This window comes from Ambystoma mexicanum, chromosome 8 (assembly GCF_040938575.1).
Source record: "Ambystoma mexicanum isolate Mex_15411 chromosome 8, UKY_AmexF1_1, whole genome shotgun sequence".
NCBI classification, from domain to species: domain Eukaryota; kingdom Metazoa; phylum Chordata; class Amphibia; order Caudata; family Ambystomatidae; genus Ambystoma; species Ambystoma mexicanum.
The window spans coordinates 923,426,246-923,570,424 of NC_090929.1; positions in this window are offsets into that span (position 1 = coordinate 923,426,246).

The following is a 144,179-nucleotide window of genomic DNA, read 5'->3' on the forward strand; positions in this document are numbered from 1 at the left end:
CCCTAAGATATCTCTCCCAGCACTCACAGATGTCTGATCCAGCTACACCCACTCAAATTCCTTTTAATAGCTCCCCGTCACTCAAGATAACCCCTCCCCTTGCAGATCATCCCACACCACCTGATCCCCTCTGTGTTTTCCTCATTGTACTAACTGCACTTCTGAAAAATAAATGTAACATTTCTCTTGCTTCCTGATTTACAATGCTCAGCAGAATGGAACTTCATATTTGTTCAACTTACTGCACACAACTCAGTCAGCACGTTTGAATTCCATTTTACAAAGCACAATACATTTTCCAAAACTGTTTTCAGGTTATTGCCACATAGTCTAATTTGCACTAATTGTTATTAAAGGACATGTTACTGGGTTTGGATTAGTATGTTAATATATTAGTATTAATTTAGGTGAAAATCAGTCCGTGGAAATATAATTCTGAAATAATATGCAATTTTAAGCATGTGCTCTGTGCATTTTGCAATATGTGCCTTATGCATTTGCATCTGTGTGCTTTGTGCATCTCTGACTGAGGCCCACACTACAGCTGCACAAGCTACACATACACTACAATGATAAAGCCCCACCATTCAGTGCCCCTGCAATTCAGAGCCCCCAGCAACTCCTACACTCTCCCAGAGGATCACTTTAAGCCACAACCCGGTCCGGCCCGAAGGTGATCTGATGTTATCTTTGTGGGAAACAAGTGCAAATAGCCAGTTTATGTCCATAACAGCAGTGGGAGGAGCTGGTGGTCTCCCAGCCAGAGCTCAACTGAAATGTAGAGTCACCAAGACTGCAAATGCCTCCCAGATCTTTTCCCAAAGAAGAGGTGGCTTAGGAATCCCAGCCTTGGACGAAATACACCACAGGAGAGGTGATGGGAAAATCCACCTTCCACTGATGGTCCACAGAAGAATGGTAAAAGGCTTGTTGAACTCGGGGAGCAGAAGGGAAGCTATTAGGTCAGATCAAATAGCAAAAGAGGAGTTTAGCTCAGAAACTGTGTCCCAAATCATCTGCGTTCAGGGGAATTCAGATGTAAATCACCAAGCCCAGCTGAAAAACTAGGTGCTGGGACAGAGTCTGTCAGTTTATATGATAGTAATGCCTGGCCTACCAGAGAAAGTAGTTATTGAGACAGATTTCCCTCTTTTTGACCAGTGCCTCAAAGACCTCCTAGCACCTACAGGACAGAACATGAACTACCTGCAGGTATTTAGAGAGCTTGATAAAGATGAGGGCTCAGGTGAAGGGGTGGAGGTGTGTGACAGTGTCTAGGGCTTGACTTGGTCAGAGGGAAATAGGGAACCCTCGAAGCCTGGGGCAAGGTGCATCCATGAGTCTTTACCAGATTTGAGGTGAAGGAGTTAATAAGGACCCATTATCTGCACCGCTAGTATCTGTCGTGCTGATTAAATATCGTGACACTATCAATCAGAGCAAACGTTGCTGTTTCAATGGTGGCTTGCGTTCTGTTTGTCTCACCATAGAAATGTCAGTACCAGTCTGTCCAGCAGCCACCACTAGCCACCAGCAAATGCTGTGACTGGAGAATATAAGCCTGCAGTCCTCAAGAAGTCTCCATAGCACACGGGTTCAGGAGCAGCTTACAGTGCCCTATCAACTATGCTTACTGCCACGTTTTAAGAAGTCAGAGCAGAGTGAGAACAGCATTTTCTCAAACACTAAACTATGTTCATGAAGTCTTGCTTTATGGAGTGTCTTTGTCTGTCATAAGGGGGAAAAGACCAGGTGCACTGACTATTTGTTAATTGTCTTAGGCTGATTGTATGCACCAATATTTTGGTTAAAATTGTGTTATATTCTTCTTTTTAATCTCGTCAAAATATCTTTCAAAATACAAAATAAAAAATGACATTTAATAATCTATGCATAGATATTAACTTTAATGCTTTGATAATTGAACTTGGTTACTAAGTGTTTCAATTCAGACATAGGAACTTCTATTTGTGCCTTTTGATCATCATCCATGTCATTATCACAATCATCATTATCATCGTCTGACCTATCAGTGAAATGGGTGAGAGAGATGAAGGTGATAGAGATATGGTATTTTTAATCTTCTCTCTATATACAATTACACCACATGTTGTTCTTCCCTGATCTTTGGTGGACAATTTCTGTAATCATCTCACTTCTGCATCTGAAATGCTGTGAGGAAGTGAAAGTGCAATCTTTTCTGTTCTTCCTTGAAGATGGTCATCATCTTAGTGCCATAATCATGCATGTACTTGTACTGATACAGGTATTATTCCAGAGTGACTGAATCTGATGGTACTTTTACTTCACCATGTGTAATACTGGCATCCCCAGTGCAATCCTCAGGTGCTGTTTCAGATGTGAAAAGCCGATGTGCAGCACAACTTCTCCTGCCACTGACTTTTTTGCGTGCTGCGTACATGCACTCATTCACTGACTGGTGTATCGATTGCTTCCCTAAACCTTGGCAGCTTCCTCCCATGAACATGATGTGAGCATGATTCTTGCAAAGGCTAGGGATTCCATATTGCTCCTATGCCTAGGTGTCACCTTATGGCACATGCATTGTATTTTCACTTGAAGAGACAGACACTTACTGGTGTTTCACCCCCCCCCCCTTAATCTCTATTGCTTACACACAAATAATTGACATGATATAACAGTTTGTATAGTAGAATGCAATAAAAAGGTACATTTTAAAAACATGTGAACTTCATTCTATGAAAAAGACACAGGTGAAGAAATGTTGTCCACAGTAAATGACAAGACGAAGAAAATAAGCAACCATTATTAATTAATGGGATAAGAAGCACAGCATTTAATAGACAAATAATTTAAAAAAAACTCAATTGGAGACGGCTTTGTGTACATTTCTGTACACTGCTGAGAATCAGCATAAACAAATGAAACTTACAAGTACCCACAATGTAAGTCTTTGACAGGAGCTTTATTTGTAAAAAATGTATAATGTTATCCTGTTAAGGTGATACTTACAGTCAAGAAAGGGTGAAAAAGAAAGTTTTACCTACATTGGTGAATGAAGCAATCAACCTGGCATACAACATTAATTTCCTAACAGATACAGGAGGGTGGTGGCTTTCCCAGGGTAAATTTATCTAAGGGCTTTTGAAGCAGGGATATATAGCCTTACAACACATCCCTGGATTCAACAAAGGACTAAACATTCTCTTTGTTCTGGGAACAGATCTTACAGAGGAAAACAAATGCCTTAAGCATACAAGTACTACATTCTGAGCATTTGTCAGCCCCGCACATAATGAGATCTTCCGAGCAGCTATACCCAAACAGGAGGATGGTCTTCACACCTCCAGAGACATCGAATCTGACTCAGGGAAATGGCAGTTGGTGGAATCCTTCAAGGGTGCAGACCTATGTCAATAATTCCCTCAGGGCAGCCATAGTTTCAAAGACCCTTCTGACACTGATCCAATGGTAACTACATTCTCAGGAGTCGTATATGACCCAGTTTTGAGCTTCAAAGGAAACTAGCATTATATGACACCAAATGGACTGCTGACAGTATGCCATGCCATTTCGTGATTCATCCCATTTTATGTAAGGAAAATAAATGCAGTATTTACATTGAACATATGGAATCAAATTTTAGTTTATAACATTTGGAAGGAAATGTAGAAATGTGCTTGACAGCTCTATATGCTGAATTTAAATCAATATTTTTTATATTTGTCTACTCATGCAAAATTAAATGGATATAGATATTTTTGCCAAAAAAACATTGCACATTAGTGATTCATATATTGTAGCATCCGATCCAGTGAGGCCATTTATGTTGAACTGGGAATTATACTGATGTGTAAAAGTATAAGAGAATAAAAAGTATACATCTGTCACACACACACCACATGTCTTTCCAAAATCAGTCCACTGTCATTGGATTCACTTGAGTGAGAGTAATCTGACAAAGTAATCAGTAACATGATTACATATGATGTCCATGATGTTTCTGAAAACTACAATTGTTTAATCATATGAAATGTGAGGGAAACTGGAATTAGAAGTGACTCCCATTAGACTGCCCTCTTCCTTAGTATGCCCAATTAGTAAGAAGGGGATATTTTATTATTTTTATTTTTTATTTTATTTTATTTCATTTAGTTTATATAAACTTTTTGAAACATTTTCCCTTCTATACACATTTACAAGGGCAGAGATTTCGCAAACAGCCTTTTGGCCGAAGTTAGCACAGTTTGTTCCATTCATCACATAGAAAGGTGCGGAGAACAGACTAAAAAGAAAGGCTGTTCACGGTGGAGTAAAGTCCAATCTACATTGGTCACAGCTACTGTGCGCTCATCAGTTGATATTGTTTCAGTTAGTCTCTCAGGTTGCTGTTTCGACATCTCTGCCCCTTTGTAGTTTCCGATTCCTGAGGTAATATCTCTCAGTTTTCCATTGATAACAAGATTTCCATTTTTTGTAGGAAATTTGTCAGGCCAAAAACGTCTTTCTGTAGTGGATTCGCAAATTTCAACCAAAGCTCTTCTCCTGATAGGGTTGCATATTGGTTAACTACTTTGCTCAGACGCACAGTTCTCAGATCTGTTAGTCCAGGGCAATATAACGTGAGATGTTTTAATGTTTCAGGGTGGTCATTACAGAATCGACAGCTCTCTGTCACATCAGGCTTCCGATATCTCAGGGCTAGACTTGATTTTGTGTCAAACAAGTTTAACCTGAATTTTAGAGGCATCCTTCTGTATCTGGCATTAGCTGTTTTTACCACATATTGCAGCTGTTTTTTTTTATCCTTCACTTCAGTAGCCGCATCGCTCATCAGTGTATGGCGATTTCTGTCGTCCACTGTAGCACACCAATCTCGTACCCATAACTTTTTTTTTACATAGTTTGGGTTAGTTTTCAATGTTTCCGAGCTAGTGCCTATTTCAGCAAGATGACTTTGGCATGCATTAATCCAGTTTTTCAGTACAGATTGCTGGTTTCCTTCCATTGCGTCTCGTAATATTACAAATTGAGGTGTACATTCGTCAATAATTATTTTCCTGTAGATCGACAGAGTGTTCCACAAGACTCGTGCATTTATGGATATTAGGTTTAGTTCATACCATAGACATGCGCTTGGAAGGGGATATTTTAGTGTGTTGTCACATTTGGAACATTGTCCAATCACATTCACTGACCAATAAGATTAGTGAAATGGTGCACACCAGTAAAGGGAGAGTTTTCTAATACAATATAAACCCATAGATTTTGAGGACACATGTTCGCTCACTGACTGACTGACTGAATGGCTGACTCAGTGTTGGGAAGAAGGAGATAAAGGTGAATTGACAAGATCAGAACGGAGAATAGAATCAATTGCTTTTCTTTGTACCAATTCTGGATTACAAGCAGCACACTGTAAGGGAGATGGGTATGTACAGGGAGGTTGGCCCAATCTTTCTTACTGATGCTCACCAGTTACTGAGGTGGAAAATACAACCAGTCCTTCAGAGGGCCCTCCTTTTTCTGAGACAGCCAAAATACATGTTTATGCATGTATCATGTTAAAGAGAAATATAGTGACTGAAGGAAAGTATATTCTAATGGGGACTAGTCAAAGGGCCTGATTCACAGAGCATTTTCCTATGGGATTGTGCCATTATAAATTGCTTCTGTGAATCAGACCCTAAATCTCAAATCTTCTTGTTTGTGTAAGAACTGAGGGGGGCATATACATTTCCTGTACATCTTCGGAAATTGAGTCCATATTCCAGAAGCGTATGTGCTTCTGGAATTATTGATCTGATAAAATAGATCCAATGATGTTCATATTGGTACAGGCCCTTACTCCTTCTCTGTGTTACGCACAAGCACAGAAAGACATATTTTGGGAGTTAACATAATATTTTGGGAGGGAGCTCACTTAATGTAAATGTAATTCTTCCCTGGTTACACCAACAAGCAAAGTCCTGCTACCAATGCACAACCACTCAAGACAAACAGGAAAGGGTTATTCACTTTTACTCATTTTCCCACTTTTATGTTGCCCATTGAAACTGACAAATGTACACTTTTAAACATTATTTCCATAAAAACACCATTGAATGAAAACTAACAAATATGCATAATAAATATACATTTTTCTTTTGCAAGCAATTGATATGTAGGAAGGTCGAGTAGCCTGTCTTTGAATTTAGTTTTCTAGAATGCTGTTTGAGATCCTAACAGGTCTATTGAGTGCAGGGGAAGGTGTTTATGAGAAATTAATAAGAAGTAAAGAGATTTAGATACGCAGGGATGTCATGATTTAATTTGTTTTTTATCAAATGAAAGCTTTAACCGGAACCCTCATATGCTTCAACTCATGGTGGATATGCGCTCAGGGTACAAAGGGTGAGGTGTGTGTTTTCTAAAAAGAAATCTACACTCGAGGTAAATGCAGCTGTAACAACTTAATTGACCAGTATATGACCATTCATCATTGTAGTAACCAGTGAAATTGGGATCTCATTGAGAATTATGTAAATGTGTAATTTTCTAAGGGGAGGGAGATTGCAGAGAATCAATTATATTAACCTACTGTGTCTCAGGTTTTTAAAAGGAACTTCAATAAAAAAATATCAATTGTGCATGGCTGATATGGGTTGGGTGAATTAATCCCCCCAAGCTTGCCTCCATATAAAGAAAAACTCTCCAATGCTCATGGCTAGCTTCTCAGCTTCTCCTGATGGTTCTCAATGCCTGCTGCTATTTCCCCAAGGTGTCAACTAAATGTAACAGTAGCATCCTTTCACCTTAGAAGAAAATCTCTGACCAGTGTATCACTCATTTGTCGGCATTTCTGAAGCTTCCTACTAGCAAACTATTGAACACATGACTCTGCCACTCAAGCTGTTCTTCTTCACAAAGATTCCCTTTCCCAAGATTGCACTTGTGTTGGGTGAGTGACAGCTAGGCTAGAATGAATGAGAGAAAACTGTTTAAAAGGAGAGTCTCCAGGACTGTAATGAAGATTCGACCACTGGAATGAAAGGACTGATCATCATCATTAAGGTATTGTGCAAACGCGATGTGGAAATCCTTTCTGCCGCAGTGAAAGTTTGTGAAACTTTCCCAACTTTGGGGCCTTGTTCGCTCCTAAACTGACATACAACTCTTTTTCTGGCAAACTAGATCCTCGAACATTGGCAAAGACTTAACCGTTTAAGAACTATTGTATCCAAGACTCTGAACCATTGACTTTGGCCCAGGCCTATTGAACTGAAATGCTAGCTGTAGTGAACTGAATCTATTTGCCTTGCCTATGAAAGTAATTGTGCTTTAAATTCTTTTAACCTTGGCTTTCTACCCCTTATGAAAGTGCCATTTCGCTCCCACTTTAGGGGAGCTTAATTTGTTCACAAAAGTTTTGGTTGTGTACTGTAGTTTATTAGAGTGTGATATTGAGCTGATTTCTTACTAGTGGAATGTTTTCCAAGTGACTATGTAAATAAATGTATATTCTTTTACCAAGAAACCTTGTACAGTGTTTGTTTGAACTACTGTAAAATCTTGTACTGTTCACATTACTCTTGAGATAAGTCTGGCTGCTCAGCCACTGATACCACATACCTGTGTAGTACAGGCTTGTACCAAAGGTGAGATTGTGCTTACACGTCTAGTCTTAATTGTGTGTAGTTTTCCCAAAGGGTACTGCTTGTAATTCTGCCTAACAATGTGGCCTCTAACAACACAGTCCAACTGTTTAAAATCTGCAAGGAGCTGGATCCACCTCTCTTGTCCCCTCCAAGGCCCTCTGCATGGAGCTGGCCTCTTATTTCACCACTAAAACTCAGGACATCCTGACCTCAATTTTCTCTTCCCCTCCCTCTACCTTTCTCAGGGCCCCCTTGGCCACCTCCCTCTCTCATCAGAATGTTTCATCTTTCTCTCTCTTGAAACCTGACAAGTCAGACCTATGGAAGTTGCATCTAAACAGGTACTCCCCTGCTCTTCCAGAACCACCAATGACCACATTGATACCCTTGCTCAGCCTTGGCCGATTTCTGAAATCATTCTTTTGCCACTGGATCTTTCCCCTCTCTCCGCAAGCACTCCCTTGTGCACCCCCGCATAAAAAGGCCTTCTGCCGATCCTACCTGTCCAGCAAACTATCACCCGATTTCTGTCACTCCTTGCCTGTGCAAACTCCTGGAAAAGATGGGCATCTCCCAGCTTACTCTCAACACTGAAACTTTTGGTTGCCCCTGCTTCAGAGCAGTCAGAGGCACGGAAACTGCTCTCCTGAACACCTGTGAAGGTCTGATCTCTAATCTTGACTTTAGCTCTCCTTCTGTCCTCATTCCCCTTGAACTGTGTTCCGCTTTCGACATGGGCAATCCCTCCACCCTGATCAATCGACTTTTTGAGTACCTGGGCATCATGGATCAGGCTCTGGATTGGCTGGCCTCCTTCCTCTTGACCGATCCTCCTAGGTCCAACATGGGTCCTTCCTCTTCACCACCACTCTCTCTACATGTGGTGTCCCCTACAGCTCTATACTATCACCCTGGCTCTGGCCCCTTTGGTCCACCTGATATCCACCCTCTACTGCAACTTTCAGTGTTATGCAGATCCTTCAGGCTTACCTCAGCTGCCTCTCCTGCCTCGCTCATTCCTGACTGTCTATCCACAGTTCAGGATTGGTGCTCCTCCAGCGATCACTGCCTTAATGCCAGTAAGACAGAGATCCTTCTCATTGGGACCACTGCTCCCGCATTCCTTTTCTCACTCTGGCCACCCTCATTTGGCCCTCTACCCTCATCTTCCTATGAGGCAAAAAAACCTTTGTGTAATCTTCAACTCCACTCTCTCCTTCTCTCTCACATCACAAACCTTGCCAGTAAAGCACACTTCCAGATGCACGTCCTCAGTGGTATTCTACCTTTTCTCACTTCCCCATGGAAACTCATGGTCTCCAGAACTCTGGTTCTCTCCGGGTGTGAGTACTGAAAGAGCCTCTTTCTCATTCTTCCTGCATCTACTCTGAGCCCTCTGAAAATAATCCAAAACAGGCCTTCAAGACTTACCCTTGACCTCAAGCCCAGGGACCGTATCGCTCCAGCCCTGACATCTTTCCACTGGCTCCTGGTGGCTACAAGGATCAAGTTCAAGACCGCCTGCATTGTCCAAAAGGCTTTCTGGAGCAGGGGCCTGAACTACATCCAACTCTCTCTTCTGAAATACCTTCCTTCTAGAGCCCTATGCTAAGCTAGCTCCAACTCTCTGAGGGTCAGGCGCTTCTCCAGGCAGAGAGTGGGGGGTAGATCTCTCTCCTCTGCAGGTGCCTCCATCTGGAACCTCCTCGCTGCCCCGCCCAGACTTGAGCCAGACCCCCTGAAGTTCTGGAAACAGCTCAAGACCCGTTATTTCTCTGCTGCCTTCTCTCTCTCGCTCCCCTGCTAACCTTCCTGTCTTCTGCGCTGACTGGTTGCCTGATACTCTCAGAGTCTCACTGGGTACCAGGCTCCTCTATGACCAGTCCTCCTTTCAATGCTGCCTGGCCTTCTGCGCACTTTGGGACTGTAATCTCTAACATCTACATACCCACTGCAGACTTCCACTTACCCAGAACCGCACTGCCCTAGTCGCACTTACCCAGAGCCTTACGGGCCCTGACCACACTTCCCCCTATCCTCTCACTTGCACTTAACCCACTCCCATCCCCCTGTAGCTCTCATTGTCGCACTTGCACGATCTGAATTTCACAAGGCATAGTAAAATTGTTTGTCTTGTCTTCCTGCTCTTGTCTTGTGTCACCTAGAAACACTTGTTTATAGGAGCGTTATAAATACAATATTATATAATATCATATCATAATATACAACAAGCAAAGCACACATTTTTGTTCCTTTGTGAAAGCGTGTCATACTGCATTCATAATATCCACAGTTGTTTGTTTGCCTTTTAAGTGTTCGGCACATGTTATTTGATAGGATCTTGTACTACACCATATTGTAACAAGCTTTGAAAATCAATCTTTAAATGCACGCATAAAGAGTGTTTGATATCTCCATTTGTCGTGTTTACATTGGGACCTTACCTGAATTGCAAACAACAAACTGTTGTTAAAAACGTGTCACCTCTCTAAAACCTCTCCTCTAAATCATATTAGAGACCATAGATATGTCTCCAGTAATCTTCTCTAACCAGATCACTAGTTCACTGTTTAATTGGATGGCCAGGTAGACTTTGTTTGTGTATTGTTTTTTTGTGGAGAGCTTACTCTGCTGGAGGCTGTTTCAAAGTTCTAGGTGATCAATGGAGGGGTATACAAGGAATCTGTCTGAATCTAGGGTATGAATTTAGCATGGTGGAGGTGAGTTTTCAGGGCTATTCTGAACTTCATGCAGTTGGGTTTGAGTCTGATGTTTAAAGGGACAAATTACCTGAGGAATGTTCCTTGGTGGTGGAGGGTTCCACTTCTAAAATGTGCAAGCTTTGCATGACAGTTTATTTATTTATTGAATTTGTAAAGCGCACTACAGCCCAGGGCATGGAAGTGCTGTTGCAAGCAGATGTCTTAGTTACAGGATTATGCGGGCGTACTCATAGGTTACATGGAGCATGACCTAAGCATAATGATGCAGAAGAAATACATGGAGAAATAGCACGATATGATAGGTTATTTATAACACACTTAACACCCTAAGTGCGGACCTGGGGATCGAACCTGTGTTGCTCTGTGTCATCTTGCTTCCAAGGCAAGCACGTTGCCCCTAGGCTATCCTCCATGATTCATAACTCAAAAAAGCACGTATTACATTAACATGGGCGATGCAATACAGAGGAAGTCCGGGTGTAAATGTCCAGGAGGCAAGTTTATACAAATAGCCATGTTTTAATGGCTTTCCTGAAGGCTGTGTGTGTTTGGCACGCGTGTTTCTGCAAGCCACCCATAGTATTCCTTAAAAGTGCCAAGGACGAGTATGCTGGTCCTTTTTCCTTAGACTTGCATAATAGCCTTGCACGTAAGGGGTTAAGCAAGGGCAGGGGCGTTGCTAGGGGGGGGCTAAGGGGGCTATAGCCCCTGATCTTTTGGTTGTAGCCCCGGATAGAATCTCAGGAGCTACAGCCAAAAGACCAGCTAGCCCCCAGTCCCAACAGTTCCGACAGCAGCTTAGCCCCGGGTCTTTTCCAGACCTAGCAACTCCCCTGAGCAAGGGCACAACAAAGAATGTGGCAAACGCAACTTTTAAGATGCCAGTGTAAGAGAAGTAGAATGGGGTTCATTTACAACAAATGTATGAGATCATAGCAAGACGCACCTTTTGATCTGATTGTACGATTTCCTTTGCCGATAGGTGATGGATATCCCCCAGCCGCCACCAAGCATCAGAGGGAAGCCCTGACCTGTTTTCGTTTGACATTGTTTTTAACTAGAACACACTACACCATTGAACACGTGTGGCAGGTTTAAACAGAGAGATGGCAAGCGATGAAAAAGGAAATAATCTTAGTAATTTTGAAGAACCGCTTTCGCAGAGTATTAAGAAATTCCTAATTTGCAGGAGCATGATTGATACTCTGGAAAGCGTTTCGCCTTGACAATGCAGTTGCGGAATATCTGTTATCGAAGACAAGGCGATTTATCAGTAAGCCAGTAATTGAGTACGATGAGAATTTGATTAGCCAATCAATAATTTACGACTTTGGCTGTCCATAAAACATTTCACAGTTAGTTCCTAAATGAATCTTGATATAATGTTCATGTTAATTAAATCTCTTTCCTTACGCATTGTTCTGCTAAATCATAATTTTCCATTCTGGAAACAGACTGTAGAAGGTTTAAAGGAAAAGTTCTACAGTATATGTGTAGACAAAGCTAATGAGCTGATTCCGATGTGAAAAATGACCCTGTGTGTGGGAGGATATTTCCATAAATAATAAAGATCCCTATAATACAACTATTGTGAATGTACACGCGTATTATAAACAGATTATTTGTTGAGTTAACTACACAAAGTGAAAACATCTGTTAGACACTTTGATGCTACCAAACCATTTGCTGCTAATGCACTTATAATTAATTTAAAGGAGTGATTAGTATCAGATGTGTTCTTTTTCTCAGTGGTTATGTTTTGAGCTCCAGCAAGTGGAAGCATATGTAGATTAGTTCAGTAGAGCAATGGTGTGGTTTTTTCCACCTTCCTCCATCACATATGGTAGGAAAGGATGTTGCTGAGCACAGTTAGGGCCCGAGTCATGGAATTTGTAGCATGGTGCAAAGTGACTTTGCACTGCCAACAAACACCGGGATTCACAGAACGCTGCAAAGTGTATTTTTGAAGAGCAAAGTGACTGCAAAGCCATTTTGCACTTCAAAAGTACACTTTCCACCATGAATCGGGCACTTAGTGTCAACAAAAGCCTGCTGTCATCAGTCTGAATACAGGGGCCATTTTGAAATGGTGATTGCATGGAAGGTACCCCGATATTAGCACTAACACGCACATGTATCTCCTCCATGCATTCATTTTCATATGTGCAAGGTGTGGAGTAAAAATTGACCTAAAACTGCGAGAAAAAAAATATATATAAATAACACCTTTTGTTTTCACTATGTTTTGCCAAAAGTGTCAATCCCACATGACAGCAGTTAAAATTTAAAATGGAACCGCAATGAAATCTTCCTCCTGCACCATGTCCAAAGACAGGTTGATTCCGTATGATTCAACTGATTTTACATCAGCATAAAATAGTCTAATTGGAGTAAAACTAGGTGATTTTGCAAGTGGAGTAGCAATGGCAAGTGGAAAGGGTTATCTTGTTCCAGGCCCCCAATCCACACTTAAAACTTGCCGGGGGAACGAGTAAACAGATTACCCCTTGGGTTATGCATAGCTTTTATGCTACGGGAAATCATCTTGTGTTATATGTGTACTGTTTTCATGCAAGTAGACATGGACTGCTTGATCAGCACTGTTCCAAATGCATATTTATAGAAATATTGAAGCGCAACTATGTCACCGTCACTTGGCCATTATGGTAATAAATGCAAGTTTGCCTATTATTCCTAGCAAAACAGAACATAGATTCAAAATTATTTGTTGGCACAACAGAGTGTATTTAAGAAGTATTGTAGGTGATTTCAATCCTGCACTCCAACTAAGTCAACGCCTAGTATGGGATGTCCAACGGAAACCCTTATTTATATATTTTTATGTCAACGTTCTTTTAATTCTGGATGATGTACCCTTATATAACTCCCCTCTCTTTGAATTCCCCCGGTCTCACTGAACCAAGAAATAGGTTTGTTCTGCAAATTAAAAGATTTATTTGATGAATTGAACAATATATAGATTACACTTTTATGAATATGAATAATATTTGAATATCACACTTATGAATATGAACAATGATCAGCAATGGGTAATATTACAATATCAACAATCTCTTTAATCAATTAGTAGTAGTAATAGGAAGAATCATGTAGCAGAGAATACTTTGTAGGGGTTCAAGAGATTGCAATGATAGGAAGAAATGCAACACAGAAATAAAACTTGATATGACTTCAATCAAAAGACAATATGATCACTCTTTCCCCTGTTACTACTCACTCCCCCCAACATGCAATATGAAGATATGGAATGAGGGTATACAGGTATCCGGAATAACGATCAACAATGCAGTTCAATCCCACTTCCCCCAGCAAGCTTAGAGAGAACAGGAATGCTTTAAAAACAGGTCAGAATGCTTTTGAATGTTATTGCAATGAATGGGAAAATGCTAAAATTGATTTTAATTTGCTAAATGAGATTCAGAACTAGTGTGAGTTGCTTTGGATTAGTTCTGGTCAACACTAGCAATGATTATAGAATGATTATCAGATAGAAAACGAAATTCAGAAGTTGAAAGCAAGAAATAGCTATTTTATATAGAATGAAATTGAGCCAAATTCGAAATCGCTGCAACTTTTCCACGTGCGGGAAACACAATTACAGAAAAATTATAAGGAATTGAGTTTGTTTGAAAGCTGAGGGTGTTAGCTTCAAAATGACATTTAGATTTCGTTTCTAGGACGTACCCTTCAAAAGTTACAGAGGTTTTTGTGAATGTAGATTTTTCAGAAACAGAGTCAAGATTTCAAAATGAAAGATGCGCTTTAAAAATTAGGAACCAAGATGGACTTATACTAAGAAGCTATGAAAGTACAAGATACCCAACGGGACAACCACCAGAACAGGGTGCCTTCTGCTCTGATTGCTGTGCGCCAGGACACTTCACTTTCTTCAGAAAATATCAGCGCATAGATGATTATCGCTACAATTATCACAGACTATATAATGAGAAAAATTCAGGATGGACACAAGATTCTATAATGCAGTTCTGGATAGGTTAAAGTGGATTGAATAGGGTTACTTCAAAATAAGAGATGACTATGGACAGTTCTATACTAAATACTCACTCCTATGGCTTTGAAATGGAATAGGCCCGTCAAAGATCTGGTCAAAGGTTTGGACTTCACTCTCCACCGGACAGGTTTCAGGCACTGGGTTCTGCTCTCAGCAAGGCCCTCTGGTCTGCACGCCTCTTGGACTGGATCTGATGGGTTCTGGGTTACAGCTCTGCTCTATGGGTCTGGATCTTGGTTCTAGCACAAGGTTCTTAGCTAGAACAGCAAAACAGCTCAGCCAGGCTGTTGTATTTTGTGGTGCCCCTTGGAAGTTTAGGGGTTAAAATCAGGTTTGCAAGGTTTTTAAAGGCCTGCTGAAAAGGGTGCAGCTTTTTGGATTAGGCCTTTGCTTCAGGGTTCTAGAGTCTGGTTCTAGAGTCTGGATCTGGAGTCTGGTTCTTCCTGCAGGGTGCTTCGGCAAGGGATCAATTAATGAATGAGAAAGTCTGTCTGTGTGTCCTCAACAGTCCCTATTTATCCATTTTCCAAAGTGGGTGTGGAGGCTGATTGTCTATGCCCAACCCTCTAAGGATCTGATAGGTCAGGGAATTCCCTGTCCCCTGATTTGAGAAGGGAACAGTGTGTTATCATGTGTCAGAGTGATGCTGCCATTTACAACCTAGGGAAGAACCTCCCCTTTGCTTTTACTTAGAAAATCTATGTCCCAAAAAACATATTTCCCATATGCACAACTTGTTCATAAGACATATTTACATGATAGATTAATTAAGGCACGTCTCTGTTCAAGTCCCATGTTCCTACGAGCTTTGGTTCACAAATGACGGTTCACAAATGACGTTTTTTTCGCCTTTTTGGTTGGTTACACATTTTCGGATCTGTACAATTTTTTTACATATGCATGCACATACCATCTGGTCATACTTCTGTAATTTTTCATGTTACTAGCACAACCACAATAGCTACCATATAAAAAATGTGTGTGGTTCAGTCTCAGAACATCGCACAGATTTCAGATTAGTTTTAAACTGTGAGCACATTTTTCATTTTAATAATCTCATATTTTTATCAGTTCGGTACACTATTTTAGAAGTATTTTCCTTAAACATATATTTAATCCAATGTCAAATCCACATTTTCAGTCTGGCCCGCCTCCAAGGTCTTGGCTGAGTCAGAGAGTCACATGGCCTCCTTCCTGCCAGGGCAGTTTCTATTGATGCACCAAATTAGCATCTCCATTCAGCTCAATGGAGCCCTTTGTCTGCACTCAGAGCAACAGGCCAGGGTGCCTCTCCCAGTTCCTTTACACACCAGCCTGCCAGTTTCTTAGCAGAGCACAGGAAAACAGGTTCCTTTGTTTAGGGAGGAGGTATGGAATGTGTTTGAAGCCCAGTGCAGGAAACTTTAACTTTTAACACAATGGGCCTCATTACGACCCTGGCGGTAAGGGGTTTACGCCAGCGTTAGCTGCGCCGACCCCTTACCGCCAATTACGAGGTCCCTTAGCGCCATGGAGCTTTTAACACCCGCTTTTAGCGGGTGTTAAAATCCATGGCGCTAAGGGACCATGGAGTTAATTACGCCACCGTAATTTACGGTGGCGTAATTAACGCCTTCCCCACTCCCATTATGCCCTATGGGGCAAAAATGGGAATGGGGAAGGGTAAATGGGGATTGGGGACTTACCGCCCCGCCAAGGTCGGAATGGGGCGGTAAGTCCGCCAACCACCATGGCGTAAACGTAGTTTACGCCATGGTGGTAAAGTGACGGCCCAGGCGGTAACTTACCGCCTGGGTCGTAATGAGGGTTAATGTCTGAAATGGTCTTGTTTTAAAATATAACTTACATTTTTAACAAATACATCAAACAATTTCTTACTTCAAGCCTTTTTAGAATATAGTTTTGAATTGTATACACCTCTAAGGCTTCTGATAGCAAGTCTTTCTTTGGCATAGTTTGAGTTCAATGTACAACTTTACACAAAACAGGTTTTAAATCGGCAGCTTCTGACAGAGGTGAGTAACAGTATTACACCCATTTTTGACAGATTTCTTTAGCAACCATCTTCAAAAGTGGACTTTGTTCAGATAACATATACTTCTGCTAACATTATATTTATGTGGATTCTTGAAGTAGAATGATGTTCATCACCCAACAAGGAGGTTGGATCTTTATGTGTGTTTTGTGAGCCATGATTTTTGCAATTTTGACAGCCAGGGAAATACAGATTTTTAAAACAGCTCTGTGTATCTTTTGCAATTATGTTGATCTGCGGGCAGCCAAATGATGGGTTTTGGCAGTGGTCTCCTGTGTTCCCACTGACATAGGCAAAAGTGGATGGCGGCCTATTTTTCAGATTTTTATTGCACACTTTCTGGTGATTTTTAGCGAGCAGCATGCTTTCCGGTGGCCATTCTGATGTTTCTGCTGCAAGCAATGCACAGTAATGTTGTAGGGCCTGGACTAGTGGGTTGAAACATCCCACAAGCCCCCCCTCTTGTGATTGGTGTTGATAGACCATCAATGGGAATTCGCAAGACTGGGATGTCAGTTTCATCTCTTCTGATTCCACAAATGGCAAAGTTCATCATCTTTTCCGCCATCAGGGGTGGATTGATCGGTTCTCCTCGCCAGTCCTGATGGGAGTATTGAGCGATACTCCGGGCACCTCGGACATTTGCTCCCAGTCCCGGGGAAGTCGTCCTTGGTTAGCCTCCATGGTCTCCAATTAACTATAAGTTATCTCCTAGGATGACAAAGCAAAAACATATTTGTAGACATTTCCCCACCACTATTAATGTAGTGAGGCGGACACATACATTTTGATAATCAGGACACATTTTTATTATTATATTTTATAGACTATATATGGAATATTTTAGAGTTGTAATTTCATGGAGCTGAAGTGGCCCCCTGTGGGGTTCCAGAAGACTCCTACAGTTGCTGCAGAGTGTGCCTAGGATGGCAACACTTTAGCTGATTAATATGGACCCGCTTATCTTCCCCCTCTGCCAAACTGCCTTTGGGGATGCAGATCTTGTAGGTGACTGATTAGATTGTGTCTACAATTTAAAAAGGTAGGCAGAAATGTTCGCTGTTTGACCTGGTTCCTTTGGAAATTGTATAAGTAGAACCGGTCTCCTACGTTGTATTCCTTTCTGGTAGTTTTTAAGTCATAGTGGGTCTTCATGCTGTCGGCTGATCTTTCTAGATTTCGCTGTGCATAGGCAAAAGAATGTTGAAGGTGTTTTCTTAAATTTTCAACATACTCATGAGTTGTGGCGGCATTGATCAATGTCTGCTCTTGGGTCCTGCAGAGCAGAACCTGGGGAAGCACCATCCTGCGTCCAGTCATCAGCTCAAACGGTGACATTTTTGTTGCAGATGAAGGGGTAGATCTGATGGCCATTAGGACAAGAGGTAATCGAATATCCCAACTTGGCCCAGAATCTGCCACAAACTTTGTTAATCGGCTCACAATTGTTTTATTGTATCTCTCTACTGCACCACTGGAGGCTGACCGGAAAGCAATATATAGCTTCCTTTTAACCGCAAGTCATTGCCAGATCTTTGTCATTACTTTGCTGGTGAAATGGCTACCTCTGTCTGACTCGATCCTGTGGGGTAGTCCAAAACACGAAAAGATGTGGTTGATCATCAGGGCAGCTGCTGTTTCTGCCTTGCAGTTTGGGGTCGGGAGAAATTCCACCCATTTAGTAAACAAACATGTCATGGTCAACATGTACTTGTTCCCCCTAGAGGAGCGAATCACGGGCCCAATTAAATCGACTTGCAAATCTGACCATGGCAGTGTCATCCCCCTCTTTTGGAGAGGCGCACAGTGTATGATGGATGTTGGCTGAAATTGTGCACACACAAGACACCCCTTCAAGTATTGGTCGAGGTCCTGTCCCATGTGTGACCAGTATGCAACCTCTCTTTAGATTTCAAGTGTTGTATGAAACCCCCTATGATCGGCTGTGGCCGCATCATGGGCGTGACTTAACATCAGGCTTCGGAATGAGGTAGGAACCACCCACTGATCATGGCCAGCTAAAGATTTCCTCACCAACAAACCGTCTTGGATTCAGAACATTTTTGGACATTTCATCAACACTCTGAGGTCCTCTTTCCCTATGTAATCGGTATCTGTCAGGGGAAAGTTCTCAGGGTCTTCAATGTGTTGATAAAACGTACCAATTATTGGATCCCCTTTCTGAGCCGTAATCAAATCAGTATCTGGGGTCTCCTTACTCCATTGTGCAGTTGATAGATCATTGTGAGCATTTGTCTGGGACCTAGTGATATGAGTGACCTGGATTTCCCCCAACAGGGACTCGATCTCTATTAGATCCCCTTGGATTGCCCCGGTTTTGGCCAGCTGATCAGCTAAGTCATTTCCAGTTTTGGCTGGTCCCTCTACTTTGGAATGACATTTGATCTTTTTCCAGTAGATGGTCATCCCATTCGAGGTGACCAGATCATCAATATTTTGAATTAACATCCCATGTTTGAAGGGTTTATTATTAGCACATAACATGCCTCTGGTTTTCCAGTAAACCAGGTGCTCCACGAACCGGTTCCGTACATAATCCGAATGAGTGATTATGACCAGTTTGTGGAGTTGCTGTTGGACAGCAGTGAGGATGGCTTGATGCACAGCCATCAACTCTGCAACTTGACTACTTCGGGGACCAATCTTGTACCCAGTGGAGGGTTCTGGGGACTCATTCACCCATGCATTCCTACACCGGTCACAAGTTCTTTTTCCCCGTTGTTGTCAACATGGTAAGAGCATCCATCCACATAGACAGTGGGCATTCCCTCACACCTCTCTTCTTCAAAGACTTTGTGTGTGGAATTGAGGTATGCCTCCATGTTGTCCTTGATTATTAGACTTTCGTCCTCGAGACAGTTTTCTCTGGCACAATCGTGAAAGTCAGCCAGACCTTGCGCGAGGGGACTCTTCTTGTTTTGGCCATATCTGACCTCCACAGGAAAGCCTTGCATTGACAGAATCAAGGAAGTAATTCAGGAATTACTCACATTTCCGGCCCGGATTCTGTCACTTTGGAGATATTGCAGAGGCTGGTGTGTAGTCTCCACTATGATGTGTTCCCCCTGGATGAACGGGCGGTAATTCTTCAATGCCCACACCATTGCCAGGAGTGCCTTCTCACAATCGTTGAATTTTCCTCCACAGAGGATAAAATTTTGCTCGCATAGGAGATTACTTTCTTGACCTTGTCATGCTTTTGGTATAGTACTGCAGTCAAGCATGTATCAGAGAACCCTGTCTCCAAGAAGAACTCCTTGTTTCTGACAGGGTAAGCTAGGCAAGGTGCTTGTGAGAGGCTTATTTTGAGTTGTCTTACTGCGTGTGCTTGTTCTGGACCCCATTCCCACTTGACCCCTCCCTTCAAAAGATGAATCAGGGGTCTTGTGATCTCTGCGTAGCCCTCAATGAACTTTCTGCTGTAATTAGTCAGTCCAAGGAGGCTCCTAAGTTCCCACAGTTGTGGGGTCTTTCAATTTCTGGAGGGCTTCCACTTTATTTTCCTGGGTACAGAGACACGGAGGAGTAATCTCATGCCCCAAGAAATGTACACGGGTTCTACACCACTGTGCTTTTTTAAAGGAATATTTTGCTCCGGCAACCCTCAACTGCATCAGAACATAACGGATCTCCGCTATGTGTTCCTCCACAGTTGAGCTTTTGATAAGAACATCATCTACATAGGCCAAGTTACCCCTCTCACCCAGGTCGGGCATGGCCTTATGTAGGAAAATGTTGAATTCATTGCCAGAGTTGATGTATCCGAAGGGAGTCCAGGTCCATGTGTACTGCTGGCCCCCTAATGTAAAAGCCAGCTTGTATTGGTCCTCCCTACTGACAGGTACAGTCCAGTATCCATTGGTCAGGTCTATTGCAGTGAATACCTGTGACCCCTGGATCTGGGCCAGCCCTTGATCAATGTAGGGAAGAGGCCATCGGAAAGTATGGACCCGTTTGTTGGGCTCCCTAAGGTCGACGCATAGTCTCCACTGGCCGGTTGGCTTCAATATCCCCAGCACCGAATTATTGAAAGTGCTGTGGACTGGACGGATTATCCCACGGGACTCAACGTTCTTAATTATTGCAGTAAGGGACTCCATTGATGCGAGAGGCAAGCGACATTGCTTCACAAACACTGGAGTCATGCCAGGGTCCGTGGGAATTCTAGTTGTGTGGATGTCTGTGCGACCACAGTCGTATGAGTCCAACGCAAAGAGATCTTGAAAATCCAAGAATACTTGTTTCAGCTTTTGCTTCTGCTCCAGAGTCTCACAGGCATCAGCTAGGTTGACTCTCTCTTCAACCATCTGCCTGAAGCCTGGAAAGACTTCTGGTTTTGCTATCTCAGCGGCCTCCTCCAGCTGGGTGGAGAAGTCCCACTGGTCAGAGTGCTGATTTGGACTGGCGGCTTCAGGTGGGAAAGGCAGCCCTCATGGACCTTGAAAATCACCTCATCCCTCGAGAAGTCACAAGTCACATCTTCCTTACCATAAGGGTAGTAAGTGTACACCAGTAAGTTCCCCCCATGCCGGGTAAAGATCCTGTCTGGTGTTGTGTTGTCATCACTGTCACTGTCAAAACAGTCCTTGGGGATTGGTCCTAACAGTTCATTGCCTAAATCAATGGAAAAATGTTGGTCATCAACCGCCATGCCAATAATGGTCCCTGCGCCTAGAGTGATACTCTTTAAGTCGCTGTTATCCACCTATATTGGAATGGTGTCATATTCTATATTAACTAATGGTGTTGGGTTTACCCCCAACCCTTGCTGTTGGAGAGAAACATTTAGATGAATATAAGCATCAGGGTTTTTCAATTGATGTCCTCTTTTAACTTTCACTTCGCAGGGAGAATTATCGGGTCCTTTCTGGGATGGTGACTTGTTCTCCAATCTGAATTTTAACTGTATAAGGCAGCAGTTGAGCTGACCTAAATGCTTTCTCTGGATCATCAAAGCCCTTGGGATTATCCGATAATCGGGACCAAGCTTTGAAGTTTATTAGGTCCAAACTAATGACAAAGCGATTGAGAATATCACTGCCCAAGTAAAAGTCAGCCGTGACGTCTCACACGACCCAACAATTATGAACTATGCTCTTGTTGCCTATGGAGATTTTGAGCATACACCTGCTTGGCAGGAGATGTTTGGAATTGGGTGTTTCCAAATACATTTCCCATTTGTCTATCAGTTTGAATGCTGGAATGGCTGGATCTTTTGGGAGTTGGCGGAACATGGCTTCGCTGATGAAGCTCTTACCATTGTTTACACACACTCGGGCGACAACAGAGTCCTTCCCTTCATTTAACTGAACAGGGATGAACAACTGCTCTCCAATTTGTTGAATATCAGCCAGGCTCTGAGCTGATTTCTCATCTTTCTGGACTATAGGAGTGGCAATGTCTGATTGTGGATTGGTAATGAATTTCAGAGTGTTTCCTTCCAGTGTGGAATGCCACCTTAAACTGGAAGGAAGGTTGATTTTCAGAAATGGAGAGGATCCCCCCATCACCAGTTTGTTGTCCTACTGCTATTACTGTCACGTCTGGAATTTGGTTGTTCTGGAAGTGAAATTCTACTTGGTCAGATTTTTGTTCAACCATGTGTAAGTGCCGTTTAAACTAACATGGTTAACACTCACCTTTATGGGTTGGCTAGTCTGGGTCCAGAGGACCTTGTTTATGCAATCTATTATGGGTGACAACATTCGCAGGAGGTCATTCCCTAGTAACCAAGGGGTGCCCTCTGGAGTCACAACTATGACCGGGTGTTTCACCTTGTGTCGCCCAATTTGAATGTCCAAATCCGCAGTCCCCTTGATGGGAATTTCCTTCCCGTCAAAGTTCTGAAGTTGTCCAGGAAGAGAGGTGAGAGGAATTTGATATTTCTCCCCCTTTCCTGAATTCAGTTCATCAAAGGCCTTTTTGGACAGAAGGGTAGCTTGGGATCCAGTGTCCACCAGTGCCAAAATTGTACCCTGCCCCTGTATTTGTACCGGGGCATAGGATCTTCCCTCCTTCTCCGCAAGGGGCCACAGATAATGTACATTTTTGTACAACTAGTGGGTTAGTTTTTTAGTTTTGGACACTGAAAGAGAAGAGATTTGGAGAGAATACTGTGGGAAGCCTAGGGAATCTGCAAAGAAAAGGTGGGAACTAGAGATGGGAGAAGTTTTGAGTTCCCCTGGTTCTGGTTCTGGGCCACCCCCCCCTTTTGGAGGCAGTCACCAGGATGGGTTTGAACCAGGGGATTTTCATGCTGTTGGTTCTGGGATTGGATGATTGGCGGAGCTAGCTCAGTCCCCACATCTACCCAGTCTGGATTTGAATCCTTTGGGAGCCATTTTTCCTTGGGAGGAGTCTCCCATCACTGAAGGAGAAGATCCTGTTCCCAGGATCCTCTGACGATCCCTCTCCTTCAAATTGGAAGATCTGTACCTCCTCCACAAAATGGGTCTGTTTGGATCCTTTGTTTCTCCTACCCCCCCTCTGCTCCTTGGGTGTCAGGCTTTCAGGGGCAGGAGATTTTGTTTCCGGTTCCTGGGTTTCCAGGGGCTTTTTACAAGTGGGGAAGGAAGCTTCCTCCAAGGCTTCACACCTCCCTTCACCTTGTGCCTCCTTCCTGGGAACTAGTGGGTTGTCAGGGTGCTGCTCCCATCATTGTTCTGAAGCACCAGGTCCGGAGTTCCTGTTGCAGGATACCCATATCCTCTTTGATTTTAACTATATACTGCCTGCTTTCATTTTCTGACTCCTGTCTCCTCTGCAGCCTCTGCTCAGAAGAGTCCAGATCAGATTGGGCCTTTTCTAATGGCATCAGTTGCCTACTTGCCAGATCCTGGCCTTCAGCATATTTGTCCTGTATGGCTCCCATAGATAAATATAAATATGCCGCTATCTTGGGAATCTTATTTTGCTCATCCTTAGCCTTAGGGGCCATGTATAGTTCACTCAGGGCCACATGTAAGGGTCCCTGATCTCTCCAGATATCTAACCCAGTTGCAGTGATCTGTTGTGTGATTGCCTGCAACCACACATTCTGGTCCTGCTCAGTCCACTCACCTCTCAGAAATAACTTATGTAAAAGGTGTTCTCTAGCTATCTTGATGTCTACCAATGTCGTCATTTTGGAAATAATGATTTCCTTCCTGACTTACAGAAGTTTTTTATTTTATTTTGCAAAACAGACCGTTTCCATAGAGCGTTCCCTTTTGAGGGGTGCTTTTACAGCGTAACACAGCGTAGTAGCCCAACAGGATTTATGTATCCTATTAGTTAGCACACTGTATTAAGATGCACAAGTGGTAGATCTAATCCAGAAATCCCAGCCACAAGCCCCCAATCAGTAAGTGATTTCAATCCAGCAATCCAACTAAGTCAATACCTAGAATGGGACGCCCAACGGAAACCCTTATTTATATATTTTTATGTCAAAGTTCTTTTAATTTCGGATGATGTACCCTTATATAACGCCCCTCTCTTTGAATTCCCCCGGTCTCACTGAACCAAGAAATAGGTTTGTTTTGCAAATTAAAAGATTTATTTGAAGAATTGAACAATATATACATTACACTTTTATGAATATGAATAATCTCTGAATATCACACTTATGAATATGAACAATGATCAGCAATGGGTAATATTACAATATCAACAATCTCTTTAATCAATTGGTAGTAGGAATAGGAAGAATCATGTAGCAGAGAATAATTTGTAGGGGTTCAAGAGATTGCAATGATAGGAAGAAATGCAACAAAGAAATAAAACTTGATATGACTTCAATCAAAAGACAATATGATCACTGAAATTGAGCCAAATTCGAAATCGCTGCAACTTTTCTGCGTGCGGGAAACACGATTATGGAAAAATGATAAGGATTTTTTTTCGGGGGGCTGAGGATGTTCGCTTCAAAATGACATTTAGATTTCGTTTCTAGGACGTACGGTTCAAAAGTTACAGAGGTTTTTGTGAATATAGATTTTTCAGAAACAGAGTCAAGATTTCAAAATGAAAGATGTGCTTTAAAGATCAGGAACCAAGATGGACTTATTGTAAGGAGCTATGAAAGTACAAGATACCCAACGGGACAACCACCAGAACAGGGCGCCTTCCGCTCTGATTGCTGTGCGCCAGGACACTTGACTTTCTTCAGAAAATATCAGCGCACAGATGATTATCGCTACAATTATCACAGACTATAAATGAGAAGAATTCAGGATGGATACACGATTCTATAATGCAGTTCTGGATAGGTTAAAATGGATTGAATAGGATTACTTTAAAATAAGAGATGACTATGGACAGTTCTATACTAAATACTCACTCCTATGGCTTTGGAATGGAATGGGCCCGTCAAAGATCTGGTCAAAGGTTTGGACTTCACTCTCCACCGGACAGATTTCAGGCACTGGGTTCTGCTTTCAGCAAGGCCCTTTGGTCTGCGTGGCCTCTTGGACTGGATCTGATGGGTTCTGGGTTACAGCTCTGCTCTATGGGTCTGGATCTTGGTTCTAGCACAAGGTTCCTAGCTAGAACAGCAAAACAGCTCAGCCAGGCTGTTGGATTTTGTGGTGCCCTTTGGAAGTTTAGGGATTAAAATCAGGTTTGCAAGGTTTTTAAAGGCCTGCTGAAAAGGGTTCAGCTTTTTGGATTAGGCCTCTGCTTCAGGGTTCTAGAGTATGGTTCTAGAGTCTGGATATGGAGTCTGGTTCTTCCTGCAGGGTGCTTCGCCAGGGGATCAGTTGATGAGTGAGAAAGTCTGTCTGTGGGTCCTCAACAGTCCCTATTTATCCATTTTCCAAAGTGGGTGTGGAGGCTGATTGTCTATGCCCAACCCTCTAAGGATCAGATAGGTCAGAGAATTCCCTGTCTCCTGATTTGAGAAGGAAACACTGTGTCATCATGTGTCAGAGTGATGCTGCTATTTACAACCTAGGGAAGAACCTCCCTTTGCTTTTACTTAGAAAATCTATTTTTCCCCAAAAACATATTTCCCATATGCACAACTTGTTCATAAGACATATTTACATGATAGATTAATTAAGGCACATCTCTGTTCAAGTCCCATGTTCCTACGAGTTTCGGTTCACAAATGACGTTTTTTTTTTGCGGTTTTTGGTTGGTTACACATTTTCGGATCTGTACAATTTTTTACATATACATCCACATACCATCTGGTCATACTTCTGTCATTTTTCATGTTCCTAGCACAACCACAATAGCTACCATATTAAAAACTTTTGTGTTTCAGTCTCAGAACATCGCACAGATTCCAGATTAGTTTTAAACTGTGAACGAATTTTTCATTTTAATAATCTCATATTTTTGTCAGTTCGGTACACTATTTTAGAAGTATTTTCCTTAAACATATATTTAATCCAATGTCAAATGCACATTTTCAGTCTGGCCCGCCTCCAAGGTCTTGGCTGAGTCAGAGAGTCACATGGCCTCCTTCCTGCCAGGGCAGTTTCTATTGACGCCCCAAATTAGCATCTCCATTCAGCTCAATGGAGCCCTTTGTGTGCACTCAGAGCAACAGGCCAGGGTGCCCCTCCTAGTTCCCTTTCACACCAGCCTGCCAGTTTCTTAGCAGAGCACAGGAGAACAGGTTCCTTTGTTTAGGGAGGAGGTGTGGAATGTGTTTGAAGCCCAGTCCAGGGAACTTTAACTTTTAACACAATGTCAGAAATTGTCTTGTCTTAAAATATAACTTACATTTTTAACAAATACATCAAACAATTTCTTACTTCAAGCCTTTTTAGAATATAGTTTTGAATTGTATCCACCTCTTAGGCTTCTGATAGTAGTCTTTCTTCGGCATAGTTTGAGTTCAATGTACAATGTATAACTTTACACATGACAGGTTTTAAATTGCCAGCTTCTGACAGAGGTGAGTAACGGTATTACACCCATTTTTGACAGATTTCCTCCAGCAACCATCTTCAAAAGTGGCCTTTGTTCAGATAACATATACTTCTGCTGACATTATATTTATGTGGATTCTTGAAGTATAATGATGTTCACCACCCAACAAGGAGGTTGGATCTTTTTGTGTGGATTGTGAGCCATGATTTTTGCAATTTTGACAGCCAGGTAAAAACGGATCTTTAAAACAGCTCTGTGTTTCTTTTGCAATGATTTTGCTCTTTGGGCAGCCAAATGATGGGTTTTGGCAGTGGTCTCCTGTGTTCCCACTGACATAGGCAAAAGAGGAAGGTGGCCTATTTTTCAGATTTTTACTGTCCACTTTCTGGTGATTTTTAGCGAGCAGCATGCTTTCCGGCGGCCATTCTGATGTTTCTGCTGCAAGCAATGCACAGTAATGTTGCAGCGCCTGAACTAGAGGGTTCAAACATCCCACAATATTACATGAGCAGGGGGCCGGGGCGCATTAAGACCAGGTAATTGTTGTGGATTCACTATGGGGTGGTCAACGACAGAAGACACAGGGCACTGGTGCTATTAGTCTGTGGATAGTCTCCTGAAACATTGTGTAGCCTGGATCAGTCTGACCAATAATGCTTCTATGTTAGGGCTGGGGTGTCTTTCTCTTGAATGGCCATATTTGGTATGTGCATGTCGATGCAGAGGCATAGTAGGCCGTTTTCCTTCGGGAAAACAACTTATGGTGACACCAATGGATTTGAGCCACTTACCCTCTCGATAATGTCAGGGTCTAAAAAGAGCTGTTTCTCTTGCGTCACTTTTGCTTGTAGATGAAAACCAACTTGCCGTGGGTGTTGGGACACCGGTGTGACTGTCGGGTCAATGTGGAGTGAGATTACGGGGTCCTTGAGCATGCCCACTCCTTTGAATAATGCTGGAAACAAATCCTGGATAGCGGTGAGGATTACTTCTCGGAGGGACGTTGTGTGCACTTAATGTACTCCTTTTGGGAGACCCTGAACAATCTCTCATTGATCAAAGTGTATGTCTATAAGCATGAGCATGCGTGCAGTGCAGTAGCTTAGCAGGAATCACCATGTTGTGGGACTTTTTATGATATGGATGGTTGTGGATAGCCTCTGGCCTTTGGGACAAATGTTGAACTGAAATTGTCCCATGGACTGGAACGGGTGTACTGTACCCTATTGAAATATTCAAGCTCGGGATGGGCTCAATGGGCAAGTGTCTTTTGTTGCTTTGTATAGGGTTCCATCCTGACATTTATGGTCACACCCAAATCCACAATGAATTGGTGGTGGAGTCCTCCTATGTGAATTGTGTCTTTTGGGGCAGCACTGTTCTCCATCTTGTGACTGATTAACCTTACATACTCTCTGCTTTATCTGTCTTAGAGGAGGCACCTTCTATGTTATTGTCCTTCCTCCATAGGGGTCTTTGGGTAGCCAGGTTTGGGGTTGGAATATGGGTTTACTCCATAGGTTGTGTTGCTTGGAACACATTGCTTGGAAATCATGTTCCTGGCCACACCTCATGCACATCTATCCTATGGCTGAGCATTGTCCTCTGTGAGAGTATTCAAACCCACATCTGTAGCATTGCTTCTCTCCTTTGGGTCTTTGGTGTGTGTTTCTCGGCCCTGGTCTTAATTCAATACTTTGGTTCTTGGCATTTGTAAGTGGCATTATGTGAATCGCTGCAAGACTGACTCCCTTTCTGGGGTTTTCAATGGCTGCCGCTTGCACATCTACCCTCTCATATACTCTGGACCAGTCTATGATTTCTTGCAGTTAGATGGGCTTCTTCAGCAGGTATTTCCTAAATATTGAGGATGTGCATCCTTCTATTATTCTGAGTCGAATGGCTTCATCATAGGAAAAGTTTGCAAAATCACAATGAGTTATCTTCCTTTGGAGTCTTATAACGAATTCCCTGGTGGTTTTGGGAGGAATCTGGGCATATTGATTAAAGGAGTACCTTTTGTAGTCCCTGTTGGGCAGTATGACTACTCTGCTGCTGATGGCTGCAATCATAAGCATGTAGGTGGACTTTTCTTGTGTCAGGATAGTTTTTAAGATGCCTTTAATTTCTTTACCAGCTAAGTTAGAGAATATGTCTACCTTGTTGGGTGAGTCCTGGTCACCTATGGCTCTCATGAAGTCTTTTAATTCTTCCATCCATTCTTACCATCTTTGTCTTTGATCATGATGTGGTTGCAGGGAGAAAGGAATGCTGCTTTCGTGGTTGCTCCTGCTGCGAGATTCACTAATACTCCCACCGCTGTTCCTGTGTTGGCAGCCACAAGTGCGTTGTCAACCAAGATGTCTCTCTTTTCCCAGTTGTGGGTCTGGTTGGTGTCAGGGTTCTTTCCTTTCTGACTGCCCCCCTTCTTTTGCTTGCACCGTCAACTATGTTGTGCTGTCTGCCCCACAGGAATGTCATTGGCCTTCATTACGATACTGGCGCTAAACCATGGCGCTATTAGCACCATGGTTGGTGCCGGTATCGTAACGTGTCCGCCATGGCGAAATGGGGAAATACCGCCCCATTCCAAGGTTTGCGGGGCGGTATTTCCCCATTTCCCCATGGCCCTTCCCCATTCCCATTTTTGCCCCATAGGGCATAATGGGAATGGCGAAGGCGCTAAGTATGGTACCGCAAATTGCGGTACCATACTTACCGCGAAGGTCCCTTTGCGGGTCCCTACTTTAACGGATGGTCTAGACCAGCCGTTAAGGTCGGGTCCCGCAAAGGGACCTTGTAATTAGGCACTAATGGGTTAACGGCGCTGCAGCCTTTTACGGCGCCATTAACCCATTAGCGCCAGGGTCGTAATGAGGCCCATTGACTATAGTTGTTGTTCCTTTGTCCCTTTCCTTCTTCTATTCCTCTTTCCCTTTTTTTTCCCTTGTTTGATTGCTGTCTTTCCTTCCTCACATGTTCTGGCGCCTGCATAATGCCGCTTCCCCTTTAGGAACAGGGACTTCACCATTTCCTTGCTGTGTTCAGTTTCATTTATTCTCTGTTCACTGTGTTCTTCACTTGTATTCCTGCCGTCACCCTCCTCACGGTGGCCCGGCCCCTCTTTAATTTGCTAGTTAATTGGATCCACTGCGCCATCCTCCCCACCAGACGGGATCCTCACGGATGTGACACGGCCCCTCCCAGCCCCTCCCGGCCTGACTCCTGCCTGCCATATGTATAAGCAGAGGTTCCGCTCTCTCTCTCTCTCTCTCTCTCCCCGATGCTGCCCCTGCTCTCCCTGCATCGCTGTGCCCCTTCCTCTCTCACCTATCACAGGCATACCAGGTAGTCCTGCTGCGGTGGCCACGGGCACGTTCCTCTTGGTCTCAGATCTGCTGTCAGCTCTGCAGCGGCTGGGTCAGCATGCGAGAGGTACACTGGCTTGTGTTCCCCTCGTTGCCACCTGTTGTGGATACACTATGGGGTGGTCAACAACAGACGACACAGAGGCAGGTCTATCGAGACTTTCTTTATTCCCTTCTTACATTAACTAACTTCCTCTTCCCTTTGTCCCTCCCTATCCTCCCCCACCCGCGCACTCCCCAGGTCACATGAGCCACCCTTAAAAATGCCTGATAACTTTCTCTCCCATAGCATTAATGCCCCTGGCTCAGTAGAAGCCCGAGCAAAGAGAGGGCTTTACAGATAGCGTGGGGGCATTACCAGGCTCAGTAATGCCCCCATGCAAGGGTAATATTGATATTAATATCCCGGAAAACGTGCACTGTTTCACAACTTAAAAAATAAATTTAAAAAAGATGGCAGCCATGGATCGGGGAGAAGGGACTACATTTAGCCCCATCTCCCTTTTCATATCGGCAAGGCGCGCTTTGGGACGTGCCGGGAACTGTAATGTTCCGGCACCGGCGAGGGGAATGGAAGTGGAAGGTAAGTGGGGCTGGGATGGGAAGAGGTAAAATGTGGGGGAAAGGGGGAGGAGGGCAGGGGGCACGGCGATTTGGGGCAGAGGGGAGCACTTACCTCATTATCCAGTGCAGGAAAATGTAAGCCTCCAGCTCTGAGGAGGCTCAGAGCTGGGGCTTTACCATGTGGTACAGCCCCCATTCTGAGCCTCCTCATTGAGTGGGAGGCCAAAACCACACCTCCTTCGGGTAATAATATGCATTCTGCTATTCTCTTTAATTCACATGTCAGTAAGAAAAAAAAAACAGTTTCCACAATCCCTTCATTAATTGTTTAGTCCCGGTGTCTGATCTGAGTCCTTCCTTGATATTCCTCATATTCCCTTTATGCTCATTTACATTCACTTTTAGACAGTACCCTCAAACCAATTCCAAAGACACTCTTGGATGGAACAGGAGAAAGATGGTCATCAATGAGATCCACCACATTATGTATGTATGTATGTATGTATGTAAGTATGTATGTATGTATTTATTTATATGTATATTTATTTATTCATTTACAGGGAGGCACAATGCTCTTTTGATCACAAAAGGACATACAATATATAAGAAATTAGATTTGGCAGGAAGCAGTGAGCTTCTTACAATGCAGGAGTTTGAATGAGATTCTGACCAGGTTGTGGAGAGGAGTAAATAGAAGAGTCGCAGGGAACAATACATATGTGGACATAAATAGATTAAGGACAACCAGCTTTGGACATTTTTAAGTGCAGGTAGCCAGTCAAGCCTGCTGTGCTTGTGATGTGACCATAACGGGTATAGTGCTAAAGTAGAGGCAGAGAACATTAGGAACACAGGCAGGCTAGAGGCGAGGGAACAATGTTAGCTAGAAAACAGATGAGAGGTAGGTTAAGAGCGTAACTCTGTAGAATGTAGGCTTTTAAATTGCTTTTGAAAAGAAAAAAAAATGGTTGTATTGTTTCTCAGATGTCTAAGGTGGAGGATTCCATGCAAGTGGAGAAAGACGAGAGAAAGTGCTCTGTCAATAGAGAACTTGAGAGAGTTCAGATAAGAGAGGTAGAGTTGCAGTTGCTCATGCAAGTGGATATGACTCCATTTGTGCAACAGCCAATGCATGTCTGTGTCCAGAGAGCATATGGATTGGGCGACCCATGTTTGAGGATGTTGAGACTTGAGGGTGTAAGTAAGTAGTGAGAAGTGTCGGAAACTAGAAGGTGTCTTACCTGCTGGTCCCCGGGGACCTGTCATCCAGGTGGGCAGGACATGGCCATGGATTTTGGATACAATTCCTGGGGAGGGAGGGGTGGACCAGTGCGGGAGGATCACCTGGATGGTTGGTCTTCAGGGAGTGGGAGTGGAACACTGCAAGGCGAGGCACGGTATCCTCTTCTCTGTAACACCTTTTCCCCATCCTAGCAGGAAGGATACTTAGAAACTCAACCCCCCCCCCTTTCTAGACACAAACAGTTTCTCATGGACAGGGTCACTGTGAGAGAAAATGGATAAACACCCGAGCTGTACACCTGACTTGTCCCAACACAATGGTCAGGCAGAGTTAGGCAATTACTGATCATTACACAGACAACTGACTTCCATCACACTTCCCCACATGGATAAAAGGCAGAGTACAAAAGCACACTCTGAGCAAGGCAAATCATATGAGGAAGCAGCAGTTTGAAGATCGCAGTTTATACGATGAGAAAAACAGCAAGACCAGAGAGGATTGCATGGAGCAAATGTCCTTGATCTTTTCAGAGGAAAACTGTTACTTTCACAAGCCTTCAAGAATAAGAAACATAAGACCTGGAATTAGAGCTGGAGAAACCTGCTTTGTGTGTTGGAGATCCCCAGGGATCTCGTGCGTCCTTGGATCCTACAACAAAGCAGCACCAGTAAAGTCAGCACAGCCGGAGAGGCAGAGAGACTGATAACAGACCAGTCTGTGTTAGAAGGTTGCAAGTGGCAACATTGTATGGAGAAATCTGAAGAGAACAGTGTGTGTGACAAGCGACACAAATATAATTGAACAGCAAAGGAATGACTGAACTTTTTAAGCTAAGATAGATACTGTATACAGAGTGGTCCAGCACCATGTGGGTGCCCATTCGAAGGTCTCTATTAGGTAGCCACGTGAGAGGTGGCAAATGTATGAAACAATTGTGTAATCGAAGTGGTCCTGCAACGGGGCCAGCTAAACGTGTGCACATTTGAAAGTCAGTACGAATTGAAATTGGTCTAGGCCGGCTGAGGGAGACTAATTGTGTAAGAGGAAGGATCTGAGCCTGGCTGAGGAAGATCTGGGGTGAACCGTGAGTCACCTGATAAAGAACATTCTCTGAACATGGGAAAAGGGGATCTGAACCCGGAAGAGGGGGATCCAAAGTAATGATTAATGTATACAAGTGAACTGAGCCCAGCTGAGGGGAATCAAGGGTGAATAGTGAATCAACTGAATTGAGTACTTATAAGAGGAAAGGAACTCTTAATTTGATTCCGTGCATCAGGCCCTCTGAATCAAGAGACAGTGATAAGTAAAGATACTTGGGCACACAAGGCCCTGATGCTGGTACTTAAACTGTATCCTCGGGCCAAAGAAGCCAGAGAGTGTGCTATGCTCGAGTGAACCGCCTTGTCCAATGCTCAAAACGTGGGCAAGGGAGGCCAACGGCCTGAACTTCCTTACATATCATTTTTGTGAATACTTCTTTCTTTTTCATAAACACTACCCCTCACTATTTGTATTTAGTCGTAAGGAATGGCAATATTCTTTTTGTAGTATAGGCCCTTTTATTTTGACGAGACTCCATTAGAACTGCATTATTATTATTTGATTGTCATAGTTTGCTCCCATCTGTAGATTTAGGATTATATAGGCATTCATAACACCCTTGTTGAAGTTCAATAAATACCCTTTAACTGTGGTCACTTGTGTCTGTCTTACAGTTGATAGCATGCCTTCCTTATAGAAGTGCGAGGAGTGAGTCATAAAGTAGGGATGGATTGGAAGCTGGAGAAGGCAGTGCTGGTGAAAGAGGCATCAGGTGTGAAGGAGGAGAGTGAGAACTGTAGGTCAGAGAGAAAGTGAGGAATGGCAGAATGTTTACATTTCCTTTTAAAATGGTGAAGAACGTTGTGAGGAAAGGTCAGAGGGTGCAAAGGAGATGGTGGTGGAAACAATTGTGTGATCAGATATGGATGGTGTGACAGTAGTATTAATGGCTGAGAGAGAGGTGGAGATGAATATGAGATCCAAACATGTACCCCCTGTGTGGGTAGGCAGGTTATGGATAGAGTGAAGAGCATGGTCACTAAGAAAAGACTGAAGTTCAGATTTCAGAGAAGTGATTGAAGATGGAAGGTTAAAGTCACCTAAGAGAATGAGGTGATGTTTACTGGAAAGGGAATCAGGGAGTTGCCCACGATCATCAAAGAAGTGTCCAGTGGGTCCAGCAGGGCGATAGATGGAGGTGATGTGACATGAGTGAGGTAGAACAATTGTGGAGATGGTGAATTCAAAAGAGGTAGGCGAGGACATGGCAATGGAGATTTGTGATGCATTGTGGTGGGAAGAGAGTAGGTGCCCAATGCCTCGACCTCTACCAGTCAGTCGAGAGGAGTAAATGAAGGATAGTTCGGAACTGTGTAGGGCCGCCAGAGTGGCAGTGTCAGATGGAGAAATCCAGGTGTCAGTGATAGCAAGAAGGTCTAGGTGAGGAGAGCAGGAGTGAAAGTAGTCAGTAATGAAGGAAGTTATATTGCATACAGACTGTGCATTCCAGAGTGCAATGTTCAGTTGATGCGGTAAGGAAGAGTGGAGAAGTTGAGTCCCAGAGGAAGAGAGGTGAGGTGGATAGGTGTTATAAGAGGTATGGTTAGCTCATTGGCTTTGTTTGTTGGAAGTAAGTGGAAGAGAGATGGAGTAGTGGGAGTTTTGAGTTGGGAGTTTTATAACAGGGATAGGAAAGGAGGAATTTGTAGCGTGATTGGAGAAAGCATAGGAAGAGGTGAGCAGGAAGAACAGGAGCAAATGTGTGATAGGTGAGCAGTGCAGTGTGAAGAGACAGAAATCAGGAAATGTGGGTTACTCACAGGTACAACATGAAGGAAGGCCAAAGCTCATAGGCTAACAGGCAAAAAGCCTGGTCAATGACTGGTCTTCACCCTTAACAGTTCCGCCCTTCTCTGGGAGGCTACTGGCTGGACACCCCTAGAGATTTCTGAAGGGATGATGGACGCTCTTGTCACCTGATCACCTATTCCATCAGAGGTCGGTCTCTTAAGTCTCTCATTAGCAACAACCAGTTAGCTGTTCTTTTCCATGTTAAGGGTCGCAAAATGCCTAGTTGTCTTTAAAGCATCTGTGAATGAAGGATTCGCAGAACAATAAAGGAGAGTAAATAAGTAGGGCTAATACCACTGTGCCTTTTATATAATCCAAACTTTCCATCGTTTTTTACTAGGAATAATAAACTTGCCGAGAAAGGACCACCATTGAAGCATTCACAACATCTTTTCAGTAATATTTGTGAAACATATAATTCGGCCAGCCAGCTGACCGGAGAATGTCTTCCAGGCTTGCACCAGACCAGTACACCTTAGATGTCTTTGCATCTCTTGAGAGCTGAGCACCAAATACAGAAAAATGTATGATTGCCAATTTAATAATGCATCAGACCTAACCATCTCATTCATGGGAGCAGACAGGGCGGAACAGTCTAAAAAACAAAATGAGCAATTTACTTGCTGTCTTTCACATGTCATCGGGATGGCATTCATACTGCCTAAGACATTGAACACACACAATCAGGAAAAGTATGAAATTCAATGATCTTGGGCATTCTTAGTCCTACCAAACATTAATAGGGAAAGAACACCCATCAAGTGATTTATTCAGGCTCGGTCATTTGCTCTGTCCTAAAGGACATTAAGCACATACGCATAACCATTTTAACAGAAACAGCCTGAAGAGAAAAGTCTACATTGTTAAGCCACTCCCAATAAAAGTATAGTATACAAATAATACCACAAAGGCAAGATTACCTAGGAATATAATTTTACAAAGGTAAAGACACATAAAGAGGTATTTTTCTTTGAAACAAATTCATATTGCATTTGGAAGGACTGCCAATGTCATCATGTACACGCTGTTGCATCCACTGCATGCAATTTTAAACATTTAAAAGGCATGCAATGTTGAAGGTAAAAGCAGGCAACATCACCTTTACTCTTCACTTTTACTCTCGGTCTTGTAAAAAAAAAGTAAATGTCTTCTACAAATGACGCTTAGCAGACAACATTTACAGTAGATTCTTATTGAATCCATACACTTTTAACATTTTAAGTGGATGAGATGGTAATCCCTTAGTTTCATGCCAGCATGAAAATCACATTCTAGTGTAAAACAGAGAGAACTTGCAGGCAGATTTGATAATCTGAGGCAAAAACATATTTCCTCTCCTGTCTCCCACTTTGCCTTCAAATCCCTTGCAATATCGTCCGGAGTGATGTAGCAGGTTGTAAACGGCTTTGCACCTTGTTTTTACGCCTTGCTCTGTCACTCCACCTGCTTTTCAATAATCCCCACAGTGTCTGCTCATGAGCAGGTGTTTGCTCAGTGGTAATCTAGCAATGAAATCATGATTAGAAGAGATAGCTGGTCAATACATGTCCAACAGTGCAACAGGAGCGAGAAGTGGATGAACCTTGTACAACAGATACACATATCCTCAGTGGCGCTAGTGAACACAGGGATTCCAAGTAGAATTCTACATTCTTATAATATTGAGAGAAAATGATTGCTGTATAAGTCTTCTAGGCTCTAACTAAATGTCCTTGGGGACCATCTGCTCCTTATATTGTCCATGCCATCAGGGATCCAAGTTCTGAAAAAGGGGTTCTATTTCCATAGCAAATGGATTTGGTGTCCAGCTGAAAATGGATGGAAGATGTGAGTTTAAATAGGATACAAAAAGGTCTATCTGGAATGGATGCCACATTCTCTGAAGTAACTCTTACCTATAATTCTGCAGATTTCATTTAGTTCAATTCTATTAAATATATCTTTATGCAGAACAATGAATATCATTAAGCATGGAAGATTAATAACAAAATTTTGAATTCCACATAAGAACATTTTATTTGTTACACAACATGTTCATAAAATACAAATGTAATTCCTCAACTTGTTAACGTGAAGTGTGGTACAATCCCATTGGGCTTAACATTTTTCCTATTCAATATTCAAAAGTATTAGAGATTTTGCTTTCCCCACTTACCAGCTGCTTTGTACTTTCCCAGCCTCAACAAAGAATATTGGCATGGCCTTCATGCATCCCAAGTTTCACAATGATACATTTTTTCAAAAGTGCCCATGGCCCCCAGTGAAGATAGGACTAACACCTGTCCCCAAAACCTGGAAGACTTGCATCTGTTTCTAAATGTAGATCTTGGGAATAAGGAAAAATGGTCTGACCATTCCATGTTTTCATTTGAAGAATCCACCAAAGCAATTCTTCTCTTGCTTTTTTTGAAAGTCAGCACCAAGTCTAAAAAGCAAATCTTTTTAGAGGGCATGGATGTATTGTCACTTTAGAGCTCTGTAGTACACAGGATATGGGATTATTGCTTGGATAGAATCTGACAGGAGACCGATGGTCCTTAACCAGCTTCTTATGGAAATCACTCAGATGGACTGCACATTATGACCTTTTCCTTTACTAGGAATATATGGTTGAGAAATGTCTGAAAGTGAAGGGGTACTCTCCCATGACCTGTTTCTGGAGGCAGTCCCTTACCTTAACCCCTGGGAAATTCAAGTCTTTGCTTGGTTGTCTTTTTGCGAGGTGTTTTAGCAAAGTGTATTACAAACTCTTGTACACTCTAGAGCACTCAATGTTCCTAAGACATAGGAACCTGTTTTAAATAAAGTGATGAATATTGCCACTAGAACAGAAAATCCCCTAGGGTCATGAAATTACAATTTAGCTTTGAAAAATCTGTCCGTACCCCCCTGCCGTTGAATCTTCTAACCCTGAATTGTGGTCCGGTCTTGGGTGAAGAAAGAGTTGCTATTATGTTGAGTGGGTAAGGGATCACATTAGCACTGTTTGGACCTGAGAAATGTAAGGAGCAAAGATATGTCTGAATGATGATTGAGCTTGATCTAGGGAACTAACGTGACCACTTATTTTCACAAAATTACTTCAAAAACTATTCCCCAAAGAGGGAGGTATTCCCCTTATTAATGTCTGACCCTTTGTGTCTTCCAGTCTCATTATTTTAATTTGTATTTTTGGTAGATAACCTGTTTGTGTCTATAACTGTGGAACCTCTGTGGCTGACAGTTAACCCTCCCAGTACATAAGGCATGACCAAAACATGCATCAGCCTCAGTCATGTAAAGACTCATAATTCATGATCAGACTAGCTATCTTGAAAGCTCTGTCCTGGCATGATCAAGAGGCCTTGTCCATCCTCATAAAGATGTCTCTGCCATCACAGGAAAAGATCACTGTCATTATTGGGTCAATAGAAGGTGTAATTGCTGCTATGCACGGTAGAGAGTGTCTTTTTTTTAAATATGTCATTTTCAGCATAAGAAGTCACATGATGCAAGGCCCACCAATCCCTGGAGAGAAGGGATTTGAGAGATTGAGGATGGGAGACGTGAAACACAAAATAGTGCCAGAGACCATAAAGACACTCTCCAGCGCCATCTCTTACGTCCACATCTATTAATAGAGGGAGGCTCTTTCTATCCCCTGAGATAATCCCCTGGGAATAATGTAGGGGATCCTGTAGAAGATCTCCTGCCAAAGAGTCCAGACCCACATAAATGTTCACTTGGTTGCCTTTGTTTGTCCCTCCTTAAGCCCTGAGGGTCCCATGAGTTCACAGGGCACATCGGTCCTTGACAGTCTTTTATCTGTGAAAGTGCTGGGGTCACTAGGCTTGGGAATGATAGATTTGTCCATCCTATGTTCTTGATGCTTTCTCTTAGTGTGGTCTTTTTAGCCCATAGCTGTTAACTTCACATCATGATTAGAAGCTGAGAGTGATGGGAAACAGACAGCCTTGTGGAAGAGCATCTGTCAATGGGCCTCATTACGACCCTGGCGGTAAGGGGTTTACGCCAGCGTTAGCTGCGCCGACCCCTTACCGCCAATTACGAGGTCCCTTAGCGCCATGGAGCTTTTAACACCCGCTTTTAGCGGGTGTTAAAATCCATGGCGCTAAGGGACCATGGAGTTAATTACGCCACCGTAATTTACGGTGGCGTAATTAACGCCTTCCCCACTCCCATTATGCCCTATGGGGCAAAAATGGGAATGGGGAAGGGTAAATGGGGATTGGGGACTTACCGCCCCGCCAAGGTCGGAATGGGGCGGTAAGTCCGCCAACCACCATGGCGTAAACGTAGTTTACGCCATGGTGGTAAAGTGACGGCCCAGGCGGTAACTTACCGCCTGGGTCGTAATGAGGCCCAATGTCTGTTTGATGGGAATCGTGATAGTAGCAAATAATGATAAAAAGACCACCCCCACCTTGTACATTGATTGATATATACAATCAATTAATGCACCTTTGTCATTCATCTCTTTGTGTAGATGAATCAGTGCCCTGTCTAAGCCTAAACCTGGTGTTTGATTGGCGAGGAGGTGGGGGTGATTTCCTCTGAACTGAACCCTTCATAGTGCCATTGAAACTAAACAGCCCACATTTAAATGTTCAGGAATTGCAGCCTTCACTTGACTCTCCCGAGCTCCCTGTGTGTTTTCTAAATCTTTTTGAATATATCTGTATTGGGTTATAACAATAAAATGACAACTGACTGAATTAGCATTGATCATCAATCACAAAGGTATCAGTACAACATAGTTATATACAAATTCATGGCAAGAACAATCCAAGACCATAAGCTAACACAAGACAAAATGGCAACATAGGACTATACATAATCACAGTTTCTTATCTTCCAAGATGCAAGATGTGGACTTAGCAAACCTTACTATAGAACCCACTATGACCATGGCAAACACACAAATATCCATCAGCCATCTTCACCATCCACCTCACCTTCTGTCCCGTCATTTGGCAGTCCCACCCCTCAACACTCAGCATCCTCCACCACCTCATCCCATAGAGGCTGGTCTAAGAAATCCTAGACTATCCATATAGCATCTCATAGAGAATCCAGAAACCATTGGTGATGTTAGAATCCACAAGCAAACACGTCTCAGACTATCTTGCATCTCTAAGCTTTGCTCAGGAAAAATAGAGATGCTTTTAGAGCACGGGCAGCAAGAGCCTTGCTGACAGGTTCTAAATCCGCCCTCACCCAATTGGTTACTTCACTAATGTCTGGAAAAAAGAAGACCCCACAGTGCATGAGAAACCTTGTGGCCTACACTCTCTCTAACAGACACCCACTTGTTATTGTATTTTTTAGAGCCAAGTATGATCATTCAGCCTCACAATCCCTCAGTCCAAATGGATATGTTTCTGAGTGTAAGGCAGTATCTTTTTAAAACACTTGCAAAGCAGTAACCTTTGACAATACTCTCTTTCTTGATAAGTTCTTGTTCACTCATCCTTCAATTAGTCCCTTCAAAAGTGTCTGGAAAAATGAAGAACAACCATCACTACAGAGAAGGATACTTTTGTTACCTTCACTCTCTCTAACATGAAGTCTCGAGCTATTCCATTTACCAACTGAAGTATAATTGTCCGGTCTCCGATTCCCTCAGTGCAATTTGACACACTACTGAGTGCATGACAGCACAAGAAACAACTGGAAAGTCCAGGTGCCCATTCATATAAGGTTTGCAGTAGCCAAGCAGGTGAGGTGGATTGGATTTAAGACACCCACTGTAAATCCAATCCACCTCATGTTTGAAGCCCTCTGACAATTTGCCACAATATCTGTCATGATTCCAGTGCCTATTCTTCTTAATCAGAGAGACCACCATTGCCAACAGCTTCTTCACTATTTCCCCTGCTCTAAAGAACATAGCTTGCCCATCTTTGTGCCATGCTCCAGAACATCGTCACCATTATCTAGTTTTAAGAATGTTTCATAAAACGTGTCAATTTCCACATGTGTCATAGAGGACGTGATTTAAAAAGTGCATATTATCTCCATGATCTGATGAATCTAACTGACAAAGGAGCACAAGGAAACATCAGTGGGTGACCCATCAGTATATGAAGTACACTTTGGAGATACAACTCATACGTCGTGCCTTCTTTATGAAACTCCTAATATGCCATTTGAAAGTATTCCTTTCATACTGGTCACTGCTGTAAACACATTCCACTTGCGTGTCTGTTAATTCCCCTCAGCTGCAACTATCTTCCATAAATGGACCCCAACAAGGTTGAGTAGACATGGGAACTCTCTTGGGCCTAATTTACAATGGGATTTTCTCACTGAAAAATGCTTTGTAAATTGCTGCATTTGTAGTTCCTTGATGTTTTAAACAGCAACATGTGGCCTACCAATCTCTACAAAATGTATGTTGTCCCATGGTTCTTACTGCTGAAAATGGCATGTGAGGCACTCTTCGCAAAGCCTTTTTACACATATAAAATACTATATAAATACAATTTACACCCAGGGAACGGTGCTTAGCCAATCAGGTGGCTTGGAACAGAGAGGGGTGCTGGGAACACAATATCCACATGCTGTTCCAGCCACCCGAGGCACCTTCCAAGGGTGGTGCTTTGTGTTCCTTTTTAATTTTTTTTCTGTGGGGAAGCTTTCCCTGTTGCTGTTTAACAAGGTGTCTTGTGAATGCTGGTTACCTGTTCTTCCTGGTGAGCGAGGTGGTGAGGCTTCCAGTCTATCAACGCATCCTTCAAGTGTAGAAAAAACAACGCAGGGTACCAACCCAACACCCTCCTGATAATCTCCAACAGGATGGGGCTGGACTGGCTCCCAACGTCACAGGACGACACTTCTCTGATTTTCATAATGTCAGGACAGTGCAAGCACTGACTGAGAAGGACAAATGTAGTCCAAATAATAATGGTGGTTTCCAGATGATCAGCTGAAGTTCGATGCAGATGGTGAGGTTCCAGAGAGCAGGGTACTAAGCAAGGCACAAGGCAAGGCAATAGCAAGAGACTGAAAGAAAGCCAGCCAAAAGACTGTCAGGTAGAAAGGAAGGAGATACGGGAAACTGGAGGGAGGAATCAGGGTACCCCCGAAGAGAACCCAGGAACCAAGGACTGGGACCCCACAGACTCAGAGAACCAAGGAACCGGGACCCAGTCAAGACCCTGGAAGGCAGGCAGTACTGGAATCAGGAAGGCCAGCAAGGAACAAGTAGAAACCAGGAAAGAGCAAAAAAGCAGGGCAAGACTAGGCATAGCACAAGGCAAGCTATACTGACCAGGGACGAGGGACACTATCAGGAACCCTGACTACATTGAGATGCAGCAATTCCCTGCAATTGGGACCCAGAAAAAGGCCAGGAAACAAAGCGTGGCTTGGAGCGCAAGTCTCGGTTTCCAAGCGGACTGCGCATGCGCAGAGAGCCTGGTGCGGACGCCCGTGCATGGGCAGACCCACAATCATGGTGCATCCAAGGAGTCGGGTACCCGGACTGGAGGAGCCCGACCGAAGTGATAGCAGGGGTTAAATCCTTCATGATGGGACCTGCCGGAGCCGTGGACCCCACCTCCCAGAACCGATAAGTGGCACGACAGTTGCCTCCCCACTTTAGAAAAACCCATTTCACCTTTCCTCACCACAACTTACCTGCAGGACCGCTCCGATCCCCGATGATCTTCCTGTCTGGCTACCAGCATTAACATAGAAAAGTTACTAGATCGGTTTTCAAATGACGGTGGCCATTTTGTAACATGATTTCCATGGCTGCAGTCACCTGAAAAGGGACCTAGTCCCTTTTCTATTTTAATGGCGGCATTTTTTAAAGAAGTGTTTTCTACGTCAACAGGATGGCCTTGTGTTGAGCTCATATCCCGTCAGACGAAAAAAAAAGAAAATGATCCACATGCCGGGAAACCCCTGGTTCAAATAGCTATCACGCCCGCCTGGGTGGTGGATATGGGCTTTAATGGCCCACAGCCTGAGCTAAGGCCCGAGCAAACTCAGGCTGCCTGGCTGTTAAAGCCCATGTCCACCCCTAGCCGGAAGGGAATGAAAGCTATATAAAAAAAACTGTGAAATACATTTCTAGTATATAAAGGTATAGGATACAATGTACAATAAAATTCTATATTTTTGTATTAATCTGAGAACTGCAATGTTCGAATTCCACTCAAATAGTTTAATTCTATATGTATATCTTGCCTAGGTCATGTAACATTTAATTGTGTATGTTTTGAATGAAACAAGACGTTATCCAGGAAGTCATGTCACTAGAATTATACCTTCATCTTTTGAGAGTCACTGTAATCACATAGGAAGATGTGATAACTGTCAAGAAAAGCTCGGAAATGCAGCAACCTTTCATTGACTACAAAAATGAATTTCATAACCCATCCACACAGTCCCCAAATATAGAGTACAAAAGGGTAACTGAAGAGTGCTGGAAGTGGCAGTCTAAAGGATGGGAGGGGAGTATTGGGGCGCAGAACCTCCCACCAGAAAAGAAAGCTGATGGCATTTGAAAAAATGCTAATTGAAAAATAAAAATCACAACAACTTAGATAAACGGAAATTAAAGAGAAATAAAAAGGTTAAAGATTCAGACCTTTTCGAACGCCATACTGAATTAAAAGATACATACATCCCTGTGTTTTCCAGTTGGTCAGGAAGGTGGTGTACTGATTCATACATGCTATCAGTGCGGATACTGTTTTAGAAAGCCACACTGTTTATGTGTGTAGAAATCAATGCATGCAAAAGAAAATGTATTGCCAATGAAAGAGGAATCTCTGGATCCGGAAGACGTTCGATCGCTGAAAGGATATATGACAGCCTGATTGCAATCATCAATCACTGGATCAAAGATATGCCTACTGGTCAAGGGTGATCAGTCAGCAAGTGGTTTCCATATCACTGACAGAAAAAGAGAAAATCTATTACAAAAACATATTTGCCCTGGCTACCCACACCAGAAAAAAACATGTATCCCCAATCACAGTGCATGGATTTGCTAGGCATCATTGCAATATTGCCCAGTACCTGTGACAACATCGACCGTCGCCACTGTATATTGTATTATAAAGCTCGATGTGCCGGTATGGAGGGCACACATTGTATCAGTGTTCTATTCAAATCAAAATAATCACTGATTGGCCTTCATTCCTGTTTACACATATGTTGTGGAATGCATGAGAGGACAAGCATTCAGAGGGAAACCTAATGGCCCACAACCTAGTATCAGTGTGTAAATAAACAATGCGTTAGACTCTTTTATGGTATGCTAGGATATGCTGTGTTATCTTATGTGAGATTTGTAAAAAGCTCATCAGTTATTAGTATGGCCTTGAAGTGGTAGGGAAAAGTAGTCCATAATACTGGCGGGTATAAGCAAACAGTACAACAGATGACAGAGGCAACTGTGTTAGAACTTTAAAACACGCCAGTTAAGTACTATGAATATAGATCTTTCATACTAATGATTACAGGTTCATGTTGCACATAGTTAGGACATTCTTTCCAGTGAATACATGAATTGTCTATTGGGATCATCATATTTGTTCAGTCTACCACAATTTAACTGCACACTGTCATCTATCAGATCTTGGGCTCTTCCCCATGGGTAACATACTCCAAAGTCTCTCTACCAATACATAGAACGTAGATTGGCACTCGGGAACTGGGAACATCAGATCTGTACCCACCCACCCCACAGGTTTCGCATCTGGCTTTCCCACTCTCCCACTAATGAACCCCACTCCCATTACATTACATTGTGTTGCATAAACCATATTGTATAATGTAGCAAATCATACCATGCCATAGTGTAACATAGCATAACAGCATAGCATCGCATAGTAAAATATAGTGCAAAAATAGAGTAACATAGTATGGCATAGCAAAACAACCATACAATTCGGTATCATATAGGTTATTTGCTGAGCATAACAAAATATTGCAACATAACTGTAGACCATCGTCTTAAAGGGATGGTCTAGTAAAAAATGTTATTTAAAAATAGATAGGCCACATAAAAAAAAAAATACTAGCATCCTCCGTTTTAAAACTTCCTATGTAAAATTGTGAGCTATTCAAGCTCAAAATTCGAAAAAGCAAGCACAGGGGCGCAGCCATTTTGCGAAATGGAGGCCCTCCTGTGCTGGCTTTTGCTTTTGCGGCACTAATGAAGGAAAAGCCAGCCAGCTGTAGTAAACAAAGTCTACCGCTGGGTGGCTTTCCCTTCATTAGTGCCGGGACTCGGAGGACGCGGACCGGAGACCAGAGCAGGAAAGCTGCAGCTGAATCTCGGTAAGTGCTATTTATTTTTTTTACAAAAAATAAGCACTAGCTGCGTTTTTTTTTCTAAGTTTTCCGGGCTGGAGGAGTCCGGAAAACTTAGAAATAAAACCGCAGCTTTAAAAACGTATTTATGTTTGTGGTCGCTTTTGAAGCGACTGCAAACATAAATACAACGTTATTGTGTTGGAAAACGCTGCGGTTTTTCTTTCCAAGTTTCTCAGGCTCCTCCGGCTCGGAGCCCCAAATGGAAAAGCAGATTCAGGCAGAAACAACGCGGCATTGCGGAAAACAACCGCGTTGTGGCTGCCTGAATCTGCTTTTCCATTTGGGGCTCTCGGGCTCCCCACGGGGAGCCCGAGAGCCCCAAATGGGAAAGCAGATTCAGGCAGACACGACGCGGTTGTTTTCGCGGCTGTGCTGATAGCCACAGCAGGCAGAAACACACGCGGTTGTGTTGGAAAACGCTGCGGTTTTTCTTTCCAAGTTTCTCAGGCTCCTCCGAGCCGGAGGAGCCTGAGAAACTTGGAAAGAAAAAACGCTGCGTTTTCCAACACAATAACGTTGTATTTATGTTTGCGGTCTCTTCAAAAGCGACCGCAAACATAAATACAACGTTTTTAAAGCTGCGGTTTTATTTCTAAGTTTTCCGGGCTCCTCCAGCCCGCAAAACATAGAAAAAAAACCGCAGCTAGTGCTTATTTTTTGTAAAAAAAATAAATAGCACTTACCGAGATTCAGCTGCAGCTTTCCTGCTCTGGTCTCCGGTCCGGGTCCTCCGAGTCCAGGCACTAATGAAGGGAAAGCCACCCAGCGGTAGACTTTGTTTACTACAGCTGGCTGGCTTTTCCTTCATTAGTGCCGCAAAAGCAAAAGCCAGCACAGGAGGGCCTCCATTTCGCAAAATGGCTGCGCCCCTGTGCTTGCTTTTTCGAATTTTGAGCTTGAATAGCTCACAATTTTACATAGGAAGTTTTAAAACGGAGGATGCTAGTATTTTTTTTTATGTGGCCTATCTATTTTTTAAATAAAAATTTTTACTAGACCATCCCTTTAAATGATAAGAAACATGCCTTAACACCGAAACATATAGCAGCATAACATCACAGTATGAACAAATATAATCTCGCCATCTTCTTCAATTGTGAGTAAATACATACTTGTTGCTACATGCAGGTTTGTTAATGCTACTGCACGAAGTTGTATGTTTCAAAGAAATGAAAGTGTAATCCAAGCTGTTCATCTGTCTGTGTGTTACTTAAGTGTCCTTCTGGAAAGTGTGCTTCTTCACAGTGTATTAGTGAGGTGCTAGCCTGCAGAGAACATTGTCTGTAGGAAAAAGACTAAACACTTGTGCACGAGCGCAATAGAAATACAATATCAATATCAATATCAATGTCACTCTACTGAAAAACAAAAGAAGGCGGCCATGTTACCTCTTCAATAGGATGCTGTTCCCACAGGATGGTCGAAAATCACAGTTTGTCTCTGTGATATTGCCGAAAAGAAATAGGCTTTGGCAAAGGAATCTGACTGTACTCATACGGACAGATATGTGGAAGTGGCAGTCCAACTCTAGGTCCATGTTTCTACCATGGCGGGGTCATCAGTGATGTGCAGCTAAAGCATTGCATCATTCTGGACACAGAAACACAAGGTTCCATCTCTGGACTACCCATCCAAGACTATGGTCCAAGCCGGTCAAGTGGCACAGCGAGTAGAGCGCTCGCTTTGACATCCGTGCAGAGCCTGCTAACGAACTCAGCCTTTCATCCTTCCGAGGTCGATAAATGAGCACCACACACCGTGGGTAATAATAAGCAGCGCTCAGATACCCGAGGGTTCATAGTGCTATACAAATGCCAAATTATTATTATTATTATTATGGGGAACCACAAGCATTTCTAAATTTGCAGAAAGTACAAATCTTTAATGATTATGAGCACGAACAGATATACAGTTCTACATGTAGTGCCCAAGTGCTTTGTTTCCACCCAAAAGGTTAGTGAAGCTCTAAAAATCCAGACAATCCCCCTTCTGGTGAACACTTGTGTGACATCAATCCCAGACCCGCATCTCCTCCTTGCTTAGCATCATCAGTGAGGTGCAGATAAAGTGCAACATCTCTGTCAGCACAGAGCAAGCTAATCTACATCTCAATTACCCTTACTAACTCAGAATGGAGAACCAAGCCGTCCAATATTTGCCAAAAGTGTGAGAGTCCCTCTACCAAGTACCAGGCAGGACGAATCATGTGTTCTACTGGATGGTGCCCAATCGGGAGGTGTGACACTCACATTGGAGATCAGTATTAGTTCCACCAAAGACAATTGTGTTTGCATGTGAATCTGGCTCCACCCACTAGGAGAGTCAGGCACCAAATGTGCGAGAGAATTGGCACCTGCACATGACTACCCACACCAGTCCTAAACATGTGTTTCTATCATGTTGGGTATCATCGGTGAGGCGTGGCTAAAGCAGAACATCTGTCTAGGCACGCACACAGCACAACGGCCTGTCTGCATGACCCTATCTCCGGTAAGGTGAAACCTCAACCATATGTAAACATTTGAAGAACGTGTGAGCATCGCTTTACTGAGAACAAACAAGGACACACATAATGTTTTACACGATGGGTCCCACTCAAACATTGCTACGGACATATTTTAGTTCTCAATGACATTACAGTGAAAGAAATGTGCATTTGTAGTTCTGTCTAGCCCCACCCTGAAGGACAGTGAATACTAAAGCGTCCACCAATTACATTTTGAATGTGAGTACCAAAGTCAACTGCAGTCACATGTACCTGTCTTTTTCTGCTTCCTGAGAGCGGTGCAGATGATAAACGACATCTCTTTAGGCACAGTGAGTGAGGGGTCTGCATATACATTACCATTAATAAGTCAGGATTGAACCCAAGCTCTTTTGACATTTGCTTAACTCATTCGAGACCCCCCCCCACTCACAAGGATCAACAACTAATAATATGGTATGTGGGATAATGTCAACTCAGGTGGTCTAGGGTCAGTTTCCCGCTCTTTGTGCCATACCACATAAGAAATATCAAGGTGCACATAAATCTGTTTGTGCCAACAAGGACAATGCAACAACAACGTGTCAGTGCAACTCTTCTTTGATCAGGAATACCAGGAGCAACACATGTTTCTGATTGTTAGGTAAAGTAAAACTAAAAAAGGCTAAGTGGTCTAGTATGTTGCACTTCTGCCAATAATGTTGGGCTTTGTAAAAGAGAGTCAATGGGGCTCTTAGTGAGTTTGAAGGGAAGGCGAGTCAGAACAAACTGTGATGGTGAGTGCAGGTGGTAATCAGCCAATACCTTTGTTCAAGTACGAATTCTACTGTGTACAAGGTAGGGGCTATACTGGGGTTGGTTAGTTATAAGGCTGTTCCCAGTGTTTGGAAAGTAGTGATGGGTGTCTTGGGATAGGGTTGTTGATAGCAAATGGACAGGGTAGTGTCTGTGGTTTGGATTCCAGACCTTGTGGGATATCCTATGGGGAATGCATGTATTTTAACTTTGAAAGATGTCAGTATTGAGGAGATTAGTGAGGGAGGGTTTTAATGTGGGACGGATGAATGGGACCAGTCTTCAGAGACGCCTTCAGGTGTGGCGGTCGAGTCCTTCTGATGTTTTGGTTATTGTGGTCTGAAGTTCAGTGTTATAAGAAAGGTGATGGAATCTGGATGCTTTACCCTCTCATTTGGCTTGTGTTTCCTTTAGCGGGTGGCATATCAGACCAGTCTCCATTGTAGATGTGTTATTGTTTGGTGATCTACATGCCTAGTATCTGTACTGGCCAAGACTAAAAGAACTAGTATCTCCCGAGGTTTTGCCATTAACCAATTCAGTTAAGTGAAGATGAATAACTGCAGCTGTTTCCAGAAAAGCAGGAGGTTCAGCTCGAATCTAAGATGCTTATGTAGGATGGTTTATAAGTTGGTAGTCAATCAATTAAACATCTTTATTTCAGATTTCTCCATTACCAAAAAAACACATAGACAAAAACAGCCATAAATTAAACAATAAAACCAATTTAAAATCTTAACCCTGGCTACCACGTGGTTACAATTAAAACAGATGCTATGGCTCAGATCACATATCCATTAGATACGCGTGACTTCATTTGTCATATATGGTGCATACTATACAATCTCAGTTGTGTAGTTCTGTTTATAATATCGGCCAGATTATATAAACATGTAGCATCCTCGGATGTAGCCTCCTTTAAAAGACCTAACATGATGGCCTTGAAAGTATGGTTCTAACCATACCTGCCTCTCCTTGTTATATTTCAGTCAAATCAGTCGAACGTGAGCCAGATCCTCGTCCACCACCATGTGGCATTGACATTTTTGTGACACATTTAGCCAGCTTGTCCTTTTAGGTAAGGGCAGTACATTCAAATGGGCCAGAATTAGCAACTTCCTACCTGCTGGTGAGTGTAGCTTAACAATGGGGCTGAGCCGGTTTTTGTACATTGCAAGAGAGGATTACAATTTAGTTTTTACTACATCAGACTCCACGGGTTTTTTCCTAGTTCAAGTTTTGATATTTACTTTGGCTTGCTTCAGAGTGCCTTCATTGACTTGTCCCCATATCCTGTTATGGGCTCACGCCAAAGACTGCACCCAAACCTGTACCACTCGTATTTGCTCATGCTCTCGGATGCCTCCATCTCCAAGAACCCTGCAGCCACATTGGAGTTGTCTGCATGACATAGTTTGAGTTTTGCAAAATAAGATACAAATATGGACTGTGCTAGTAATTCAACACTCTGGAGCCCCCAGCTCAATCCTCAATGCACTACTTGGGCTAACGTGAGGGAGCCCCAGTAATTGCCTCAGGAACCTTTCTGTGCTATCTGCACGAATATGCAGTCCTGGTGTCCCCATACTTTTCTTCCATACAGCATTAGTGATGATACTTTCAGCTTATATAAATCCATACACATGCCCAGCCTCAGTGCCACATGTAGATGCTAGAATATCAGAAGCCTTTTTAGCCAAATGCCCACTCTTTCAGCTGTCCATCAACCATTACTGGAGAACATTGCCCTAAATACAGATAGGAGTCGACTACCTCTGTTGGTACTCCTTTAATTTCCCAACTGCAATGTTTACATTGCTAGACAAAGTTGGTAGTCAATAGGGTGATCCCCCTTGTATTTTTCTGTTGATGTTGAGAATTAGGACTAGAGAAACATTGCTGGATTTTAGTGTCTTGGATGTTATGTCATGCAGGAATTACCTTCTACAAAAGATGGGGAGTCTCGATGGTTAGTGTTGTGGTCAATGCAGAACATTTTGAAAAATATGTTCTTGACAGGCAGCCTGTTTGGCATGCTGAGTGCCGAAATGATGTGTTCAAAACCTTTCATCCTCAGGGTTAATCTGGCCATTGTGTTTTGTACTATTTGTAGTTTTATCATGAAGTATTCCATAAGTCAGATATATAGGCTGTTTGGCTAGTCAAGTCTTGTTATGAATAGTGATATCACAGCAATGGTCCTTTGTGTACAGGATAAGAAAGATGAGATGCATCAAAGAGAGCAGAGTTGGCAATACAGCACCTGGCAATGCCTTTCACCTGTGGTTCGAGTGTGAGGCTACAGTTCATTGTTATTCCAACATTCTTATCATGGAGTATGATACTGGGAATGGACCCAGCTTGTTGGGCAAAGGAATTGAGGTGGTGTTAGAAGGAAGCATCAATAGGGAATCGACCATGAAGTGCAAACAAGCCACAAATGTGTTTTATACATCGAAGCAGTGGGTCCACATCTGGATTTCCTATATAAATTTAGGGAGAATTCTCAAACAACAAAATATGTGCCAAAAGTGTGAGAGTCCCATTATTGGACCGAACAAGGACACACACTGTACAGGGTGGTGTCCAAGCAGGAGGCTCTACAACCACATTTTAGCTGGCTGCAACACACCAGTGAATACATATTAATTCTCACAAAAAGATGGCCCCACCAACATAAATAGGCCAGCACCAACATTTCTCCACTCAAGATAACCAAAACAGAGTCAGACTTATATTTCAGCCTTATTGGAACTCATCAATGTGCTGCCATTAAGGTATACCATCCTTCTAGGAAAAAAGCAAGTGTTGCACCTCCAGATCAGCGTTACTAACTCATGGATGAATCTTACGTATGTCACAATTTGCTAAATGTCTGCAAGTCCCTCGATTATGAACAAACAATGTCAAAAAACCTGTCTTTGGGATGGGTCTCCACAGGAATAGGTGCAGTCATGCTTTAGCTCTTTGGGCCATAGTAGAGGAAAACAATTTGTTTGTATACCAGTCTGGACCGACCCACACAAACAGCCTAACATTCCAAGTAATTGTCTGAACAAGAGTGTCAGCATCAACCCCAGACACATGTTTCTTGGTGAGTGTCATCGGTGAGATATCACAGAGACACAGAACATCTCTATTACATGGAAGTGAAGTGAAATTATTGAGAGGGAGAATGTGCTATGGAAGTCTAACTGTACAGTGTGTTATTTGTCAAGGGTATGCTACTACAACAAGAAGCCTGCGTTATAGGATTAAAACCGAATGCAGTTGTGAGTGTTTTAAACAATTACCTCCTCATGAAGGTGATTCTTTGATTGATTGATGGATTGGTTTATGAAGGCATTTTGCATAGTGCTATACATCACCTTGCAGACATTTGGAAGTTCTTGTCTGCCATATATGCACTAGCACTACATTTATAACACACCAATTTTAACACATTGCTTCTAATGTTTTGGCACTTGATGTAACTGTGAACTGTATACAAACCTATTTTCAAGAACATAGCAATTTCCTGCAAAACATGCAAAACATGCACCTCCTTTTGTCATGAACAACAGAACACGTCCCTTTTGAACTTCGTGGTCCTTGTCACAACGGAGCTTGCACTCCATAATACTCCCAACATGGTTGTCCAGCGTGAAACCCTTTTCTCGTTCCACGCGCTGGACGTAACGTATTCTATTAATAGACCACGCCTTCCGCGGCTCTGTGCGTCTCAATGTTATTGCAAAGTAGCGATCCGACGTGTGTCCCATAGCTCGCAGTATTATTTCCTTGTACCTGTCTATGTACCCGTTCCTTGCCCCTTCCTTTCCTCCTAATTCCTGGAATCGTGTGCTAGTTGCACCTTTCCTAGTTCCCCGGATTCCAGGACCCTTGTCCCGGAAACTGAACGCACTCTGGAGTCGGAAGAGACTAGGGCAGCCTTGTTCAAAACTATGTCCGTCCGCAAGAAGGCAGCGACCGAGGACTCCAGCAAAGAATGGACCCAGGTGAGAAGGGGGAAACTCCTTGACAGTTTGAGATGCCACCCGACCGAACTCGATAGCGACATGGAAGCCGCTGTTCAGGACCTGATGCGTGGCATGCAAGAACTATCAACCGAGGTCCAAAATCTCAAGGCGGAAAACGCTGCACTCCAACAATTGGTCCTATCCCGGGATTCGGCCACAAAAGAAATCGTCTTGTTGGGCGGCATTGTTTACAAATACGATGGGTCGGCAAAAACCCTTCGTGGATTCCTGGATTCATGTTTGGTCCACTTTACATTTAAGCCTTATTACTTTTTGACTCCCAGGGCTAAGGTGGGGTTCATAATTTCCCACCTTTCCGGGAATGCCTTAACCTGGGCTACACCCCTCATTAACTCCGGCAATGCCCTCCTAGATAACTATAATGGGTTCATACAGGCCCTTAAAAACAGGTTTGATCGCCCTGAGCAGGTCTTTAGTGCCCAGTAATGTCTGTTACACTTTCAGCAGGGTTCCCAGGATATGCTCACTTATGTGACCCGATTCAAACAATTGGCCAAGGAAGCTGATTGGTCCTCTGAGGCGAGTTTCACCCTGTTCGGGAGAGAACTGAATGATGAGATTAAGGATGAGTTGGCCAGAGTGGCTCGACCAAACTCATTCCAGGCACTAATGGACCTTGCCATGCAAATAGACTTCCGTATCCACGAAAAAAAGGCTGAAAAGAAGAAATACAGGGGAAATCCTTCCAAGGTGTCCTTTGAGAGCACCGTCAGAACGGACACAAACCCAGGCTCAGTCACAGAACCAGAACCCATGCAGATAGGAGCCTTCCGTGGACCCATATCCCCGCAAGAAAGGATGAGAAGGATTCATACAGGGTTGTGCATGTATTGTGCTTCGGACAAACATTTGGTTAGGGAATGTCCTCTAGCCCCCCCTCGGCGTTCGGGAAACGCCAGCTCCCGATCCTAGATGGAGCAGACCTTCGGGAGAGTGATGTTTGCTCCACATCAATTCCATTCTTGAACTCTCATGGACAAAGCAAATTGGTCATACTACAGGCATTTCTATCACCCTCCAAGACCTATCCCATTTTGGCCTTGGTAGACTGCGGAGCTATCGGGATCTTCATTGATCATGATTGGGTTGCTAGTCACCAGATTCTGTACGAGACACGAAGTACCTTGCAGCCTGTGGAAGCCATTGACGGAAGACCCCTCACTTCAGGGCTCATAAGCCTGCAGACCAAGGAGATCCAGCTCTCAATAAATCACCATCAAGAGCTGATTAGGTTCGACATCATTAAGTCAGCCCACTACCCCATGGTATTGGGTATGCCCTGGTTACAAAAACACAATCCGTATATCAACTGGACAGCAGGATCACTATTCCTAGGCTCAGAGTTTTGTATGTCTCACTGCCTATTCCTGGAACCTTCATTAACACCCCCTAAGGAACCGCATAAAGACCAAGAAACACCACTCATGGTTTCCAATATCAAACAAGTCCCTGAGGCCTACCAAGGTTACGCTGATGTGTTTTAGACTGCCATAGTCCAGGCCTTACTCCCACACAGGCCTGAAGACTGGGCAATAGAAACGGAACCCTCAACAGTGATTCCCTTCGGCAGGATGTTCATCCTTTCTGAAGCCGAGAAAAAGGCCCTCAAAGAATACCTGGATACCAACCTTGAAAATGGCACCATAAGACCTTCAAAATCTCCAGCATGTGCTTCGTTATTCTTTGTTCCCAAAAAGGATACCCAGGAACTCAGACCCTGCCTCGATTATCGTGGCCTAAATCAATGCACCCTCAAAGACCGATACCCTCTACCCTTGATTTCAGATATCCTGGAAGCCGTAAGAGGCGCGGTAATATTCACCAAGTTGGATCTCCGGGGTGCCTATCAATTGATCCGTATCCGGGAAGGAGACGAGTGGAAAACCGCCTTTAGAACACCCTTTGGCCATTTCGAATACCTGGTCATGCCCTTTGGACTAGCTAATGCCCCGGCAGTCTTCCAACGTTTTATGGATAGGGTGTTCTCTGACATGTTGTTCCTCTTCGTCATTGTATATCTGGGTGACATATTGATCTTTTCCAAAGACCCTCAAAAGCATGAAGAACATGTAAAGTCAGTACTACAAAGACTCCGTGAACACCAACTCTTGGCCAAACCCGAAAAATGCTTGTTTCACGTTACCTCTGTTCACTACCTAGGATTTATCCTTAGCCCAGAGGGAATTGGTATGGACCCTTCAAAGGTAAAGGCCATTCTGGCATGGTCTGCTCCCACGTCCATGAAACAAGTTCAATCCTTCCTGGGGCTTGCCAATTTCTACCGAAATTTCATATCCACCTTTTCCGAGATTGTTCAACCGATCGTTGCTCTCTTAAAGAAGGATACACCTTGTATCTGGTCCACACAGAAAGACACAGCATTCCAGCATTTGAAGACCAAGTTTACACAAGCTCCTATCTTAGCCCAACCCGACATAAGCCGACCATTTCTAGTGGAAACGGATGCCTCTAATTGTGCCATAGGAGCAGTGTTGAAACAGAAATGAGAAGATACGCTGGAACACCCCATTGCTTATCTTTCACAAACCCTGACTCCGAGTGAAACACACTACTCTGTCCTGGAAAATGAATTGTTAGCCATCCGCCAAGCCTTCACTGAATGGTGGCATCTACTTCTGGGAGCTAGACATCCAGTCCAAGTCCGTACGGACCATCGGAACCTTCAGAATCTACAGTCATTGGAATGTAGAAATAGTCGTCAGGCGCGTTGGGCCTACTTTTTTGCGCAGTACCAGTTCCACATCACTCATGTCCCCGGATCACATAACATGATTGCTGACGGCTTGTCTCGATGTCCTGACTATGTAACCACTGAAGATACGGCTTATCCTAAGATGTCTTCCCCTACGATCTTCGTAGCTCAAGCAGTCAACCTCCAGGAAGAAATCCGAGCGCAAACCCAATCCTCTGAGTTATGGAAGGATATGTCAAGGAAAAATCAATGGAATCTAAGAGCCAAGGAAGGATATGTATTCAAGGACAATGCACTGTTCATTCTTACACAGAAATTACAACAGAAAATAATAAATCTCTGTCATGACACACTTCACTCAGGGCATGGTGGAATCACCAATACCCTTTGTCTTATACAGAGACAGTTCTGGTGGCCTAAGATGAAGACTGACGTACAGCACTATGTCCAAACTTGCGTTGTCTGTGCTCAAAATAAGCATGATAAGAAGAGACCGGCGGGTCTTCTACTGCAACCAACACTGCCAACTAGGCCATGGGAATTCATCGCTACAGACTTCATTGTGGAACTACCACCATCTCAAGGATACACTACTATCATGGTTACCATAGACTTGTTCACTCATATGACTCATTTTACGCCCCTCAGTAAACTACCATCCTCCTCTCAACTAGCAGGAATCTTTCTGGAGCACATATTCCGCCTGCATGGACTTCCTTCCAAGATCATATATGATAGAGGACCTCAATACGTCTCACAATTCTGGAAACATCTCAGGTGAATTCTGGGAATTCAACGTGCCCTCTCTTCAGGGTATCACCCCAAAACCAACGGAGCCACAGAACGTGCGAATCAGACCCTGGAACAGTATCTTCGATGTTTCACCACCAAGGTCCAGGATGACTGGTCACTCCTGATACCCGTTGTTGAATTCGCCTACAACGCCGAATATTCAGCGCTCAAAACAAGTCCTTTTTATTGTGGTTAAGGGTTCCATCCATCGGTTTTACCCTCTGTTCTTCCTCAATCTACACCGGTCCCTACTGTTGACTCCTGGATCGAAACCCTCGTCAACATACACCAGGAGGCCAAGGAATACTTAGAGAAGGCCAGAACGCAGACCAAGAGATATGCAGATTCCAAAAGAAGACCAGGCCCCTCTTATGCATTCGGTGACCAAGTATGGTTGTCATCAAAATTACTACCTCAACATCTACGACCAAACAAATTGGCCCCCCGGTACTATGGTCCATTTCCCATCAAGGAAATTATTAACCCTGTCTCATACCGGATAAACTACCAGACTCCTGGAAGAAAATTCATCCAGTTTTTCATACCTCCTTATTGAAACCCTACATTCCATTCTCCCGGAAATCCTGTAGACCTCCTCCTCTGCTGGTCGACAACCAACTGGAATATGAAGTATCACGGATTTGCGATTCCAGGTATAAACGGGGCCAGCTTCAATACCTGTTTGAATTGAAAGGATACCCTCCTATTGAAAGAACCTGGGAACCTATTTCTAATATCAAGGCCCTTCGGTTGCTCAGAAGATTTCACCTCATACACCCGGGCAAACCTGGAGGAAAGGGTCTTCGGAGGAGGCATGCTGTCATGAACTACAGAACACGTCCCTTTTGGACTTCCTGGTCCTTGTCACAACGGGGCTTGCACTCCATAATACTCCCAACATGGTCGTCCAGCGTGAAACCCATTTTTCGCTCCACGCGCTGGACATAACGTATTCTATTAATAGACCACACCTTCCGTGGTTCCGCGCGTCTCTATGCTATTGCAAAGTAGCGATCCGACGTGTGTCCCGTAGCTTGCGATATTGTTTCCTTGTACCTATCTATCTACCGGTTCCTTGCCCCTTCCTTTCCTCCTATTTCCTGGACTTGTGTGCTGGTTGCACCTTTCCTAGTTCCCCGGATTCCAGGACCCTCGTCCAGGAAAATGAATGCACTCTGGAGTCGGAAGAGACTTGGGCAGCCTTGTTCAAAACCAAGTCTGTCCGCAAGAAGGCAGCGACCAAGGACTCCAGCAAAGCATGGACCCAGGTGAGAAGGAGGAACTCCTTGACACCTTTTCTTGAGATAACAATGAGAACACCACTATTATTAGTGTCAAACTGTGTCAACAAGCACTGTAAAATATGGTTTTCATTACTTTAATGCAAGTCATTTCACAGTCATATAAGCGTTTCAGAAGGATCAAATCTCCCTGATTATGATAAAGAAAGCATTTAGAAATAGTCAAAAGAACACATTTGGATTTGGACTGTAAAAGCTTGTTTACATATGTAAGTAGAACACACACCTGTATAATTGTTGTAACTTATGCCGATAGAAGTTACAATGATTAACAACTAGGACTGATTCGCATGAGTTGTAAAAGTGTTCATGGAGCATTTGTCTTGGCGGAATGTTCACAAACTCCCAGAAAATAGCAAGACTTCCTCTCAAGTAAATGTGGTGTAACTCACCAGGAAGGGTTGGGTCCTTTTATTTGTTTTGGATGTGCGAGTATGTGTGTGAGCTGAACAATAAAAAGGTGCAACTTGCAAGGTACTCAGAAACAAACAACTAGCAGGCAAAACAACAAAATGAGTCTCATCTCGGTTAACTGACCTCGCATAAAAGTGGATAGGCGGCCCCATGTTAATGTTAAGATTTTTGGGGGACCAGGAAATACGCAAGGGGTGCGAGCATTGATAGACACCGGGGCGGAGGCCTCTCTGATTCACGGAAATCCGACACGATTCAAAGGCAGACACTTTACTATTACATGTTTAGGGGGGAAAGAGACCCCCGCGGTACAAACTGAAGTGGAAATGAAAATAGGCAGTTTGGCTAGGCAGAAATACCAAGTGTTGATTGTCCCGATACCTGAGTACATAATTGGCTTTGACATTCTGGAAGGGTTGACTTTGGGAATTGGAGGTAAAACATACCAGTTTGGGGTGAGTGCATTGACCTGTACACCCATTACAGTAGGCAAATTGAAGATGCCCCCAGTAAAGGTGCCTGTGGCGACCAAGCGGGTAGCAATGAAGCAATACTGCATTCCTGGGGGGCACAAGGAAATTTCAGACACCATCAAAGAGTATGTAGAGGCGGGTGTGTTACGACCTATCACTGCCGCATGGAACAACCCCCTGTGGCATGTCGAAAAAGGGGATGGGTCTTGGAGGATGACGGTGGATTACCGCGAGTTAAATAAACATACTCCTCCCTTGGTGCCAGCAGTCCCAGATGCCATTACCTTGATTGAAAATGTCCAAAAGTTTGAGGGGACTTGGAATGCAGTGGTAGATTTAGCCAATGCATTTTTCTCTGTGCCAATTGCTGAAGAGTGTCAAGAGCAGTTTGCATTTTCTTGGAGCGGGCGTCAGTACACCTTCACAAGGTTACCTATGGGGTACATACATAGCCCGACTATCTGTCACCGGCTGGTGGCAGAGCACTTAGACAAGATACCGTGTAAACCTGACATACAAATCTCTCACTACATTGATGATATTTTGATTCAGGGCAAGGATGAGCGCAGTGTGCAAAACCAGTTAGAAGTCATTATGGAGGGATTGAAGAAGGAAGGGTGGGAGATTAACCCAAACAAGATTCAAGGCCCAGCTGAGACAGTGATATTCCTAGGGATTCAGTGGCAAAATGGGCATCGAGAAATGGTGCCGAAGGCCCGACAGAAAATACTTGAGTTTACCACTCCAATGAACAAAAAGCAAGCTCAGCAGTTCATAGGGCTGTTTGGTTTCTGGACACAGCACATTCCCCATTTAGGGCAAATACTGGCCCCCCTTTACAAAGTGACACGAAAGAAATATGAGTTTCAGTGGGGGGAAGAGCAGCAGAAAGCATTTGAGTTGGCGAAAGACACTGTGCAGCAGGTGCTCGATCTATGGCCATTAAAGGAAGGAGAAGTGGAATTGAATGTGTCTGTACAAGACAATTATGCTAATTGGAGTGTGTGGCAGAAGCAAGACAGGAAACTTGTGCCATTGGGGTTTTGGAGTCGTAAGTTGCCCGATGCTGGTAACTCATACACTCGGTTCGAGAAGCAGTTGCTGGCATGTTACTGGGCCCTGGTTGATACTGAGCAAATGACGGTGGGCCATGATGTATTGATGAGGCCAGAAATACCGATTATGCAATGGGTGTTGAGTTCTCCTAAAACACACAGAATAGGACATGCCCAGGAAGCCAGCATAATTAAATGGAAATGGTACATTCAAGACAGAACCAAATCAGGAAAGGGTGGGGTTGCAAAATTACATGAGCAAGTAGCCAACATACTGCCCTCAGATTACATACCACCGGAAGTGTCTGAGAAACGCGAGTCTCCCGTGAAATGGGGAGTACCATATGGCGATTTGACCGTAGAGCAGACAGAGTATGCCTGGTTTACAGATGGCTCAGCCCGAAATGTGGGAACAGAGCGATACTGGAAAGCGGTGTCATATAATCCCAAGACAAAAAAGATTTTGACAACGTCAGGGAAAGGGAAGAGCAGTCAGTTTGCAGAGCTTTACGCAGTTTACCAAGCAGTAAAACAAGAGACCCCTGGTCGATGTCATTTGTACACAGATTCATGGTCAGTGGCGAATGGGTTGGCGGTGTGGCTGCCAACCTCGCAAAAGAATGGGTGGAAGATTCATTCAAAAGAGTTGTGGGGAAAAGAATTGTGGCAAGATATTGCGGAAATGTTATCACAAAGTGAAGTCACGGTGTATCATGTGGATGCGCATTGTGCTACAGATTAATTAGAACGTTGGTTTAATTCTGTTGCAGATGAACACACCAAGATTTCATCCGTGGATGCGGAGGCCCAGGAAGACGATTTGGAGGGTTTGGCCAAGTGGGCTCACCAGAAATGTGGGCACCTTGGAGAAAAGGCTACTATCAGGTGGGCACAAGCTCGAGGAATTAGTATTCCTTTAGAGGTAGTGAAAACAGTCATCTTGCAATGTCCGGTGTGCCAACACCAACAGCATAGGCCTATCCCTCAGATTGTTCACGGCACGTTGCGAAGAGGAAAGTTACCAGGTCAAATTTGGCAGATCGATTATATTGGTCCTCTGCCAATCAGCAAAGGTTGTCAGTATGCATGCACCATTGTGGATTCCTACTCTGGATACATGATGGTTTTGCCATGCAAGCGTGCCACACAACTGAATACCATTAAGTTGCTAGATCAGATCACGTTGCATTACGGAGTGCCTTTGCAAATTCAAAGTGACAACGGGTCACACTTCAAAGGCAAATTAATTCAGGTCTATTGCCAGGAGAAGAGTATAGAGTGGCTCTACCATGTGCCCTATCACCCGGAAGCGTCAGGGTTAATTGAAAGAATGAATGGGTTGTTGAAGGAACAGCTACGCAAATCTGGAGATGGCAATTTGGTAGGTTGGCGTGATCGTGTGTTTGATGCGGTGCAAGTGTTGAATAATAGACCGGTGAACAATCATGAGCCTCCATTGTTGCGACTAATTACTCCTGCTTTACAGATTCAACCTAACCTAGTTACAGAGACTCTATTGTACTGGGAAATTACCCCGGGCTCTTTAGCTCCCTATCGGGCGACTCCCAAGTCAGCAGGGGTAGACTTGCATTCTCATGAAGAAATCAGATTAGACCCGAGAGGGATTGTTGTGATTGAAACAGGGATTGGGGTACAAATTCCTCCAGAGCATATGGGATGGATTGCCCCTAGATCTGGACTAGCATTGAAGGGAGTTCAAGTGCTGGAAGGGGTCATTGATGCTGATTACCAAGGCAAGATCAAATTGATCTTGATGAACAGTGGGGACCAAGTGTTACCGATTCATAAGGGTGATAGAGTGGCTCAGCTAATTATCATCCCTGTTAAGTTGTCCATGATTAAAAAGGGGGAGCCTCCCACAGTGTTAACTACCCCTGGGAATTGTGGTTTTGGCTCTTCAGACAGCATGATACCGGATGCAAAGGTGTGGGTCGAAAGGCCAAGTGGTCCACCAGTGCCCGCAGATGTTATTGCGTCAGGCAAAGACCAGGTAGTCTTAGTAATGGAAACTGGTAAAGACAAATGGCAGTATGTGCCCGCAGACAAATGTTACCTAAGGGAGTGATTTTCAACACTGATATCTCTTTTCTGGGTTTGCCTTGTAGATACTGTGTCTGGCTGGTGAAATTGTGGAACTAAATGGACTCCATTTGGGAGAGTCAAACGGATGAAAAATGTCATATCTGTGCCAACGATCCATGTGAGGCCGATGATGAGGAGCAATGATGTCCGAAAGCAGCTCGATACCGATGCCGAAAAGCCAGCCAGACCAACGACATGGATTCATGGAAGGCGACGAACACGTCAGGTGCAAGTGCAAACAGCATTAATGCCAGCTATGCAAGAGGCGTCTTTAGGACGGCGAAAATATTCCCCGATGATTACCCAAACAGAGAATATGTGGACATACCTGGCGCAACAGGTACTCAACATTACGCACTTTTGCTTAACCGATGTGCCCAATGCTGAAGCTTTACTGACTACATGTTTAGTTGCAGTGCCGACGCCAGTTCCGGTTCTAAAGCACATTTTTGGCGTCACGCACAATGATTCGTTAGTTCAAGATTCCGATATCAGACAATCCTTTTCCGTCTATGAGTACTGCAGGTTTTGCCAGGAAACGGATCGCAAATGGAGAAATTTGACACGTATTATAACCTACAATATAACTCAAGGCGATGTGTGCTACTTTATGACCTGCAATGCTAAAGAAATTGGCAAATGCCAACAGCTAAATTTAACCAAACAGAAAAATCAAACCGTGTTTGAGAAACGATTGTGTTCACCAGTTCCAAGCACATGTACCAGTGTGAATAATACTATGTCTTGCAATCATACCGTGATAGGTGCCAGTCATCTGAATCATGTGAAACTTCCAACAGGGTGGCTCTTTTCATGTGGTAACATCACATACACTTATATTCCAGCTAACATTTCTGGAGGTCCATGTGCCTTAACTCGATTAGGACTAATGATGTTTCCTTTACACCCAGCAATATCTCGAAGTAAAAAATCAACTTTCGAATCTGTGGGTCTATCCCCCGATTGTGAATCACATGTGCATTTGCTATCAGAAGCTGAAGTTCTAGCATTAACCCTTTCATTAGTGGGAGTTTGGGGTTTAGCTTCTGGGGGTACAAGTCTTTGATCAAATTAGCATGTTTAGTAGTAAAAGGACTCAATCATACTTCTCAAGCTTTAGAAGAGTTACTCCTTGACAGCAAAGTTATTAGAAAAGCTACTTTGCAAATCAGAGCTGCTGTTGATTACTTATTGCTGAAGCATAATTTAGGTTGTAACGCAGTTGAAGGTATGTGTTGTTTCAATCTAAGTGACAATTCACGATCCATTGAAAGTCATATTCGAGGTTTGAGGGATCTCATTTCTCAAGTGTCCCAAGAGCGTACTGGGAATTGGTGGGATTGGTTATTTTCATGGGTTCCTGATATTGGAGGTACACTGCATTATGCTTTTGCTTGCATTTGTATTATATTAGCTATCATAATAGCTTGTTGTTGTTGTATTCAATGTATTCCCAACTTGGTTCTAATATTTCGGCGGTTTCAAAGACCGCCTCCTTTGCCACTGGGCTATGGTAGGTAAATATCCAAGGGTGGATTGTGGTGTTCGAGCTAAAAAACTTGGCGCTGGTGCGCAGTGTATTCTGGGGGAACTCAGAGCCATAATGGATATTTATCCATGCCTCAGTGGAAAGCTGCACTTGCTTTGCGAAACAACATGTTTTCAACGTTATTCGCTGATGGGTTTGGAATGCAGGCCATCTCAGCCAAGGACACGGCACTGGGAAATCTAAGATCCGCAGGTACCGGCTGGTACCTGATAACGAGGTTTGTTTTGGTTTGCAATGCTTGCGTCAAGGTTTTGAGATGAGTTATGGAATTGTTTTCCGGGGCGTTTAGGAGAGGGAAGCGCTTTGCTCCTTGAGGTTACTGTCGGTTGACCCAGCTGGCAACCAACAGTCACCCATCAATGCGCAAGCGCATTGCCAGAAGGTTCAAGAAATTGCCACCCCTTGTTGAGGAGGGCATATATGCGGAAACCCTCAACGGTCAGACGGGATAAGCACAAAGACCTCAGTCGGAGGGGGGATGCCCTGGTCCGATATACCTGTGGGCTGTTGTGCTCTCGGCCTGGCTGATATCGGGGTCTTTCAGCCGCTTCTGGCGAGATGAGGTTTCGTCAAGTTACGCCCATGGTGATGTATTCTTGCTAATTTACTGTCTTTCCTATGATTTATCTGATCTATGCTTGTATTGTATATATGCCTAACTATGAATAAATAGCTGTATAAGTGCTACTTACTCTCTAAGTGTGCATGTGGTTGTAATTCATTGCGTTGTCTACCTGCGTTCAAAGTATTGGCTCTGCGGCTGTACTGGTGATAAATTACTGTCTGTGCACTATTGGCGAGCAATACAAACCTGCGCACAGCGATTCATGGAAGTCCGTGCACGTGTAAATCCCAGGAGGTGCGCCAAAATTCTGCGTGGCGCACGCTGGCGCACACGTCTCCAAACAGCCTGCGCTACGCGCACAGTGAAACCGGACATAGCGTGGCGCACACAACAAAAGTGGGAGGAACAGGGGGCGTGACACGCGGAATGGGGAAAAATGCGTGGAAATGTGGGTGTTACGGGGGAAGTACAGGAGGCAAATGCACGGAACGCCCACACGCACGTTCAAAACATGTATTCATGGAATCGAACGGGGCTAACGCGTGCGCCAAAAAAGACGCGCTAATCCGGAAACATGTATGCCAGCAGAAAGCAGGCATACGTGGACCCGCGCAGCTTAAAAGTGCGCACAAACAACAAACAAGTTCAGACGCCAGGGTGAATATACCGTTCCTAGCAGCAGTGGTCGTGGGACACCGCAGGAGGAGGAGGAGGATTGTCAGGCACAGAATTTTACACCCAGAACCAGCCTTTTTGGGATGCCTGATGACCAGGTGTATGGGAGGTACAGGTTTCCACCTCACATAATACTCAACCTGGTCGGTGAGTGGGAGGATGACCTCACATCACCCACCCTGTGCTCCCAAGCACTCAGCCCCCTCCAGAAGGTCCTCAATGTACTGCACTTCTTGGCCACTGGATCATTTCAGCGGACAACTGTTATAGTGGGGGGGTGTCACAGGCCACGCCGTCACGCTGCCTACACCAGGTGTTGGCAATCATGACTGCACGCCCATCAGTCCGCAGGCACATATACCTGCCCAGAACACCTGCAGAAAGGCAGGCTGCCGTCCAGGATTTTTACGGGGTGGCACAATTCCCCAAAGTGCTAGGTGCCATTGATTGCACCCATGTGGCTCTACGTCCCCCCGGGCATCTGAGCACATCTACAGAAACCGCAAGCACTGGCATTCCATCAATGTCCAGGTAGTATGTGATGCCAAGGGAATCATCACCTCAGTATATGCCAACTATCCAGGGTCCACCCACGACAGTTTTATTTACAGAATGTCAACCCTAAACCGCGACCTAGAAGCTGGGCGGCATGGCGATACATGGCTGCTCGGTGAGTATAAATGCCTCTGCACATGCATGCATGTCAGATACTGAGTAATGTCACAACCCCACTAATGATACCCATCATCACCTCCCCAGGGGACAGTGCCTACCCTCTGAGCACCCACATGATGACGCCAATTCGGAACCCCACCACACCACCCGAGGTAAGAAACAACACAGCCCATATTGCAACCCGGGGCATAGTGGAGCGCACATTCGGAGTGTTCAAGTCACGCTTTCACTCCCTTGACCGTTCTGGTGGGCAGCTGCTATACGCTCCCCCAGTAGTGTGCAGGATCATAGTGGCAGCATGTGTCCTGCACAACGTTGCAACACGCCGGCGCCTGCCAGTGGACATGGTGGTGCCTCCACATACCCAACCACATGCACGCCCGCTGTGCATGGGAGGGGAAAGGGCACGTGGTGAGGCAGCCCGAACGCAGCTGGTGGCTAATTACTTCACCTAAAATCACACCCCTGCGGATTCCACACAGCCCTGGCACATACCAGCTGACAATCAATGATGATGACATAAGGGACAGTCAACTGTCATTACCATACCAGACTGAGATTGGTCACCTGGAAGTGCTACATTGTGTGCATCCCTACTACTTAAAGACAACCAATGAAGTGCTGCATGAATGACTACCCCTTGCAAAATACAACATGAAAATACTACCATGTCACCCAATCCCTCCCCATCTCAGCTACCCAACACACCGTGGCATGTCATGCAATGTGAAAGCAACCAAATGAATGCACAACACATGACACAAGTGTCACAAAGTGCACTGTCCGAAATTGAAACAGGCCACAGACAATATGCTCCCAGTAATCAATAAGAAACAGCACACATGAACAAATACTTACCAGCAACACAATACAGAAACACAGGATGAAACATTGGCAAAATATGACAGTACAAAATCAAAGTAGTGCAAGTCTTACCACCTGAATATGCCATCACATCGACCCCTTCCAACTGTACAGTGTTACTGCCCCGCAAATGTCTCAGTGCACTGCACACAACATGAACTCCATCTGCAAAGTAGACCGCCTTGTGAAGACATGAGGAAGGAACCTGCAAATTAGGAGGAAGACATGGATGCACAAGCACATATCAATACACCATGCAGTGTGCAAAACAACAACAATATGCACTAGGAATGTCTACACAATATTGACTACAGACTGCCCACACAGCTCATGGGAGCCAAACGTCACTTTGTGATTCACTGTCACTTGGTCACACCCTTTGCAAGCCCATGTAAATGGGAAGCAGGAGGGGTGTGTGTCTCACGAACCCAAGCATCTAACCCAAACTCAGGACAAGCCTGCATGTGCCCAGCCGGAATACAGTGGATGCCCACGGGAGCCACACAAGGCAACACACTGTAAAAAAAAAATAATAATAATAATCAAAAATGGCCATGTGGGGGCCAGGGGATGGGGTAGGCCACCCAGGAGGTTTGAGGACAGGGTGCAGACCAACACCCACCTGCGTGGATGTTGCAGAAAAAAAAATGCCTCCTTGGGCTCATGGCCTGCACGGCTATGCCATTGTGGGAGAACTGCTGTCGCTCTCCTCACCCTCTGCTGCTGCATCAGGAGGTGGTGGCACTATGGGAGGCAGCCCACGCAAAGCCCGGGTATGGTCCTCCATGGCAGCAAGCATGTGGGTCTGGAAGGTCTGATTCTGGAGGATTAATGTGCGGAGATCCCCATACAGTACCTCACGGGTTGCCTGCATTTCTGCACGCATGGCCTCACGTTATGCCCGGATCTCCTCACTTGTTGCCTGCATCTCAGCTGAGAGCGAATGTGTGAGATGCTCCAGCTGCTGTTCTGCCCTAAGATTAGTGGAAGCCTCAAGGTCAACCAGATTCAGCCTGAGGTTTTGTAGTTCTTCCCTCAGGGCTTTCCTGTGGGCCTAGGACTCTATTGATATTGATTGGCGCAGAGTCTCCAGTGCCGCCCGTCGGTCCCTGTTGGACGCCAACATGTCTTCCCTGTGTGAATGGCAAATGGAGTCTGTTGCCTGCTGTTGTTGCTCCATCTGCCTTTCAGGGGGCAGAATGGAAGTGGCCACCCTCTCCATTGCATGAGCCATCATTTCTGCTGATGCAGCCTGTTGGGTTGCAATACCGTACATGGAGTTTTCCCATACTGTATTGCCTGGTGGCGCACAGCCACCGCGTCGACGGGCACCACACCTGTTCGAGGCAAGGCGATCTGCACCTTGCTTTACTGGCAATGTCTGAGGCTGCAGGACTGCATTCCCCCTCTGATCTGCTGGCCCAGGAACAGGATCAGATGCTGTGGAGTGTGACCCTGCATCCGTAACTGCCAAAGGCACACCTACCAACACTGACATCCCCATAGAGGGTGGCTTGGATTGAACAGAATCCCTGCCAGAAACACTTACCTGCGACGGCACATAAGTCTCATCATCCGATTCAGCACCCGAATAGAGGTCTGGGGAGGTGCACCCAGAGACACCCCTGGAGAGTATGGTCTGCAGTAACATTGGGTTTTCACCCACCACCACACCACGTCCCCCACTGGTGCCTGGTCGTGCCAGAGATACCTCCTGGGTCTGCACCATCTCCTCAACCTCAACAGCATCAAGTGCGTCATCACCTGCAAAAACATGAGACAACAAATGGAAACAGGCATGAGCACCATAGCACATACATAGGCCGTGACAAGCCACAGATCCAATACATGATCAACACATGTCCCACATGACTATAACACTGCCATGCATGCACTGTCAAAGAGTTGGAAGTGGAGTCAAAAAGGCAGACACTGGGGAGAGCAAGATGGAAAAGCAACACATGTGTAGCATGTTAGGTAGCACTGGCATCACACATCAGGCTGTGAGTGGCATGTCCAATACACATACATGACACATGGCAGCACACAGATGTCATGTAGCATAGACACGGTAAAGTACAAAACTACAGCAATATGTCAGTGATTGAGTACTGTCACACATCCATGTGACATCGACATGATGAGAAGATTAATGCTGAATAGTGTTTCAAAATATGTGTGTGCCACACACTGAAACACATCCAGTGTCCAAAAATACTGTCATTCTGGGCTGATCAATGGTTGGTCACTTTGACATCACAGGAAACATCTGTCATGTTCGACATGCAAACAGCCCCTTATAATAATTTTTATGCAGGACAATACTCCATCAGCCTTAATGGTGTAATCATTAACATAACCAGGTAATAATAGTGCCCCAGTGTGGCCTGTAAACAATGACCGAAAAATATCACATATGTTGCAATAGGGCATAAAATTGTCTAGCAAAAAGAGGACAGTGCAAATAATCAGCATGAATGAAGATTTACTGAATCAGACCAATGTAGTTGCAAGACAACAGTTCAAGGTAGAGTGCACAAATGTGGGCTTAATAGGCAACTGTGGCCAGAAGGGATACAGTAATACCCAAATCCAAGGCACGTGAATGTATGGGAGGAAGCACATGGGCGACCCATACCACTCAGGTGCACACCCCCTCACCTGGCACTCAATCTGAACTCGTCACCCAAACGACATACACATGGATTACACACACATGCATGGGCACTCACCGGACAATGCTTCGTAATCAGGTAGATCTCCCACACCTTGGATCTGTTCCTCTGTAACGAAGGCCCCAGCAACAGACTCATGTTCTTTGAGTTCGTTGTCCTCTTGTGGAGACCCACCGCCAGTCACCAGAGTAGCAGCATGATTTGAGGCCAGCTTGTTCTTTGCCCTGCGTTTCAGGTCATTCCACTGCTTGTAGCAATCATCAGCCGTGCGCCTCACAAATCCAGGGGCACTTATGCGGTCCGCGATGGTCTGCCAGTGTGCCCTATGTTGACCAGGTGTGGTCTTGCACCCTGGAGTCACCAACATTTCGCGGCTATGTGCCGACACATAGCTCACAAGTGCATCAAGTTCCGGGTCATTAAAGCTAGGCTTCCTTAACGTGCTGGAGTGTGTAGCCATGTCTGGGGTCTCAGCCTGTTGTGCCAGAGCACCCTTTTTCCTCTTCTTCAAAGGTGGAGCGGAGCCAGAGTGGCTTACGCCGCTCTGGTCAGTAGGGGCAGAATCACCGGTGGACTGGGTAGTAGGAGTGTGGGAATGCACAATGACCGCAGGTCTTGATGCAGGCATGGGTTGCACGGTAATGTTGGCAGGGGGAACATCAGTTTGATAGACCTGGACTGACACTGTCCTGGCTGGGAGAGTCAGAGCCGGGGCGGATGGAGATGCAGCTGCCCCTGCAGCCTCCCCACCCTGCATACTTGGGGCAGCAGATGACATAGCTGCCCCAGATCCACGTGGCTTAGTGACAACAACTTGCACTGCCACACGTGGCCTAGACTTGCTGACCTAGAAGTCAGCCTGGGAGTCATCCTGTGCCAGGTCAGGTGCCACAATGGGCTGGTACAACAGGGGCTGAGCTGGGATGGTGTCAGCCACGTTTCCCTCAACCATGAGTGGGGCATGGGTGTCCCTGATTGTTCCCCCACACATGGGGGTATAGGGGCACCCTGCAAGTCCCGGCCACGTCCCCTACCGCACCCACCATGCCCACCTTTTGAAGGTCGGCCACCTTTGCCTCCCTTACCGCTTGGTCGCCTCCCAACCATGGCACTGATGTTGTTGTGCGTATGGGAGTTGCAGTAAACTATTGTCCTGGGCAATTGGGGGTCAAAGGGGTAGGATATTAGATGGAATTCGTACCCTAGTGCTCTAACAAGGCTGTCTGTGACCCCTGGGGGAAGATGACGGGTCACACAATGCACAGGCAGCCCAAAATAAAAAAATAACGTGCACGCAACCCCTCGTAGACCACATGCGTGAAATAATGTACCCGCACTACGCTGTGGCACCCAGAAACATAAAAATAAGCGTACGTGTAATACACGCAGCCTACAATGACCTCTGAAGGGGTACGCGACACACGGGGCAAGCACAGTTGCTAAGTACGTGCAGAACTCACCATCTGCCTGGATAAAGAACGTGAAAAATATGCGCGTGTGCGTGTTGGCAACACCCCCGCCAAAAGAAGAATTGTACGCTGTCTGAGGAGACAGCACAAAAGGAGAAGTGAACTCTGTTTGAGGAAACAGGCCCAACCAAAAATCAGAAAAGAGCTGTCAGAGGTAACAGGGAATACCAACTAGAAACGCTGTGAAGTAATCACGTGTGAACCAACAAGAAGTACAGATTTCACCCACTCGCTCTCCACGAAAAGCACATACAAGGAAATGGCGTCCTAAATGTAGCTTTTAAACCGGCCCACACGTACACATCAGATGCGCGTGTACGCGGGCCCTTTCCTCCAATTACATGCGATGACACTCAAACGTGCAGCTTTTCCACATGTGCTCTGTCATCACGTGCTATGAGGGAAATGCCCGCGCGCGTAATGTCACTTACGTGCTAAGGGCCTTTGGCCAATGAGATCACATACGTGTGCTGATGCGCTTACGCGCTAAGGCCCTTTCCTCGAATTACACGCTGACGTGCAATTTCTTCACGTGCCAAATCACTCCGTATCAAGCTGGCCACGCGAAAACACATGGGAGACCACGCTCCTGCCCTGAAGGCCATTTTCCTGCCCCGAGTACGCTCCCACCTTCCATCTGCTGCTGCCTGACTGTCTGCTGCCCACGTGCCCTGCCATTTGGTGCCTGCACATCAGCCATCTGCTGGGGTCCACCCCTGCTGGAACAGAAGACTCCCAACTGGGATACCATCGTTCCACAGCCCAGCCAAAGGACCCAGTTGCCGACCCACTCCTGCCTCTGGGGTTTCCATGTCGGGCACATCTCCATCTGGCACCACTGGCAACCCCCAGCCAGAGAGGCAGAGGGCCACCAGCTTCACTGCCACCGAAGTTGGTGTTCTGGTGGAGCATGTCCTGGGGCATTATAATGCCCTCTTCGGAACATCACGCGCCAACAAGGAAGGACGGGAGAGGATCTGGGACGACGTAATGGTTGCCATCAACGCGGAGGGGGTGGCAACTCGCGACATCAAGCACGTCAAGAAGCGCTGGGAGGACTTCAGGTCCAGGACCCTCATAAAGGCCCGGGGCCTCGAGGAGGGGGGCCGGGCACGCATGAGTAACATCCAGATGAGGGTCCTGGAACGCGTAGGCCCAGCGCTCCACGCCCAGATCCTTAGGAGGCAGACCCGCCTGGAGTTGAGCGGTAAGTGGCCAAGCATTGCTGTGTGAGACAAGGCATGTTGCAGTGTGCTGGTAGTCTGATGCTTGCCTGTATGTGTGACATAGGCCATGTATGGATGTGCGTGTGCAGGGACATCATGGTCATGCATGTGAGACCAGTTATGTTGAATCAAATGGTTGGTGCATGTGTTCTAATGCAACATGGAGAGCACTATGCGAAATGCACACATGAAAGCATGGCTGTCTCTGTTCCTGGACATGGAGGGGAGGGTGAGGAATGGGTGCTGATGTCATGTACATGTATGGTGCACATGTGTGTGTGTGTGCCTGAGAAGTGTGTGTGTGACTTTGAAACGCCATGGATGCATGTGACTTTGAAGGCAACATCTTGGTTTACAGGGGCCCTTCTACATGGATGTTGATGTTGATTGCAGGCGCCGGGACTGTTTCTGCATGTGTGTTGTGTGCATTCACCCATGTGTTGTGGAATGACAGGATGGAAGTGACATTTGACAGTGCCACTCATGTGTTATTGCTTCCTGTCTAGGGTATTTTGTACTGTACCCTGATGCTTGTGTTCTATGTCTCCCTCTACGCAGCATCAAGTGAAGAAGTGGGCGGAGTCGGCGCTGTGGAGCCAAGCGGTGGGGATGCCTCCACTGGGTGGCGACGCAAGGCCCAGCCACCCTCCCAGGAATAACCATCCTCCGGGAGCGAGGGGGCTGGTGCTGCGTCTGCCACAACGGCTGTGGCGGAAGGGCCGGATGAGCCCCCACAGGGGCTTCCAATGACGGAAGACGGTGTGGAGACATCCAGGTTGGTGGTCTCTACAGAGGAGGAGGAGCCCGCTACTGAGCCACACATGGGGCCTGGTGGGGATAGTACCACTGGTGCAAGTGATGCAGTCCAGGGCCAGGGTCAGGAGGCAGCACAGGTCACCGCGGAGGGGCCTGTACATGTCACTGTCCTTGACCCTGTGACTGCACCACCATGCACCAGCAGGGATGCCCCGTCCCAGGCCCGTCCGCAGGTAGGGGAGAGTGCCATGTCATCTGCCTCTCCACTACCTGCGGACGAGGGGTCCCACGAACGAATGGGCTCCGTCCTGGTTGGTGTCGCGTTGCGCACACGTGTCTTTCGTGATAACGTGTGTTCTTCCTGGGTGGAGAACACACGCCATCACGAAGAGCAGCATTGTGACGTGGCACTGCTGGGAGGGGCCCTGGTTGGTGGGTTCCTACATGTGTCACGCACTCTGGCGGACCTCTCCTCCTCTGTGGAGACTATGCGCCAGTCATTCTCCACACCGTCTTCTGGCACAGATTCCACCAAGGCCCCTGTGGACCTAGCCCGACCAACACAGCCAGCTTGGTGGAGCTCACATCCCTGCCACAGTCGAGAGTCGGCGGCCCAGCAGGGGTGGACACCACAACTGAAGACCAGCTGATGGAGGATGTGCAGGCACCATCAGACAAGGCACATGGACAGCAGCAGCAGGAGCAGGCTCTAGGTTGAAGCAATGATGGCTCAGGGCCATCAACATCGGAGGGGCAGGCATCGGCCAGAGGGCAGGAGGACCCAGGAATGGGAGTGTCTTCCGTGTGGCAGCGGTTGGGCCAGCAGATAGGTGTGGAGCGGCGGTGGGCGGAAGAGGCGCGGTTCACCATGGTCAGAGCAGAGTTCTCCATGCGTCGGGCTTTGAGGCGGGCAGAGTGCCTTGAGGCAACTCGCAGGGAGTTGGAACAGGCCATGAGTGCCTCCCTGCGAGACCTCGGGGCCAGGACAGAGGCCCGCCTCCGGCAAATAGACATGGAGTTCGATGATGCCCTGGCTGAAAACATCACTGAGTGAGCCGCAGGACTTGTCCGCCGCCATTCTAAATAGTTAGTAGTGTTAGGTTTCCTTTTTGTTTTTTTTTTCTTTTTATTTGTATATGTTCAAAAAGCGAACTTTACAAAAACAAGTTGCTGCAGGAAAAGAAACAAAATCACTGCGACTACTCAAGGTGGGCCCCTCCGGCTGTCAACAATTTCATGGTGTGTTCCAAGTTTGTTGTGGTTGCTAGGAGCCACGATGTACGGTCTCCTCCAATCAGTCTTGGCCACCAGGTTTCTTTGTCCCACCCTCTGTCGTCCCCGATTATGTGTTTGAAGTAAGTTGCTCTCAGAGTTACAGTTTTTGGACAGACCAGCAGCAGGTGTCTAATTGATTCGGTCTCCGCTGCGCACAGGTGGCATGTGCTTGAGGCCACTAGTCCTCTGATGTACCGGATTTCGTTGGTCTCTAGCAAATTCAATCTTATCCTCAGGAGCGCGTTTTGAGCCCCCCTACTGGGGAATTTTTGCAGGTATTTCATCGGCTCGTTGAGTTTGCTGACACATGGGGGAAGGTGAAGAAGAAGTTTGTTCTTAAATGCTGATTCTTGAGTTTGAATCCAGTCTAGGTCTTTTAGTTTCTGATAGACTCTCGTGGGGTTGGTGCTGAGATCGAAGTCTCTTTTTTATTTTGGGGCTATTGGACTTTGCTCCACACTTTTGTATATAGTTTTTTTATTAGGTAGGTTATTAGGTAGCTTTCTTTTATTTCGTTAGGCTCATGGACCCTTGCAAATGGATTGTACATAGTTGGACGTTGGATTTATTTGGTCTTTTTCATTTCATTTCACCATGGATCAATGGATTTTCCTTTTTGCGTTTAATTTGGAGTTGGCTTGGTGGACATAAACTTTTTGCCATTTTTCTTTTGGATTACTTTGGATTTCTTCTGCATTTCATTACTTTTTTTATTGGACATGCATTTCATTTCATGTTTGTAATTATTTTATGCTTTTTTTTATTTACATTGATTTTCATGTTAATACATTTTGATATTTTACTTCAATGTGTGTGATTCGCTCATTGGGTTCATGCATGTCAGAATGTGGGTTTACTTATTGAATGGCAACCTGTGTGTGTGTGTGTGTGTGTGTGTGTGTGAGACGGACATGTATTGATGTACGTAGTTGACTTATGGTTTGTGTCATGAGATCGGCATGTCACTGCTGGGGGTGGGGCTGGGGGTGCAGGGGGACATGAGTGGGGGCCTGCTGGCAGGTGCCCCAGACTGCTGGGGGGTGAGGGTACAGGGGGACAAGAGTGGGGGCCTGCTGTCAGGTGCCCCTGACTGCTGGAGGTGGGGTGCAGGGGGACATGAGTGGGGGCCTGCTGGCAGGTGCCCTGAGTGCTGGGGGGTGGTGGTGCAAAGGGACATGAGTGGGACATGAGTGGGGCCTGCTGGCAGGTGTCCCTGACTGCTGCGGAGGGGTGGAGGTGTAGGGGGACATGAGTGGGGGCCTGCTGGCAGGTGCCAATGACTGCTGGGGGGTGGTGGTGCAAAGGGACATGAGTGGGACATGAGTGGGGGCCTGCTGGCAGGTGCCCCTGACTGCTGGGGGGTGGGGGTGCAGGGGGACATGAGTGCGGGCCTGCTGGCAGGTACCCCTGACTGCTGGGTGGTGGGGGTGCAGGGGGACATGATTGGGGGCCTGCTGGCAGGTGCCCCTGACTGCTGGGGGGTGGTGGTGCAAAGGGACATGAGTGGGGGCCTGCTGGCAGGTTCCCCTGACTGCTGCGGGGTGGGAGTGCAGGGGGACATGAGTGGGGGCCTGCTGGCAGGTGCCCCTGACTGCTGGGGGGTGGGGGTGCAGGGGGACATGAGTGGGGGCCTGCTGGCAGGTGCCCCTGACTGCTGGGGGGTGGGGGTCCTGGGGGACATGAGTGGGGGCCTGCTGGCAGGTGCCCCTGACTGCTGGGGGTTGGGGGTGCAAGGGGACATGAGTGGGGGCCTGCTGGCAGGTGCCCCTGACTGCTGGGGGGTAGGGGTGCAGGGGGCCATGTGTGGGGGCCTGCTGGCAGGTGCCCCTGACTGCTGGGGTATGGGGGTGCAGGGGGACATGAGTGGGTGATCAGTAGTGCAAGCTGACATGTGGCTTGGCTGGGGGTCAGGCCCATGGTAGATGGGCTGCCTGCAGGACATGACCAGGGGTGCAGGGTAGTCCCCTGTGGTGTGGGCTGCCTGCAGGGGCCGTGGAGGGTGTAGAGGGAACACCTGGGAGGACCCACACTGCCAATTCACGTCTAGGACTCCCCGCGCACCCCCGAAATTCAGTACACACTCTGACAGCAAAATTGCGTGTGAAACTTCCCGCGCACTCCAGGAATACACGTACCCTGCTTAAATCGCATGTGAAACTTCCAGCGCACCCCAGGAATACACGTACCCCACTCGCACAGGGCCAATCGCGTGTGAAACTTCCCGCGAACCCCAGTAATACATGGACCCCACTCGCACAGGCCCTTTTGCATGTGAAACTTCATGCGAACCCCAGTAATACACATACCCTGCTCCAATCACGTGTGAAACTTCCCGCGAACCCCAGTTATACACGTACCCCACTCGCACAGGCCCTTTCGCGTGTGAAACTTCCCGCGCACCCCCCAAATACACGTACCTGGATCCAATCGCGTGTGAGACTTCACGCGAACCCCAGTTATACACGTACCCCACTCGCACAGGCCCTTTCGCGTGTGAAACTTCACGCGAACCCCAGTTATACACGTACCCTGCTCCAATCGCGTGTGAAACTTCCCGCGAACCCCCAAAATACACGTACCCGGATCCAATTGCATGTGAAACTTCCCGCGAACCCCAGTTTTACACGTACCCCACTCGCACAGGCCCTTTCGCTTGTGAAACTTCACGCAAACCCCAGTAATACACGTACCCTGCTCCAATCACGTGTGAAACTTCCCGCGAACCCCAGTTATACACGTGCCCCACTCGCACAGGCCCTTTCGCGTGTGAAACTTCATGCGAACCCCAGTTATACACGTACCCTGCTCCAATAGCGTGTGAAACTTCCCGCGCACCCCTGAAATACACGCACCCCCGAAATACACGCACCCGGATCCAATCATGTGTGAGACTTCACGCAAACCCCAATTATACACGTACCCTGCTCAAACAGGGCCTATCGCGTGTGAAACTTCACGCGAACCCCAGTAATACACGTTCCCCGCTTGCCTTTGCTGTTTGGCAGCCCTGTAAACTGGTCCAGGGTTAGCGCAGCCCTTTGCACTGGATTGGGGATTTTGATGGCTTTTCCTTGCGTGAGGGCGTTCTTGGGAGCGTAACTGGCACTGCTGCAGGGTCGCTGCACCACTCTGCGCCATGGCTGGTTGTGGAGGCTAAAATCCATGAATACGCTGTGCTCGGAAATCGATTTTAGCGCATGCGGCTGGCGCAGACATTCGCACGCGCCCACTGTGCGTCAGCCGCGTGCGCCACTTGTGCGCGAAATTCTATGAGTTACCCCCTGAATGTCACTCTGATTTAAAAGACAAGCACAAGTGTGTGTTTTCCTGGTGATCAAAAAGTGATGCACTGTTCAGCACTCAATATCACTGTTTTCCCAATGACAAGCCACACTTCATATGCTGCCTTCGTGTACAAATCAATACATGCAGAAGAGCACATTTTCCCGAGAGATTAAGGCACGCTGTGTATGTGAACTGAAACCAGAATCTCTGTCTCCGTAATACGCACAAGATGAAAAATACTTGGGGGCGCAATCACGATCATCAATCATCTGATGAAAGATACGCGAACTGGGCAAGTTTGATCATTCAGCAAATGGCTCCAATAACGCTGACACAAATGCACACACACTCAAGAAGACAGTCCAAGCAAACTGCTGGGCTGCTAGGCAATTTTGCATCAATGTTTACTCTTAACATTTAGTGCAAAAACGAACGACTAGGCTGATAACTTGAATAATAAACACCATTATATCAGTGGGTACATTAAATGATGTTCGTTTAACTGATATGTTGCAGTGGTTTGGGTTATATAGTGACTATGTTGCAGTTCAATTAACTGTACAATTTTCAATCCGAACCCATCCTTATTTCCCCCAAAACGTGTTTGCCAGGATTACTGTTGGCGGAATTATTATTATTATTATTATTATTATTATTATTATTATTATTATTATTAATTATTATAGCAATATGTTCCCAGTAATTCAAAGAACAGTCCAACATGTACTTCACAATCCCCAATCATGCCTCTTCAGGGTCTGTCAATCCAACATTAGCTTGTCAATTTCTTAGCGAATCTCAGTGTGATGTCATTGTTTAAGCATAGATTAATACATTCTTACGAATTACACCCTTTGCAATACTACTCTCAATTATGGGAGTCCCTGAATATTGATCTTAAGTTTCTTCTAATATATTGGATCAAAGTGCCTTTTGAAAATATTATTCTTTAAATTTGTCAGGCACAGGTGTAACTAATTTCAATTGCTGATTGCAAGTATGACTGTTAATAATACTTTACACATACATAACCTGATTTGCAAAGCGTATTACAATGGGATTGCACCATTGTAAAACACATTTGTAAATCAGGTCCTCAGAGTGACGCTAGAATGAACTGACTTTTCAGCTCCTCAGTTGTCCATGATATGCGGTGTCCCTTTTATCATGATACAGAATAAAGATACATTCCTGTTGCAACTCACGTGGTATGTGGTCTGCATGTAAAAATGTCTTTGCACACTACCTGGAGAGATGCCACATTTGATAGCAGCAGCCTTCAGCTGGGTTTCTGGATACATCTGAAATCAAGCATGTTTAACGCAAAAACTAATTCGCAGTGAATAGCCAGAACAAAATAGACATATTAGATAAGCCAGTGCGTGCAGATTTCTCTGGCATTGGACTGAAATATCCAACTATCAGTGCAAAATTACCAAACACACATATGCCATTAAGTAGCAAAGCCGCATATGTTTTACTACTGACCAAGCAACTTGTATTAACATTAATTTAAGATATACTTGACTGTTGACTGCCCTTAACTGTTATCAGCATCCAGTGTCATGGTCCACACTACTCCACTGAATAGTACTCACCAACTGGGAGATTGCTTGACGTTATCTTCACCTGGGACACTTAGACCCACTCAAAGCAATGAGAACATCTCATTGGCCAGTACTGTGCAAGTTCCCTGTTAGCTGCGCTGAGCCTCTGGCTACATACAACTCTCCTCACTAGTGAACCTCATCTCTTGTCCTGCGAAACTGGGTTGATGGAATTGGTGGAGGGAAGGAGCGAGAGGTGGGAATCCGTGTGTCTGGTTTCAGTGGGTACCTATCCTTCAAATGTTCATGACGCTTGCAGTGCAGATTGTGTGTTCCAATGGCTGTTTAAAGGCACTGATAATTATTGAGTTGGTGTTGCCCTTGCAGATCTGTGGTCCAATCACTGAGCTCACACAGTCTGACATTAAAAGAGAGAGGAACAGGATCATACTGCACTCCACAGAAGCTCAGCCATTCCAAGAATCAACTGTAGTTGGTCCAGCCTAATATTGACCTGATTAATTTCTGTAAGAATAAGCCACTGATTCAAGTGTTCTTTCCCCATGACAGACCAGGGTCTATCTAGGACAAGCCATGTCTGAGTTTCTGGTTTTATCACTTCATGAAGCCTTATGTTATCTGCATTTAACTCTGCACCTCTTTTGCACAACAATAATAAAAATGATAAAATATTACTGGGTGGCAAGGTAATATTTAAATATAAGCCATACCTGGGTTTTACTATGGTAGCTGTTTGTTCACATAATTATTGAAGCATCATATGATTTGCAGCATACACATGTCAGTACTGTGAGCCCTGGCCACATATGAAAGAGCAGTGTGCTTACTTCTCAGACTGCCTAAATCTGCTCAGCCAACAGGACAAACAACTGCAAGACTCTGCCTTTTTTTGATCCTTTATGAGGTGGGTAAATACCTCTTTACAGCCAAGCATCTCCCAGCAGGTGACTTCTGGGAAACAAGCTTCGAAGTAGAACATCTTAATCGAAAGGGCCTGCCTCACCCCAGTGTGTTAAATACCAAAAGGTCTTTGAAGATGCAGATCTGGGAAGGGGGCACTGGTAGACAATATAAAAGTGTCTCTGAAGTTACAGGTCTGGGAAGGGGGCAGGGGTAGACAGTCCAACAGGATGGAATGGATGACAGATTCCTCATCTTGGTTCTCGATGGGCTTCTCTTTCCTTTCTGCATTCTACACTTCCAACACATTAAGGCACTTTGGGTTTGATTCAAGAAGGTAAATGTCACTTGTTAACTTAAAAGGGTTTGGACCCCTTAAAGCAGGATTCCTTTTACTCAATACTGGGTAGTTTTTTGTTTGCCCTTATAAGCAAGGGGTCTCCAATTCTTTCCTTTATTCATTTTTGACCACCAAGAACTCAAAGAAGACTAAGCTTGGACCCTCTTGGGAGAGCGGCACTTTTTAAAAGTCCACCTTCTGTGAGGTGAAGGCAGGCATTCCAAGGCATAGGCAAGCTCTTGCTCTTTACCAATCCCTTGAAAACATTAGGGGTGAACTGCTGCTGGGAAAATATGTTCCTCTCTGTCAGTTGCACAACTACCCAGACACCTCATGCAGGTGAAGGACTTGTGCAGATGCTATCTAGCCTCCCACAGGTGGGAGTGAAGAGAACAAGGACAAATATTGTCTCTGAGCCCCTGGATTGGATCACACAGCACCAGAAGAAGCAAAACAGCTGTCTTTCTGCTTTCTAGAGTGTCAAAATGCTATTCAACCAAAGTTAAACATGTTGGAACACCTTCAAACCACCAGAAACATCTGTGCTGCATTGGACACTTTTTTTAGCACCTATGAACAACAGTTGCTGAACTCCTGAAACCAGTTCACCACTGCAACACACCAGCTGAGTGTGCCGCCTACTCTGGCTCAAAAATAAGCTTGCTGCTGTGAAAGCCTTTTAACCACTGTGTCTCAAACAACACCTCGATCCACCAGTATCTTTGTCATAGAACCAATCTCAACCGTTTTACTGACCCTGGTGGACCCATCAACCAGCATCATTCGAAGCTTGAATCAAACCAGGCAAAGCTTTATCTCAAGCATGACTGGATGCCCACACACTGTCTGGATCACTGTGTCTTACCACATCCAGAAACAGGTTCGATCTGCTTGCACAACATTGAGAAGCCTAATTTAATGCAGTTGAATTGTCAAGAATTGAGACATGTATTAATGAGTGGCCATAGTCGGCTACACTGAGCCTGCATTACAACAAAAGGAAAAGGAGGTACATTTGTTGACTGTGCCTGTTTCCCCTTCATGATTGTAATCACTGTTGGTTTGTAGTATTGTGATGGCTGAGTAGGTGGTTTAGCCATTACTCATCCTTGTACTCCTGCAGGACATTGGTTATTTTATCACAGCCTTACCTAAGTATTTCTTGGTGATTTGAGAGCAGTAGGATAGAAGGCCAGACTGGAGTGTGAAAGGAAGAATGCTGTCACTGGACATTGTTCCTCCCAGATGCATTGAAATTTTAATTTGGGCCAGCTGCGAACAGGGCTGGGTCATTTTGCATATTTTTTTGTTAATAGTGTTAGAATGTGCAGTTAACCTAGGTTTTTACTTTTATCCAAAGCTCCTACACTTATGCTGAAATGTGTTACTTATGAATTTCATGGGGATATGAAAGAGGTAGGGAAGAGAGGAATGGAGTGATCAAGTGTGTCCAGATGGGGCTAGGTGGGTTTTGGGGGCCATGACACACTATGAGGTGCCTTATCTTAGATGTGTTGGGGCTCCTGATGGTGTACACCACATTGTGAAACCTGGGAGGCCGGCCCTGCTTCTCCAAGCATCTAATAAGTGGAGACTGTCCATGCATCACGCTACCCACCCTGTTTTGGTGACCTGTGGTATCTTGTGTTAGGGACAATTCTCTCTTTAGGCTGAATTTCCTAACCTAGTGAGTCCCCCAGCAGCTTTGCTGGATTTCTGGAGTTTGTTTTTTTCTCCTGCCAAGAGTGAGACTCTTTTTCTCCCATTCTTGGACAAGATTTATGGTGTTCCTTTGACTGTTAATGTGTTTTATGGGCTATGGGGTCCTTTACTCCATTGGGTCTCATGTGTTTTTACGATGTGTGTTACACAGCACCCTCCGTGCAGTAACACAGGGGTGTCATAGTGACACCCCTCCATAGACTCCATACCCTGGGACTGACTACTGTCTCCCAGGGCATGTAAAGTCACCATTGGCTTTACTAGTCCAAATTATTAACAGAAACCAGTACAAACCATCATATTGTGGACGTACTAGTCGAGGCAATTCGATTGCCCCGGGGTCCGTAAGTCGAGGGGGCACGTCTCCGTCCCCCCTGATCGAGTTTTGGCTGGTGGCAGTGGAAACTACTTTTTATATTCGACCGCAAATATTTCCCTATGGGATTTTCCCATTGTTCGAGGCTACCAACTTTAATTATTTAATTCTCATAGCCTCGAACATATCGGCGGTTTATTTAATTAATATGAATTCGCCGGTTGGTATTTTTTGCCAGGACTCGATTCTAAAATGGCGTTTGTGTTCTCTTCTGTGACTCCAACCCAAGTCGAGCCCTTTGTTCCACTTTTTGGCGGGCTTCTCCACAGAAGCCTCCAAAAGTGGTGCCACTCTGTCAGGGTACCACAGGGGGTGCGGGAGGGGGTTTAGGGACCCTGGACTGAGTTACCTTGGTAACTCAAGTCACACTCTTGTGTGATTGGCCCAAGTGGTGAGCCGGCCGGCTCACCACTTAGCATGTTTGATTGACAGCAAGGCTGAGTGAATGGGGGTATGCTGCATAAAAGCAGGGCTTTGGGGACTGGAACTTCAGAAGTCGCCACAGGACCTGAGAATCCGATGAGGGATAAACTGAGCCGACCTACCACGACGACACCACTGGTGGAGCCCTGCGGAACCGACTCACCACTTCCCGACGACAGAGAAGATCTCCCAGCTGGAGAGGCTTCTTCCCCTGACTGGTGGGCACAACCAGTTTACCTCCTTTCTTCGCACCCCAGACCGGTTTGTGGTCGAACTGCCCGTGCCAAGCACCCCGGCAGCTGGATAGCCACTCACCACTGAACTGCGAATCAACGGACCGCTCCTTGTACCCGAGAAACTCTGCGGCTGGTTTCTTCCCTGGCAGTGCAACAGACTCCTGTCTTCCTCCCCGACGAGATCCTCTCTTCCCCCGGACGAAGCACTGACTTGCATCTGCTGCCAGGAACAACTGCCCCCCTGGAGTGTTCTCACCACTTTAAGGTACCGTGTCCGCCAGGCCTCCCTTTCTAAAGAATGCTACAAGGTAATAATAACTCCTTGACCTTCTGGACTGGGCTGGCCGCCTTGACCCTCTAACTGGTCCCTTTATTTGGTCCAACTCCTTTTTGAACCGTTACAAGACTTTCGTGCACTGCAACCGTGTGACCTTGGACACATTTCGTTTGGATCCTCTTAAGCAGATCCGGCCTACTGACGCTGAATTCTTCATGTTACTTTGCCTTCCTCCCTTGTTGTGTTCGTGAAAAAGTGTTGAGATCTGTTTCAATGTATTCTCTGTTTTACTCTCCCTTTTTAAAACGAATTATTAGAGTGCCATCTACGTTAAGCGCTCACCGCTGTCTGAAAATAAGTGGGGCTTTAATTAAGACTTGTCTAATATTCTTTTAAGGGAGTGTATATCTTTTAGTGATCATGTTTTTGAATTGCTTACTATTAGTGCCTGTGTGTTTTCCTAGATGTGGTTTTAAATAAATAATTATATCTCTTTTACACCAAGCCCTGGTCAGTGTTTACTTGTTCTATTGTGTTCTGTTGACCTATTGTGAATACTCTGTATACTGCCTAACTCTTCTTGAGGGAAGTCTGACTGCTCAGCCACAGCTATCAAGTGAATCTGTGTGGTACAGACTGCTACCAAGTGGGTTTACTGCCAAACACCTGTAGTCCTAAATCTTTTGCAGTGGTCCCAGAGGGAACTGCACAGGTTTCTGCCTAACATCTTGTGCACCTGATTTGTGTGCAGCTGTCTTGCTGCTAGGCTGTCTTGTGAGTTTGTTGTGCAGTTTCCCATACATTTGGCAGTTTTTCCATCTCTCTGCTCTCCTCCTCCATGGTGTTCTCCATCTCTCCTATTTACTCTAATGGCTACGCTATCACCTATCCTGCCTCTCTTTCGAATCCTGGAAGAAAAAGTTTTAAAAAAAACTCCTGATCTCCAGTCCAAGCCTGCTAATCGCTGCCACCTACGTCAATGCTTCTTCCAGGCAGACTGTCACAGACATCCTATTTGTCACTCCCTCTCTGGACCTATGCAATCCTCGCATGTTCTCTGTCCTCTCTCCTTTCTCTTTTGTTGCCCATTAATGGTGTCGCCAGATGGGAAGTAGTAATCCTCTAGGTGCATCATTAATGTCTCTTAGAATGGCACTGTCATGGACCGGGGCTCTCACCCAAACCTCCTCCTTCTTGCTAGGCATCTTCTGTCTCTCATCAACCTCTTCCCATCTCCTGCCACTCGTATGCCACCACTCTTGCCCCTTCTCCGCCACTGACGGTTGTACCACGTCCCTGTACTCCTCCTCAATAGACCTTTAAAGGTGGCAACCAGATTCACCTAGTGGCCCTCAACTCTCGCTCTGCTGTTAAACACTCCTCTGATATCTGTCTCCTTCATGAAGACTTTCAGCTTGGTATTCTAACTCTCACTGAGACGTGGTTCACTGCAAGCTCTCTCACTGCTTTTTACACACTCCTCCCTGAGGGCTACACAATCCTCTCTAAGCCCAGGCTTATCCGGACTGAAGTCAGAGTGGCCTTGATCTTCCCTGAATGGGTCCGTGCTACTATCATTCCCACTCAGACCTACACTTCCTTTGAATGCCTCGTCTGCAGGCTTGGTTCCTCTCCAACCCTCTCGTTGACTCTCACCACCACACCATCTACAGGACCCCTGGTCCGGTCTTCCTCTTCCTCTCGGAGTGGTCTGAAATGACCTCTTCTCTTCTTGTCTCCACTTCCAAGCTTCTCCTGCTCAGAGACTTCAATATTCACCTTGAACACTTGATTCAGCCACTGGAATATTCTGCAGCCTCTGTGACTTTCTTTCCCTCACCATTTATTACTCTGATCCGACACACTCAGCCAGACATACCTTGGGTGCTCTCATCTCAGCAGACATCCCCATCTACAACCCTCTCATTACACCTCTCTCCTAGTATGACCATGCTCTCCTGTCCTCTCACCTGGATCTCTTCGGTCCCATGGCTAGGTCTGTGCCTGCACTGCCAGTCTCCTTCTCCATCATTTGACCAATGAAGCGAGTGTCAGATGATGTTTTTGCTTGCACTTTCATTCCCCATCCCACTCCTGCCATGGACTCCCACACTGACTCTGCCCTTGCTAATCTTCACTTCTCCTTCACCAACACCCTGGACATCCTTTCCCCTGTCATGGCTCTGAAATGCATGTGCAGAGTTGCTGAGCGGAAATGGCAGACATCAGGCTCATCCTCTGACAGACATGCCTACCACCTGCTCCAAAGGCAATAATCACTCTACGTCTACTTGAAAAAGAGGGCCCATATCCAAGCCCGCATCCCAGGGACCACTAACAACACAGAAAACTGTTTAAAATTTGAAAGGAAGTCACCAATCCTACTGCAGTCTCCACTTTTCCCCTGCATCCCTGATCCTCTGTACTTCACTGCTCTCCACTTCTTAACCAAAACTCAGGACAACCTGACCTCGCTCTCCTCTATTCCGCTCCCTCCTCACTCTGCAGCTCTCAGGCCTCCCTTGGCCTCCTTCTCCCCTACCCTCCAATGCTCCTCTTTCTGACCCACCAGATGAGATCTCTAGACAAGTCCTCTCTGTGAAAGTCTCCAGCAGACACTTGCTCACTTGCTGTTCCAGAAAAATGAAGAACAACATTACATGCCTTGGCCAACCTTGGCAGATTTCTGTAATCACTGCTTTGCCAAAGGCTCCTTCCTGCTACCCCTCAAGCACTTCCTTGTGCATCCTCTCCTCTAAAATCCCTCTGCTGAACATTCCTGCTCAGCTAACTACCACCTTATCTCCATTACCCCCTCCCTGGGCAAACTCCTGGAGAAGCTTGCATCTCCCAACTGATCCAACACACCAAATCTGTTGGTTGACTCCATGACCACAAGCCTGGTTTCAGAGAAGTTAGAGGCATGGAAACTGCTCTACTGAACACACGTGAAGACTTGCTCTCAAATCTTGATTCCAACACTCCATCCGTTTTTATCATTCTGGATTTTTCCTCTGCCTTTGACACAGACAATCATGCCTCCCTGACAAATCGGCTCTTGACACCCTTGGAATCCCTGGCCTGGTATTGGACTGGTTGATGTCATTCCTCTCTGACTGACCTTCCCAGGTTCAACTGGGCCCTTTTTCTTATTCCCAGTACACTCTCCACCTGTGGCATCCCTCAAGTGAGTACCGGTGCCAGTAATTCAGGCATTTATCTGCTGGTAGGGGCCTGATCTACCTTCAGGTCAGGCTGACGTGAGATCCATGGCCCCCACTTGCAGACTTGTGTTTTGCTTGTCCGGAATACATGCCAGTGCCAGAATTACCAACATTTATTGCAGCATTTATGCCAGACTGGCCAACACATAATGAGGCCCATATTAATTCAAGTGGGGGCCCTCCGAGTTCAAGAATCCCTGTGTGTTTCTATGTCATAGTACAGCATGCTGTTTTGTTCAGAGATATTTATCCAACACTTGGTTCACTGGATTGAATCCCTACAGAGGCTGTGGCCCTCATTCCGAGTTTGGAGGTAGCCATGGTGCAATTAGCGCCATGGCTGCCTCCAAAATCGGTCTGACTCTGGTCTGGTGAAGGGAGTAATTACTGTTCCAGTCCGAGGTTGGCGGGACCGGTAATTCCCCATTCACCAGAGCCATTCCCCATTCCCATTTGAGCCCCCATATTGCTCAATGGGAAGGGGGAAGGCGGCAATAACTGTACCGCAAATTGCGGTACCGTTTTTGACCCCGGTATCCCTTTGCGGGTCCCGTCCATAACACCTGGTAAAACCAGGCGTTAAGGGAGGGACCCGCAAAGGGACCTCGGAATAGGGTGCAAAGGGATTACGGGCACTGGTGTCATTACCGGTGCCCGGTATCCCTTTGCGCCCAGGTCGTAATGACCCTCTGGATCTTTTACACATTGATAAAATGAATACTTCAGTTAGGTCTCATTTGTATACCGATGAACATCTGTTGTGTTCGGTTCACAAAGAGCTGAGTGTATGAGCAGTGTTGTGTATAAAAATTATGAATTTGAAAAGTTTCAGACATAGTGCAACTTATTAGTTCTACTTTGGAAAATCTTGTTTTGTGCAATGCACAAACATATACTATCGCAAATTGCTTTATCAAAAGTGATGCATGCCAAACTTCCCCAGCAACTTTTTAAAACCTTATGGAATCAAGTGATCGGCTTTGTCACAACATGAATCTGTAAGTGACAAGGCTTTCCTATAATGTTATTCAGTGATTCATTCACTCGAGTGATTTGTTTCTGGTGGCAGTACAATGTTATCATACAGAAGAACAATGAATAGACATGTTATTACCCTAGCAGGCACATGCAGGTAAACAGAATAAAGGTTTTAGGCATGCACTACAATACCAAGGTTCCACCAGTGAAATAAATGCTTTAGCTAAAATGGAATCACCAAATGAATTGCACTCACTACGTCATGAATCAGCTGATTGTTCTGGATTTGGAGCCTTATTCTAATTCTCTTTACGCACACAGTGGGCCTCATTACGAGTTGGGCGCAAAGGGATTACCGGCACCAGTAAGGACACTGGTGCCAGTAATCCCTTTGCGCCCTATTCCGAGTTCCCTTAGCGGGTCCCTTCCTTAACGCCTGGTCTGACCAGGTGTTAAGGACGGGACCTGTTAAGGGACTTTAGAGCTAATAACGGTACCGAAATTTGCGTACCGTTATTGGTCCTATGGTGAATGGTTAGCTTCTTTAGCCACGCGACCTGAGTTAGAATCCCAGCCCGTCTATTTTTTTTTTTTATGCATCAAATTTTGTTTGTAAAAGCAATATTGGATGCACAATAAAAAAACTGATTTGGACTCAAACCCAAGTCGTGTGGCTAAAAGGGCTAAGCCTTCACTACAGGACATCACACGTCCCTGGTAAGCACATTGCCATTATCCATAAATGCAGTCTCACCATGAGACTAGCAACACCCACCAACGTCCCATCATGCGAAACACTCACAGTCAAAATCCCACTTACTAACACCCAAACTCTCAACATCCACGTGATCTACCGCCCACCAGGCCCCATTGGCACCTTTGACGATGATATCAATACTGTCCTCTCCAGCAACCTCACCAGTTCTACCCAAGTCCTCACCTTAGGTGACTTCAACTTGGGTTATAACGATCCTGAAGACCATTCCGCCAGCATTATAGTCAACACTCTCTCGGAACTAGGTTTCACACAAAGAAGCATGGCACCCACACATTCCAAGGGCAGAACTCTCGACTGGGTAGCCGATTATAACTGCCTAGCGAACATTACAAATATCTCACCTCTAGCCTGGACTGACCACTACCAGGTGTCATTCCTACTCTCTACTGACAGACCACCACCCCCACCTATTATCAGGGCCCCACCCACTCTCACAAGAAATAAGAAGAATATGACAGTCGAAAGACTCATCCCGAACCTACTCCCTACACTCAACTCACTCCCAGATAACCGGGACCCAGAGACCTTGGTTCATGAATATAATAAGATCATGGCCACTTCGTTGGACCTAATTGCCCCCCTTAAACTGAGGCCAAGCTAATCGAGCACACACCTAAACAAATGGTACACTCCATTCCTTAAAAATTTAAGGCAGCAAAAAAGGAACTGTGAGCCCGTTTGGAAAAAATCCTCCTCAGCCACAAATAAACTCAAACTCTCCAAACTAGCCACACTCTACAAAAAAGAAATTTACCTGGCCAAACGAACCTCTTTTGACTCTCGCATATCCCAAGCAAAATCAAACATGAAGGAACTATTCTCCATCCTTAAAGAAGTTGAAACCCCCATAGTACCTCCTGACACCTGTACTAAAGACAAAAACTGGTGCTCAGAAATCCAAAGCGCCCTAGCCAACAAAATTGCCACCCTCCAAAGTAAAATCTCCCGTAAAAAAAAGCGCCCCTCAATGACACTCTTCCCTCAAAAACTCCAGATACACCTACGCTCATAGATCTCCCTCGCTTTATCTTTGCTAAAGTCACGATCCTCGAAGTGGAAAAAATCATTCTGTCCCTGAAACCCTCCAACTGCCAGGGAGACCTGTGCCCGGCACAACTCATCAAAGATGCCGCCCGCGACCTCTCCCCATTCATCACGAAGCTGATTAATGCCTCCTTTGCATCTGGTTCCATCCCCACCAATCTGAAACAATCCTGGGTACTTCCACTATTAAAAAAACCCACACTCGACCCAGCCACAAATTACAGACCCATAACGACCGTGCCCTTCCTACTAAAAATCCTGGACAAGGTTGCTTATGTACAAATACAGAAGCACTTGGAAGAACACCACTTATTAGGCTCTAGACAATCAGGGTTCCGCCCTCAACATGGAACTGAAACCGCTCTCATTGACTTGAAAGCTTAGATCGATACGGTCAGAGACAATGGCCAAGTTGCCCTACTCCTCCTCCTAGATCTGTCTGCAGCTTTCGACCTGGTCGATCACTCTGTCCTATGCACACACCTCCACACATCAGCCCACTTCTCGGCCGAGGCCATCACATGGATTACCTCTTTTCTCAATGGCAGAACCATGAGGGTCTTCTCACCCACTGCGGTGGCAGACCCCATACCCATCACTTGTGGCGTTCCACAAGGCTCCTGTGTCTCCCCCACATTATACAACATATTTACCAAGCCCCTTTTCGATGATCGGGATCATCTCGGTATCACCTACACTAACTATGCAGATGATACCCAGATCCTCCTTCCGCTTTCTGGAGATTATGGAAAGGATTTGGCCTTGTTAAATAGGGTGTACATCAAAATCCAGGCATCGATGGTGTAATGATTCAACACTAACCTGACTCGTGCAGCAATCAACGAGGCAAATGGAGAGTCCCCTGAGGCCCCTAACACCTCCCTCCTCCCTGAGAGGGAAATGAAGGGTTGTGCGAGGGATCCCAGGGAAACCCTCCTGGGGAAAAAAACCCTGCTGGAACGGATGTGGAGGTGAATCGGTTGCTTTATCCGCTGGCAGTTTACAGGATTCACTGGATCTGGTCACAGAATCACAGCGAAGACCGGATTCTAGATAAGTAAACAAGAGATGAGTGAAGGAACTAGGTACGGGTAACACCCCCTGGCTTGCCCGGATGACACCTGTGAAAATGGCGAACAAGTACGGGGGCGTGGACTGCTGAAGCTGGTTCCCATGTACGGTCGGCCACAGAGTAACCCTTCCAATGGATCAAATACTGCAGTCGACCGCGATGATAACGGGAATCACAAATGCCCGAGACTTCGAACTCCGGACCCTCCGTAGTAGCTACTGGAGGCGGGTAGGCCTTTGTAGATCGACCAAAAAGATCCGATACGTGAAGCTTGAGTTGTGAAACGTGAAAAACTGGGTAGATCCTGGACCAAGAAGGTGGAAGCTGTAACTCAAAAGCCAAGGAACCTTTTGCTCTCAATACCGTGAAAGGTCCAAAATATTTCGGAGACAATTTAGAAGGAACCAGATGTCTGGGCAGAAACTTTGCTGAGAGCCAGACCAAATCCCCCTGAACAATCACTGGAGATGGTGAACGATGCAAGTCAGCATAACGTTTAGAATGCTCTTCAGCTTCCAGTAATGCGGTTCTGGCCAAAAGATGTCCCTGTTGAATGTCGCCCATTAGGGCGTCCACATCTGGAAAGGCCGAAGATCTGAGAAGAGAGGATGAATAGCAGGAAGGATCGTACCCATAGGTACAATGAAAGGGACTAGTTTTGATAGAAGCATGAGGAGCGTTATTGTAGGCAAACTCTGCCAAAGGTAACAAATCGTTCCAGTTGTCCTGTGCCGCTGATACAAAACAGCGCAAATACGTTTCCAGAGTTTGATTTAAACGTTTAGTCTGCCCATTAGTTTGAGGATGGTAACCTGAACTCAAGGCTCTCTTTATGCCTAAGGCAGAGCACACTTGTTGCCAATATCGGGAAATATATTGGGAACCCTGATCCGACACTATGCTGTCAGGGAGACCATGCCGGGAAAAGATGGAGTCTATGAAATGTCTGGCCATCTGTGGAGCTGTCGGTACTGAGGGCAGAGCCTGGAAATGAGCCAATTTGGTGAAATAATCCACCGTTACCATAATGGTGGTATGATCTTTAGACTTAGGTAAGTCAACAATAAAATCTGTAGAAATCAATTGCCAAGGACGAGTAGGTATCTGGACTAGAGCCAGCTTTCCCAATGGTTTACTACGAGGTACTTTGACTTGCAGACAGATCACACAGGAAGAGACGTAATCAGTCACATCCCTTCTTAAGGTTTCCCACCAGAAATGTCTCAGTATGAGCTCCTCGGTGCTGGCTATTCCACGATGTCCAGCTACACTAGAATCGTGACACATGTGCATTACTTCAGTTCGGAGCTGGAGTGAGGGAATGTACACCTGATGACCCCGGTAGAAACATCCGTCTTCGAGACTTAGTCCCCATTTATCCGCCTGAAATCTAATGGAGTCCATTAAGACATGAGTTTGGGCTGCTACAGAGTGAAGGAAGTCCTGAACTGTAGATATAAATGTAGCATGAGGAAACAGTCTTTCGGTCTGAAAACCAGATTTGCAATCGGGATCTCTTCGAGATAGAGCATCTGCTTGAAGATTGATTTTACCTGGAATGATAGTGAAAGTGATATTATAGGGAGAGAAAAAATGGGCCCATCTTGCTTGCCGGCTGTTGCGAGTCTCAGCGTATTGTAAACTCTTGAGATTCTGATGGTCGGTGCGGACCTCAATGGGATGTTGGGAGCCCAAAAGGAGATGTCTCCATTCTTGAAAGGCCGTTTTATAGCCAGCAACTCTTTCTCTAACACCGTGTAATTGATCTCAGAGGGAGAAAAAGTCTTGGACAGAAAAGCCACAGGGTATTCAGTTCCTTGGGCAAAAGCTTGTTTAAGTACCGCACCCAAAGCAAAATGGGAGGCATCAGTTTCAACAATAAACGGTAAGCTCTGATCTGGGGTTTGCAAGAGTGGAGCGGAAGTAAAAAGAGTCTTCAACGTATCAAAGGCTGACTGGGTGTCTTCTATCCAGTTAAAAGGCTTTCCCTTCTTGAGTAAACTTGTAAGGGGCAGAACGATTGAGGAAAATCCTGCTATAAATTTCCTATAGAAATTCGAAAACCCCAGAAATCTCTGTAGTTCCTTGATAGAACTAGGAGAGGACCATTCCAGAATAGCGGTCACCTTGCGGGGATCCATGGAAATTCCAGTAGGGGACAGAACGAACCCCAGGTACGTGACCGTAGTCTGATGGAATCTGCACTTTTCTGGCTTGCAATAGAGGTGGTTACTTCGTAATCGGTGTAATACCTGACACACGTGTTGGTGATGTTCTGTTGGATTCCTGGAAAACACCAATATGTCGTCAAGATACACTACTACCGTATGAAGAAGGAGGTCTGAGAATGTATGGTCAATGAATCTTTGAAAAACTGCAGGTGCATTCGCGAGTCCGAAGGGCATCACCCGGTATTCGAAATGACCAAAGGGGGTACGAAACGCGGTCTTCCACTCATCCGCTTCTTTAATTCTGATGAGGTGATAAGCCCCTCTGAGGTCCAACTTTGTGTAAATCGTTGCCCCTTTTACTGCTTCTAGGATGTCTGGTATTAAGGGCATTGGGTATCGATCGGGAATTGTGATCTTGTTAAGGCCCCTCTAATCAATGCAGGGACGTAACTCGTCCGTGTCCTTCTTTGCTATGAAGAATAACGATGCGCCTGCAGGGGAAGTCGATTCCGCAATCAAACCATTTCTAAGGTGGGTATCCAAATACTGTCGTAGGACTGATTTTTCCTTCTCGGAAAGGATGTACATCTTTCCAAAAGGGAGTGGCTGAGAGGAGTCTAGACGAATGCAACAATCGTCTCTACGATGAGGCGGAAGTTCAGAAAATCTGGAAGAGGAGAACATGTCCTGAAACTCTTCATACTCAGGAGGAACAAGACTAATCAAGTCTACTATCCTTTGAGGGGCAACAGGATTCGAAGAAGGAGGACAAAATCCGACCGATCCTTCAGCAATACAGTGTAGGGTTCAGTATTCTGATCCTAAAAAATGGAACCGGCTGTCCAATTTATGTAAGGGTTATGTAGTCTTAACCATGGCAAGCCCAAAATGACAGGGTAGTGAGCTGCTTTTATAATATCAAATACGGCGTCCTCCCTGTGTGATCCAATGAACATCTTCAAAGTGTGAGTCTGTTCTCGTATGGGTCCCGATATTAGTGGGGTTCCGTCTACGCCTTCTACAGGTATAGCGATTGCTTTAGGAGATCGGGGAATATTCAGTTTTCTCGCCCAAAAATCGTCCATGAACAAACCAGCTGCCCCACAGTCAACCAAGGCTGGGACAGTAACAATGTTTTCATCTGGCAGAGAAAAAGTGACACGCAGGACTACCATGTCCAGCGAGGGAGACAACCTTGTAGAAGATTGGGAACCTGTATCTGTTACCCCGACCGTATGTCCCCTTACGGTTGAGGTCTGGCGTTTACCGAACGAAATGGTCTTCTGAGAGGAGCGACTGGGCACTCGTGCACGGCATGGTCAGAAGAGCCGCAATACATGCATAGTCCCTGGTTTCTTCTGCGGGCACGTTCCTCTTGTGTCAGAGGACCCCGTGTAGTGCCCAACTGCATAGGTTCTTCCGGAGTAGCTGTTTTAGGGAAGGATGCTAATTTTTACGCAGAGCGATGACTTCTCCCTTTTCTCCTCTCCGTGTGCCTTTCTTGCAGCCGATAGTCCAGCTGCATGGTTAACGAAATTAATTCAGCTAATGTGTTTGGTCTCGGAACTCGAGCTAGTTCATCTTTCAACTCCTCATTAACCCCTCTCCTAAACAACGTAATAAGCGCATCATCGGCCCATGATGTGCCTAGGGCCATTTGTTTAAAACGGGTAATGAATTCTAAGATTCCTAAAGACCCTTGCTTGAAATCTAGAAGTTTCTCTTGAGAGGAGACATTGTATTCCCTCCGAGAAAACATAGCTTTTAGACTCGCCGTAAAAGCGGGCACAGAATCCAATATGGCATTGTTGGAAGTGACAATAGGCGTGGCCCAAGCTAGCGCGGGACCTGTGAGATGAGTAATCATATATCCCACTCTATCTCTGTCCGAGGGAAAAAAGGATGTCTTAAAAGCAAATTGCACCGTACATGCATCCAAAAATTCCCTTAAAGAATGCGGGTTTCCGTCGTATTTCCCGCCTGGTAGAGGGCCAGGAGGAATCTCTGAACTAGTAGGGGCCTTAATTAACATTTGCTGTTTAAGGATTGCATTTTCATGCTTTAAGGCTTGTACCTCATGGGACAATCCTTGTACTGCGGCCATTAATTGCTGCACTTGGTCTAAGGCTGCCTGTAAAGTAGCCATGATGTGTAACTAAGCCTTTTTATTTTATGGCGTCGCTAGCTGTAATGATTCAACATTAACCTGACTCGTGCAGCAATCAACAAGGCAAATGGAGAGTCCCCTGAGGCCCCTAACACCTCCCTCCTCCCTGAGAGGGAAATGAAGGGTTGTGCGAGGGATCCCAGGGAAACCCTCCTGGGGAAAAAAACCCTGCTGGAACGGATGTGGAGGTGAATCGGTTGCTTTATCCGCTGGCAGTTTACAGGATTCACTGGATCTGGTCTCAGAATCACGGCGAAGTCCGGATTCTAGATAAGTAAACAAGAGATGAGTGAAGGAACTAGGTACGAGAGGAATCAATGTAATGGTTGGTGATGTACCTAACGTGTCTGGAAGGGGAGGCTACCGGAGTTTCCTGTAGACTCGTGAGCAGCGGAACGGGAAGGCTGGGCAGAAAGGCAAGGCTGTAGGAAAGAGCAGGGAGGAAAGATAAGCATAGGAATAAGGTATAGAATAATAAATTCCCTAGTTGCGAACTCACGTAGCGTCTGTAGAGAGTAGCGACGCACTGAGCTTCGGCTCTGCTGGGCCATATCCGGAATTCATGAGAGAACGAGATGACGTCAGAGGACGTCTGCCATGCGAACGTGAAAACACTGCACCGTAACCCAAAGGATGAGGAGACATCTTGGAAGAGGGGGAAACGGAGAGTGCTCGCAATCTCCAGCGTTGCCACAGGGAACGCCGGTGCCAGTAAGTCGTGACAGATGGCCACACATGGACTATGCCTGAATGATGATAAAATAGAGCTTATCATCCTAGGCACCACATCCAGCTTAAAGAAACTTGGCCCTGCCTACAAGTCCTTTATGATCGATGGTAACAACATCAAGGTTGGACAAGAGGTCAAAACTTTAGGCTTTTACCTGGATTCCAATTTCTCCCTCAGAATACAGGTGAGCTCCCTGGCTTCCTCGACGGCATATACGTGTAAACTAATCCGCACAGCTAAACCATTTCTGTCTGACAGCAGCTGCCTTACCCTCGGCAGAGCCCTTATACTGTCCCGCCTAGACTATTGCAACACCCTCTATCTGGGATCCTCCAAGGCTACCACCAGCAAACTACGAATTCTCCAGAATAATGCCCTCAGAGTGGCTTTAGGCATCTCCAAAAGAGAGCACATCTCAGGATTTAGTGAACAGAACAATTGGCTCTCCATCAACGACAAAATTCTGTTAAAAACTGCATCGCTCACTCACAAATCCCTTAATAACGCTGCCCCTACCTACCTGATAAACAGATTCCATAGACAACCTTCCCTGAGACCCACCAGAACTGCCTACAAAGACTGCCTCTCTGTCCCTCACTTTAAACGTGCCACCATAGGAGGCAATAGTTTCCCAGTGAAAGCAGCCAAGCTTCGGAACTCCTTACCGCCAAATCTCAGAGAGGACCTGCCTTACCAGAACTTCCGCTCCAAGGTAATTTCTTGGCTGAAAACGTAAGCGGCCAAAGTCACCTCAAGCACCAGGCTGTCCCCCTGTCGTGCCACTCGCACACATTGTAACCTCCTGTGCTCATTTGTCTATATGTATATTCAGTGAAAAAACTTTGTTAAAGGGACGTTATGGTTAAGTTGCGCTACTAAAAACCTATGAAATTCAGTGAAAAAAACTTTGTTAAAGGGACGTTATGGTTAAGTTGCGCTACTAAAAACCTATGAAATTCAGTGAAAAAACTTTGTTAAAGGGACGTTATGGTTCCAAGTAAAACTGAAAAACCCTTGAAATTCGCCAGTTATGGTAAGCTAAGCAACCATAACTCGCGCCACCACCGTGCACTGCTAAGACTAACACCCAGGACATCAAAGATGACATCACAAATGTCATTGATGACATCACTGATGACATCACATGTCTGGCTCACTATTTTTTCTTTTGCTGACATATCTAGACCACATGGTTTTCTTCAGTAACAGTCAGAAACTAAGAATTTTATTTCATTTGTAGACGTATCCTTCTAGTAGGTTCTTACAGTAATTCCCTTAGAGTACAGTCACATCATATGAAACACATACATATGGGAAAACACAAGCTTGAAAGGCAGCAATCCTTTTTGTGCATAAAGATAATCACTAGACTTATGAGCACTTTCTGATAGTTCTGTTGTTTTTTTTTTATGGCTGTACTTTCCCTGTATATGGTCATATTTGTATACATTGTACTCACACTACTTTCCTTAGTGTCAAATCACATCAAGTGATACATATGCATAGGGTAAATAGCAGCTTTGAAACAGAGCAATCATTTATTTGCATGAAACTAATCAGTTAAGTTATGAATTGTTTCTGCTACTACTTGTGCTTTTTTGCTAACTTCACTTTCCCTGTGTATACCCATATTGGTATGTGTTCTTGTGTCTTTGTGTTTTGTCTATACTAATGCAATTATGTAATACATGGGTTTTATTAGCTACTTATTACATATTTCACAGTACACAAAAATCTATTAAGAAAACAATTATCATTTCATTATTCAACATATTAACATTACGAATATCATACCTTCATCTTGTACGCTGAACACAATGTTATGTTTCTGTATGAGTAGCTTAGTATACTAGATAGAACCCCATAATAGGATGCTATTTATATCAATGCATTGTTCAATGCACTTATTAGGGTATATTTCTTGCAATGATTCTTGACACTTTTTTCGCAACATAATAAGAATCCCTTCTATACATATTTCATGAGAAGTACATACACATGTGATGTCATCAGTGATGTCATCAATGACATTTGTGATGTCATCTTTGATGTCCTGGGTGTTAGTCTTAGCAGTGCACGGTGGTGGCGTGAGTTATGGTTGCTTAGCTTACCATAACTGGCGAATTTCAAGGGTTTTTCGGTTTTACTTGGAACCGTAACGTCCCTTTAACAAAGTTTTTTCACTGAATTTCATAGGTTTTTAGTAGCGCAACTTAACCATAACGTCCCTTTAACAAAGTTTTTTTCACTGAATTTCATAGGTTTTTAGTAGCGCAACTTAACCATAACGTCCCTTTAACAAAGTTTTTTCACTGAATTTCATAGTTTTTTAGTAGCACAACTTAACAATAATGACTTTGACTTTATATACATATCATATGGAACTGACTAGATCTCTTCTTATGAACTTGATGTCCGCGAACTTATTTAATGTTCGCGGACATGTTCGGAGAACAGTACCACTATCTAAAAACTGTGGGGGGGGTGGGGGGGTATGTTTGTTTGTTATATCATAATATAGGAACATTTAACAAATTCAAAAAACAGGACACAAACACATTATATATAGTAATACATAAGAAATGTAACCCATATATGTAACACACTAACCATTCATTTAAATACACTATGTTCTGAAATGGAATATACCACAAGAAGATAAATTGGCTTCCAACATAAATACCTCACAGACACAACAGAACTGAGAACAAGACCAGACCCATTGAATACATAGGACTTATCTTACCAGAAATAGTAAGTGTACTTCATTTTACTCATATATTTATAAACTTTCTGTATTAGATAAAAAAATATATTATCTTTTTTTTTTTCTCACAGAAATGTCTAGTACTCTGTCATGGCTAGAGGACAATTTTCCACATGAAGAAATGTCACAAGATAGTGAAACTAATGGCAAACACTTTATAATATAAACCATGTATTTATTATTTTTTTTATATACATTTAACATATATATTATTTTTTTGTACAGAGCATACCAAAATAGAAAAAACTTCAGAAAACCCTGTTATGGATAACAGTCTTCACAATATAGAAGAAAAAATTGATGTATTGTTGGCTAATTTTAATAATTTAAAAACTTTTGTAGAAAATCATTTCAAACCAAAAACCTCGTACCATTGCCCCACATGTACTTGTCCCTCCTCACCATATCCCAGTCAATTATCCCCAAACCCTCTCCATAATCCAAAACGTTTTGATGAGACTTCCATCCCTTCTTCACATAATACCAATCATGTTGAAACCCCAAATTCTCCTGTTTTTGTTTCTGTTTCTGCCTCACCTTCTCTGTCATAAATTATTAATATATGTTAAATAAAGTTTAATTTTTATATTGTATTGTGAATAGTTTCCGATTTTTTTTTTAAAAACAATAAAAGTGTCCGCGGACAGTGCGAGTGTTCTGAAATGTTCGTAGATAAACGAAAATGGAGGTGTCCTGAAGAACACCACACCTGGTCGTACTGTTCGCAAGCAAGTTGAAACTGTTCTAAGAACACACGTGGTGTCCTGAAATGTTCGTAAAGAAACAAAAATTAAAGTGTTCTAAAGAACACTATATCTGTCCGTAATGTTCGCTATCAACTTAAAACTGTCCTAAGGACACAATTGGTGTCCTGAAATGCTCCCAAATAAACGAAAATGATGTGTCCTGAACAACAGTACAACTGTTCGTAGTGTTCGCTAGCAACATGAAACTGTACTAAGAACACACGCGGTGTCCTGAATTGTTCGTAAACAAACAAAAATTAAAGTGTCCTAAAGAACACTATACCTGTCCGGTACTGTTCGCTAGCAAGTTCAAACTGTTCTAAGAACGCTATTGGTGTCCTGAAATGTTCGTACGTAAACGAAAGTGGAGGTGTCCTGAAGAACACTATACCTGTTTGTCGTGTTCGCTACCCAATTGAAACTGTTCTAACAACACAATTGGTGTCCTGAAATGTTTGTACATAAACGAAATTACACGTGTCCTGAACAACACTATATCTGTCCTTACTGTTCGCTACCAAGTTTAAACTGTTCTAAGAACACAAGCGGTGTCCTGAAATGTTTGTTTCACGTGTGACGCACTTTTAATTACTTCAGAACCCGAACAGTGTCCGTAGAACATCAATGCGCATGCGCTAACCAATCTCTGTGCACTTGGTGTCCTGCGGACAGGCGCTTCCTTCGCGGACTAGATCGCGAACGGATCATATGACCGCGCCCACGCTCATCGTGTGTCCTGAAATGCGAACACTGTTCGTGTCCCCGAACAATTTAAAAGTACATTTTCAGTTAATCCATAACATTTTTCAATAAAATCTCTCCATGGCACAAGTCCCACATAGCAATCTTGAGTTTCTATATACCTTTTGAAACTTTCTGATCCTTTTTTTGTGTTCAATCTGTCCGCAGACAGTACGCATGTCTGCAAACCGCGCACAAGCACCCCTATAAAAGACCACGCCCAAGAGCTTATTCCCATTGTGTTTCTGGCTATTCTTCAGAACACAGTGATTTTTGCTGCCACCTGCAGACTACACCATCATCGAGATGGCATCCTTGGCTGCTGAACTGCCACTTGGTGCTGCACCTGCTTCAGCACCACCCCCGCCCCCTCCACCACCACCACCTCCCCAAGGGCCTGAAGAGGGGAACAGGAGTGAGGATGCGGAGGAGGAAGAAGAGGATGATGAGAATGAGGTAGAGGAAAACCCTGCTACCAGCACTAGGCGTGAGTCTTGGGTGTGGCGGTTATTTACCATTCATGGTAATGTTCCTAAGGCTTGTGCGAACCGTGTTACCTGCAATGAGTGCAAAATGATACTCAGTCGCGGGAAGCACGGTAAGTACAGCTTTGGGACCACTAGTATGAAGCGACACCTGAGGTCATTTAACTCTGGGGCTATTTGCAGGGTTGTACCTTGTGAAGAACGTAGCAGGTTGATTTCCTCTACTTCATCCTCTGTTTCTGATCCTGTCACCACAAGGACCACCTCTGTGGGACAGCGTCTTCCTCAAGCTGCCTTACAGGCCATACAGAATGCTGATGACCCTTACCTTTTGAGGGTCACAGTTGTATGTATGTACTGTGACACAGTACTCTGCAGGGGGGAGCGACTTCAGAGTGCTTTTGAGACTATCGTCTCAGAGCACGAGAAGACCTGCTCACTACCCAAATAAAACCCACTCTACATCTTCCTCTATCAGCTCGCCCTTTCTTATCCCTGTGATTGGTGTCCCACCCTTTACCCTCCTTTACCCTCCTCTCCTAGTGTGTCGTGTCTGAAAAACCAAAAAAAATACAAAATTACAAAAATCAAAAAAAAATAAGGCTCTTTTCAGAGCCGCCTTTCCCAGTTAAAAAATAGAAGTGAAAATAAATGAAGCAGGGCTCTTTGTATTTTTTAGAAGTCCGCGGACAGTTCGCGAACATTAAAAAAATTGAGTTGCTACTCCATCACAAATATTGTAATTTTCTCTGGAAAGAAGTGGTGGCTCTGAAAAGAGCCTTTGGGTGGTGTTTGTAAGTCAAAAATTGTAAATGCTTAACATCTACTTCAAAATCGTTGTTGTAATTCCAAAAAAGGTCGCAATGCATTTTGTACATTTCTCAGAAAAATCTGATTGCCAGCATAAGTAAGATGGACTCCATCTCTGCGAAAAATGTATGTACTACAAAACATAATATTTTCATTGTGAAAAGAAGACATGCCAAAATCTCTTAGAAAGCCACAAACAGCCTTATTAACATTGCGCCTTGCTTTTTCCATTTGTGGACCAAATGAAGAAGAACGAAGCCACATTTGTCTCTGCGCAATCCGTGAAAATATCACTTGAGAATTAGGAAACATGTCCATAACTTTCCCAAGTCCTTCTTTCATAGCAAATTGCAAAAAAATTCCAGTCACATGTCCTAAACTGTTCCCTCCACAATGAATTACAATTATGTCTGGATGTTGCTCTGTCTCCAAAGTAGCACAGAGAGGTAGCAAGTGCAACCACTTCATTCCACGTACTCCATGCCAGTGTACTTCCACATGTGGGAATCCAAGATCTACAGCTACTCCACAGCTTTCTGCATGCACCTTCAACCAATGTATCCACGAATCTCCTAAAATCCAAACAATCTGTTTTCTGAAACACACAGCCATAGCTATCTTTTGTTCTCTCAGCAAAAAGAGTATCTGAGAAAAGCTCTCCTGGCACAACACATCCACCAAACTTTCCTGACCAATCCCTTTCAGTGCTTATTCTCATTTGCATGACTTCTGAACCCAAAAATCCCCGGATGTAACTCCCGATGTCCGCGAACTACCGCCATGTCCGCGGACATATCGTAACATGAACAGCCCTTCTACCATTTCCACTACACTCTCTCTGCCATTCCCTCATTGGATGTACCTCAAAAATCACATGACCATGCACCAATCACATTCAAGACCTCTACATCTAACTGCATCATCATAGATCAGCACTGCAAATGTACTCTGAATCTCTCTGAGTACAAGTGTCATATCATTGGCAAGCAGCATCTACCAGAAATACTGTACAAGTCTTCAAGATTTCTACTTGCAGCTCCATGCATATCCATATGCCTGAACACAAACTTCAGGTATGCATATTTTCTGTATAGTAGATGAACACATTTTCAAACAGACTTTTACCTTGTAAAATCTGTAAAATGAATTTACTGTACTTTTTTCAATTTCCTAAAATCAACTATCACTTATAAACCTTTATACTATTTACTTTCTTTATACACACACACTCAAATCATGTTAAACTAACATGTTTTAAATGAAATATATAGACTCCATATATTCAAACAAAATTGCATGCAAACACAATCTATGTTTAAACCTTTATAAAAATACTTATACAATTTCATATTTTTTGTTTTTATTTATTTATTTACTTAATTACTTGAAATTAGACATGACATTGAGGCGCTATTACCTAGAACAGTTTACTTACAGAAATAGTGGTATTCACTAATATATTATAAATTTCACAAGACATAGTAAAGATATTTTTTTGTTTGCTACAGTTAGTCATTCAATACAATTTGTTCATTAAGAACATATCATATGTACTGAACTGATGCAATGTATCTTATGTAAATAAATTAGTTTAATGGTTTTACAGAAGGCACTGAGGATTTCAATTAAAAAATCAATATCTAAATTAAAAACAGTGCTGTATACAAACAAAGTTACTAATTTGAAGCTTTTACAATTGCAGTGAAGACCAGTTTCCTGAAAAGAAGCAGCCGAATTCGAAGAAGAAAGAAAAACTAAGAAGTTACCTGTTAATTTAAAAAAAAAGTAAGTAAAATATCACCATAATATTTGTATTATTAATCAAATATACTATAACGTTAATACGAGCTATTTCGGTTTCTAAAAATAGAGATTTTGTACCATTTTGTCCAAAAATTTCCATGTCTTAAACAGCGATTTACAGCCAGAATGGCCCACAAATTTCTATTTTTGGACACACAAATTACCCAACTGAACCACTACAGTTTTCATATTATAGAACAAACAACTGTTTTAATTGTATACATTAGATTTACTATTTGTACTTTTACACACCACTAGCTTACTTTTTTTTTGTCATCTGAACCCCAGTTTAGTAACACATAAATTCAAGAATACCTATCCCTACTAGTTTTAGTTCCCAATGCACAATCACACACCATTACATACATCTTTATCATCTTACTCAAACACTCATGCACACAGCACACATACATTCCATACACCCCAAACCAAAAAGTCTTCTTTATTTTTTACAAGAGACACTAAAGAATGCCTACCAAAAGTCAAGTCCATAGAAAGCAACGCAAAAGTAGAGCAAATGAAAATAAAGGTGTCCAACATAAGCATCCATCTCTAGCAGAATTTGTAAAAAAAGTTGAAACAAAACAGCTAATACAATCATTTAGTGAAACACAAGAAGTTTCAAGTACAACAACTTCGCTTCCTCTATCAAAATGTAAAACAAACCAAAAAACAATTAACAGAAAATCAGCTATCAGTACAGATAAAACTACTTCTTCAAATTTTAATATAGTGCAAAGTAAGCATACAAAGAAAAGGATTTTAGCCAAAATACTCCGTCACAAAGTCCTTCAAAATCTTATAAAAACAGGAGAGAAATCAGGTTCAAAGCTTAAAATCTATCGTAGGAAATTAATCTTAGAAGCATTGATGGACAGTGCAATTCTTCTCAAAAGAAATTTATTTATTTTACTGTTAAACAAAATGAAACCACTAACAAAACTAATAACTAAATTACAGAAAAGACTTCTCAATAAGCGAAATATCAACAGAAAGAACTTCTTAAGTATCAGCGGAGGTGAATGGAATCACACTACAAGCACAGAACCTTATTTTAATGAAGAAGCGTACAAACAAAAGCAAACAAATACAATTGCCATACATAGCAGTGGTCGAGGTTATGAAAAAGTGAATAATACCATAATGGAACAAGAAGTACTTCTTACAAAAATATGCCCTGTAAACTTAGAATTACCCCTCCATTCAACTGAATCAGAACGTCTAGTGTACAAATGGCCATGCACGTCAATGTGTAACATTCCCAAACAATGTTTCAAATCTTTACGCCAATTCCTCAATAAATATGTAAAAAGCAAAGACAAAATCAAAATTAAATTACTCCAAAATATAGATACCTGTCCAGTGCACAAGTACACAGGACTACAAGGACATTCATTGGCCTGCATTACAGGACCTACTTGTAAAACCACTTTCCATTTTATCAAAAGGATATCAACACATCATTCAACTATAAGAAATCTAGTCTATAAACTGTACTATGCTAAAAGTCCTGCTTTAGCACTAGCAAAGTTAAATAACATCCTTCTACATGGTACAGCAAAAGACCTACTTGAAGAAATTCACTATATCCAGAAAAAATATTTTGGAAGTGAAAGCCATTTACAGAATGAAATAGCTTTAAACCAATTAAGCAACAATTCTACACATGGCAACCTTTTGCTAAACACATACAAAAAAGAAATACTAAAATTTAAAAGTACATCAGCTGAAGTACCAAACCATGTATGTGTATGTTGCCGTAGAATTTTTTATAAAAGTAACACAAAAACTGTGGACCTATCATACAAAATAGAAGATAATGAAGATTCTAAATGGTTTGAATTAGCTCTCTACCTTGTAGCAGAAAACAAATATGAAATAACTGAGCCCTTAATACTTTGCAGTTATTGCACTACAAAACTTGACAACAACCAAACTCCTTCACGTTCTATCACAAATAATTTGGAATTATACCCAGTACCAAAACCTCTACAACAACTTAATTTATATGAGAGCATCATAATTCAAACAGTACACCCATTTCAAGCAATAATACGCCTTCAACCAAAAACAGCAAAATTCCCTCCCTCTGAATTGGTAAAAGGCATTTGTGGAAAAGTAGTTTATTTACCATTAAATCTAAAAGAAAATGTGCATACTCTAGGAGTGCAACGTCCAATGCAGCAATCTTTAATTATATTAGTAAATGGAGTACCTACAAAAGACAAAAAAATATGGCAAAAGCTGGTAGATTTATATAAAGTTAGACAAGCCTTCCAATATCCTAAAGAGAATAATGAATATTACAAAGAAATTAATATTGAAGAAAACTTGAAAGATACAACTGAAATAATTCAAGAAGCACAAGAAGCTGGTCAATTTGAGCAGCTAGATCCTGCTACAATATCAAATACTTTAGACCATTATACAATTCATCCTTTGCACTGTAATGACACCGTACAAGATGTACTGGAAATTTACCAAATGCGTCAAACAAAATGATCGCCAATCAGTATATGGGAAAAAAGTATAGAAACACATGCTTTTCCTCTACTCTTTCCTACTGGCAAAGGAGGAAGGTATGATAATAGACCTATTCAAATATCAGCTTCAGAATACCGCTCATTACGGATGTATTCTGAAGATCCCAGATTAAGACAAAATGTGGAATACATATTCCACCTACTCTTTGAAAGTGAACTAGCAACTTTATGTTACGGAGTTGCACACATATTAAAATCAGGATCACACTTTCAAAATATGACCGCTACAAAATTATTAGAGAAAGTGCAACAAAAGGATGAGGTTTTACAATCAAATATTACAAATCTATTAGCAAATATGCGTGGTACTAAAGAGTACTGGTTTCAACGTCATGGAGATGTATGTTGTATGATCAGAAACCTTGGCCCACCCACTTGGTTTGTTACATTAAGTTGTGCATAATATGCATGGGAAGATTTACATGATTTCCTACGCATATCAAATAAAAACAAAACAAACATAGATATTCTAACACCTGGAGAACTTTGTTCTTTGGATCCTGTTAATGTTTCAAGATATTTTCACCATCGCTTCATTGCTATGCTACATTTTATTTGTAATAAAACTGTTCCTCCCCTTGGAGAAGTGCAACACTTCTTTTGGAGAAACGAATACTAAGCCAGAGGAGCACCACATATCCACATGCTTTTATGGATTAAAGATGCTTCTAAATTTGGTCAAGACAGTGATGCCACTGTTTTACAGTTTATTGAAAAATATATCACTTGTGAAATTCCATCAGAAGCCACAAATAGTGATCTTCATGCACAAATTTTGCAATTTCAAAGACACAAATGTGGAAAATATTGTTGTTGCAGATACAAAAACAAAGGCAGATACTACACCAAATGCCGATTTGGTTTCCCTAGACCAGTTACAAATACAGGTCAAGTAAACAACCTCATGTCTTCAGTTAGACATAGTGTTAAAGGTAAGTCATCTAAACATACATATTACATAAAAAGAAAAGAAGAAGACAAATATATCAATGATTATAATGCAATCATTGCCCACTTATGGAATGCAAACATGGATGTGCAGTACATTGCAGACAATTCTACTGCAGTTGCACGATATGTCACAACATACTTAACTAAAGCAGAAAAGACAGAGCTCCAAGACCTCTGGAATGACCTGTCATCAGATAAAACAGTATCTCAGAAATTATACAGCTTGGGCATAAAAATGCTCACCCATAGTGAATGTGGATCTTATGAAGCAGCTGGGCGTTTAACTGGTACTTCATTGTATGGTAAATCTGAAAATATAGTATGGCTAAGTCTTGGTCCAGCTAAATCTAGAAAAAGAATTCTAAAATCATATGAAGATATAGAAACAATAGCCAAACATGATTCCAACAGCCAAGACATTTTAAAAAACAATTTATTGGACACATACTACCCAAACAGAAGTAATACTTTGGAAAACATGTGTCTATACCAAATAGCCCAAAACTACACATACAAAAATAATATGAAACCTGATGAAAAAAAGGTAAATATAGAGTGACAGACTGTGAAGGCAGCTTAGTTAAACTCACTAAACCAAATTTAATTAATCATATCAAATTGTCATTGAAGACTCCTCAACATAAAGAAGTATATTACATGTCCCTGCTACAACTCTTCAAACCATGGAGAAAAGAAGAACAATTACTAGATAACTATGACTCATAAGAGGATGCTTTCAAAGCAAATGAAAGCACTATAACTGATGTAAACTTTACACAGTACAAAACAATGTTGCACAATGAACAGCAACATGAAGAAGAACTCCAAGCCCGACTAGATAAGGATACTCCTGACAGTAGTCAACCTTCTGTAACAGGAAGCCAAGAACCACTGGGAGAACCACTAATAACAAATGAGGCAGAATTATCTATGATAGAAGTAGAAAACACCATGTGTCAGTATGAAGATAAGGAAGACTTAACTATACTACAATCAAAACTAAACAATGAGCAAAGTAGCATTTTTCAAGAAGTAACAAAACAAATTGCACATGGTGTAAAACATGAAAATAAAGAATGTTCCTGCCATAATTATAAACCTATACTACTGTACGTCAGTGGTGAAGCTGGCCATGCACCCAAGACTCTATGCCCTGGCAACAACCACCGCAGCATATCACATCCATAGAGTCAAACATTTCAACTATGATCTATGGGAAACTTTTAATGTCCGCGAACAATGTGAGTGTTCTTAGAACACTTTGAACTTGCCAGCAAACAATACGGACACCGTTTTCAGGACACCCCCTACGAACATTTCAGAACAACGCGATAGTTCTTAGAACACTTTCAACATAACAACGAACAATACGGACAGCGTCCTAAGGACACCCCCTACGAACATTCCAGGACACCGGGAGTGTTCTCAAAAATGTCTTCAGAACACCCCAATTTTGTTCATTTGCAAACATTTCAGGACACCGCGGGTGTTCTTAGAACACATTCAACTTGACAGAGAACAATACGGACAGCGTCCTCAGGACACCCCCTACGAACACTCCCCGGACACCGCGAGTGTTCTTAGTAGCGTCTTCAGAACACCACCATCTTGTTTATTTGCGAACATTTCAGGACACCGCAAGTGTTCTTAGGACACATTCAACTTGACAGAGAACAATACGGACAGCGTCCTCAGGACACCCCCTACGAACACTCCCCGGACACCGCGAGTGTTCTTAGAAGCGTCTTCAGAACACCACCATCTTGTTTATTTGCGAACATTTCAGGACACCGCAAGTGTTCTTAGGACACATTCAACTTGACAGAGAACAATACGGACAGCGTCCTCAGGACACCCCCTACAAACATTTCAGGACACTGGGAGTGTTCTTAGAAGCTTCTTCAGAACACCACCATCTTGTTTATTTGCGAACATTCCAGGACACCGCAAGTGTTCTTAGGACACATTCAACTTGACAGAGAACAATACGGACAGCGTCCTCAGGACACCCCCTACGAACACTCCCCGGACACCGCTAGTGTTCTTAGAAGCGTCTTCAGAACACCACCATCGTGTTTATTTGCGAACATTTCAGGACACCGCGAGTGTTCTTAGGACACATTCAACTTGACAGAGAACAATACGGACAGCGTCCTCAGGACACCCCTTACGAACACTCCCCGGACACCGCGAGTGTTCTTAGAAGCTTCTTCAGAACACCCCCATTTTGTTTATTTGCGAACATTTCAGGACACTGCGGGTGTTCTTAGAACACATTCAACTTGACAGAGAACAATACGGACAGCGTCCTCAGGACATCCCCTACAAACATTTCAGGACACCGGGAGTGTTCTCAAAAACATCTTCAGAAGACCCCCATTTTGTTTTTTTGCGAACATTTCAGGACACCGCGAGTGTTCTTAGGACACATTCAACTTGACAGAGAACAATACGGACAGCGTCCTCAGGACACCCCCTACGAACACTCCCCGGACACCGCGAGTGTTCTTAGAAGCATCTTGAGAACACCCCCATTTTCTTTATTTGCGAACATTTCAGGATACCGCGAGTGTTCTTAGGACACATTCAACTTGACAGAGAATAATATGGACAGCGTCCTCAGGACACCCCCTACGAACATTCCCCGGACACCGCGAGTGTTCTTAGAAGCGTCTTCAGAACACCCCCATTTTGTTTATTTGCGAACATTTCAGGACACCGCGGGTGTTCTTAGAACACATTCAACTTGACAGAGAACAATACGGACAGCGTCCTCAGGACACCCCATACGAACATTTCAGGACACCGCGAGTGTTCTCAAAAACGTCTTCAGAACACCCCCATTTTTTTTATTTGCGAACATTTCAGGACACCGCGGGTGTTCTTAGAATACATTCAACTTGACAGAGAACAATACGGACAGCGTCCTCAGGACACCCCCTACGAACACTCCCCGGACACCGCGAGTGTTCTTAGAACAGTTTCACTTTGCTTGCGAACAAAACGGACACATATTGAGTCCTTAGAACACCCCCCAGTCAGTTTATTTAGAACATTTCAGAACACCCATGATGCCCGCAAACCAATCGAAGACAAAAAGAATGTCTAACACATAAAAAACACAACTTTCATCCTATCTCATACACTCCCACCCTCCCCAAACACTCCTACACACCAACACACTCTACAAAATACACATTTTGAACAAAGTTTCACCGCGCTGTCTGCGGACGTCCGTGAATCCAAGATGGCGGGCGCTACCGAAAAATCTGATGCGCTTCACGCTCCACGCCGTCCAATCAGGGAACACGTTGCATGTCCGCGAACATCACGCAAGACGATTGACCAATCAGGATACTGTCTGCGGAGCGAACAGGGAAGTGTGTCCGCAAACCGAACACAGAGATCACTAATTTTTTTTGACCTACTTTTTGGTCATTTTAAAAAAACTACTGGACGGATTTTCACCAAATTTGCAAAAGCACGCTTTCGGGACCAAGCTGCTGCTCCTGGTCCATATTTGGTCGAAATCCGTCCAGCGGTTTGGGCTGTAGGCGCGAGCAAAATGTTTTTCCCATTCAGTCTATGGGAAAAAAAAAAAATTTAGGGACCCCCCCTATAACTTTGCCCCCCCTGGACGAATCCTCACCAAACTTTGCAAAGAAATTCAGAGTGAGCCAAATACTTTTTTTTACAAAGTTTGGTGAGGATCCGTCCAGGGAGAGCGAAGTTATAAGCCACCCAAAAAGTGCTCTTCCTATGGAAACAGCAACTTAACCATAACTACATGGCCACTAGCGTGGCCATGTAATTATATCTATGTAACTCATTGTTGATTTGTATATATTATTGGTGGACCATCTTGGCTCTCTGTATATTCTATGACTATTGTAACCAAGCTTTGCATATTCTTGTAAAGGCTGCGCCCTGATACCCTCGGGTACGCTCGCGCATTACAAATAATAAAACAAACAAACACACATTGCTGTTTGCCGTATTGCTGTACAATACAGCAAACAGCTCTGTGAAAGGAACTAAATGACACAAGTCCCTCCGAAAGTGACTTGCGTGGTCTAGTTCTTTAACTGTGAAACAGCATTCACAGAGCTGTGCATGTTGTTTCACTGCTAAAAAGGGACTTGTGTGGTCCACTGGTGAAGGGATAGCCCTTCAGCCACCCAAACTGTGTGTTTCAGTCCCATTCTGTTTTTTTTGTTTTTTTATGGTGCTTCAAATATTATTCGAAAAACAAAATGTGATGCACCAGAAAATAAGACAGGCTGAGATTCAAACTCAATTTGTGTGACTGAAGGTGCTAACGCTCACCACTGGACCACAGAAATCGGTTTGAACAAGCAACACAAATGCATCCTGTAAAATAAAAAATACATTTTTGCTTCATTCACATCACATGCATCCCTGCGAATACTATCTTAATATATCAAACAAACAGACATTTCATCTTCACTGTATCTACTGGCTCAAAGCTGTTTCAGTTGGAGCCACTCCAAAACTCAGCTCCATAATGCTAAGTGGCTTCTGCCATAGCTTGATAAACTTCAGATGAGAGAAACATAGGTAATGCTGCAATTTCTCATTTAAATATTTTGAGCAAGGGAAATTCTACTTATCAGGATTTGGGGTTTCACAGGTTACTAGTGAAGCAGATGCATTTAAAGGGCATTTAAAGGGTAACGTTAGCTATACACGGTGAGATCATTTGTATTCCAGCATAGGTACAGGATATATTTTAACAATGGTAGTCACGAGGAAGGTAGAAGTGATTAAGAGGGTAATTCATAGAAATTCACACAAAAGTGGCACACGCGGCTGGCGCACAGTGTCCTCGTGCGATACACTGCGCCAGCCGCGTGCGAAAAAATCCTTTTCATCGCACAGCGTATTCATGGATTTTAGCCTCCGAAACCAGCCCTGGCGCAGAGTGGCGCAGCGACCCTGCAGCAGTGCCAGTTACGCCCCCAAGAACGCCCTCGCGAAAGGAAAAGCCTTCAAAATTCCCAAATCATCGCAAAGGGATGCGCTAACCCTGGACCAGTTCACAGGGCTGCCAAACAGCAAACGCTAAGCGGGGAACGTGTATTTCAGTGGTTCTCGGGAAGTGTCACCCGCAATTGTCCTGGGTACGTGTACATCAGGGGTGCGTGGGAAGTAACACACACAATTCCATCAGGGCACGTGTATTCCAGGGGTGCGTGGGAAGTATCACACGCAAAAACAGCAGGGTACGTGCATTTCAGGGGTGCGTGGGAAGTATCACACGCAATTCCATCAGGGTACGTGTATTCCAGGGGTGCGCTGGAAGTATCACACGCAAAAACAGCAGGGTACGTGCATTTCAGGGGTGCGCGGGAAGTATCACACGCGATTCCATCAGGGTACATGTATTCCAGGGGTGCGCGGGAAGTATCACACGCAAAAGCAGCAGGGTACGTGTATTCCAGGGGTGCGCGGGAAGTATCACACGCAAAAGCAGCAGGGTACGTGCATTTCAGGGGTGCGCGGGAAGCATCACACGTGATTCCATCAGGGTATGTGTATTCCAGGGGTGCGCGGGGAGCTCCACACGTGAATTGCACATGTGGGTCCTCCCAGGTGTTCCCTCTACACCCTCCATGGCCCCTGCAGGCGGCCCACACCACAGGGGACTACCCTCCACATGTCCCGCAGGCAGCCCATCCACCATGCCCATGCCCCCCAGCCAACCCACATGTCACCTTGCACTACTGCCCACCAACGCATGTCACCCTGCACCCACAGCCCCCAGCATCCAGGGGCACCCTCCACCAGGCCCCCACTCATGTCCAACTCATGTCTCCCAGCACCCTCACCCCCCAGCAGTGCAGGGCACGCTCCACCAGGCCCCCACTCATTTCTCCCATCACCCCCACCACCCAGCATCGAGGGGCACCCTCCACCAGGCCCCCACTCATGTCTCCCATAACCCCCACCCCCCAGCATCCAGGGGCACCCTCCACCAGGCCCCCACTCATGTCCAACTCATGTCTCCCAGCACCCCCACCCCCCAGAAGTGCAGGGCACCCTCCACCAGGCCCCCACTCATGTCCCCCTGCACCCCCACCCCCCAGGATCCAGGGGCACCCTCCACCAGGCCCCCACTCATGTCTCCCATCACTCCCACCCCCCAGCAGTGCAGGACACCCTCCACCAGGCCCCCACTCATGTCTCCCATCACCCCCACCCCCCAGCATCCAGGGGCACCCTCCACCAGGCCCCCACTCATGCCCAGCTCATGTCTCCCAGCACCCCCACCCCCCAGCAGTGCAGGGCACCCTCCACCAGGCCCCCACTCATGTCCAGCTCATGTCTCCCAGCACCCCCACCCCCCAGGCAGTGCAGGGCACCCTCCACCAGGCCCCCACTCATGTCTCCCAGCACCCCCACCCCCCAGCATCCAGGGGCAGCCTCCACCAGGCCCCCACTCATGTCCAACTCATGTCTCCCAGTACCCCCACCCCCCAGCAGTGCAGGGCACCCTCCACCAGGCCCCCACTCATGTCTCCCATCACCCCCACCCCCCAGCATCCAGAGGCAGCCTCCACCAGGCCCCCACTCAATGTCCAACTCATGTCTCCCATCACCCCCACCCCACAGCAGTGCAGGGCACCCTCCACCAGGCCCCCACTCATGCCTCCCATCACCCCCACCCCCCAGCATCCAGGGGCACCCTCCACCAGGCCCCCACTCATGTCCAATTCATGTCTCCCAGCACCCCACCACCCAGCAGTGCAGGGCACCCTCCACCAGGCTCCCACTCATGTCCAACTCATGTCTCCCAGCACCCCCACACCCCAGCAGTGCAGTGCACCCTCCACCAGGCCCCCACTCATGTCTCCCAGCACCCCCAACCCCCAGCATCCAGGGGTAGCCTCCACCAGGCCCCCACTCATGTCCAACTCATGTCTCCCATCACCCCACCCCCTAGCATCCAGGGGCACCCTCCACCAGGCCCCCACTCATGTCCAACTCATGTCTCCCACCACCCCCACCCCCCCAGCAGTGCAGGGCACCCTCCACCAGGCCCCCACTCATGTCTCCCACCACCCCCACCCCCCAGCAGTGCAGGGCACTCTCCACCAGGCCTCCACCCATGTCTCCCATCATCCCCACCCACCAGCAGTGCAGGGCACCCTCCACGAAGCCCCCACTCATGTCTCCCATTACCCCCACCCCCCAGCATCCAGGGGCACCCTCCACCAGGCCCCCACTCATGTCCAACTCATGTCTCCAAGCACCCCTACCCCCCAGCAGTGCAGGGCACCCTCCACCAGGCCCCCACTCATGTCCAGCTCATGTCTCCCAGCACCCCCACCCCCCAGCAGTGCAGGGCACCCTCCACCAGGCCCCCACTCATGTCCAACTCATGTCTCCCAGCACCCCCACCCCCCAGCAGTGCAGCGCACCCTCCACCAGGCCCCCACTCATGTCCAACTCATGTCTCCCAGCACCCCCACCCCCCAGCAGTGCAGGGCACCCTCCACCAGGCCCCCACTCATGTCCAACTCATGTCTCCCAGCACCCCCACCCCCACCAGTGCAGGGCACCCTCCATCAGGCCGCCACTCATGTCTCCCATCACCCCCACCCCCCAGCAGTGCAGGGCACCCTCCACCAGGCCCCCACTCATGTCCCCCAGCCAACACGTCATCACAATCCAGATCCCAGCCTCCTATGCCCACCCAAATCCCACCCCACGCCACCCCAGTCCAAACACCCAACCAAGCTTTACATCCATTCAAAATGGAAATACCCATTACATGATAGATAACAAATAAGCAGTATGCGCATGAGTACAAGTCCGTCAGACCCACACAATGGCAACACATGACTGTGAAAACCCACATTGTGGCAGGCATGAAACCAATGAGAGAAGTCCACACATTGAAGTAAGAAACAAAAATGTATTACAGTGTAAATGAAGTGAATGAAATCAAAAAAAACAATAATGGGAACAAAAATCAAAATGCTGCATGTCCACCAAAATAATAAATAATGAAAATGGGAATCCAAAATAAACGTAATGAAATTGTGTCCAAAGTCACCGTCCAACAAAGCAAATCCAAAGGGAAAATAAAGTGAAAATCCATTGCTCCATGGTGAAAAAATAATAAAAGATGAAGGCCACAAATCCAATGTCAAACTATGTACAAAGAGCAAATCCAGGGTCCATAATCCCAACTATGTAAATGAAACCTACAATAAAACCCACCTAACTAATAACTATATACAAAAAAGTGGGGCATAGTCCAAGTGCCCCAAATTAAAAAAATAAAAATAAAACCTAACACTAATTAACCATATACAATGGCAGCGGGCTAGTCCAACGGCTCACTTCTGGATGTTGCGGGCCAGGGTATCATCGAACTCCTGCTCAATGTCCCGGAGGCGGTCCTGTTCCATGGCCCCCGAGGGTCCGCATGTCAGGTTCCGGTTCCAGTTCCCCCTTCTCCTCACCTGAATACTCGGAAGTACTTTCCTTAAGTGCTGTTTCAGGCTTCTTCTTGTCCTTCTTTCTTTCTTTGGGCGGACCTTCCTTTAGTTTCCGTCCTTTTCTTTCGTGTAAATAAGGTCTGGCCCCTCCAGAGGCCTCCATGACAGAGATGAGAACCTGCTCAACGGGACCTCCAGGAGGGCCAGCCTCGCCCCAGGGAAAAAGCCAGAAGGCAGAAAAAACCCTGGTTCTGGTGCTTTGCAGATGTGGAGAAAGTTGAGTTTCCAAAGACCAAAGTACTGAGATGATTGTTATCCAACGGGATGAGAAGGGCAAAAATACAGAGAGATAGCACTAGAGCCAACAAGGGAATTGCTATGGAAACTGAAAACCTATACTGATGGAATCATAAACAGAAAATAAGTGAGAACGGACTGACGCCGTGAGCATATGCTGAGAATCACAATGAAAGTACACAAACACAAGTAAACTCGTATGTAAGAAGAAATCAGCTAAGCAGAATAGGCAAGCTCCGCGAATGTACGGAGCAGAAAGGGGAGTCGCGAGAGCAGCTCGCGTGTAGAACGAAGAGAGGATGCAGTGAGGAACGGCAGGCGCCGTGAAGGTAGGAAGGAGAAATGAAGTTGCGAGAGCAGTTCGCGTGCAGAATCGAAGAAAGCAAGCAGTGCGGAACGGCAGGCGACGTGAAGGTAGGAAGGAGAAATGAAGTCGCGAGAGCAGTTCGCGTGCAGAATCGAAGAAAGCAAGCAGTGCGGAACGGCAGGCGCCGTGAAGGTGGGAAGGAGAAATGAAGTCACGAGAGCAGTTCGCGTGCAGAATCGAAGAAAGCAAGCAGTGCGGAACAGCAGGCGCCGTCAATAGAGATAAGGAGTCTAAGCTAGCGGAAAGAGGAAAACAAACAGGCGAACTGAAGTAAAGTAGCATGGAAAATACAGCGAGTAGCTGTAGAGTTAGAAAGGACTGATAGCAACGGATACTGTAGATTGACAGAAAAGAAATCACAGGAGTAGGATTCAGAAAAGCGGAGCGCAGTAACAAGAGGTAAACAGATACAACGCACTGGCTGGAGGGGCGGAGCCGGAAGATATAGTGCGTGCTGCCATCTTGAATGAGGACTAGAACGTTACTCTGAAAAGGTCACTGCCTCCAACCTTTCCAAAGTCTCCACCTGCCGATCCTGACACCGCAGGGACGACGACATGTTCTCCTCCAACTCCCTGCGGATTGCCTCCTCAGGGCCCTCCGCATGGACTTCTCCGCCCTGACCATCGTGAGCCGTGCCTCTTCTGCCCGCTGCCGCTCCGCATCTATGGCGTGGCCCAACCGCTGCCACATGGAAGACACTTCCCGTCCTGGGTCCTCCTGCCCTCCGGCCGATGCCTGCCCCTCTGATGTCGAAGGCCCCGAGCCATCGTGGCTCCCACCTACAGCCTCCTGCTGCTGCTGCTGCTGTCCATGTGCCCTGTCCGATGGTGCCTGCACATCCTCCTCCAGCTGGGGTGCAGTTGTTGATGTGGCCACCCCTGCTGGACGTCCGACTCCCGACTGTGGCAGGGATCCGTTGTCCACCAGCCTGGCCGCACGGTCAGAGGCAGCTCCACAGGGCACCCAGGTGATACATGGGTGGGAAGATGGCATGGAGGACGACTGGGGCATAGGGGGTTCCGTTGAGGAGGTGGTCAGAACAAGATCCAGGAAACGGAGGAATCCGGCCATGGTGAGCTGTCACAGTGGGTCAATGCGGTCAACGATCCATGTGAGAAGACGTACAGTCTCATCATGGAAAGACTGCAGGTCAGCTCGCATGGCCCGTTGACGCAACGCCACCCCACCCTGGACAGGCTCAACCTGTTGCAGGATAGCCACATCCACAGGGAGAGGAAGGCCATTTGGTGTAAGCCAATCCCCTCCCTGAGAACGGGTCTGGAGGTAGGCATCCCTGCTGGTACAAGATGATGCAGTGACAGGAGCAGGGACAGGATTTCACACAGGCACCTCTGCGGTGGCCTGTGCTGCCACCTGTCCCTGGTCCTGCACTGCACCACTAGCACCAGTCGAATCCCCATCTCCAGACTCCGCCTCTGTTGCTTTCACGGCCTCCTCCTCCACCAAACCCCCCACCAGCCTGGATGACTCCGTGCCATCTTCCTCCGTTGGGCCCTGTGGGGTCCCAGCTGCCCCTTCTGCTGCCGAGGAGTCCAACTCCATCCTCCGCCTCCTGGACCTCCCCTCAGCAGCTGCGGCCTCGGACGTGGCACCGGACTCCTCACTCCCCGACGAGATCACAACCTGGGAGGGAAGCCGGGCCTTGCGTCTCCGGCTGGTGGTGCGACCCCTGCCGCTGTGCTCCACAGCACCTTCTCAGCCCTCTTCATCAGTTGACGCTGCAGACAGGGAGAAATAAAACACAGGCATCAGGGCACTGTATAATGGACTCATAAACGCATGGCAGTTGTACATGAGTGGCATTGGCAAACCTCAGACATGCCATCACAATCCCCAACACACATGTCATTTCAACTTGCACAAATGAGCTATACCACAGCCATATTGCAACAGCCAGCACCATCCATACACATACAACAGCATGAGCAGGCAAAGGTGAGCCAGACATCACATGTGACACAGGGAGTGCACTACAAATGCGCACACACCACCACACTTGCATGCATGTGTACACCTCCGCCAACTGTCCCAGTGTTCAGATCAGCATCCATGTCACACCTGCCAATCATTCTTCCACATCCTTTGCCATGCAAGCCTACACACACAAGCACCATCCATGTGTCACACATGAGAGCCCTTGCATGTGTCAGCCTCACGGCCCTGTACCCCCCATACTTGGCCACATAAACCACATGTGCAACCTGCACACTCCTGCCACACCACCACACGCACAGCTTACAATCAGTATGCATGTACACTTACCGCTCGACTCCAGACGGATCTGCCTCTCAAGGACCTGGACGTGGAGCACTGGGGATATGCGTTCCAGGACCCTCATCTGATCTTCCAACAAGTGGCCCCGGTGCCCCTTAGCATCCGCTGCTTTCAGGAGGCGCCGGGCCTTCTTGAGGGTCCTGGACCTGAAGTCCTCCCAGCGCTTCTTCACATGATGGAATAGTCTGACTGCCACCCCCTCCGCATTGATGGCAGTCACGATGTCCGTCCAGATCCGAGTCCGTTCTTCCTTGTCAGTGCGCAACCTTCCAAAGAGGGCATCATACTGCCCCAGGACATGCTCCACCAGGACACCAACTTCGGTGGCAGTGAAGCTGGTGCCCCTCTGCCTCTCTGGCCAGGGGTTGCCACTGGTGCCAGATGTTGCAGTGCCCGACATGACAACCCCAGAGGCAGGAGTGGGTGGGCAACTGGGTCCTGGGGCTGGGCTGTGGAGCGATGGTATCCCAGTCAGGAGTCTTCGGTTCCAGTAGGGGTGGTCACAGCAACAGCACCCCTGGCTGATGTGCAGGCAGCAAATGGCAGGACACGTGGGCAGCAGGCAGTCAGGCAGCAGCAGATGGCAGGTGGGAGCGTGCTTGGGGCTCTGGGGGGCATTCATTCGGCCTTCTGGGCATGAGCGTGGTCTTCCGTGTGCTTACGCGTGGCCAGCTTGATACGGAGTGATTTGGCACGTGAAAATCCAGCACATCTGCGTGTAATTCGAGGAAAGGCCCTTAGCGCGTAAGCGCGTCAGCACACGTACATTAATTCATTGGCCCAAAGGCCCCCAGGCGCATCTATGACGTCACGCGCAGGGCCGTAGAGAATGGCGCGTGTAAAAAAAAATATACACGTCCGAGTGTCAAAGCATGTAATTGGTGGAAATGGCCTCATCGTGTATGCGCGTCTGTAACGTGTGTATAAAAGGTACGTGTAGAACGCCATTTCCTTGTACGTACTTTTCGTGGAGAGCGAGTGGGTGAAATCTGTACTTCTTGTCGGTTCACACGCGATTTTCTTCACGGCGTTTCAAGTTCGTACTCCCTGTTACCTCTAACAGCTTTTTCTCTTTTCCTCTTTTTCCTGGGCCTGTTTCCTCAAACAGCGTTCCCTTCTATTGTTGTCCTGTCTCCTCAGACAGCGTACAATTCTTCTTTTGGCGGGGGTGTTGCCAACACGCACACGCGCATATTTTTCACGCTTTTGTTCCTGGCAGACGGTGAGTCGCGCACGTATTTAACATCTGTGCTTGCCCCCTGTGTCGCATACCCCTTCAGAGGTCATTCTAGGCTGCGTGTGACACGCATACGTTCATTCTTGTGTTTCTGGTTCCCACAGCGTAGTGCAGTTTTATTTTTCCACACAGGTGGTCTAGGAGGGGTTGCGTGCACCTTACTTCCCTTTTTTGGGGTGCCTGTGCGTTGCTTGACCTGTCATCTTTCCCCAGGGGTGACATACAGCCTTGCTAGAGCACTAGGGTACGATTACCATCTGGTACCCAACCCCTTTGACCCCCAATTGCCCAGGACAATAGTTCACAGTGACTCCAATACGCACAATAACATCAGTGCCATGGCTGGGAGGCGAACAAGCCGTAAGGGTGGCAAAGGTGGCTGAGCCCCAAGTGGTGGCTGTGGTGGATCCGGTAGGGGACGTGGCCGTGACTTGCAGGGTGCCCCTAGCCCCCATGTGTGGAGGACCAGTCAGGGACACCCATGCCCCCCCCCTGGTTGAGGGTAATGTGGCTGACACCATCCATGCTCAGCCCTTGTTGGACCAGCCCACTGTGGAACCAGACCTGGCACAGGGTGACTCCATGGCTGACTTCCAGGTCAGCAGGTCTAGGCCACGTGCGCCAGTGCACGTTGTTGTCATCAGGCCACGTGGTTCAGGGGCAGCTAGGTCATCTGCTGCCCCGCGTATGCAGGCTGGGGAGGCTGCAGGGGAAGCTGCGGCTCCATCCACCCCACCTCTCACACACCCAGCCAGGACAGTGTCGGTCCAAGTCCATCCTGCTGACATTCCCCCTGACACCATCACACTTGAGCTAGTGCCTGCACCAACTCCCATGCTGAGTGTGCAATCCCACACTCCTAGTACAGATTCCACCGGGGCTCCTGCCCCTAGTGTCCAGAGCGGCGTAGGACACTCAGGATCCCCACCACCTTCCAAGCGGAAGAGGAAGAGTGCTCGTCCAGTAGAGGCCGATGCCCCAGACACGGCTACACAGTCCGGCCCGTCAAGGAAGCCCAACTTCAATGAGGCCGAACTGAATGCACTTGTAGAGTATGTGTCCGCACATGACCGCGAAATGGTGATTGTTGCAGGATCCAAGACCACACCTGCACAACGTCTGGCACACTGGCAGACCATCGCGGACATCATAAGTGCCCTTGGAATCGTGAGGCGCACAGCTACTGAATGCTACAAGCGCTGGAATGACCTGAAGCGCAGGGCAAAGAATAAGCTGGCCTCAAGTCATGCCGCTACTCTAGTGACTGGAGGTGGGTCTCCAGCAGTGGACATAGAACTCACTCCACATCAGCATGTTGCTGGGACCTACATCACGGAGGAACAGATCCAAGGCGTGGGAGAACTGGCAGATTACAAGGCATTGTCCGGTGAGTGCACATGCATGTGTGTCTCATCCATGTGCATGGTGTGTGTGTGTGAGGGTTTCTGTTTGGGTGCCAGGTGAGGGTGTGTGTGCCTGAGTGGTTTGGGTCACCCATGTGCCTCATCCAATACATTCTGTGCACCAGCATTTGGGTATAGCAGTATCCCTTCTGCCAACATTAGACATCTAGCCCAACACCACACCAGTTGCCCTTGAAGTGTCATCTTGCCACAACATTGTTGCTTATTTCCTCTGTTTATTCAGGAAGATTGTTTGCATACCACCACTTTTACTAGGCATTTCTCAGTCCTATTGTCACATGTCTGACATGGCTATGGTACAGTGGACTGATTTTGTTTCCTGGATATGATTTGTTTAGACATGTCCCTGTGCTATAGGACCATTTTGGACTGGCAGCTCCAGGTTAAACATTTGAACCATTTCAATGAAAAAATCAATTTCATGAGCAAATTAGACTGAATGAACAATTGGTGCCCTCCTCTCCCTCTTCACTTTATAGCTAGGGTACATGCCATCTGTGTGATGGCATGTGTATTTGACCTGCCAAACACGGGCCAATGTGTGATGCCACTGCTAGGCAGCATGCAGCAAATGTGTTCATCTTCCATCTTGGTGTCATCAATGTGTGCCATCTGCCTCCCCTTCACACGCAGTGACCGTGCATGGATGGGAGGGTTTTAGTCATGTGGGACATGTGTCAATCAAGTACTGTTTCTGTAGCTTCTCAGCCCTAATTGTGTGCCATAGTGCTAATGCCTGTTTCCATTTTGTTTCTTTTATGTCTTTGCAGGGGATGACGCACTTGATACTGCTGGGGTTGTGGAGATGGTGCAGACCCAGGAGGGGTTTCAGTGCCGACCGACCACCAGTGAGGGACGTGGTGTGGTGGTGGGTGAGAACCCACAACTGCTGCAGGTCGTGCTCTCAAGGGGTGTCTCTGGCTGCACCTCCCCCGAGCTGTATTCAGGTGTCGATTCGGATGATGAGACCTATGTGCCGTCGCAGGTGAGTGTTCCTGGGAGGGATTCTGTTCTTTCCGACCCACCTGCACCAGGGATAGAACCCTCAATGGGGATGTCAGTGTTGGCAGGTACGCCATTGGTGGTTATGGATGCAGGGTCACACTCTGCAACATCTGATCCTGTTCCTGGGCCAGCAGATCAGAGGGGGAATGCAGTCCTGCAGCCTCAGGCAGTGCCGGCACAGCAAGGCGCAGTTCGCCTTGCCCCAGACAGGTGTGGTGCCCGCCGACATGGTGGCCGTACGCCACCAGGCAATACCGCATGGGAGAAATCCATATACGGTATGGCAACCCAACAGGCAGCATCATCAGAGATGATGGCTCAGGCCATGGATAGGGTGGCCACTTCCATTGTACCCCCCGAAAGGCTGATGGAGCGACTACAGCAGGCAACAGACTCCATCTGCCAGTCACACAGGGAGGACATGTTGGCGTCCGACAGGGACAGGCGGGCGGCACTGGCGACTCTGCGGGAAGCCATTTCCATAGAGTCCCAGGCCACAGGGAAGCCCTGAGGGTGGAACTCCGTCACCTCAGGACGACTCTTGTTGAGCTTGAGGCTTCAGGACAGAACAGCAGCTGGAGCGTCTCACACGTACGCTCTCAGCTGAGATGCAGGCAACTAGGGCGGAGGAACGGGCATTCCGTGAGTTGTTGCATGGGGACCTACGAACAATTATCCTCCAGAACGAGACCTTCCACACCCGCATGCTTGCTGCCATGGAGGACCAGACTAGGGCTTTGCGTGGGCTGCCTCCCATAGTGCCACCACCTCCTGATGCAGCTGCAGAGGGTGAGGAGAGTGACAGCAGCGATTCTCCCACAATAGGGTAGCCATGCAGGCCATGAGCCCATGGAGGTGTTTTTTTTCGCAAGATCCACAAAGGTAGGTTTTGGTGTGCACCCTGTCCTCGGAACTCCTGGGTGGCCTCCCGCACCCCCCCGGCCCATTAATGGCCATTTTTTATTTTTATTTTATTTTATTATTTTTTGTTTTTTGGACAGTGTGTTGCCTTGTGTAGCTCCCGTGGGCATACGCTGTATTGTGGCTGGGCACATGCAGGCTTGTCATGAATTTGGGTCAGATGCTTGGTTTTGTGTGACACACACCCCTCCTGCTTCCCGTTTCCATGGGCTTGCAAAGGGTGTGCCCAAGTGACATTGACGTACATGGTGACGTTGGACTCCCATTTGATGTGTGGGCAGTCTGTAGTAAATACTGTGTATACATTCCGAGTGCATATTGTTGTTGTATTGTACACTGCATGGTGTATTGATATGTGCCTCTGCATCCATCTCATCCTCCTAATTTGCAGGTCCATTTCTCATGTCTTCACAAGGCGGTCTACCTTGGAACTGGAGTCCATGTTGTAAGCAGTGCACCTACACTCTTGTGTGGCGCTAACACTGTATACTTGGAAGTGTTCGAAGTGCTGGCATTATCAGGTAGTGAGGCTACCAATTTTTTAAGTCTGTACTGTCATGTTTAAGGTAGGTTGGAGGTTGTGTAGGTGATTGGTATTCTTGGTAAGTATTTGGTATTGTGTGTTGTAGGTCCTGCATTACTGTGAACATTTTATGTGTGGCCAGTTTCCATTAGGGACACCGTAGTTGGTGACACTTGGGGCATGTTGTGGGGATTAATTTGTTTGCTCTCACATTGCATGACATGCCATGGTGTGTTGTGTGGCCGTGCCAGGGAGGGGTTGGGTGACATGGCACTGTTCTCATGTAGTATTTTGCAAGTGGGTATTCATTTCTGCCGCATGGAAGTGTGTCTTTTGATTACACTGCATTGGTGGTGTTTGTGTAGGTAGGGATGCACACATTGTGACACTTCCACATGAACAATCTCAGGCTGCTATGGTTCTGACAGTTGACTGTCCCTTTGTTTGTCATAATTGTCAGGTCGCGTCATCATTGCTTATCAGATGGTATGTGCCAGGGCTGTGTGCACTCCACAGGGGTGTGATTTCTATGTGAAGTAATTAGCCACCAGCTGCGTACGGGCTGCCTCACCCTGTGCCCTTTCCCCTCCCATGCGCAGCGGGCGTGCATGTGGTTGGGTATGTGGGGGCACCACCATGTCCACAGCCAGGCCCCGGCGTGTTGCAACATTGTGCAGGACACATGCTGCCACTATGATCCTGCCCACTACTGGGGGCGCATATAACAGCTGCACGCCAGAACGTTCAAGGAAGCGAAAGCGCGACTTGAGCACTCTGAATGTGCTCTCCACTATGCCCCGGGTTGTAATATGGGCTGTGTTGTATCTTACCTCGGGAGGCGTGATGGGGTTCCGAATTGGCGTCATCATGTGGGTGCTCAGAGGGTAGGCACTGTCCCCTGGTGAGGAGGTGATGGGTATCATTAGTGGGGTAGTGACATAACTCTGCATCTGACATGCATTCATGTGCAGTGGCATTCACACTCACCAAGCAGCCATGTATCGCCATGCCGCCCAGCTTCTAGGTCCCGGCTTAGGGTAGACATTCGGTAAATGAAGCTGTCGTGGTGGACCCTGGATAGTTGGCATATACTGAGGTGATGATTCCCTTGGCATTACATACTACCTGCACGTTGATGGAATGCCAGTGCTTGCGGTTCCTATAGATGTGCTCAGATGCCCTGGGGGGACGTAGTGCCACATGGGTGCAGTCAATGGCACATAGCACTTTGGGGAATTGTGCCACACCGTCGAAATCCAGGGCGGCAGCCTGCCTTTCTGCAGGTGTCCTGGGCAGGTATATGTGCCTGCGGACTGATGGGCATGCAGTGATGATGTTCAAGACCTGGTGTAGGCAGCGTGACTGCGTGGCCTCTGACACCCCACCCACTATGGCACTTGTCCGCTGAAATGATCCAGTGGCCAAGAAGTGCAGTACATTAAGGACCTTTTCCAGGGGGATGAGTGCTTGGGAGCACAGGGTGGGTGATGTGAGGTCATCCTCCCACTCACTCACCCACCCACTCACTCACCAGGTCCAGTATTATGTGAGGTGGAAACCTGTACCTCCCATACACCTGGTCATCAGGCATCCCAAAAAGGCTATCCTCCTCCTCCTCCTTTGGTAACCCACGACCACTGCTGCTAGGAACGGTATATTCATCCTGGCGTCTGAGCTTGTTTGTTTTTGCGCGCACTTTTATGCTGCGCGGGTCGACGTACGCCTGCTTCCTGCTGGTGTACGTGTTTCCGGATTAGCACGTTTATTCGTGCGCATGCCTTAGCCCCGTTAAATTCCATTCATACGTGTTGTTGGCAAGCGTGTAAAACTTCCCGCGCACCCCTGTAATACACATACCCAAGCAAATTGCATGTGAGAATTCCCGCACACCCCTGTAATACACACACCCAAGCAAATCGCGTGTGAGAATTCCCGCACACCCCTGTAATACACGTACCCAACAAATCGCGTGTGAGAATTCCCGCACACCCCTGTAATACACGTACCCAAGCAAATTGCGTGTGAGAATTCCCCCACAACCCTGTAATACATGTACCCAAGCAAATCGCGTGTGAGAATTCCCGCGAACCCCTGCAATACACGTACCCAGGCCAATTGCGTGTACGCGAACTTTCATCCAATTACACGCAATGATACTCTGACGTGCAGTTTTTCCACGTGTGCTCTGTCATCACGTGCTATGAGGGAAACACCCGCGCACGTCACGTCACAGACGCGCTTACGCGCTGAGAGCCTTTGGTCCAATGGAATCGCGTATGCATGCTGACGCACTTACGCGCTAAGGTCCTTTCCTCGAATTTCACATTGACGTGCAGGATTTTCACGTGCCAAATCACTCCATATCAAGCTGGCCACGCGTAAGCACATGGAAGACCACGCTCCTGCCAAGAAGGCCGAATTACTGCCCCCCAGAGCCCCGAGCAGCCTCCCACGAGCCATCTGCTGCTGCCTGCCTGCCTGCTGCCACCGTGCCCTGCCATTTTGTGCATGCACATCTGCTATCTGCAGGGGTCCAGTTGCTGTGTCCACCCCTGCTGGAACAGAAGACTCCCGACTGCTATACCATCGCTCCACAGCCCAGCCCCAGGACCCAGTTGCCCACCCACTCCTGCCTCTGGGGTTGCCATGTCGGGCACTGCAACATCTGGCACCAGTGGCAACCCCTGGCCAGAGAGGCAGAGGGGCACCAGCTTCACTGCCACCGAAGTTGGTGTCCTGGTGGAGCAAGTCCTGGGGCAGTATGATGCCCTCTTCGGATCGTCACGCGCCAACAAGGAAGGACGGAACAGGATCTGGGACGACTTGGTGGTTGCCATCAACGCGGAGGGGGTGGCAACCCGCAACATCCAGAAAGTCAAGAAGCGCTGGGAGGACTTGAGGTCCAGGACCCTCTTGAAGGCCCGGCGCCTCGTGGAGGGGGGCCGGGGCCGAAGGAGTACCATCCGGGTGAGGGTCCTGGAACGTGTAGACCCAGCGCTCCATGCCCAGATCCTTGCGAGGCAGACCCGTCTGGAGTTGAGTGGTAAGTGGGCAAGCATTGCTGTGTGAGACAGGGCATGTTGCAGTGTGCTGGTTGTCTGATGCTTGCCTGTATGTGTGACATAGGCCATGTACGCATGTATGTGTGCAGGGACATCGTGGTCATGCATGTGAGACCAGTAATGTGTGAACCACACGGTTGGTGCATGTGTTTAAATGCATCATGGGGAGCCCTATGCGGATTGGACACATGAGAGCATGCCAGTCTCTGTTCCTGGACATGGGTGGGGGTGAGGGATGGGTGCTGATGCCATGTACATGTATGGTATCCATGTCTGTGTGTCTGACCTGCGTGTCTGTGACTTGTGAATGCCATGGATGCATGACACATGTCTGTGACTATGTACAGATTCACAGATGCTGCCTAGTTATCCTTGTATCCACTGTGTCTGGGGTGTACAAGGCCAGATGGATGAAATTACGTTGATGTGTGTGCATGTGATAGGCTTGACCCATGATGCATGTGAGTTCCATAACAACATTGTATGTTTGGAGAGTCCCTTGGACATGTAGGCAAATGTCCATAGCATGTGCCATGCCTGTTACTGCGTGTGTTTTGCCTGCACTGACCCATGTTTTGTGGAGGGACATGATGGAAGTGATCTTTGACAGTGCCACTCATCTGCTATTGCTTCCTGTCTAGGGGACCATTGTACAGTACCCTGATGCTTGTGTTCTATGTCTCCCTCTAAACCGCGGCAAGTGAAGAAGAGGGCGGAGAGGGCGCTGTGGAGCAAAGTGGCGGGGATGCCCCCACGGCTGCAGCGGAAGGGGTGGGTGAGCCCCCACAGGGGCTTGCAATGGCGGAAGACGGTGTGGAGCCATCCAGGTTGGTGGTTTCCACAGAGGAGGAGGAGGCCGCTACTGAGGCGAACATGGGGCCTGGTGGGGGCATCCCTGCTGGTGCAAGTGGTGCAGTCCAGGGGCAGGGGCAGGAGGCAGCACAGGGCACCGTGGAGGGGCCTGTGCATGTCACTGTCCCTGACACTGTGACTGCACCACCATGCACCAGCAGGGATGCCCCATCCCAGGCCTGTCCGCAGGTAGGGGGGATGTCCATGTCATCTGACTCCCCTCCACCTGCAGACGAGGCGACCCGTGGCCATATTGAGAAGGTCCTGATTTGTATCGCGTTGCGCACGGGTGTCATTCGTGATGATGTGCATGCTTCCCGGGAGGAGCTTGCACGTCATCACGAAGAGCACCGTGCCAACATGGCCCAGTTGGGATTGGCCGTGGTCGGGGGTTTCATACATGTGTCGACCAATCTGGCGGCCCTCTCCTCTGTGGAGACTATACGCCAGTCGTTCTCCATGCCATCTTCCGGCCCAGATGCCACCAGGGCCCCCTGTGGACCTGCCCTGACCAACTCAGCCGGCTTGGTGGGGATCCCATCCCTGCCACATTCGGGAGTCGGAGGTCCAGCAGTGGTGGACACCACAGAAACTGGACCCCAGCAGATGGAGGATGTGCCGGCATCATTGGGCAGGGCACGTGCACGACGGCGTCGGTGGATTCCATCAGCCTGGATGCCGTCGTGCTGGCAGAGGAAGTTGCGTCAGAGGCAGCAGCGGAGTCAACGTGTGAGGCATCATGGCTCGGGGCAATCTACATCGGAGGGGCAGGCATCGGCCGGAGGGCAGGAGGACCCAGGACGGGAAGTGTCTTCCGTGTGGCAGCGGTTGGGCCAGCAGATAGGTGCGGAGCGGCGGCGGGCAGAAGAGGCGCGGTTCATGATGGTCAGGGTGGAGCACTCCATGCGGAGGGCCCTGAGGCGGGCCGAGTGCCTCGAGGGATTCCGCAGGGAGTTGGAGGAGGACATGTCGGCGTCCCTGCAGACCCTCAGGGCCATGGAACAGGACAGCCTCCGGGACATCGAACAGGAGTTCGATAATGCCCTGGCCCGGGACACCACAGAGTGAGCCGCTGGACTAGCCCGCAGCCTTTGTACATAGTTAATTAGTGTTAGGTTTTATTTCTTTTGTTTAATTTGGGGCGCTTGGACTATGCCCCACTTTTTTGTATATAGTTATTAGTTAGGTAGGTTTATTGTAGGTTTCATTTACATCGTTGGGATCATGGACCCTGGATTTGCTCTTTGTACATAGTTTGACAGTGGATTTGTGGCCTTCATCTTTTATTATTTTTTTCACCATGGAGCAATAGATTTTCACTTTACTTTCCCTTTGGATTTGCTTTGTTGGACAGTGACTTTGGACACAATTTCTTTACGGTTATTTTGGAGTCCCATTTTCGTTATTTATTATTTTTGTGGACATGCTGCTTTTTGATTTTTGTTGCCATTATTGTTTGTTTATATTTCATTCACTTCATTTACACTGTAATACATTTTTGTTTCTTACTTCAATGTGTGGACTTCTCTCATTGGTTTCATGCCTGTCAGGATGTGGGTTTTCACAGTCATGTGTTGCCATTGTGTGGGTCTGACGGACTTGTACTCATGCGCATACTGCTTATTTCTTATCTATCATGTAATAGGTATTTCCATTTTGAATGGATGTAAAGCTTGGTTGGGTGTTTGGACTGGGGTGGCGTGGGGTGGGATTTGGGTGGGCATAGGAGCTTGGGATCTGGATTGTGATGACGTGTTGGCTGGGGGACATGAGTGGGGGCCTGGTGGAGGCTGCCCCTGACTGCTGGTGGGTGCGGGTGCAGGGAGACATGTGTGGGGGCCTGGTGGAGGGTGCCCCTGACTGCTGGGGGGTGGGGGTGATGGGAGACATGTGTGGGGGCCTGGTAGAGGGTGCCCCTGGATGCTGATGGGTGGGGGTGCAGGGGGACATGAGTTGGACATGAGTGGGGGCCTGGTGGAGGGTGCCCCTGACTGCTGGGGTGTGGGGGGTCGTGGGAGACATGTGTGGGGGCCTGGTGGAGGGTGCCCCTGGATGCTGGGGGGTGGGGGTGCAGGGGGACATGAGTGGGGGCCTGGTGGAGGGTGCCCCTGACTGCTGTGGGGTGGGGATGCAGGGGGACATGAGTGGGGGCCTGGTGGAGGGTGCCCTGCACTGCTGGGGGGTGGGGGTGATGGGAGACATGTGTGGGGGCCTGGTGGAGGGTGCCCCTGGATGCTGGTGGTTGAGGGTGCAGGGGGACATGAGTTGGACATGAGTGGGGGCCTGGTGGAGGCTGCCACTGACTGCTGGGGGGTGGGGGTGCAGGGAGACATGTGTGGGGGCCTGGTGGAGGGTGCCCCTGACTGCTGGTGGGTGGGGGTGCAGGGGGACATGAGTTGGACATGAGTGGGGGCCTGGTGGAGGCTGCCCCTGACTGCTGGTGGGTGGGGGTGCAGGGGGACATGAGTGGGGGCCTGGGGAGGGTGCCCCTGACTGCTGTGGGGTGGGGGTGCAGGGGGACATGAGTGGGGGCCTGGTGGAGGGTGCCCTGCACTGCTGGGATGTGGGGGTGATGGGAGACATGTGTGGGGGCCTGGTGGAGGGTGCCCCTGGATGCTGGTGGGTGGTGGTCCAGGGGGACATGAGTGGGGGCCTGGTGGAGGGTGCCCCTGATGGCTGGGGGGTGGGGGTGATGGGAGAAATGTGTGGGGGCCTGTTGGAGGGTGCCTCTGGATGCTGGTGGGTGGGGGTGCAGGGGGACATGAGTTGGACATGAGTGGGGGCCTGGTGGAGGCTGCCACTGACTGCTGGGGGGTGGGGGTGCAGGGAGACATGTGTGGGGGCCTGGTGGAGGGTGCCCCTGACTGCTGGTGGGTGGGGGTGCAGGGGGACATGAGTTGGACATGAGTGGGGGCCTGGTGGAGGCTGCCCCTGACTGCTGGGGGGTGGGGGTGGTGGGAGACATGTGTGGGGGCCTGGTGGAGGGTGCCCCTGGATGCTGGTGGGTGGGGGTGCAGGGGTACATGAGTGGGAGCCTAGTGGAGGGTGCCCCTGACTGCTGGGGGGTGGGGGTGATGGGAGACATGTGTGGGGGCCTGGTGGAGGGTGCCCCTGGATGCTGGTGGGTGGGGGTGCAGGGGGACATGAGTTGGACATGAGTGGGGGCCTGGTGGAGGCTGCCCCTGACTGCTGGGGGGTGGGGGTGGTGGGAGACATGTGTGGGGGCCTGGTGGAGGGTTCCCCTGGATGCTGGTGGGTGGGGGTGCAGGGGGACATTAGTTGGACATGTTTGGGGGCCTGGTGGAGGGTGCCCCTGGATGCAGTTGGGTGGGGGTGCAGGGGGACATGAGTGGGGGCCTGGTGGAGGGTGCCCCTGGCTGATGGGGGGTGGGGGGTGGGGGTACAGGGGGACATGTGTGGGGGCCTGGTGGAGGGTGCCCTGCCCTGCTGGGGGGTGGGGGTGGTGGGAGGCATGTGTGGGGGCCTGGTGGAGGGTGCCCCTGGATGCTGGTGGGTGGGGGTACAGGGGGACATGAGTTGGACATGAGTGGAGGCCTGGTGGAGGCTGCCCCTGACTGCTGGGGGGTGGGGGTGGTGGGAGACATGTGTGGGGGCCTGGTGGAGGGTGCCCCTGGATGCTGGTGGGTGGGGGTGCAGGGAGACATGAGTTGGACATGTGTGGGGGCCTGGTGGAGGGTGCCCCTGGATGCTGGTGGGTGGGAGTGCAGGGGGACATGAGTGGGGGCCTGGTGGTGGGTGCCCCTGGATGCTGGTGGGTGTGAGTGCAGGGGGACATGTGTGGGCGCCTGGTGGAGGGTGCCCCTGACTGCTGGTGGGTGGGGGTGCAGGGGGACATCAGTGGGGGCCTGGTGGAGGGTGCCCCTGGCTGCTGGGGGGTGGAGGTGCAGGTGAACATGAGTGGGGGCCTGGTGGAGAGTGCCCTTCACTGCTGGGGGGTGGGGGTGATGGGAGACATGTGTGGGGGCCTGATGGAGGGTGCCCCTGGATGCTGGTGGGTGGGGGTCCAGGGGGACATGAGTGGGGGCCTGGTGGAGGGTGCCTCTGACTGCTGGGGGGTGGGGGTGATGGGAGACATGTGTGGCGGCCTGTTGGAGGGTGCCCCTGGATGCTGAGGGGTGGGGGTGCAGGGGGACATGCGTTGGTGATCAGTAGTGCAAGGTGACATGTGGCTTGGCTGGGGGGCATGCCCATGGTGGATGGGCTGCCTGCGGGACATGAGCAGGGGTGCAGGGTAGTCCCCTGTGGTGTGGGCTGCCTGCAGGGGCCGTGGAGGGTGTAGAGGGAACACCTGGGAGGACCCACACGGTCAATTCACATGTAGTACTACCCGGCACCCCCGAAATACACATACCCTGCTGAAATCACATGTGGAACTTCCCGCGCACCCGGAATACACGTACCCTGCAGGATTAGCGCGTGGAACTTCCCGCGCACCCCGGAATCCATGTACCCTGCAGAATTAGCGTGTGGAACTTCACGCGCACCCCAGAATACATGTACCCTGAAGGATTAGCGTGTGGAACTTCCCGCGCACCCCGGAATCCATGTACCCTGCAGAATTAGAGTGTGGAACTTCACACACACCCCGGAATACATGTACCCTGCAGAATTAGCGTGTGGAACTTCCCGCGCAACCCGGAATACACGTACCCAGGCCAATCGCGTGTGGGACTTCCCGCGCACTCCGGAAAACACGGACCCAGCCAATTAGCGTGTGGAACTTCACGCGCACACCGGAATACACGTACCCTGCAGGATTAGCATGTGGAACGTCCCGCGCACCCCGGAATCCACGTACCCTGCAGAATTAGCATGTGGAACTTCACACGCACCCCGGAATACACGTACCCTGCAGAATTAGCATGTGGAATTTCCCGCGCACCCCGGAATACACGTACCCAGGCCAATCGGTTGTGTGGGACTTCCCGCGCAAACTGGAATAAACAGACCCAGCCAATTTGCGTGTGGGACTTCCCGCGCACCCCGGAATACATAGACCCAGGCAATTCACGTGTGGAATTTCCCACGCACACCGGAATACATGTACCCAGCCAATCGCGTGTGGGACTTCCCGCGCACCCCGGAATACACGTACCCAGGCAAATCGCGTGTCGGACTTTCCGCGCAGCACAGAATGCACGCACACGCTATTTTTCACACAGCGGGTGTCCGTGTTTGTCGCGTACCCCTTTGCACGTCATTTGTCTTAGAGGGCCACAGTATGTGACATTCATCATAGCTGTATATAGGTGCTTTTTGTTGGCGCACATTTTGGCGCACATTTATTTCAGGGGGAGGGACACTACCTCCTGCTTTCTTGTGGCGGACGTGTTTGGGCCTGTGTGCTGGTTTGACCGTGCGCTGGTTTTCCTTATTGGATTCCATGAATACGTGTTGTAGGCGAGCGTGTGGGCGTTCCGCGCACTTGCCTCCTGTACTTCCCTCGTGGCGCCCACATTTTGACGAGTTGTTCCCCATTCCGAGTGTTACGCCCCGTGTTCCGCCTACTTTTGTTGTGTGCGCCGCGCTATGTGCGATTTCGCTGTGGCCGTGGCACACACCGTTAGATATCCTGTGTGCCGGCGTGCGCCGCGCACTTTTTTCAGCGCACATCCGATATTTTTCTCGCGCACGGCCTTCCATGAATCGATGTGCGCTGGTTTCCCTGCGATTTTCGCACTTGCACTGCAATTTTCGCACTTTTACTGCAAATCGAACGTTTTGGTACCTCTGCGCGGGAATTTTCGGCGCACATTAATTCTGTGAATCGACACCTTAGTGTAGACAAAGGACACAGCTCAGTAGCTGTTTGAAAAGGATCTGTTACAACTCATAGGGGCCAAATCATTGGGGCTGTTTCCATGCAATTTATATGACATTTTTAAGGGGAGCAAACACTCACACCGCCATTCCACGCCCCACCCCTTTTCCAACTCTCAACTACTCTTATATATTTGAAAAATATACCCAAACCTCACACTCCCCATAAACATGGCATGACAACATTTGATGAAAAGGAAACAATAGTTGGCCCCCTATAAGTTGGGCTGGTGCTTACAAAAATTTACAACACAGCAGCATGAATACAGAACTAAAACGACCAATGCACACACTGATGCAGATTGGATGCTTCTTATAATGTTTACATGCCATAACATAACTAGAGGATACAAAACAGAAGTTACAACTAAGTTCCATTTACCAAAACATAGAATTAGAAGAGGGACATGGATATCAAGTTGTGGTGCCAAGAGCGACCTAAACAAATAATTTATTTGGCGTTCAATTCACAATTGAACACTATTGTCATTGATGAAACAAAACTATAGCAAAGTCTCTGTGAATTTTCTCAGAAGTGCAACGTAGGCTCTCAGGAATCCTCCCATGGGTTTCCTCAGGCTTTGCAAGTTTCCACAGATTTGTCTTCCAAACCAAATCTCCTTTAAGAGCCTAAACTATTCTGGAAAGTCCCAGAGAATTATAGGCAGTTTTTGTCAAATTCATGGGGAAAACAAAACATACACAAAAAAGCTTTAAAGGCTCTTTGAAGGGGAGAGAGGTTAGTGGAAAAGAATGAGGAACGTGGCTGTGTGAGGGGGATAACAAGTGGAAATTAAGGTATGTGTATATGTGAATGTTATCCAGGTAGGACAACACAATGAACTCTGCAGTAAGATATATTTGTAGACTAATGCACCTGCTGCCGCGATCTCTCTGTAACCTACAGGTATCAGGTTTGAATTGGGTAAGAAGAACTCAACCTGTCATTCTTCTGAAGTTGATCATATTAGTAAAGCTGAAGTGAAGAATTGTAAGATTGTATATCAGACAAGTAGAGGCAGTCAATGCCTGGCATGCTGGTGTCTATTTTTATCATTCAGAAGTCATAACATTGAGTTTTGCAGAGGATTGTACTATTACAATATATGGAATTCATAATAGATGTGGACCTCTGAAAAGCCTATTGGGCTGTGGAAATATCACTAATGCATTTGGGCTGCATGAACTTTCATCATGCTGAGTTTGTTTTCACGAGGATTAATATTGAGATGTATTATTGAATGATATAGAGAGTGCCACTGGCCTCAGACAGACCAGCAGGGTGAGGAAAAGTAAGGTCCCATTTCAAGCATTCAGAAAATAAACTCAGATAATCCTTAAGGGAATTCCATTTAGTCAAGTTGGATGTCAATGTTATAAGCTCTACGTCTTGTGAACTATATTTCATATATTTTCAGTAACAAGCCTGTTCTCAAAATCTTTGTTAGCACACATGGGATGATGTGCTAGTGCATCTCCTAGTTTGTTCGAAAAAAGATATCCACATTTTATGAAAAAGTTGGTGACCTGCACATTTCTCAAAGTAATACAAATAAAAAATAAATGTTTTTATTTGAATTGTTTTTGTGACATTAGCATTAAGATTGCAATCATCTGTCAACTGCAAAGAGTTAATTTTGGCATGATGTCACCCCTCGCCCCACCTGACTCCCTAGACACCACCGGCCTCTCTCCTACCCCCCACCCGGTATAGCTGTACCCCTGCTCTGTGCCCCTCTATATCCTACCCCTACTTTATATCTGTTCTGTTATTACCTCTTAAAAGTGCTCTTTTATGCATCTGTACTGTTGTAAAGCACTCTATTATGTATCTGTATTGTTGTATACCTCTGTAAAGAACTCCATAGCTTCTCGACACTAGGCCTGTGCTCAATAAATAACTTAATAACAGTGTGTTTGCAGGAAAAGTCTGACCTTTTCAACCCAATGTTTACAGGAATATTTCATCTGTATTAAATTGTCATGACTTTAACCCAAATCTGTCATCCGAATCTACTGCAATTTTGGTTGAACCCGAATACACTGAAAATTCAGGTGATATGGGTTTTGGATTTATAATTCTGCACAGGATTAAGGATTGAGGATTGTTTGAGAAGCATACTCTATGAACTACATTTTTTTAGGATATAAAGGAGCCACTTGCACTTCGTGCTTGGCCTTGTTTCACAAAATCACAATTTTTCTAATAATAGGTTGCTAAAAAAATCTTTTTCAAATGTCTTTAGAACATTTTTTCCAAAATCTTGAGGAAATATATGTGGGTTTTAATTTCTACTAGTATCTTTTGCATGGAAACAGCCAACAAGTGTTTCAATAATGAGTCTTTCTCAAGACTTAAGTGTTTCGTTTCTTATCCTTAATGGGTTGTCTTGTTCGGTTCATTTGAATTCTCAAAAAGTTGTTACTTCCTATTGGCAGCAAATTATCACACTGGTTGCAATTTTCCAATGGGAGATGTCCTGTTAGGAATCACCACAGGATGTTCCTTTGTTCTCTATTTTTCAGTGGCGTAAGGGTGTGCCACAGACTTCTAGCCATGCAGCTGGCACGGATTTCGTAGAACTCCAGCCCAATAAGACACACCGTACCATTACCTACTTTAATTTTAGGTGCTGGACATTTTGAAATATTAGGGAATGGAAATTCTCTCTGGTCATGCATCATGAAATCAAAAAGCTTGTGCAACATCACATATTTTAGTTAAATGGTGAAGCTGGTTTTTGAGCCCAATCTGCAGTTTTGGCACTTGATTACATTGTTTGCCAATTCTGTTCGTACAGCAAGATGAAGGTGGTAATTCATAGAATTCAGCGCACAAGTGGCGCACGTGGCTGGTGCACAGTGTGCACGTGTGACACTCTGCACCAGCCGCGTGCACCAAAATCCATTTCTGCACACAGCGTATTCATGGATTTTAACATCCATTACCAGCCGTGGCGCAGAGTGGCGCAGCGACCCTGCAGCAGCGTCGGTCACGCCCCCAAACCCTCCCCGTGCGCAATGTACAATGCACAAATCCGTACATGGCACACAGGTCCCCAACCACGAAAACGCCTGTAAAACTCTGTGCGCACCCCGCCAAATACACGTACCCCGCTGTGCGGGAAGTTTCACACACGATTGGCCCTGTGTGAGCAGTGTACGTGCATTTTGGGGGTGCGCGGGAAGTTTCACACGCGATTGGTCCTGTGCGAGCGGGTTACATGTATTACTGGAGTGCGCGGGAAGTTTTACATGCAAATGGCCTTGTGCGAGAGGGGTATGTGTATTACTGGGGTGCGTGCAAAGTTTCACATGCGATTGGGCCTGTGCGAGCGGGGTACGTGCATTTCGGGGATGTGTGGGAAGTTTCACACGCGATTGGCCCTGTGCAAGCGGGGTACGTGTATTACTGGGGTGCGCGGGAAGTTACACACGCGAATGGCCCTGTGCAAGCAGGGTATGTGTATTACTAGGGTTCGTGGGAAGTTTCACACACGATTGGCCCTGTGCGAGCGGGGTACGTGTATTACTGGGGTTCGCGGGAAGTTTCACACGCGATTGGCCCTGTGCGAGCAGGGTATGTGTATTTCGGGGGTGTGTGGGAAGTTTCACACGCGATCAGCCCTGTGTGAGCAGGGTACGTCTATTTCTGGGGTACGTGGGAAGTATCACAGGCAATTTCGCTGTCAGAGCGTGTATGTGTATCCAGTGGGGTGCGCCGGGAGTCCCACACATGAATTGGCAGAGTGGGTCCTCCCAGGTGTGCCCTCTACCCCCTCCACGGCCCCTGCAGGCAACCCACACCACAGGGGACTACCCTGCACCCCTGGTCATGTCCCGCACGCAGCCCATCCACCATGGGCATGCCCCCCAGCCAGCCCACATGTCACCGTCCGCTAGTGATGACCAACCCATGTCCCCCAGCACCCCCACCCCCCAGCAGTGATGGGCACCTGCCAGCAGGCCCCGACTCATGTCCCCCAGCACCCCCACCCCCCAGCATTGATGGGCACCTGCCAGCAGGCCCCGACTCATGTCCCCCAGCACCCCCACCCCCCAGCAGTGATGGGAACCTGCCAGTAGGCCCCGACTCATGTCCCCCAGTACCCCCACACCCCAGCAGTGATGGGCACCATCCAGCAGGCCCCGATTCATGTCCCCCAGCACCCCCACCCACCAGCAATGATGGGTACCTGCTAGCAGGCCCCGACTCATGTCCCCCAGCACCCCCACCCCCCACCAGTGATGGGAACCTGCCAGCAGGCCCGACTCATGTCCCCCAGTACCCCCACACCCCAGCAGTGATGGGCACCATCCAGCAGGCCCCGATTCATGTCCCCCAGCACCCCCACCCACCAGCAATGATGGGCACCTGCCAGCAGGCCCCGATTCATGTCCCCCAGCACCCCCACCCACCAGCAATGATGGGCACCTGCCAGCAGACCCTGACTCATGTCCCCCAGGACCCCTACCCCCCAGTAGTGATGGGCACCTGCCAGCAGGCCCCGACTCATGTCCCCCAGCAGCCCGACCCACCCAGCAGTGAGCCTCAGGCCCCGACTCATGTCAACCGGCACCCCCATTCCCCAGCAATGATGGGCACCTGCCAGCAGGCCCTGACTCATGTCCCCCAGCACCCCCACCCCTCAGCAGTGATGGGCACCTGCCAGCAGGCCCCAACTCATGTCCCCCAGCACCCCCACCCACCCAGCAGTGAGCCTCAGGCTCCGACTCATGTCCCCCAGCACCCCCACACCCCAGCAGTGAGCCTCAGGCCCCGACTCATGTCCCCCAGCACCCCCAACCACCAGCAGTGAGCCTCAGGCCCAGACTTATGTCGCAACAAACATGTCCTAACAAAACAGACCCATGTCCTGAAAGCCAACCCTAATCCCCCTTGCCCCCCAATCCAAGCATACAACCATCCACAGAACCCACTCCCAAATTACCCATGCCATGATAGATGAAAAGAACCACCATGCCCATGCAGGAATGCACAACGTAGCCACACAGTGGCAACACGTGACTGAGGAAATGTTCAATGAGACATGCACAAAACCAATTACAGAACACAACACCAATTCTGAAGTAATATAAAATATATTTAAAACATAAAGAACTGACTTTGAGGAATAGTAAACAGAAAATCAATGTACAATGACCGAAGTAGAAAAAAATATTGTAAATCCAATGAAGTTAAAAAAAAGAAAAATCACGTACAATAAAAAAGTGGTCCATTGCCAATGTCCATAATAAAAACATAATCCAAATAAAAAAATTAAAAAAAACATTGATCCATCGGAAAATAGAAAATGAAAGTATGTACAAGTCTGCAACTATATACAATGTAAGTCCAAATGGCCCATGATCCAAAAACAAAAGGAAACCTACAAAAAAAGTCACCTTCCACTAGTGATCAAAAACCCATGTCCCCCAGCACCCTCACCCCCCAGCAGTGATGGGCACCTGCCAGCAGGCCCCAACTAATGTCCTCCAGCACCCCCACCACCCACCAGTGATGGGCACCTACCAGCACGCCCCTACTCATGTCCCCTCAGCACGCCCACTCCCCAGCAGTGATGGGCACCTGCCAGCATGCCCCGACTCATGTCCCCCAGCACCCCCACCCCCCAGCAGTGATGGGCACCTGCCAGAAGGCCCCGGCTCATGTCCCCCAGCACCCCCAACCCCCAGCAGTGATGGGCACCTGCCAGCAGGCCTCAACTCATGTCCCCCAGCACCCCCACCCACCCAGCAGTGAGCCTCAGGCCCCGACTCATGTTCCCCAGCACCCCCACCCCCCAGCAGTGATGGGCACCTGCCAGCAGGCCCTGTCTCATGTCCCCCAGCACCCCCACCCACCCAGCAGTGAGCGTCAAGTCCCGACTCATGTCCCCCAGCACCTCCATCCCCCAGCAGTGAGCCTTAGACCCTGACTCATGTCCCCCAGAACCCCCAACCCCCAGCAGTGAGCCTCAGGCCGAGACTTATGTCCCAACAAACAACATGTCCTAACAAAACAGAGCCATGTCCCGAAAGCCAACCCTAATCCCCCTTGCCCCCCAATCCAAGCATGCAACCATCCACAGAACCCAGTCCCAAATTACCCATGCCATGATAGATTAAATAAACCACCATGCCCATGCAGGAATGCACAACGTAGCCACACAGTGGCAACACGTGACTGAGGAAATGTTCAATGAGACATGCACAAAACCAATTACAGAACACAACACCAATTCTGAAGTAATAAAAAATGTATTAAAACATAAAGAACTGACTTTGAGGAATAGTAAACAGAAAATCAATGTACAATGACCGAAGTAGAAAAAAATAATTGTAAATCCAATGAAGTTAAAAAAAAGAAAAATCACGTACAATAAAAAAGTGGTCCATTGCCAATGTCCATAATAAAAACATAATCCTAATTAAAAAAATAAAAACATTGATCCATCAGAATATAGAAAATGAAAGTATGTACAAGTCTGCAACTATATACAATGTAAGTCCAAATGTTCCATGATCCACAAACAAAAGGAAACCTACAAAAAAGTCACCTTCCACTAGTGATCAACAACCCATGTCCTCCAGCACCCCCACCCCCCAGCAGTGATGGGCACCTGCCAGCAGGCCCTGACTCATGTCCCCCAGCACCCCACCCCCCAGAAGTGATGGGCACCTGCCAGCAGGCTACGACTCATGTCCCCCAGCACCCCCACACCCCAGCAGTGATGGGCACCTGCCAGCAGGCCCCGATTCATGTCCCCCAGCACCCTCACCCCCCAGCAGTGATGGGAACCTGCCAGCAGGCCCCAACTAATGTCCTCCAGCGCCCTCACCCCCCACCAGTGATGGGCACCTACCAGCACGCCCCTACTCATGTCCCCTCAGCACTCCCACTCCCCAGCAGTGATGGGCACCTGCCAGCAGGCCCCGACTCATGTCCCCCAGCACCCCCACTCCCCAGCAGTGATGGGCACCTACCAGCATTCCCCGACTCATGTCCCCCAGCACTCCCACCCCCCAGCAGTGATGGGCACCTGCCAGCAGGCCCCGACTAATGTCCCCCAGCACCCCAACCCCCAGCAGTGATGGGCACCTGCCAGCAGGCCCCAATTCATGTCCCTCAGCATCCCCACCCACCCAGCAGTGAGCCTCAGGCCCCGACTCATGTCCCCCAGCACCCACACCCCCCAGCAGTGATGGGCACCTGCCAGCAGGCCCTGTCTCATGTCCCCCAGCACCCCCACCCACCCAGCAGTGAGCCTCAAGCCCCGACTCATGTCCCCCAGCACCTCCATCCCCCAGCAGTGAGCCTCAGGCCGAGACTTATGTCCCAACAAACAACATGTCCTAACAAAACAGACCCATGTCCCGAAAGCCAACCCTAGTCCCCCTTGCCCCCCAATCCAAGCAAGCAACCATCCACAGAACCCAGTCCCAAATTACCCATGCCATGATAGATTAAATAAACCACCATGCCCTGCCCATGCAGGAATGCACAACGTAGCCACACAGTGGCAACACGTGACTGAGGAAATGTTCAATGAGACATGCAAAAAACCAATTACAGAACACAACACCAATTCTGAAGTAATAAAAAATGTATTAAAACATAAAGAACTGACTTTGAGGAATAGTAAACAGAAAATCAATGTACCATGACCGAAGTAGAAAAAATAATTGTAAATCCAATGAAGTTAAAAAAAAGAAAAATCACGTACAATAAAAAAGTGGTCCATTGCCAATGTCCATAATAAAAACATAATCCAAATTAAAATATAAAAAAACATTGATCCATCAGAATATAGAAAATGAAAGTATGTACAAGTCTGCAACTATATACAATGTAAGTCCAAATGGTCCATGATCCACAAACAAAAGGAAACCTACAAAAAAGTCACCTTCCACTAGTGATCAACAACCCATGTCCCCCAGCACCCCCACCCCTCAGCAGTGATGGGCACCTGCCAGCAGGCCCTGACTCATGTCCCCCAGCACCCCACCCCCCAGAAGTGATGGGCAACGGCCAGCAGGCCCCGACTCATGTCCCCCAGCACCCCCACACCCCAGCAGTGATGGGCACCTGCCAGCAGGCCCCGATTCATGTCCCCCAGCACCCTCACCCCCCAGCAGTGATGGGCACCTGCCAGCAGGCCCCAACTAATGTCCTCCAGCACCCCCACCCCCCACCAGTGATGGGAACCTACCAGCACGCCCCTACTCATGTCCCCTCAGCACACCCACTCCCCAGCAGTGATGGGCACCTGCCAGCAGGCCCCGACTCATGTCCCCCAGCACCCCCACCCCCCAGCAGTGATGGGCACCTGCCAGCAGGCCCTGGCTCATGTCCCCCAGAACCCCCAACCCCCAGCAGTGATGGGCACCTGCCAGCAGGCCCCAACTCATGTCCCCCAGCACCCCCACCCACCCAGCAGTGAGCCTCAGGCCCCGACTCATGTCTCCCAGCACCCCCACCCCCCAGCAGTGATGGGCACCTGCCAGCAGGCCCTGTCTCATGTCCCCCAGCACCCCCACCCACCCAGCAGTGAGCCTCAAGCCCCGACTCATGTCCCCCAGCACCTCCATCCCCCAGCAGTGAGCCTTAGGCCCTGACTCATGTCCCCCAGCACCCCCAAACCCCAGCAGTGAGCCTCAGGCCGAGACTTATGTCCCAACAAACAACATGTCCTAACAAAACAGACCCATGTCCCGAAAGCCAACCCTAATCTCCCTTGCCCCCCAATCCAAGCATGCAACCATCCACAGAACCCAGTCCCAAATTACCCATGCCATGATAGATTAAATAAACCACCATGCCCATGCAGGAATGCACAACATAGCCACACAGTGGCAACACGTGACTGAGGAAATGTTTAATGAGACATGCACAAAACCAATTACAGAACACAACACCAATTCTGAAGTAATAAAAAATATATTAAAAACATAAAGAACTGACTTTGAGGAATAGTAAACAGAAAATCAATGTACAATGACCGAAGTAGAAAAAAATAATTGTAAATCCAATGAAGTTAAAAAAAAGAAAAATCACGTACAATAAAAAAGTGGTCCATTGCCAATGTCCATAATAAAAACATAATCCAAATTTTAAAAAAAAAACATTGATCCATCGGAATATAGAAAATGAAAGTATGTACAAGTCTGCAACTATATACAATGTAAGTCCAAATGGTCCATGATCCACAAACAAAAGGAAACCTACAAAAAAGTCACCTTCCACTAGTGATCAATAACCCATGTCCCCCAGCACCCCCACACCCCAGCAGTGATGGGCACCTGCCAGCAGGCCCTGACTCATGTCCCCCAGCACCCCACCCCCCAGCAGTGATGAGCACCTGCCAGCAGGCCCCGACTCATGTCCCCAAGCACCCCCACACCCCAGCAGTGATGGGCACCTGCCAGCAGGCCCCGATTCATGTCCCCCAGCACCCTCACCCCCCAGCAGTGATGGGCACCTGCCAGCAGGCCCCAACTAATGTCCCCCAGCACCCCCACCCCCCACCAGTGATGGGCACCTACCAGCACGCCCCTACTCATGTCCCCTCAGCACGCCCACTCCCCAGCAGTGATGCGCACCTGCCAGCATTCCCCGACTCATGTCCCCCAGGACCCCCACACCCCAGAAGTGATGGGCACCTGCCAGCAGGCCCCGACTCATGTCCCCCAGCACCCCCAACCCCCAGCAGTGATGGGCACCTGCCAGCAGGCCCCAATTCATGTCCCCCAGCACCCCCACCCACCCAGCAGTGAGCCTCAGGCCCCAACTCATGTCCCCCAGCACCCCGACACCCCAGCAGTGATGGGCACCTGCCAGCAGGCCCTGTCTCATGTCCCCCAGCACCCCCACCGACCCAGCAGTGAGCCTCAAGCCCCGACTCATGTCCCCCAGCACCTCCATCCCCCAGCAGTGAGCCTCAGGCCGAGACTTATGTCCCAACAAACAACATGTCCTAACAAAACAGACCCATGTCCCGAAAGCCAACCCTAATCCCCCTTGCCCCCAATCCAAGCATGCAACCATCCACAGAACCCACTCTCAAATTACCCATGACATGATAGATGAAATGAACCACCATGCCGATGCAGGAATGCACAACGTAGCCACACAGTGGCAACACGTGACTGAGGAAATGTTCCATGAGACATGCACAAAACCAATTACAGAACACAACACCAATTCTGAAGTAATAAAAAATGTATTTAAAACATAAAGAACTGACTTTGAGGAATAGTAAACAGAAAATCAATGTACAATGACCGAAGTAGAAAAAAATATTGTAAATCCAATGAAGTTAAAAAAAAGAAAAATCACGTACAATAAAAAAGTGGTCCATTGCCAATGTCCATAATAAAAACATAATCCAAATTAAAAAAAAAAAAAACATTGATCCATCGGAATATAGAAAATGAAAGTATGTACAAGTCTGCAACTATTTACAATGGAAGTCCAAATGGTCCATGATCCACAAACAAAAGGAAACCTACAAAAAAGTCACCTTCCACTAGTGATCAACAACCCATGTCCCCCAGCACCCCCACCCCCCAGCAGTGATGGGCACCTGCCAGCAGGCCCTGACTCATGTCCCCCAGCACCCCACCCCCCAGCAGTAATGGGCACCTGCCAGCAGGCCCCGACTCATGTCCCCCAGCACCCCCACATCCCAGCAGTGATGGGCACCTGCCAGCAGGCCCCGATTCATGTCCCCAGCACCCTCACCCCCCAGCAGTAATGGGCACCTGCCAGCAGGCCCCAACTAATGTCCCCCAGCACCCCCACCCCCCACCAGTGATGGGCACCTACCAGCATGCCCCTACTCATTTCCCCTCAGCACGCCCACTCCCCAGCAGTGATGGGCACCTGCCAGCAGGCCCCGACTCATGTCCCCCAGCACCCCCACCCCCCAGCAGTGATGGGCACCTGCCAGCAGGCCCGACTCATGTCCCCCAGCACCCCCCACCCCCCCAGCAGTGATGGGCACCTGCCAGCAGGCCCCGACTCATGTCCCCCAGCACCCCCACACCCCAGCAGTGATGGGCACCTGCCAGCAGGCCCCGATTCATGTCCCCAGCACCCTCACCCCCCAGCAGTGATGGGCACCTGCCAGCAGGCCCCAACTAATGTCCCCCAGCACCCCCACCCCCCACCAGTGATGGGCACCTACCAGCATGCCCCTACTCATTTCCCCTCAGCACACCCACTCCCCAGCAGTGATGGGCACCTGCCAGCAGGCCCCGACTCATGTCCCCCAGCACCCCCACCCCCCAGCAGTGATGGGCACCTGCCAGCAGGCCCGACTCATGTCCCCCAGCACCCCCCAACCCCCAGCAGTGATGGGCACCTGCCAGCAGGCCCCAATTCATGTCCCCCAGCACCCCCACCCACCCAGCAGTGAGCCTCAGGCCCCGACTCATGTCCCCCAGCACCCCCACCCTCCAGCAGTGATGGGCACCTGCCAGCAGGCCCCAACTAATGTCCCCCAGCACCCCCACCCCCCACCAGTGATGGGCACCTACCAGCATGCCCCTACTCATTTCCCCTCAGCACGCCCACTCCCCAGCAGTGATGGGCACCTGCCAGCAGGCCCCGACTCATGTCCCCCAGCACCCCCACCCCCCAGCAGTGATGGGCACCTGCCAGCACGCCGGACTCATGTCCCCCAGCACCCCCCAACCCCCAGCAGTGATGGGCACCTGCCAGCAGGCCCCAATTCATGTCCCCCAGCACCCCCACCCACCCAGCAGTGAGCCTCAGGCCCCGACTCATGTCCCCCAGCACCCGCACCCTCCAGCAGTGATGGGCACCTGCCAGCAGGCCCCGTCTCATGTCCCCCAGCACCCCCACCCACCCAGCAGTGAGCCTCAAGCCCCGACTCATGTCCCCCAGCACCTCCATCCCCCAGCAGTGAGCCTTAGGCCCTGACTCATGTCCCCCAGCACCCCCAACCCCCAGCAGTGAGCCTCAGGCCGAGACTTATGTCCCAACAAACAACATGTCCTAACAAAACAGACCCATGTCCCGAAAGCCAACCCTAATCCCCCTTGCCCGCCAATCCAAGCATGCAACCATCCACAGAACCCACTCCCAAATTACCCATGCCATGATAAATGAAATGAACCACCATGGCCACGCAGGAATGCACAACGTAGCCACACAGTGGCCACACATGACTGAGGAAATGTTCCATGAGACATGCACAAAACCAATTACAGAACACAACACCAATTCTGAAGTAATAAAAAATGTATTTAAAACATAAAGAACTGATTTTGAGGAATAGTAAACAGAAAATCAATGTACAATGACCGAAGTAGAAAAAAATATTTTAAATTCAATGAAGTTAAAAAAAAGAAAAATCACGTACAATAAAAAAGTGGTCCATTGCCAATGTCCATAATAAAAACATAATCCAAATAAAAAAAAAAAAAAACATTGATCCATCGGAATATAGAAAATGAAAGTATGTACAAGTCTGCAACTATATACAATGTAAGTCCAAAAGGTCCATGATCCACAAACAAAAGGAAACCTACAAAAAAGTCACCTTCCACTAGTGATCAATAACCCATGTCCCCCAGCACCCCCACACCCCAGCAGTGATGGGCACCTGCCAGCAGGCCCGACTCATGTCCCCCAGCACCCCCCAACCCCCAGCAGTGATGGGCACCTGCCAGCAGGCCCCAATTCATGTCCCTCAGCATCCCCACCCACCCAGCAGTGAGCCTCAGGCCCCGACTCATGTCCCCCAGCACCCACACCCCCCAGCAGTGATGGGCACCTGCCAGCAGGCCCTGTCTCATGTCCCCCAGCACCCCCACCCACCCAGCAGTGAGCCTCAAGCCCCGACTCCTGTCCCCCAGCACCTCCATCCCCCAGCAGTGAGCCTTAGGCCCTGACTCATGTCCCCCAGCACCCCCAACCCCCAGCAGTGAGCCTCAGGCCGAGACTTATGTCCCAACAAACAACATGTCCTAACAAAACAGACCCATGTCCCGAAAGACAACCCTAATCCCCCTTGCCCCCCAATCCAAGCATGCAACCATCCACAGAACCCAGTCCCAAATTACCCATGCCATGATAGATTAAATAAACCACCATGCCCATGCAGGAATGCACAACGTAGCC